We start from the raw sequence: 144,179 nt of genomic DNA on the forward strand, positions 1-144,179 counted from the left end.
TGTTGAACGCGGAAGCATAACAATAAGGGGGGAGGGGGGCATGGGATGGCAGAAAAAAGAACAAAGACATTATTAACAAGTTGAACGTGAAACTCTCTGGAAGGCTATGTATGTCCGTACAAGGTGGCCACTCAAAGTTGGCATATGCTTATCTCCTTTGCCTGCTTCCTTTCCATCTGGTCATGGTGGCACTTAATTGCCCTCCACAGGGTTCTTCATTGGTCGCAGGTGCTGACAGTAGATTGAGCGCTGGTGTATGTACACTAGGGCAGGAGGCCCCACCACCACATTTCCGGTGTGCTGCCTCCACTGGTGGTGATGGTGGCACTCCTGTTACTCACACAGGTATTCAGCCTTCACCCCCCTTGCTCGCTTGCGATTGTACCCCCCTTCCCACAGCTGGTGGATCGGAGGCTGAAGGTGTGGCAGCCCTTGCTGCTAGTCTCCACCTGAGGGTAGAAAAAACACATAATACCTTGGGTGAGCAAATTATGTTAGTACGGGGATAATAAATGGAACTCAACATACCTGTTGGGCAACCCACACCATCCAACCGTTGCGGCTTCAGTTGCCTGCCCTTCTGCTTCATGAGGGCTGTACAACCCCAGGGTTTCTTTACTCTCTTTCTCCAGTAGGATTCCCCCCACCCTCTGACACCATGTCCTCCAACAATTTGTGTATGTATTGTTGCAGCTTATCAATGTGTAATTGGTGAATTAAAACCAACAAATGAACTAAAAATGTATTAATAAAAATATTAATAAAAAGTGATTTATTCAGACTGAACTGCAAGTCTTGCTCGCACATTGAGTTTAATTCCAATGCCGAAGAAATAGAGGTGATTTACTGAGGATTACAGTATTGGCAATTATTCAGTTTTGTTGTTAAACAGAGGCTTGGCCTTACTGTGGGGAGCCCACACCCAGTGTTGTTTTCAAAATTAACTAGGTCATGCCATGAGTAGAGCTGGGAGGACTGGACCTCCAGCAGGTATGACCCTACCCCTCAGAACGGACCCATGCCCCACCTCAGCTACAGATTCAGCTCTGCCAACAGGCCAGTAGACCCCATCTAGTGAGTCCAGTGCTCAAGCCCAACTTTCCCTCCGAGACTATAAAATAGCCAGAGAATGTAACATAGCAACACATCAGTCGCTACCTCACTTTCTTACTGACTCACTGTTAGCCCTTTACTCTCATTTATATGAAGGCAGTAACCCAGTCTCTCACTCTCTCCTCACTCACTTCACTTTCCGCTGAAAAAAAAACATTTGACTATCACGTGACAGAATCCGTCGGGGCTCCAGGAGACCCTGTGCCTTTTAACTTCCTGTTATTGTCAGCTGGCCACGTGATTCGATAGCGTATCCACCAATTGCTTTCTCCATTCACATTTTAGGATGACATGGACACGTTAAATGCGTCATCGGAATGCTTATTTCTCATTCATCCTTCCTTGATATCCTCTGCAAACGACCCGGTGTGAAGCTGTGAGTGACCTCCCAAAAAGCTGCTTCCTGTTAGACAGGTGCACGCATGCTGTGCTTGTTTCTCACCGTGCCGCTGGCGATGTCATCACAACTGCTGCCAACTGTGAAGAGCCCGTCTATGAAACTGCAACTACACATTCAAAATACAACAGCACTATCAGAGGGCAGATAGAGAAAAACAATGCATTGGAAGTATCAGCATCAACTACATAGTTATAGCGCCATGCTTTGTGTGCTTTATTTATATAAATGCCTTTTCCTTTTTCCTTGATGCTACCTTTAAGTGTGTTCTTTATAGTAAGAGCTATTTTTTTTTATAATGAACTGGATGCAGTACTCAGGCCTCGTTGAAGCAATGTAAATACACGGGGCAAGACTTAACAAGGGCTTGCGTAGCCCTAGCATCAGGTAAGGTGGCGCAAGGCAGTGCAAGCCCTTAAGTCAGATTTACTATACCACGCAGAGCCACCTTGGGTGTAAATCTGGAGTAACGTATTCTGCAGCACACGTAGATAGAGGAAAATGCCTCAGAAGTTCAGCAAGGTGCCCGTTCCTGCACTGAAAATAAACGTATCTAATAAAATAGAACCTGGAGGTCAACGAATACAACAAACCAGACCAAAAGCATGTATTTAGGTTGGAGAAGTGGTCTGGTAGTCTTGCTGTTGACTGTAGAACAGAAAATCATTCAAGTTCTAAAGCAGGATTTGAAGAGTGTGTACATTTTAGTAGGGGAAGGAACTGTCCCTGGAATTTATTTTAATAAACACTATACTCCTCCTCCTCTCAGGAAAGAAACGAAAGGCAACACAGTTGAAAGGTGAAAAAGAAAATCATAGGATATCACTGCAAACCTTTCAATTAGCAGGACAGAGGTCGACAGTGATGAATAGTGCCGGCTGCAACTTGCCCCGGTTACTTACCGGTAATCTTCATTACTCCGAGTCCTTGTTTTCCTCGCCACAGTATAAACACATGAGCCTCCGGCTCCCACAGAAACTCCAAGCATAAATCTTTCGCTCTAGTCTCCCTCTCCCTCCTCCAAGATGGCCCCCAGTGGCTCCAGCCAATCCCATAAAGGGATACAGAAACACCAAACCGACCTGAACAACCAAGCCACCACCAGGACCACATGAAGCCACCACCAGAGGGAAGGGAAACTATACTGTGGCGAGGAATACAAGGACTTGGAGTAATGAAAATTACCGGTAAGTAACCAGGGCTTTACCTCCTCGTTCGTCTTCCTCTCCAAAGTATAAACACATGAGCTGATACCAAAGCAAATCAGCTTCATGCAAGGAAAACAGTCCACAACACGAATGCAGTGAAACACAGTTTAATAACAAGAGGCATAGTAAAACAAAAAGGAAAAACACCTCAAGGAATGCCAGCAGTCAGTACAGAAGAGGCAAAGGAAACAGAACCCCCACCCCCAACCTGAAGGCGGTAATGGGACATGAAGGTATGAGGTGACGACCAAGTGGCAGCCCTGCAAACATCCTCCATGGAGACCCTCTTGAAAGCAGCCCACGACACAGCAACAGACCTGGTGGACCGACCCTGAACAGGAAGAGAGGGAACCTCAGAAACAGAACCATACGCTAACAGAATGGCCTCCTTAATCCAACGACTGACCGCGGAGAGGGAGGGTTTCAGTCCCCGACGAGACAAACCAAAATTGACAAATTGTCCACCTTACAAAAGGAAGACATGCGTGAAAAAATAAATCAATAAGGCACGACGAACATCCACGAGGTGCAAAAGGCAATCCTCAGCCAAGGAAGGATCAGGGCAAAGAACCGGAAGAACCATCTCTGCAGACCGGTGAAAATAAGAATCCACCTTAGGCACAAATGTAGAATGAGGGCGCAAGACCACACGATCCGACAAAATAACCAAAATGGGGCAGACCTCAGAAAAGCCCCCAACTCCCCAATACGCCTGGCAGAAGCAATAGCCACCAGAAACACGACCTTGAGTGTCAAAAACCTCAAGTTCACTGACTCCAACTGCTCGAAAGGAGCCATCTGTAAGGAACGCAACACCAAAGGAAGGTCCCAAGGAGGAGGACACAGGATAGGACGGGGACGTTGGAAAGTTAGAGACTTAAAAAGACGTGCCACCAAAGGAGAAATTGAAACGAAAGGGAGGACATGAAACGCCCGAATGGCGGCCCACTGAGCCCCATAAGTCGAAATGGCCAAGCCCAACACAAACCCATCTTTCAAAAAATCCAGAATGCGAGCCGGAGCCAAAGAATCCAATGACAGCCCGCGACTCACACACCAAGAAGCAAAATTATCCCAATGTTTAGCGTAGGACTTCAGCGTAGAAGGCCTCCGGGACTGCTGAATGACCCCAGCAACAGTCAAAGAACAACCTCCACGCATCAGAGCATCCCTCTCAAGAGCCAGGCCCGCAGACCCAGGGAGCGGAACACAGGTAGAGGAAGAAGAGGTCCCAACAGAGGGTAAGGCACGAATGGTAAGGTACAAACGGAGACACAGCCAATTCCAACAAAAGGGGATACCAAGGGTGACGGCACCACCCCGGATCAATCAGAAGCACAAAGGATCCCTCCCTCTTGATCTTCTGCAACACCGCCGGAATCAGGGGAACAGGGGGAAAAGCATACAACATTCCCCTCGGCCAAAGGAACGTTAGAGCGTCCACCCTCCAAGCATCCGGGCAAGGCATAATCGTACAAAAGCAGCGGATTTTGGCATTGGGCCGGGAAGCAAAGAGGTCCACAATCGGAGAGCCAAACATCCTCCGCAACTTCCCGAACATCAAGGGCGGCAGGGACAAAGACCCCATGGAAGGAAACACACGGCTCAGACAATCCGCTACAGTGTTCTCTGGACCAGGCAGGTAGATCGCAGACAGGGACGCCAGGTTCACCTCGCCCAAAAACAAATCCGACGGCTGAGGCAACTGAGGGAATGAACTCTGCACCCCCCTTGATGGTTGACATAGGACATCACCACCTGATTGTCCGTCCGGACCTGCACATGGTGACCCCAAAGAAGATCCGAAAAGGCCAACAGACCCAAAAGGACGGCCTTCAGCTCCTTGTAGTTGGAAGAACAAGACAACACAGACCGAGGCCAAATACCCTGAGTCGTCGAATCCCACAGAGTAGCACCCCACCCCAGCAGGCTGGCATCTGTAGTGAGAACTCGGGTGGGAAAACCAGAAACGAGCGGCCCCTGGACAAATGACCCTCGTCCAACCACCAACCCAGGACCACTCGAACATCCTCGGACATAGAAATCAAAACACTCATATCTAGGGAACAGGGGTCCCAATGCAACAAAATGTGGGACACCACCGGATACATGTGGAGGTGAGCCCATGGTACCGTCAACAAAGACGCCAACATCAGACCCTGAACCCTCAACCACAGGCTCACAGGATGAGAAGGCCCCAACAACAGGGAACGAACTGCAGACATCAGGGACAGAATTCGAGCCGGGGGCAGGAACACCATCCCAACCGAGTCTTGAACAGAGCCCCAATGAAAGTCAATTCTTGTGCAGGAACCAGGGAGGACTTCGGCACATTCACTTGGAATCCGTGATGCTCCAGGACATGGCACACTCTCTGGACATGCAACTCCGCCTTAGAAAGAGAAGAAGCAGAAATCAAAATATCCTCCAGATAAGGAAAAACACTAATGCCCTCCCCATGCAAATGTCTAATAAGCGGAGGCAGAACCTTAGTAAAAATCCTGGGAGAAGAGCAGAGCCCAAAAGGTAATACCTGGAACTGGTAGTGACGGACCCAGGACGCAGAACCAAAGAAACCTCTGAGAGTCGGGATGAACAGGCACATGCAGATAAGCATCCCTCAAGTCTATCGAGGCCAGAAAATCTCCCTGAGACACCAGAGGAAGGATCAACTGTAGCGAAACCATTTTGAACTTCAGGTGAGGAATGAAAGTATTTACCCACTTTAAGTCCATCACAGGCCTGAGATCACCTGTGCGTTTGGACACCAGAAATAGAATGGAATACACGCACAACCCCAACTGATTGTCGGGCACAGGAATCATCGCTTTCTTGACCACCAGGAATTCCATGCCTTTTCAAAAGTGCCATCCTTCTTAGAGGGTCTCTGGGACAAGGAGTGGATATGAAACAGTCTGGGGGAGTCTGGGTATACCCAAGACGCAAACCTTCCGAAACCACCTGAAGTACCCTCTGATCTGACACAGTCTCGCGCCAAGAGTCCATGAAGCAAGTGAGGCGAACACCCCAACCAAACCCACTCCAGGAGTAATCCAGTCATGACTTCGAAGCAGGAGCGGAGGAGGCAGAAGTACCGGAGAACCGGGATTTGTCAAAGGAAGGAGCACCCCGGCCACACCCCCTCCCATGAAAGTGCTGACCAGCACGGCCCCTCCTAGAAGGACCAAAAGCCCTCTGGGAACCAAACACGGAATCTACCAGCACGCTCAGGAGCAAGGAGCTTACGGTCCTCCGCCGTCTTCTTCACCGTCTCATCCAATGGGGAACCAAACAGCTTAACCCCAGAAAAAGGGATCTTCATCAGGAGACCCTTCTGCGCAGCATCAGCCTTCCAGGAGCGGAGCCACAACTGACGTCTCGCAGCGACAGAAGACCCAGCCGCAGAAGCCGCCGCCCCCAATGAATCAAAAGAATCATCAGAAAGCCGGCGAACTTGCTGCTCCATCATTGCCAGAGTAGAAGAGACATCCTCCCCCATGTCCAACAATTTAGACAGAGACTGAAAATTTTTAAGTAAAGACTGGATCGTGTAAGAGGAATAGGCCGCCGCCCAAATGGAAAAATTAGCCGCTGCAAAAGTGCGCTTAACCGTACCATCCACCTTACGATCCACAAGGTCAGCAGGAGAGAAATCCTCAGAAACAACAGTCTCATGAGAAGACATACTGGCCATCAAGGAATCCACCTTGACCGAGGAAGGAAACTTCACGGCAAAATCCTGCAGAGGATAGCGTTTATTCAGAAAACGCGAAAAGACCCCTTGTCCACATCCTTCCATTCCGTCTCCAAAACCTTCAACACCGAAGAATGAATGGGCAAGGACTCAGGATCAGGACGCTGATACTGAGCGAACAAATCATCATCAATAGGGGCCACAGAATCAGGAAACACCAAATTTCTGCAAATGTGTCCAAGGACTAACTTAAGATCGGCCCCCTGCACAAAGCGACCCTTGACGTCAACATCCTCCTCTGCGTCTGAATCAAGAGCAGGAGCGTCATCACATCTGGCCCTCTTGTCAGCAGGAACAGGCCCCTGAACCTGTAAGTCAGCAGCAACAGCAGAATTAATCATTTGCTTAAACAACTCCATAGAAGGAATCGTCACCCCAGAAGTAGAAGCCTCTGACAAAGAACCAGGAGCAGGAATATCCAAAGAACCACGCTCCATGATCACTACAAACGAGTGAACAAACACAGGCAAAGGAAAAACCCAAAACACGAAAAGGAGACCAGGTCAATTAATGGTGTGCTGTTCTAAATGGTGAGCGGGAATCACAAGGACACCCATGTGAATAGATATGTTGGGTTACACTGGGCTGAAAAAGTCCCATCAGACCACCCTCTTGGCGGTATATCATCATCTGGGAAGGGCAGTTATTCCATTGCCCGCCCATGTGACAGTGCGGGAAAGGAAATCAACGTATTCTGCCACAGTAGTGCCCAAAATGAAATGTGAAAAAGAAGAATGCAGTGCTATGAAAAAAGTGGTACTTAAAAATGACTACCTAGACTGAGGAAAAAACTTGTCAGCAAAAGTGTAGGTGTCATGATTAAAAACACGCCTAGTAGCGAATAAGTAGAGCTACATTGTGGCGCTGCGTAGAGTGGTCGACTAGTTTCAGCTAAATGGAGTAGTGCTCCAGCTTTCATCAGGACCTTGGAAAAGATACGCTACTGCAAAATGAACTCAAGGGTGTACAAGTATAAGGAAGCACACGTTGCATCAAAATACTATATAAAGGAAAAAGTATCACCCAAAACTTGGAACCTCTGTGTCCTCTGCAGACAGGAAAGACATGTTCTACCCAGCTTTGTCGAGCGGTAGTGAAGGACCTTCACTTCCGCTCGATTCCGAGCAGAGGCACCGACGGACAGAGCGGGGCCTCAATTTCCCGAGCGGTTGCCGGGCAAGGTGAGGTTTTCACCCACACAAAGCTGGGTAGAACATGTCTTTCCTGTCTGCAGAGGACACAGAGGTTCCAAGTTTTGGGTGATACTTTTTCCTTTATATAGTATTTTGATGCAACGTGTGCAACGTGTGCTTCCTTATACTTGTACACCCTTGAGTTCATTTTGCAGTAGCGTATCTTTTCCAAGGTCCTGATGAAAGCTGGAGCACTACTCCATTTAGCTGAAACTAGTCGACCACTCTACGCAGCGCCACAATGTAGCTCTACTTATTCGCTACTAGGCGTGTTTTTAATCATGACACCTACACTTTTGCTGACAAGTTTTTTCCTCAGTCTAGGTAGTCATTTTTAAGTACCACTTTTTTCATAGCACTGCATTCTTCTTTTTCACATTTCATTTTGGGCACTACTGTGGCAGAATACGTTGATTTCCTTTCCCGCACTGTCACATGGGCGGGCAATGGAATAACTGCCCTTCCCAGATGATGATATACCGCCAAGAGGGTGGTCTGATGGGACTTTTTCAGCCCAGTGTAACCCAACATAACTATTCACATGGGTGTCCTTGTGATTCCCGCTCACCATTTAGAACAGCACACCATTAATTGACCTGGTCTCCTTTTCGTGTTTTGTATCTAGTACTAGGGTATAAGTTGACAGGTCATTAAATTATATCCCCTTTTGACCCTCCACACATTTGTTTTTTAGTAAAGGAAAAACCCATACATCCAGTAAAAAAAGGTCCAGAGGTTGCTAGGCAACCATGCAAACCACCTAACACATGCCGCCAAAGAGCATATGAACGTACGCAGACCCGTGCGCACACTGCTCAAAAACGGCCTGAACACCGCTGCTCGTGGAAGTCACAACAATACCAGAGGCATATCCACACATGAAGGCGCCCACCGCTAACCCCGATTACACAGAAGCGGCAGCAGGTAAGAGGGAGTGAAAAGGAACCTCCGTTCCCCATACAAGCGCACAGAGAGCAAAAAGCCGAAACGGTCCTGTAACAGCAGGACCCCAGGCGCCCCCACCCAGAGCGAGGTCCAAAGCGACCGAGCCCACAAAAGAAACACCTCCAAGGTCCGTTAGAGCAGGACACGGAGCGCGGAGGCAAACGCATGGGGGAGAAAAAAAAATTAAACATACAAAGGTACACAAAGGAACAATACTACAAACTACTACCCCCAGACGAAATACCAAAGGCCACAAGGGGCTGCTCAAGCAAGACCCCAGCCCCACTCACCTGTACACCAGGGAGACAGCACTCGGAGTAGTGCAGAAAAAAAGAGCAGGTCGTTTTGGTGTTTCTGTATCCCTTTATGGGATTGGCTGGAGCCACTGGGGGCCATCTTGGAAGAGGGAGAGGGAGACTAGAGCGAAAGATTTATGCTTGGAGTTTCTGTGGGAGCCGGAGGCTCATGTGTTTATACTGTGGCGAGGAAGACGGACGAGGAGGTAATGGGGCTTATGTTCATGGCTTAACCAGTTGGCTGATGGTGGTCATGCCCAGGATATTGACAACTTTGAACATTTAACAGTATTCACAGCATGACAATGACTGATGGAGTATTTCACTCATGTTGCTAATGTCTGTGATAGTTCGTGGTCATGGTTAGACTATTCAGAACTGTGCATCAATGGTAGAGAGATGTTGGAGTCATGTAGCATTCATTGCAATACTCGACACCAGAGCCCACTTCCCTCTGGTGCAGTGATGCTTTTAAGGTGCTGCCACTGGGCTGGGTGTGGGTGAAGTTTTAAGGCTGTTTGTGGGCTGTTTCTGGACCACTGCAAGGCCACTGATGAGCCACTGACAAGTCACTTGAATACCTTTGGGGTAGATAGCGTCTGGTTAACATGTTTAGAAGATTTTAACATTTTACCAGTGTAGTAGAAAGGTTGAATGTCGATGATGTGACTGCTGCTTCTGAGCACCAAGAATGCATCTTGAACTTACCAGCATGGAACTGAGGGTCTAGCTGGCTCATATCAGGTTGAATATCACTCATCATGCGGTAGTGGTGTTGCACGTCTAAGGGGAACTGGCAGATTCATATTGATATGTCACTTTTGACTTGGATGTCTGCTGTAGCATTGATGAACTTAAACAGGATCTATGACAGAATTTCGACAGACAGAATTTCGACCTACACAAATATCGACGTAATTATATCGATTGCAAGAATATCGACGCCCTATGTACAACATGGTAAGTACCAAAATATCGAAAAAATAATATCGATGTTAAAAATATCGTTGTCAAATATATCGGTTTTTTTTGGGTTTAAAATAACATGAAAAATACTGTAAATAATACTTATAAATTACTTAAACATATTTAAATATATTTAATAATGGTAAAAAAATAATAATAATACATATTTAATAAAAAAAATAATATTAACAAATCATATATAATATATACTTACTTAACAATAATTACTATTCCCACTCCAGAGGGTGCAACAGTAGAGAAAGTGTTGGATAGCGTAGGGGTAAAAATTACTATTCCCACTCCAGAGGGTGCAACTGTAGGGAAAGTGTTGGATAGCGTAGGGGTTAAAATTACTATTCCCAATCCAGTGGGTGCAACAGTAGGGAAAACTGACCCTGAACCCAAAAAATATCCCTTTACCCAAGAACTGAAAACTGACCCTGAACCCTAAAAATACCCCTTTACCCAAAAACCCAAAACTGACCCTGAACCCTAGAAATACCCCTTTACCCAAAAACTGAAAACTGACCCTGAACTAAAAAAAAACACCTTTACCCAAGAACTGAAAACTGACCCTGAACCCTAAAAATACCCCTTTACCCAAAAACTGAAAACTGACCCTGAACCCTAAAAATACCCCTTTACCCAAAAACTGAAAACTGACCCTGAACCCTAAAAATACCCCTTTACCCAAAAACTGAAAACTGACCCTGAACCCTAAAAATACCCCTTTACCCAAAAAAACAAAACTGACCCTGAACCCTAAAAATACCCCTTTACCCAAAAACTGAAAACTGACCCTGAACCCTAAAATACCCCTTTACCCAAAAACTGAAAACTGACCGTGAACCCTACAAATACCCCTTTACCCAAAAACCCCAAACTGACCCTGAACCCTAAAAATACTCCTTTACCCAAAATTAATTAATATTACAATTAAATTACTTCCCACCCTATTCCCCTATAAATCCACAACCCGCTCCAGTAGTAAAACATATAATTTAGTTAAAAATATACATAAATTATCAATTAATTATTCAATTAATCAATTAAAATAATTCATTGCCAATTAATATTTAATTGCAAAATAAATTAATCATTAAAAAATAATTATTTAATTACAAATAAATTACTTCCCACCCTATTCCCCTATAAACCCACAACCCGCTCCATTAGTAAAACATATAATTTACTTAAAAATATACATAAATTATCAATTAATTAATCAATTAATAATTTAAAATAATTCATTGCCAATTAATATTTAATTGCAAAATAAATTAATAATTAAAAAATAATTATTGAATTACAAATAAATTACTTCCCACCCTATTCCCCTAAAAACCCACAACCCGCTCTGGTAGTAAAACATATAATTTACTTTTATATATTTTTTATTTATAAAAACATATTAAACACATATTATAACAATTAATTTAAATACTTAACAAAAATTTCTAACACATATTAGTAAATCGAAATTACTTACATCGATATATATGCTATCGATATAAGTAATGTCGATATTACTTACATCGATATATATGCTATCGATATAAGTAATTTCGATATTACTTACCTTAGGGTCGATATTCTGGCCATCCATATTCTGGACATTGATATTCTGTCCCTTCGATATTAGCAACTCGATATAAGTGTAAGTCAAAATTAAAGATTCGATATTTTGACTGTGTTCCCTTAAACAATGTATGATCTCGGTTTTTCTTGCTATTTCTTTTAACGCTTTCCCAATTTTAACGATGTTTTACTTAGTGTACAGACAATGGATTTAATAATGTATATATTTGTTGTTTGTCGTTTTTAATTGTATAAATGCTTTCTATTTGTGCTTTTATGATTGTACGAAATAGCAATCGAATAAAGCTGTACTTGACTTGACTTGACTTGGATGTCTGGATTCATTCTTACATGAATACGTTAACAGTTTTTGCAAGAGACACAAGGTGGTTAAGTCATATGTGAGACGTAACAGATGTAACATTTCCAATGGTTGTAAACTTTAACTGTTGTAGCTTTCTTAACTATCTTGACAGCGTGCACACACATAAAGTAGTTTCCTTCAGTGTAGGGACCAATACGCCAATGTGTGCTGTTGGAGAGAATTTATTTTTGCATTTAGCACATTTCTTTTAGATTTTTGAAGACCTAGCATCTTCCCCAAAATTAAAAGTTTACAAAAAATATGACAAAACGAAACAAGCATTTACAAAGCTAAAAGGTTGGTGGCAAATTCTAGACCTATTGCTAATGCTTGTTTTATTTTGGAAAACAAGTGTGGATTTGAACAAATATTAGACAGCAGAGACAAAGGTACATTGAAATCTCTTGTAAACTATGCACATCTCTGTCGTCACTGCATAAAAGTATAAATAAGAGCCTGACGGGTTGTCTAGTACTTTATGGCAGACTCTCTTTTGTTTCTAAGATAACACTTATGCTGCTAGCTGATTGGTAATTTAATAACCGGAATGAGTATTTGTGATAAAGGATATGCACATTCAGAACCGGACTGCCCGTAGTGGGCACAGACGTTTTCCCAGTGGCCCGGAAGGGTGGGGGCCAGTTTTGTACCCATTGGGGGCGGTTTTGTTCCCTGGGGCTGGTTTTGCAACAGTGCTGCAATGTCGCCCCCCTGTAACAAATGCTGGAGCGGTGCAGCAGACTATGTTCTCATTTGTGTGTGCTTGTGCTTGTCTGTGCGTGTGATGGTGTGGACATGTATTTGGGTGTTTTTTGTATTAGAGCATGTGATTCTATGTGTGCTTGTGTTTGTGCGCGCAGATGTTTCTGTATGTGTGCTTATATCTGTGCGTGTGATGGTGTGTGCATGTATTTGAGTGTTTTTGTATTAGAGCATGGGATTGTCTGTGTGCTTGTGCGTGTGGATGTTTCTGTATGCTTGCTTGTATGCGCCCTCTGTTCGCGTATGAAAGTGTGTGGCAACATTTGTGTGTGCTTGTGCCTGTCTGTGCATGTGATGGTGTGTGTGTACATGTATTTGTGTGTACGTCCTTGGGTATTTTTGTTCTGGAGCATGTGATTGTATGTGTGCTTGTGTGTGTGTGCGTATCTGCGTGTTTGAGAGTGTGAGCACATTTGTGTGTGCTTGTGCATGTCTGTGCATGTGATGGGGTTTGCTTGTGCATGTATTTGGGTGTTATTGTATTAGAGCATGGGATTTTATGTGTGCTTGTGTTCTTGGATATTTTCTGTCTATGGGCTTGTGTGTGTGCATCAGTGTGCATATGAGAATGTTTGCTCACATTTGTGTGTGCTTGTGCATGTATGTTCGTGTGATGGTGTGTGCATTCTGGATTTGTTATTCTCTGGTGGCCACTGTCCTGGATATTGACTTTAACTGCCAGATGCCTGACCTTAGGATGGCCATCAATGTACCAGTGTACAGTACAGTCTCCTGCCTGACCCCAGCATGGCCGCAGGATGGCTTCCTTAGTGGTCCCCTACATGTTTTTACTTACCTGGGACAACAATTGGACATTGACCAGACCTTGAACCTATCCCCTAACCTGCCTACACATCAGGACTTGGAACTTGCGGAACTTACCCCAGACTGTGGAGACCTAGCGATTTGGCTGATGCCCGGTGGAGCTACCATTTAGCTAAAGAGGAGATGGGTTGTGCACTCCCACCCCCTGCCGTCACCTACCGAGCCGGACCTTGAGCAGAGTTTCCCCTCGTCTCTACGTCTTATCTCCCTGCTACCCCTTTACCCTATCCCCTTACCCTTCATTGCTCCATTCACCTTGTCCCCTATGTTCTTTAAATGCTTTTCTTGATACTTATGTAACTTTTAACTGATGTAAATTGCAACATTATTGTTCCTCATATAAAGCGCTCTGATTCCTTCGTGTCTAGCCAGCGCTATATAATATCTTATTAATCTAATTTGTTCCCATTTAGTACTCTTTCTCTCTTTGTCTACCTCCCTAGCTACTAGCTTCTATCCCCTCTCCCCTGAATTCTCTCTCCTTTCTTTTTAGTCTACCCCCTGTCCTTTGTGCCCTTTGACTAAGCACTCCTTGTTCCCTTGTTGGGGAAAGATCCAATATTTATACTCTGGAGTCTCAGCAAACCCGCTGAGAGAGTCCACTGTGCCAAGGGAGCCACTCACAGCTAAGGTATGTTAGGGCACCCCTTGCCAAAGCACTACCTCTCTCTTTTTTGGGGAAGGATCCAGTATGTAGGCCTTGGAGTCTAAGAGACCCCTCTGAGAGAGTCCACTGCGTAAAGGGAGCCTCCCGCAACTGAGATAGGGAAGTGATACCACTTCCCCTGGAATCACAGCTTACTGGATTTTGGACATTGCTTTGACTCGTCTACCGGTTTGTGTCCCAATAGTCCTTCCTCTCCTCTTTCCATGCAGTGTCCTTCATCCTCCCCTCCTCTTTCCTGACTTCATTACCTGTCTACTTCCCCAGCTCCTTCCACCTCCCCTGAATCTTTCCCCTTGCTTGTTTTTCCCCTTGCGTATTTGTGCTTATTGTTTATCTCGACCTTACAAGTAACCATGCTCTAATTACTGTGTAACCTTTGTAACAATGTAACCTTTAACTATGATCTTATGCTCATGTAAAGCGCTCTGATACCTCCGGGTCTAGCCAGAGCTATATAAAACCTTTAAAATAAATAAATAAATAAATAAACAAGGATTGGCACAGTAAATAGGAATAACATTGGCAAGCCCACAGTGTTTATATGTATTTATTTTTTGCAAACATGGATAAGAGGAATAACAACTGTAAAAGCAATAAAAAGTAGAAATAGCATCTAAATGTTGTGTACATTCTGTTTACAAACAAAAGAAATTAAGAATGGCACAACAAAACAGATACATCAAAAAAGGATGAAAGCAGAGAAGGGATACCAGCCATGGCACCGAAGTGGACTACCTTGTAGACAGATGTTTGCATATTCGCAAGCAAAATGCCATGACTTACAGTAAAGAAAGCCAATGACTAAAGTGGAATGACCCATTGCTCCGTTCTGAGTGCTGTTGTGGGTATCAGCAAAATCAAAATGACACTTGAAGAGATCAATAGATGAAGGTGCCCAGCCAAAAGCTTGAGTGTGTGTATGTGCGCGCCTGTATGTGTGTGCGCTGCTGTTCTAGCACAAATTGCAATGCTATAAAGCCTAAATTTCTGAGAGAGTTGTAACATATGGAAACAATACCATGGCGTCCTCTGAAATATGGATTTTGCCTTCATAATGATATTATGACAGCCACCGAACCACTCTGCAGAGGTTTCCCTTTGTCAGGGCTACTGCGATATGCAGCATAGAGAAAGAAATTAAGTTTCAAGGTTATCTAAGATATATGGGAAAAACCCAAATTGTGCTGCGCACACTCTGGGTTTTCTCTTCCATTACTGCTGGAAACAACATTTTTGTGAAATCTACCAACTACCCAAATCAAATTCAAATTTCAAAGCTTTATTCGACAGCATGTCATAAAAGCAATTGTACATCCTAACACTACACTATAAATACTACATGATTAAATTCATTATTTTTAAAAAACTCATTAAACCATAATGCTGTCACATGCCAATATTTAAAAAATGTATACAGAATAGTTAAAAACAATTCAATAAAATATAAGTTAAAAAAAATAATCGTACATAAAACGGTGTCATAGAATTCATTAGGCAGTATCTGAGAACAGCATAGTACGGGTGCGTAAAGTCCAGGCCCACCCTAAGAATTTTGCAACGGCAATCGCCATATGGGGTGTGCAATCTGATTCAAGTACTCTTAGCGCCTTTATGTATCTACATGTTCCTAGATTTAAACACACAGGTTTTATCCACTTGCGACGGGGGCTTACATAAAAGGTGCATACAAACAGCAGGTGAGGGATGTTCTCAATCAAATCTTTACAATAGTGACATTTATCATCCTGGGTTGCTGACCATTTACAAGTAAAAGCCTTTATAGGAAGGGTCCCATTTCTAAATTGAAAATACAATTGTCTATCAAACGGCCTTTCAATGATGTCCCAGTAAGGCTCACATGATGGTAGTGGTTTGATATCAAGGAAACGACCGGTTCGGTTAGTGCTGGATCCAGTACTATAAGTAGTCATCCAGACCATATCCCAGTACATTTTTTTCAAGGTTGCCTTTGGTGGAATACTTAGGGCATTGGGATTGGTCCATAGGTAATCTAGTTCCAGCTTGGTTAACATACCCCTTAATTCTTTAAACCACGGAATGGAATGAAAGCAATCTGCCCTAATAATGTCCTTCAGGGCACTGGCATAATGAACTAGTTCGGGGGTTGTCATAATCTGTCTCCAGTATAATAGAGGTCATAGCCGTGCCAAATCCTCAATGTTCTTCCTGCCGAGATCACATACTAATGGTACGGTAGGAGTACTTTGGGGAACCCCAACTAGACGGCGTAGAAACCTGTTCTCCGCCAAGGTTAATTGTTTCAAGTTGGAGAACCAAATATACACACTATGCAGCAAAATCAGTTCATCCATAATAATGCACTAAACACTGCAGACACAGAATCACATAAGTCCACTGATCCTCACCATTGTCTGTTGTTTAATAAACAATTCATTCATGAAAAGTAAACAAATCCTAAATAGTTCCAGTCAGTGCTCAACAGTAGCTGCACATTGAAGAAAATTGCCTTTGCAAGCGAAATGCCTCAAAATAAACAAGTAATATAAAACGTTACATGACTTGTAACAATGCAATATGAGCCAATATGTTCACTTCATGGTTCTGGTGACATTTACAAACCACTCTGCCATTGGCCTCACGGCTTATGATGTCACCAGAACACCTGGGGATTTTCATCCCAGAAGAACAAAGAGGAACAGTCCAGAGTCCGGGGAGAAAATTGGTTTACAAAACAAAAATGAAGTACATTTTGCGGAACAAGAGGTTTGAGGTGACATGACATTCATGTTTGGATATCAGCAGATGGCTGAGCAGCAATTAATTCAAGTCAAGAGCAGTGGTTGCAGTGGGTTTGAAGGAACCTCAGGCAACCCACCAGATGGCATAGTTTACCCAGAGGCTAAGCTACTCCCTCTTACCCTTGAGGTGTGGCTCGCACAACAAGGGTCTCTCACACAGAGAGGCGCGGAGAGACAGTAAAAAACATTGCCATTTAAACTGTGACCCTTCTTGGAAGCAGTGATCCAGTCTCAGGCAGGCTCCTTGTCTCCAGGTAGCATGTTTCCATGTCAGCACTGATTGCCGCTGAGTCTTAGCAATACTTTCAGCTTCTTTTAGGTAGCTTCAATCTTCACAACAATATCCACCTCTTCTCTTCAGGCTCAAGCAGCAGCAGAAGGCATTTCCTTTTTTTAAGAGTCTGAAATTGAATCCTGCAGGAGGGAGTCCAAACAAAGTCTGACCCTGGACCAGTTTTTTCTTCTGTGTTGTGCACAGAGTTTAACTGAAGTTAAAGGGTGAACTGATTTTATGACCAATAGACCCCGAAATAGTGGACAGTTCTGCAGCAAACCAAGGGATGCTGCTGTGGTATGCTGAACATCCCGTTGTTCAGGTGAGAGTGGTGAGCATGCCTTGTCCATGTCTTTTATGCAGTTGTTGCATCCTTGAGGCCACATGCAGTTCTGCCCAACCTTTCTCAATACAGGGGGGATGAGCACAAAGAGTACCTATTTGTTTAACTAAGTAATTTTTAAAACCTAAACCCCTGTTTGTGCAGGGAATGTGAAAGAAAGGAGCTGTGAACCAAAGCGAGACAGCTACATTATGGTCTTCAGCTCTCTAAAAGCTGACCACAACTACAGTGCACATGTACAGTGGTGACCTTAAGCCAACAGTACATAATACACTCATGTGCATGCAGACTTGCAACACACATACAGTTTCAGAAGGAAGTGGGACTGTTGACCTTTATAACAGAGTGGCTCCAGAAGTGATTTTGGAACTACTGGTAATTTTGTACAATCATCCTTTTGGTGGTGTGTGAAATTGCAGAAGAGTATCAACCTTATGGAAAGCAGTCTTGTTTCTGTTACAGCAGTAGAAAAGTAAAACAAAGGTGTGATAGAAACCTAAGAATAATTAAGGTAGCAGCATAGTACTCCAAACAATCCAAGACACTCTGCTACCTAAGGTGTTTGACTTGATCTCCACCCAAATTGGGAGGCACACTAATTCAAGACAGAAAAGGATTGGAGCACACTCCACAAAGGATGCCAAAGTAGTCAGTAGACAATTGGCAAGAAATTAGTAAGTAAAAGTTCACAAAACAGCTGACTGTATGGAAACTCCGGCCAGCCAACACGTTTCATCCTTTCAGACTGAAAACCTTTGTAGGTTAAAGGCCAGGCATTTTGAATGCCCATGAAGTGACTAATTGTTCTTGTAACTTGCATTCACTATCCTCATAATCGGATAGTCTTAGGAAGTGACTGTATATCCTAAATATACAAAATACAACACGATAGCTAAACACAAAATAACTTCGGACATTAGTTACCACAAATCCACAAAGACCTTTGATTTTTATTTAAGAGCCTCACATACCCTATTGGTGTTCTTGCTTCATCATCAGATTTTATCCTGGTCCCTAAAAACCAGGATGGGCACAACCATATTCCAGGGAGGACCTGGGATAGTTCCCCACAGGGGGCTGCTAGAGATAACCTCGGAATACCCAAGTATCCCTTTATTAATGGTGTTTACTGGTGTGATAAAAAAAGATTATGGGTGGTAGCCTACAGAAATAATGTTTTTACACCCTATGTGAAGTCGCCATGTTTCAGCCCTATGTTAGAAGCCTAAGAGTCCAGGGCTTTGCTTTCTTCAGGACAAAATCTATGTTATATTCCCCTGAAATGATGGCCATTTTTCTATATATGTTTGTTGCCCTAACCATCACATCCTAGTCGGGACAGTATATATATATATTATATATATATATTATATATATATTATATATATATAAATATATATATATCTGCAAATACCTCGCAGCAGCGCTCCTTACAAAAGAGACTCGAGGCAAGGACCAACTTTCCTTCAGCATTCTTTATTCAGCCATTAGGTAGTGTGTCATGACGCGTTTCGGCCGTCCCAGCGGCCTTGGTCACATGGCGATACAGATTGCTTATTGCCCATTTAAAGTGATAACGTGCAGTCACATGTCAAAAGAATGATGGACATAGAAAAAATACTATATGTTTAAATACATTTTGCCTATACTTTCTCCTGGTACCAATATAAAAGTGAAAATAACTGTATGAATACATAAATAAGTCTCAATTTGCATAATGTATCAAAAGATATAAACTTATACATATACTACTTCAATTCATTGTGCGAAGAGTACTAACAATTTAATAAAAATTGATTATAACTGCATAAATGCCTATAACTCTTCTAGATGGTGTTGAGAAAGAAGTATACCATATAGTCCATCAATATATATATATATATATATATATATATATATATCCACACGGGTTCTCAGCAAGAAGCGGCGAAGTATCCTGCAACAACGCCGCCTTCAGAAAACAGCAGACCCATAGATTTTCCGTGAGTTATTTTATTCTGTAACAACCAGACAGCATAACGTTTCGGTCTCCCAGAGGCCTTGGTCACATGCAGCCTGATTCATGAAGTAAAATTGCGCCCGCAATCGCTGCGAAAATGCAAATGCGGGCGCAATTTCCGTAATCGGCATTCAACATCAAAATAGCAAAATCGCAAACACAGATTTGCGAATTCGCTAATATATTCGCAGAATCCCGGCAGGTGAGCATTAGCGAATCGGAAATTGCGACACACCACGGATTCTGCGAAAATAATAGCGAATTCGCTATATAATCGCAATCGGTATTCAAGAAAAATCGCAATTAGCGAAAAACCCAGAAATCGCTATTTGCACCGCGCAAAATAAGGACAACTCAAAGCAGGTGGTAACCATGAAAGCCATGCAAAAAAAACTTTCAAAAAACCGTTGTCCTATCACCAACAGGTACTGGCCTGACCAATCACACATAAGGACCATCATCAGCAGCAGCATTAGGAGTCCCACAATGCCAGGAATGTACATGGTGGTGAGGCGTCGAAGGCTAGAGCGATTAGCACGGAGGAGACGCAGGATCCAGGACAGGATATTCCGCCAGCGGGTCACCTTGCTGGGCCAAACCAGAGAGCAGATATATGCTAAATACAGGCTGAATGGGGAAATGATAATGCAGCTAATACAGGACCTTGACCCCCTGATGCAGCACCCAACAAGCCGTACCAATGCTGTGCCTACACATGTGCAGGTATTGTGTAGCCTGCACCTCCTGGCCTCCGGGAGTTTCCAGGGGATAGTAGCAGCTGCTGGGGGGATATCCCAGCCCACCATGTCACGCTGCCTCCACACTTTTGTTGACGCCATGCTCACCCAGCTACACCGTCACATCAAATTCCCCGCCAGCCAACAGGAATTGGACATGACCAAGCTACAATTCTACAATGTAGCCCATTTTCCACATGTGCTCGGATGCATAGACTGTACCCACGTCGCCATCTGCCCACCTGCTGGCATGGAGTATATGTTCCGCAATAGAAAGTCCTACCACTCCCTCAACATCCAGATGGTCTGCAATGCTAAGACATACATCACTGACATTGTCGCACAGTACCCAGGGAGTACCCATGACTCCTTCATTTTCCGGCACAGCGGCCTCCACACACGACTGGTCAGAGGAGAGTTTGGGGAAGGACACCTACTTGGTAAGTACACTTTGTTGAAAATGTCACATTGCTAAGATGTAACAGCGCAGCACAGGCAATCACCATCTGCTCCTCTCATTCAGGTGACAGTGGCTACGCCCTCCGTGAATACCTCCTGACCCCATACCTCAACCCTGCTACACCCCAGCAACGGCGCTACAATATTGCACACATACGGACAAGGAATTGCATAGAAAGGACATTTGGCCTGCTCAAGAGCAGGTTCCGCATACTGCACAAGACAGGTGGGGCCATGTATTACAGTCCAGAAAAGTGCTGCCGCATTGTGGCTGTCTGCACAATACTACATAACATTGCAACCAAGCGCCGGATACCTGTTGACATCTCTGGCAGTGAATCTGAGGGGGACAACCGGCCACCTGCACATGCGCGCCATGCACATGGGGAGAACCCAGCAGAAGGGCACAGACGTCGCAACCACATCACAGTGAACAGTTTCTAGTACGACCACTTCCATCACCCCACAAATCAACAATGCATGCAAAATGTAATGATGACACAACGCTAATGTGTGTAGCAAAATAAATGTATTTGTTCAATTCACAAAAATAAAAATACGGTTCCAGTCCAAATAACTACAACAAACAGTATTACGGCATACTGCTGTGTATCACTACATGGCAGGCTTAACGTCAGCCTGTGCCAACGATAGTATGAAGTACTCAGGAGCGCCTACTACGCGTTGCGCCATAGCGCCTCAGAGGGGCATCCTCCTCCGGGCCTTCAGGCCCTGGCGTGGGCCTGGTGCTGCGGCTGTGTGGTGGTACCTGTGAGGCAGAGTGAGAGCTGACGCTGGACGCCCCCTCACTCGCATCATCACCCCCCACAACAGATGGAATTGCTGGAGGGTGTAGTGCAATGACGGCCGTGGTGAGGTGCTCCAGCACCCTAGTCATGTCCTCGCTGCACTGCACTAGTTGGTGCTGCTGGGTCAGGGAGCGCCACGCCAACAGAGCAGTAGCATTTGCTGCTACATAACTTGCCCTGCTGTAAGAGGCCAGCCGGGTCATAAGTTGGCGGTGGCGCCGGCGTGCTCCACTGCGCTGTCTCGACATGGCAGCGGTGTTGGCCTCCATGGCTGCAGCCATGTGGGCCATTGCCTCACCCACACCTGCCATGGCTGCCCTCATGCCGTCCATGTGGCCAGCAACTGTGGCCACATTGCGCCCTATCATATGCAGCTGCAGCTGGATAGCTCCTTGCTGCTGTGCCTGGCGCTGGTGAATCCGAAGCATGCGTCTCTCAACGCTGAGCCGCGCCTGTCCCTGATCATTGGGCCGCCTGCTTGCCGGAGTGGAGTGCTGGCGTGACCTGCCACGCCTGCCCTGCTGGCCTGAGTGTGTGGCTGGCCGCTGTGTGGAAACTGGCGCAGCCCCGGATGTTGAGGCGACAGCTGCTGGGGGTATGACAGCAGGTGTTGCAGGTGTGCCAGATGCAGGGGGTGTGACTGCTGGTGTGGCTGGTGTACAAGATGCAGGGGGCACAGTGGTAACTGCCCTGGCTGCGGCTCTAGGTGGAGCAGCGGTAGCAGGTGGCACAATGGTGGCTGGCCTGGCAGCGGCTGTGGGTGCTGCACCAGTCGCAGGGGGGACACTGCAGGTGGTTCTTGCTGCTGGTGTTGATGCAGCGGCAGGGGCTGGTGCCTGGGTTGGTGGTGGCACCTCCTCCTCCTCCTGGACCCCCTCATCGATTTGCAGCCTTTCGCTGTCGCTGCTTTCGCCACCTGTGGGGGTAAGTGGTGGATCATTATTTGCATGTATCTGGCAGACGTGCAGTTGCTACATGCATGCTGGGTGACATTCCCTGAATGGCAGTGGCTTTGTGTGCTTTGGGACCTGTCTGGCTGCATTGTGGTACTACAACATTGTGGCCAGACTACATCTCCCACAATGCTTCAGGACATTCCTTGATGTGCAACTATGGCATGCCTATGGGACATTGGGGGAGCCTATTTGGTCATGGACATCCATAGGGGGCAGGGTCGCAGTCGCATGCCACTTACCTTGGGTGTCTTGGGTGGTGCGGGATGAGTCAAGTTGTGTAAATCCTACACAGGCCTCCTTCTCCAGGGTGTCCTCCACCTGGTCCTCCATGGCAGTATTGGGTGGGACAGTTGGTCCTCCTCCTCCAGTGCCCGAGGACTCCCCAAGGCGCGCCGCCACCTTCTCCTTGGCACGGCCTCGGAGGTCGTACCAGCGCTTTTTTAACTAGCCGAAAATAGCGATTTTTCTGCGATTATCGGTCATCGCTAACGGAATTTGCGATCGCGTGCGAATCGCTTTTTTTTATCGCAATTCTTCATGAATTCGGATTTGCGATTTCTGAATAGCGATTCGCTTTTTTTCGCTATTACAGAATCGCAAATGCCGATTTTCATGAATATGGCGGATGGTGTTCACAAGGGAAACAGCAGAATTTAAAGTGCAAGTGCAGTTAGCAGTAACCAACCAACGTGGCGCATTTAGCAACAGTGTAATAAACATAGTGAATATACTACAAGTCAAGATTGTTTGACGTTGAAATTACACCACAGATATTTTATCTGATTGCCAGTATTGGGATCAATCCCTAAAAATGCTTTTAAATCCTATAGTTGCATATAAGCTGTGCAATATCTGGTTAAATCCATTATTAAACATTCAGTTCAAAACAATCTATGAAGGCACATATATACAAGATGTACAATGCAAAAGTCTATAACTGTCACAACTGGGTCCGAGTATACAACAAGAAGCCTGTGTATGGCTACATTTGTATTTACAACTAGGTAGTACTTTTTACTCAGCTTGTATAAACTGCTTTTTAGATCAGTTTTAATAACCGAAAAAAGCCATGTTGCGCGAATCATTAATGAAAATTATTTTGTAATACATTAATGACTAACAAGATTAAAAACCCATCGGGAGCATGTAGACAATTGTAACAGGTTAAGCTGGCATTGACAAAATATTAAAGAAATCCGCACGTTGGTATGTTAAAAGAATGTGAATGTAAAGTGCTGAGTGAATGTGATTAAAACAAAGACAGACAACCCAATTTGATTACAAATACAACACGAATGTTAAATTGATTATGATCAGGTCTGTCTGATAGAATGATAGGATCACTGAGCAATTTCTTGGACACATTGACAATACTTGAGTCAAAAAACCTCACCGGCCAAGCTGGAAATTTATGCAAAAAGCCGTATTGTGGGATCATTTGAAATGACTCACTATATTGTCATCAAGGATCAACAATGCAACAAATGGAGAAAAACTGGAATCAACTAAAGACAGGTATAAAAATCTTCCGATGCGTTAAGCCCGTTAGGTGACTTGCTGTCTAACATGAGGATGTACCTGGTTTCTAGCCTCCTTAATGCAGCTTCCCTATTGCCACCTCTTCTCATAGGTGCGATGGAATCAATGGCATAATACTTCAGTAATGCACTGTTGCTGTTGTGCTTTTCCCTGAAGTGCCTTGCCACGGGGTACACCGGGTCATTGGTCTTTATGGCCCTCAGGTGTTGTAAGACCCTTTTATGCACCTGTAGTTTGGAGCTACCCACGTATCTTAGCCCACATGGGCATTCCAAAACATATACTGAGAAGTCACTTTTGCATGTGAGCTTTTTCTTGATCTTACATGGAGCATCGGAGAAGGGAGTACAATATTCTGTCTTGTTAACCCCATGTATGCAGGCCTTACACGAAGCACACTTTCTGAAGCCTTTACTGTCAGCCAGCCAATCTTGCCTAACCACTAATTCAGGACTCGATTTCACCAGAGCGTCCAGTAGAGAAAAGGCTTTCCTGTATGTTATTGCCGGTTTCACTGGCATGTCATTACCTATGATCGGATCACACTTGACTAAGCCCCAATGCTTGTTCACGATCTTACGTAAAGCCCCATGTTGGCTGTTAAAAGACCATATAAGTCTGACAGGTTGTTTCACAGAAGTTGTTATGGGATTGTGTAACCTCTTGTGTACTAAGGCCTCAGACCGGGGAATGGAATTAGCTTTTCTTATTGCTGCCGCAACTACCTTTTCATCATATCCCGAGCCAAGAATCGCAGTCTGCATGCCTCTTGTGCAGTTTTATTTTGGGCTTCAGTGCTGCACGCTCTTCTAATCCTCAGCATATCCCCATAGGGGATGCTTCGGATTAGATGTGGTGGATGATGACTGTGAGCGTGCAGCACTGTATTGCCTGCTGTGGGCTTCCTAAACAAAGATGTTTCAATCTCCCCATTGTTGACATCAATTGCTACATCTAGAAAGGTGGCATGTGAATTGCTGATGTCGGATGTAAAAGACAAGTTGTAGTTGTTAACGTTCAACTTGGCGATAAAATCTGCTGCCTGTTCACTAGTTCCCTTCCAGATCATAAAAACATCATCGATGTATCTATACCACCGAACGATGTGATCCCTGCATGTAGCAGAGTGTTCGCCACTGAGGACCTGTCTCTCCCAGTACCCCATGTGAAGACAGGCGTAACTAGGAGAGAAACAGGCCCCCATGGCTACTCCTCTGACCTGCTGGAAATGCTGTTTGTTGAACATGAAATAGTTGTTATTTAAGCAGAAATTTATCATAGACAACAGCATCTTGTTATGTTCCACAAGTACAATCGGACGTTGACCCAGATAATGTGCTATAGCCCTAAGTCCATCTGCATGGATGATGCTGGTATATAGGGCGGTAACATCAAGTGTAATCAGCAGGTAAGTTGGGTCCCATTGGACAGTGCTGAGCTTCCGCAAAAAGTCACTTGAGTCCTGAATATACGAGGGTAATCCCCCAACAAAGTCCTGCAAAAATGAATCCACATATATTGTTCTTTTTTCAAGTAAACCCCCACATGCAGAGATAATATGCCTGCCTGGGGGCTTTTCAGAATTCTTGTGAATTTTAGGGATCAAATAGAGGACAGGCATTTTGGGGAAATCATTTTTGAGGTATTTGAGTTCATCCATGCTGATAAGTCCAGATGATCTCCAACCTATAAGCATGGAATAAAATGCACTCTGGGATTTCTTGATGACTGCCAAGTCACAATGTCTATAACAAGTAATGTCATTCAACTGTATGGCAGCCTCCCCTAAGTACAGTTCTCTCGCCCATAGTACAATGTTGCCCCCTTTGTCCGATTGGCGAACAATAACATTACCATTCTATATATATATATATATATATATATATATATATATATGTTAGCCAAAAAATCGCCGCACTCGCCTTGGTTTTCAGTTTGCAGTTTTATTATTCAAAACGTGACAAAACACCTACGCGTTTCGAACCGTAGTTCGTGTTCACGGTAGCCAGTTTGTGTTGTCCCTTCATTGTTTTAATGCACATATGCCTGTAAGGCACGCCCCTAAGTTATGGGGCATGCTGGGACATGTAGTTTTTCATTGTTTAAGCCAACACAAATTACAGTGTTAGTCATGAGGATTCGCTGCATTGGGGCGATTTTTAGTGCTACAGCATCTTAAAGCGGGCCCTCTGTTAACCAGGGCAAGTTGCGCTTCGTGACGCACATGATGACACGTGCGTGTTGAGTCGGCTACCCGAATTGCGGGGGGCTGGCTCACATGATGTGTAGCTACTATGGAGATGCTCCATATTGAATAAAGGGCTGAGTGCCCTACGTCCCCAATGTTGGCGTCCACCCATGACTATTTTTATGTAAAATTAATTTGGCAAAAGTTAAAGAATCAAATAAGTGCATAACGAATAGCATACTGCAACTCAGTTTCAGTGTCAGTGATAAGTATCAATAAACATACGAGTTACTTATTGTAAGGAGGAGAAACAAGGTGAAAGAAGAAAGAAAGAGAAGAGTCCCAATTTAGCTGATCATCAAGATCCTACATAATGTCCTTCACAAGTGTACATAAAGTTCCTCATCGCCATTGAGGCCTCCAGGTTGTTTGGTCTTAAACCTCATGATCAATTTTGATTCGAGTCTTCTCAGTTGTTGAATGCGGTTACCACCTCTTTCATTTGGTGCGATCATGGCTAAACCAAAGTATCTCACATCCTGCCAAGTTTTGTTGTCATGATAGGCAAGATGTTTCGCGATGGCGTATGAATTGTCATGATTCTGGATTGCACGGATGTGCTGCAAAATCCGTAATTTCAGGGAGCAAGTGGTGCTGCCAATGTAGGCTTTTCCACAGAAGCATTGGATCATGTACACTACGAAGGAAGAGTCACAGTTGATGTTGCCTTTGATTATAAAGTTCTTACTTTTTGCATCTTGAAGGCTTTTCATGTTTCGGCCTATTTTGCATGCTTTGCAATTTGGGCATTTGCTAAAGCCCTGTTTTCTCATTTCCAACCATGATGGTACTTTTTTGTATTCAAAATGACTGTGGGTCAGCTCGTCTGCAAGATTGCGTGCCCTTCTATAGGAGACCAATGGGTAATCTCCTATCGTTGGTCCAATGTCCGGATCTTTTTTGAGTACTGGCCAGTACTTTTTCATTACATTTTGAATTTTGTGACTTTCTTTACTGAATGTCATTATCATTCTTGGTTGGTTGGAACAGTCATATATATATATATATGTTGCAAGAGCTCGTCTTGGCCTCCACGAAACCAAACAGCCACACCAGCAAAGGACGAGGTAGACCCGGATAAGTGCTTCTTTTTTTATTCAATTATAGTGCAACCACATCAGCCACGACGCGTTTCGGCAGATCCCTGCCTTGATCTCATGACAACCGAATATATATATATATATATATATATATATATATATATATATATATATATATATATATATATATATATATATATCCAGTAGGTAGTTATAGTTAGGATTTTTTTCAATGTTAAATCTCAAAATTCTATTTGGAATAACTTTGGCGCCGGTTGACGAATCTGACTGAAATTTTCCGCAAAATGGCCTCGCGGCGTTCCGGTCCTTCCCTGAAAGTTGGGGCCGAGATAAAAGGGGGGTCCCAAAACGCGTTTTCCCCATGTTAATTTCCATAGGGCGGTCGATTTCACTTTTAGCCCGAACGGCTGATTGGATTTCCACCAAATTTGGCAAAATTGTAGAGACTGGTAGCCCGATGTGCCTTTGCTATGTCTCAAGATATGTGCTCCAGTGGATTTTGAGTAATTTTGGTTTAAAAAAATATATATATATCTGTAAGCGCGCCCCGGTACGCGCTCCGGGGAGCGCACCGGGCGCGACACGCGAGGTGCACACGGAAATCTGATTGGCTCTTGGGTGTCTGTAAACATTCGAAACAGTCCAGAGCGGCCGCCATCTTGTGTCTCGGTAAAATCGAGACACAAGAGGTGGCTAAAACAAAGGGGGAAATGACCATAAGGCGTCAGGGATAGACCCCCTCTGACCCGCTAGGTTTGATGTGGGGGCTATAAAAGGGCCCGCGGGGCATTTAAAATATATATTTTGTTTCATTTTGCGCGGGGGGAGCGCCCGGTAAGCGCACCTGGGAGCGGACCGGGGAGCGTACTATGAGGAAAAAAGAATGACAGAGTTTTTTAAAAATGAAGCCTTTTTTTTAGAAATTGGAGGTAGTTCTAAAAAGAACTTTTTTTTTCTTCTTTTTGTTGTTTTATATTTTTTTTGTGTTTTTGGAACATTTTGTACTTTTTTTGGCTTTTCAAAACAGTTTTATATTTGTTTTGTATTTTTTTAGGGGGAGAAACAAAAAAAGGGAATTGAAACTGGCTCAACTGGAGCAAAAAAACAAAAAACCCAAAAAATTACTTCTTTTTGGGGCGGTTGTGATTATCACCTGCAAGGACTATGAGCTTTACGCTTTTTTCACCACAGGGGATAAGCTTGCCACATGCAGAACAAGTGATTTTAAAATCAGCAAATCGTGGCTGAATACAAGGCATCATCTCTGATGTTTCTGGTCCCGATGAAGTGGGTTTGTTTCTTTGGGAGGTGGTCCTTGAAGACTGGGGGAGGTTACTGGCCAGTTCCCTGAGCTCTGCACGAGAATAGTTGTTAGTGTGCTTACGGGTCATATGTCGAATCATGGTATAGTTACCAAAGGAATATTTTTTGTTTGGGTTGCCCCTTGAGAGTTCTTCCTTACAGATTAGGCAAGTTACCTTGGCCGCATTCACTTTTTTCTTGCCCTCTGGGAGTGAAAAAAACTCCCATACAATGTGTGACTTGGGCTTGTATGGGGTATTTGTTCAGGCAGCCATCTTTCATCATCCTCCTCTTCCTCTTCCTCCTCCTCCTCTTGTTGACCACCAATGTAATCTTGAGCTGGTCCTCTTGGTTGTTGTGGTGGTGGTGGTGGGGCAGATGCACCAGCTGCGGCTGCTACTGAAGCCATTATAAAGATCAAAAAGGTACAGAGAGGTACAAACAGGTCTTCCTCAGTCAAAGGACAAAGTCAGAATAAGGAAAAAAGGTGGGGTCTTTCATCATTTGGAAAAAAAAACTGTCCTGAACCAATGAGAAGTGTTATTTTCAGGTCACAAGACTGGGGGCTTCATCATTATGAAACCAAAACTGTTATGAACCAATGAAAAGTGTTATTTTCAGGTCACATGACCCGACGCGCTTACGCTACGCGCCCCGGGTCGCGTCGCGTAAGCATGTCGGATGTTTACGTTGCGCGATCGTATTCGCTCGAGTACTTCCGGGTGCGCTTACGCCGTGCGTATCACGCGGACGCAGCTACGCGATACGTCACGATCATGTTTTCGTTCGCGATATTGGCGCTTACGGGACGCTCCCCGGAGCGCGCCCGGGGCGCTTTATAGAAGAACGCTCTTCGGGGCACTCCCCGGGGCGTGCACCGGGAGCGCTCCCAAAAAAAAAATAATAAAAAAATGGGAAAAATTCTAGGGACTGGTAGCCCTATTCTTAAGTGGTTTTTACGAAAATGAACTTTGAAAAAATATGTATTGTGCTACATTGGGCTATATATATGTTAGAGCCAAAATGTAGCCCAATGTAGCCCAAAGATGGCCACCCGAGACAAAAAAAATATATAGCCCAAATATAGCCCAACTGTAGCCCAATGACAGAATGTACCAGAGTGTTCTAAACAACTGGAGCGCTAACAGTCTTACTTATAAAGTGAGACTTATAGTTAGGAATTAGCATTAAAAAATCCTATGAAATTCACTGAAAAAACCAAAGGTTTCAGACCAGTTATAGTTAGGAATTAGCATTTAAAAAACCTATGAAATTCACTGAAAAAACCATAGGTTTCACACCAGTTATAGTTAGGAATTAGCATTTAAAAAACCTATTAAATTCACTAAAAAAACCATAGGTTTCACATCAGTTATAGTTAGCTGGAAATTTTACTGACATAAAACCATTGAAATTCCACGTTATAGTTAGTTGGACTCACTATAACTTGCGCGTGTAATGCACTGCTGATGACGTCACATATTACATCACTCATGACATGGTCAGTGACATCACTCATGACATCACTGATGACATCATCCTTGTGACAGAGTGACAGACCTCCTTTCAATGTAATGTAACCCATGAAACACATATTGAAAAATATAAATTAACATTTTTTTAAAAATGGAGATACCCATACCAGTTACAAAAACCAATTCAATAATTCCACCATCTATATACACATTCACTCATTCACCAACAGTTCTATATAGTCACTCATACATATATACACTCATCATATGTAGTGATACACCTATACATCCTGTTACACACCGACAGTCATCCAAAAGTTACTCACACACATACTCACACATGCAAATAAACTATTGAACATCCATTTATTTGCATATACAGCTATACACACACTACCACCTTACCTCTAAGGAAACTTACACATACTTATTTCTCTTAAACAATCACTTATAGAAACACATACTTATTTAAACAAGAACTCTTTCAATCTCTCACTCTCACATATACTCACTCATATACATCAATACTCACATATACTAAATTAAAACATATGTAGTTACTGATAAAGACACTAATGAGACAGTCATTCACTCACTAACACACGCATATACACACTCATCCACCAATACAGTCCTGCACATATGCTGTCTTCAAAACACATAAAAACAGTGAGTCAGTCATTGATGCATCTATGTGCTAAGTAACACTCCCACCAAACCATACAGACACTCATACTGATACTAAAAACACATCTAATAACCTATATACACACACATGTAGCTACTCACCAACCCATGCAGCAACTAATACACAAAGTGAAACACTGATACATATATTTAAATATTTAAACATTACTCGTTAATATATGTATTCACTAAGATACACTTAATAAGCCAGTTAACCAATCATTTTTTTTTTAGAACATCCATTTACACACTTATTTAAACATTTATTTTTCCATCTACCTTTACATATACATATATAAAACATATTTATTTTTCAGAAAGGCACACATTCACTGGATGGTGTCATCAGTGATGTCATGAGTGATGTCACTAACCATGTCATGAGTGATGTAATATGTGACGTCATCAGCAGTGCATTACACACGCGAGTTATAGTGAGTCCAACTAACTATAACGTGGAATTTCAATGGTTTTATGTCAGTAAAATTTCCAGCTAACTATAACTGATGTGAAACCTATGTTTTTTTTAGTGAATATATATATATATATATATATATATATATATATATATATATATATATATATATATATATATATATATATATATATATATATATATATATATTATATGAACAAAGTTTCTCCCAATACGAAGAACGGCACAGGCTACTTCTGGATGCTTCAAAGTGTATTTATTAGAGGCACGAAATCAGCAGCTCCCTACCGACGCGTTTCGCCACTAAGGCTTGGTCACGGTGAATGTGATCAATGCAAAGTGCTGTTTACATAGTAAAACAAGGTGCATGGAAAAAGGACTAAAGTTGATCCACCCCGACCTGTTTTAGCCGCCATTTTGGAGTGGTGTGAATTGATAAACATACATTATCACAATTAGCGTTTTCAAACAATCTCAAACAAAATGAAATAAATCTTGCCCCAGTGAGCTAAACTTAATTAAATTGTCAGTGAATTCATGCAGGTGAGCTTGGCCATGCTTGCGTTCTCCCTGACCCATTATGGCCGCCATCTTAAAGTAGTATTAGCGTACCACCTTTGTTAATAGTTTTTGTACATGATTAAATAATATCAAACAAATAAAGTTCAATCTAGCCCCAGTGGGCTAGTATGGTGTCCATGAATTCACTTTCTAGTGATTATGTGGGTATCGCCCCAGTGGGCTAAACAGTTTTGACAGTGTTAATTCCACAATTGTATCTATTTGGCTTTTCTTGTTGTTTGCAGTCTTGTTGTCCTATGTAAAAAGAAAAAAATTGTGTTTTAAAACCAATTATGACAAATTATATACATGTTAAAACAAAAGATTGAAATATCAGACCGATTATATTTGTATGTGTCAGAGGTGGACTGCCAGTTCTTCACTGCAATTCAACCCAACAGGGTGTAGTGTCTCGAAATCTATAATGAACTAAGATTCTAAGATTCTCAGTTGGTGCAGTCTATCACCCCCTCTCACATTCTCCTTGACTGCATCAAGTACCACATATTTCAGTAAGTTGTCATTTTGATTGTGGTGTGTCATGAAATGCCGAGCAACCGGATATTGTTCGTTGTTATTTCTAATTGCTCGCTTGTGCTCCAATATCCTAATCTTGGCCCTGTGCTTGGTATTTCCAATGTAAAGTTTCCCACAGGGACAGATAAGACAGTAAACACAGTATTCGGTATTGCAGTCAAAGGGACCCTTGATGTTAAAAAATCTGGAACTGTTAGGTACTTTAACTTTGTTACAATTGGAGCTTCCCATACATGCTTTACATTTCATACAGCATTCAAAACCAGTGAGACTCTTGTGTTTTACTGTTTTTTTTGGATGTGACCATGTTCTTGCTCAAATCATCTTTCAAGGATTTCCCCTTATGATAAGTATTCTGTGGGTATTCTTTCACATGTTTACTTAAAAAAGTATCAGTTGTCAAGATTGGCCAATTTTTTGTCAGTATGTTTCTCACTCTGTAAGCTTGGCCTGAATATGTGGTAATGAACCTTACTGTTTCTTCTTCCTCACTCATTGGTTTTTGTTTGGGGACTAGTAGATCAGTTCTTGCTACCTTATCAACCCTTTCAACAGCTTGTCGGATAGTTTTTTCTGAATATCCTGTTTCTTTGAAACGGTCTATCATTACGTGTTTTTCCATTTCAAAGTCAATGCTGCTGCTGTTGTTTCTTTTGGCTCTCAGTAATTCCCCAAATGGGATGCTTTGGATAAGATTGTATGGGTGCCGCACTGGTTTTTGGTATCCTACAATGCAGCTCCGAAAAACGGCGTGGGGCGTCCCGGGTGGTGCGGGGGGAGGCCTCGTCAGTAGCGGTCTGTTGTGCGAATAGTCCCAAGGCAGCAGAACGCGCTGAGATGTGGATGGCAACCAGGTGATGTCCAGTAAGTTGCCGCACTGGTTTTGGCATCCTACTGGCTCTTTGGATTTGGGCCTGGTCCACTAAAATGGCCCTGGGACACCTTGGAACTCGGATGTCCCCTGAGCCTTGAAGATTTTACAAAAGTCTTGGGGGCCCACCGACTCCTGCAGGCTTCCGGTGGGGAGCGGCTGCCATGATTGCTCGCAGAATGACCACGACGGAGCCACAAGATGGTGGTGCTCTCATGCTGATGCCAGCTTCAGTCTGAAACATCCAGAAACAAGGTGGGGCTTTCATCGTTTGGGAAAAAAAAATGTTTTAATCCAATGAAAAGTGTTATTTTTAGGTCATATGATCAAGCCTTCTATCATTAGGAAACCAAAAGTAAAATGAACCAATGAAAAGTTTTATAAACAAGTCATATGATCTGTTATGCTTACGTTACGCGCTGCTATAAAAAGCGTAGAAAATCCGTTGGCACGTGAGGCGGCGTCAGTAGCGGACCGATGTGCGAATAAGCCGAAGGCAGCACAACGCGCCAAGATCCGGATGGCACCGAGGTGGTGTTCAGCAAGTTGCCGCACTGGTGTGGCCATCCTACAATGCTGCACTGAAAGTCGGCGTGGGGCGCCCCGTTGGCCTGTGAGGTCGCGTCAGTCAGTGGGGGCTGTTGGAGGATCTGACTGCATTGGAAAGCAATGTGATACTGTGCGTCGCCCCCAAGATGGAGGCTCCTCAGCTGCAGTGGGGCGCCCCTTGGTGTTTCACTCGCTATCCAGCTGAGTTGCATCCGCACTTGCGGCTACAGTAGGCCGAAGGCAGCACAACGCGCCGAGATCTGGATGGCACCGAGGTGGTGTCTAGCAAGTTGCCGCACTGGTGTGGCCATCCTACAATGCTGCGCCGAAAGTCGGCGTGGGGTGCCCCGTTGGCTTATGAGGTGGTGTCAGTAGCGGACCGATGTGTGAATAGGTCGGAACCAGCACAAGGCGCCAAGATCCGGATGGCAAGTCCTGGATGTTGGGTGCCATAGTTGAGAGTTCTGAGCAGTGCTTGTAACACTGTCTGAAGCTTATTTGCACCTGCTGCAGCTTCACTATTGCCCTGGTGTGGCCAAAGATCGCCCATGACATAGGCGGCCGGCTGAACTTTTTTCCTTTTCCTTTCTGCATCTTGTCCCACAATCCGTTTGACCTGAAGACACGACCAGGTCCCTGAATGTGTGCAGGGGGACGCTATTGATTGAATCAAAATGGCGGCTTCACACAAAGCTGACTCAAGCGTTGCTGGTGATGCTATACAGACAAAAACTGGTTTTCAGTTTGTACATTCTTCAGGATTTTTCCATCCAAGGCTGGTTGAGAGTTTGTAGAACAATGGCTTTAGATCTTGCTCTCCCCTCTTTTGACTGTTGGTTCTTGTTGCCTATCTCTTCTGTTGTCATTTAACTGAACCTTTTTTGACTGCCGAAAGGGGTTCTGGTCCGACCGCTGGTTGGTGGAGACATTTTGACTATATCCTGGACCTGCCCGGCCTCGCCCAAAATGGCGCCGGTATAAATGGGACTCGTAACTCCTTGTTGTGTACTGGTTGCACAACCTTGATATCACGAGATACGTATGCAGTTTTGAAGCACATGGCGGGCGGGGACGAGAATTGATTGAATATTTCAACATCCTTATTGATATTAGGTTCTGATGTGTTATTGATTACTGTACTATTGTAAGTTCGAATTAACGTCACCCATGGTACTTGCCCGCAAATGTATATCTAGAAAATTTTATTGTAAGTGGCCCTGTCGTATTTTAATTACAAAATGTACGTCCACCGATTCAGCAACTGTTAGACACCTTAGTTCTTGCAACCTAATGGCCCGCTCGTTACGTTCCTCTACAGTGTAAATGTATCCTCATCATATACGATTCCAGTTTGCTCCGTGGCCGGCTCACATGGTTATAGGCCCGTATTTGTATACTGACATTTTCACAATAAAGGTTTTTAAAACAAAACATGGTAGTAGTATTTACATTGGTAAAGTTTTTAATTTTAGTCACTGTTTTTGAATCAGTAAAAGGCAAGTGAAATAAAGCAGTCCAATTACATGACGGATAAAAGGTATAATACGCAGGAACGCAGTTAAGATAAATGGTCAAGGGCTGTTGTGTTTTTTACTCCTGCAACATAAAGTGATCAATAAGAATCTGATATTCAGGTGTATCGGCGACTAAGACAGCAGGCCGAGCATCTTTTTGTCAACGGCTCCGTCATGGGACGAAGAAACGCCCTTTTGCTAGAAAAAGGAATATATTTTACTTGCAGGACAGTTGTAAATTTTCCGGGAAAGTACATTAGCCTGGAACATTATAACATACATGTTTAAGAAAAAATAATGTTCGAAAGCAATAAAAAGCGTAATTTTTAGGTCATATGACCAAGCCTTTCATCATTAGAATAACAAAAGTAAAATGAACCAATGAAAAGTTTTATAAACAAGTCACATGACCTGTTATGCTTACGTTACGCGCCGCGCCCCGGATCGCTTCCGGGAAGCTAACGCGGCGTGTCATATAACGCATTACGCAACAACGTAGGTCCAGAATATAGTCAAAATGTCTCCACCAACCAGCGGTCGGTACACAACCCCTTTCAGCAGTCTAAAAAGTTCTGTTAAATGACAACAGAAGGGACAGGCAACAAGAACCATCAGTCAAAGAGGGGAGGGCAAGTTCTTCCCTACCGTGTCACGTTGGGGCGCTACCGGAACTGATCGAATTGGTAGTCTACAGTGTTTCTGGATGTTTCAGACTGAAGCTGGCGTCAGCATGAGAGCACCACCATCTCGTAGCTCAGTCGTGGCCATTCCACGAGCAATCATGGCAGCCGCTCCCCACCAGAAGCCTGCTGGAGTCGGGGGCCCCCAAGACTTTTGTAGAATCTTCAAGGCTCAGGGGACGCTTTCGAGAATGGGGCCCAAGCCCTAGCAGACAAGCGTCCGAGTTCCAAGGTGTCCCAGGGCCATTTTAGTGGATCACGCCCAAATCTGAAGAGCCGGCCGCCATTTTGAGAGTCCTGTGGCAACCGCCTATCGCTGCATCACAAGAGCGGGAGCAACTCAACTACATGGTGAGCGAGACGCTGTAGTCGCAAGAGCGGGCGGTAAACAGCTGAATGGCTGAAGAGGCACAGTGTAGCAAAAGCGGGCGGAATGGCAACTGAAAAGGTAAAGGGGCGCCCCACTACAGCGTGTCTTCAGGTCAAACGGATTGTGGGACAAGGTCCAGAATGGAAGAGTCATCAAAAGGCAAAAAGTTCCGCCGGACCCCGGGAGCCGGCCGCCTATGTCGGGGGCGATCTTAGGCCACACCAGGGCAACACGACTTGGGGAGGGGGCAGGAGCCAAGCGCCCCCTCCCAGTCTGCGCCACCACACCGTATGTTGAAAATCTGAAGCCATCGTTCTACAAACTCTCAACCAGCCTTGGATGGAAAAATCTTGAAGAATGTACAAACTGAAAACCAGTTTTTGTCTGCATAGCATCAGCAGCAACGCTTGCTATCAGAGTGCATGAGTTTCATGCTCGATCGATTGAGCTAGCCGGATCAGGCAACAAAAAGTATAAAATAGTTATGTAAATAGTTATTTAATAAAATGTTTTACCCTGGTACTTTGCTGGTGTGTTGTATATATTTATAATATTTGCATAGAGTTTATCGTTATTTTGGGCGGGGTGGGTGGCGGAATGAGCTGTCTTGCAGCCCTCATGGTGTGGAGCTCAGTTCATCTCACTATTTTCGTATTTCTCATGAAGGGTTGTTCCTAATGTTTCTATTTTAGCGAGGTCAAAAAGAGATCCCATTAGTGGCCTACTGATTTTGCTCGATTACTTTTGTTTTTTTACACGATTTTTCACTATCTGCAAAGACTAAACAGAGTATTGCGACTTTGTGCTTGTTTGTAAATAGAGAATGAACTAAAGAGAATCAATTCTAAAACAGTAAATGCTTGGATAACAATCAATCAAATGGAGAGACAAGCAGGCACGACGGATTATAACGGGGGCAAAGGCCTGCGTTAACTACCCTTCACTATCTGCAAAGAGAGAGTACTACTAAGAGAAAAGAGGGGGGGCAGCGTTCAAAGAACATCAGCGTGCATAAACACGAAAAAGTTTTTACCTATCACGTACTTGACATTTGACAGCTTTTGATATTTGCTATTAAAAAACCATTGAAATTCACTGAAAAAACCATAGGTTTTAGCCCATATATAGTTAGGGATTAGCATTTACAAAACCTTAATTTACTTGCACAAAACCATAGAAATTCGCATATATAGTTAGATGCAATAACTATATATCGCGCACCCGCAACCCACTGCTGATGATGTCACATATTACATCATTCATGACATGGTCAGTGACATCACTGATGACATCTCAAATGACATCATTCATGACATGGTCAGTGACATCACTGATGACATTTCAAATTACATCACTTGTAAAATCACTGATAACATCTCATTTGTCATTACTGATCACATCACTGATGATATCATTCATGTGATAATACGATCAACCTCTTCAGACTCTAATATAACCTTAGATACAATCAGTGTAAACAGACTCTCACAGACTGTCACTCATCCATGGAGTTACTCACACACCTAGTCAGTCATGCAAAGAATCAATCACACCTCCATTTCCTCAACTATACAGTTATACACACCTTACTTAATCAAAACACATACTAACACATATTTACTCTCTTATACAATCCCTGATACAAGTTCACAATGATCCATACAGCCACTCACACATTCACTGGCTCTTATGCACAGTTATTTATATATGTCAACTCTTACATGTACTGTGTTTTACATATGTAGTTACTTTGACATGTAGCACTGAGATATCCATTCACTCACCAATACACTCATGCACACAGTCAACCGCCCATACAGCTGTTTTCACATGCACTTTTGAACCCATACATCTACTGAATCAACTGCTCACACATCTATGCACAGAGTCACACACCTCCCAGCCACCCCCACACACACACTCAGTCTCCCATACAAATATTTGGGCAACCAATCAATAACCCATATAGTTACTCATATAGCTACTGATCAACACATGCAGCAGTTTACAGAACTACAGTAATAATGATGCACAAATTAAGACAGTTTAGTCACTAACCCATGCACTCAGTGAGACACATTTAATCATTCTCTCATACAGTCAGTCATGCACCTACTAAATCCTTCATCCAAACACTTATACATCCACTCATTCTTCAATATGTAAGACATATTTTAACTTTACAGAAACATACAGTCACTGGATGTTGTCATTTGAGATGTCATCAGTGATGTCATTTGAGATGTCATCAGTGATGTCATCAGTGATGTCACTGACCATGTCATGAATGATGTAATATGTGACATCATCAGCAGTGGGTTGCGGGTGCGCGATATATAGTTATTGCATCTAACTATATATGCGAATTTCTATGGTTTTGTGCGAGTAAATAAAGGTTTTGTAAATGCTAATGCCTAACTATATATGGGCTAAAACCTATGGTTTTTTCAGTGAATATATATATAAACATACATGTGATCAAGGCCGTCTCAGGCCGAAACACGTCAGGGCGATTGTGGTGTTGTGAGCAATAAATAATTTCAAGCACGAAAACTGGGTTTGTGTTCCGTCCTTTTCCATGTGAAAGGAAGTTACGAAGAACGGCATCTATATATATGTATATATATATATATATATATATATATATATATATATATATATATATGTATACATAAACCATGCAAGTGCTTGTTTTCCCTGTCTCTCAATGTAATCGTCTTGGGTCCTCAAAATAAAAAATTATGGACTTGTGTATAATGAGGATCATTATACGCTTGTCAGTGCTTTATCACCTCACTCAGAGTGGGGGAAGAAAGGTATGGCACAAGGTATCAAATCTCGAGAGAATCCAAAAATAGAAAAGCCATTGTAGGCGTGTTATCTCAAGCTGGTGTCTTATTGCTTTTATCTGTAGCATGTGAGAATTTCCACTGCCACACTGATGAGGACATTAGACACATACAAAACATGTAGAGGGAATCATAACTTACAATTATATATATTCACTCGTTCTTGCATCAAATGAGCTTTTGCAATTTTGTCATTTTGTAGAATTTACTTAACTGGTGTTGCGTTTTACCTGTTTAACTGTGCTCAATTTATTGATCTTGACATGGTGAAAGGCTCATTAGACCTTCCCATGACAGCAGCAAATAATTAACCCAGTGAACTGTGTTGGAGATTACATATTTTAATTGACTTCAGCAATATGTTTCTGAGTCTCAGTGTCTGTATTCCAACGTCACAGTGACAGCTTGCCAGGTTGTTGGAGTCCAGGTAGGGGTCTCTGTGATAAAAATGCATTGCATGCTGTGGCAGATACACTTTCTTCATAGCCCAAAGCTGAGTGGGCTGCAATGGTTTCCTTTTTGACCCTCGATACATTACTTATCAGAAAGAATCCCCCAAAACATGGGGTTGTTTCTGTAAACCAAAGTATCAAGGACCTTGACACCAAGTTCTCCCTGATCACTGGGTAATTGTTAGCTTTCCCAGACTTGTTCACCATAAATAGGCTACTACTGTGACCTAAGATTTCTGTGGCTGCCAAGCTGCTAGGAAATTGGGGAGGAGGGAGTAAAAAGGGACAACAAATAAACATAAAAAAATACAAAGAACTTACCGTCTGCCTGCCGCTCTTTTCCGTTTCCTCCTTGTAGCGCAGGCTCAGGACGCAGTCTCTTTCTTTCTCTCGGCACTGACTTGCGCACAAAAGGGAAGGGCTTCTGCTCTTGTTCAGCGCAAAACCAACCCGGTGCAGCTCCAAGATTGGTTGGAGCTGGATAACCCAGTGCTCATTTTGAGGCTGGTGCCTGTGGTTGCAATCCCTCAGATGTTTCTCAGCCTTGGGATTGCAGGCTATGAAGTGTGCAGGTCAGATTTGTTGGCTGTAGGCAGCCGGCCAATCTGACTCTTGCCGTGGCAAGGGACTGCAGTAAAAGTGCAATTGCTTTCATCAGCCCTTCCTCCTGCCATCATGCTGTAACAGTGCAAGTCTGGGGCACATTAATAATATGGTATTTATTACCATTTTATTAATGTGTGTGCCTGCTGTACTTGTAGCAGGTGGGGCGACGCTCCTCCGCCATAACGGAGGAGCCGCCACTGGGTGTATCTCATACCTGCGGTTGTATACACATGAAAGTACCTGTACACTGTCAATGAATTTCTATTTGTGTATTAGTGAAATTCACAATTGTAATTGCATTACTTATTGATTATCGAGACATTTGTATATGCTTTTCTGGTTACTATGCAGCAGAATGCAATACAACCATCTCCATTTTTAACGACTCCTGGTATTCCACAAATTAGTTGAGAGCAGTGGAAAGAAGGTTTTGAAACCTATCTGGGTGGAATTGACGATGATAGCTTTCTACAAAATAAAACGTAGAGTTTATTAAGGCATTGTCTAGATCCTGAAGGGAGTAAAGCTTTAAAACATGTGCAGTGTTTGCTGGTGTTAAGTGAAGGTGATGCCATTGATGAATATACCCCAGCTATAAAAATAGTTTGCAACACGCTAGAATATCATTATGGACATACATTTTGTAGGAGCTTTGCGAACTTTAGCATCTTCACCCGAGTACAAATCATAGAAAAAACCAACAGCAAAAAGATTCAAGAAACTTTACTGATAAACGTCAATTTGACTTTAGACAAAGCTATAAAAATTGCAAGCAATAGGATATCTAATGCAATATTCAGGGAGCAAATTAAATTGAATGTCAAAGTTCATAATTTTCAGACATAACATAAAGTTGACAAATCCAAAAAGAATGGAAAAAATCTAGCCACAAAAAACAAAGTTTATTAATGTCATAGGTGTGGGAGTAAGAGTCAACCTTGGTAACTTGGTAATTCCCATTCTTGGCCTGCTGTAGACAAAATATGTGGCAAATTAAGAAAAATGGGCAGTTTGCCAAGGGGTGTAAGTCACAAGTAGCTTACAATTTTGCTAAAAAGGAAAACAGGAACGCTGTTAAATCACAGTCAGATTCAATGAGTACAATGAAGTCTGTGTGTAGATGTGGATATAAAAAATTATGTGTAAAATGTATGTACCAATAATCTCCAAACTAGTTTTGTTCCAGTCAAAAGACCTTTTTGTCTAATTAATACATCCAAGATTCCTGTAATGATGATGGTTAATTTTGAATGCTGATTCTGGTTCCCTTGTCAGTCCTACAGGGTCTAAGCAATGGGAAAAACGTAGCAATGTTACTTTTTAAAAAATGTTTTATTTAAGTTTATAAGCGCACAGCTACCCGGAGGTTTCCCGGCGCTAGGGACCAGATGAAGGGAATGTACCAGCAGAAGAAGACTCCGAAGAAAGCGATTATTGGTTAAATAACCAAGTTTTAACCTCCCTGCGAAACTTGAGATAGCAAGATTCAGTACGCAAGGATAAGGGAAGAAATTCCAACGGGAGGGGGCCAGACAGGAGAAGGAGCGACCACCCATTCTGGCTCTTTTGACCCTAGGGACCTGGAACCTATGCTGGTTGGATGAACGAAGGGTGCGGGGTGGACAGTACTGGTGAACTAAAGTGCTAAGATAAAGTGGAGCCCGGCCTGCATTAATTCTGTGCATAAAGCAGAGGGCCTTAAATTGAATGCGGCTTTCAATACGGAGCCAGTGCAGGCTACATAGAGAAGTGGAAGTGGAAGATTTGTTAGGGAGTTTGAAGAGCAGCCGGACCGCCATGTTCTGGACTGTCTGTAGTTTGCGAGTCACCTCCTTGCATGTTATCTTAAGAGATTCAGCCATCTATCCTGTAGCATATGGTGTAAAACCACTTGAAGAGTTGGGTCAATTTTATGCAGTCTTATCATTCAAGGGAAAGTCAGTGAAAGGAACCATTTCCATAGTTAAGGATGGCCCATGCCTTTTAGATTCATTGGACCAGAGGATGCTTGTCATTATTATAGAACCAAATAGTCCTACTCCACTTTTACTCAGGAGTAAATCTGCATGTGTGTCTGTTTTTTCTGTTGGTTGAAGGCAATTCTGTATATTTTTTAGGGTAAGCTGGGCAAGTTCAAAGGTTTCTTGCATCAAATCGCATTGAAGAGTAATGTTCAACCTCCTGTACACAAATTACAACATTTACCTATGTCCATGAGGATTAATTAAAAAACAGAAATATATGCCTTATGTGAACAAGGCATTTTCACAATTGTAGAGAGTTCATAATGACTTTCATATCACGGTTTTATCCAGAATAGTCAATGGTTTGATGAGGATGTGCACTCAATTGACTTGAGAGATTTGAATGACAGAATCTGGCTGGACAGGCATCCCTTCCCAAATATTACTGAATGGCTACATCTAAAACTGCAGATGCACACAATGAAGATGTTACCATAGTTTGTGCCTTTTGCTTGTCCACAGATGATTGCATTTATAAATTAGATTGGGGAGATGCTATACTGGAGAACAAAGTGTTAACAGATATCATGATCTTTGTGAATAAAAAGATAGCCTTTTGCTATGGAACATGCTATAATTCATATAAACACATTTCTTTTTAACTAAATGTGCAGGATGGTTTACTTAGACATGGAGATTTATTAGCAGCTTCAAATGGACTCAGAAGCTAAATGCTCAATTTGGCTCATGAAGGTCATTTAAGAATGAGAGCAATGAAGAGAAGGTTTCTCAGGCCTGGTTTTGTAAGAGAATGTGTGGCATGTACCATAAGTGACACATCCCAAATGAAGTCATCGGTCCTATGAATGTACTGAAAGAGAACTGCAGGTTTGATATTGTGGTGGTGGTTTACTTTTCTTGTTGGCCACTGGTGAAGTTTGTAAAATCGGCAACAAGTGCTGAAATAATGTAATTTTTGCAGTCACTGTTTTTAAGGGAAGGAGCCCATTGCAAGGTAGTCACAGACAATGGCGTACAATTTGTATCCCATGAGTTCAAACAGTACATGCCATAGAGGGGCATCAAACATGCCACAACATCTTTGTATCATCTCAGAAGCAATATGGCTTCAGAGTAATTTAGGCAATGTTGAGCTATCCATAGCTAATGGTTTGCATTGGACTAAAGAAACATTGTCATGGGGTATTAGCACTACCAATCAATCAATCAATCATCGCATTTATATAGCGCACTACTTACCCAGAGGGTCTCAAGGCGCTGGGGGGGGGGGGGGGGGGGGTTCTGCTACTGCTCGAACAACCAGGTCTTGAGTTGCTTCCTGAAGGCGAGGTGGTCCTGGGTCAGGCCGAGGTGGGTGGGGAGGGAGTTCCATGTCTTGGCGGCGAGGTAGGAGAAGGACCGTCCCCCTGTGGTGGCTCTACGGATGCGGGGGACGGCGGCGAGGGCGAGGCTGGTCGATCGAAGCTGGCGTTTGGGAGCGTAGAAGTTGAGGCGGCTGTTGAGGTATCCTGGGCCTTGGCTGTGTAGGGCTTTGTGTGCGTGGGTGAGGAGACGAAAGGTGATTCTCTTGTTGACCGGGAGCCAGTGCAGATCTCTCAGGTGTCCGGAGATGTGGCTGCGACGGGGGATGTCCAGGATGAGTCGTGCTGAGGCGTTCTGGATCCGCTGGAGTCTCTTCTGGAGTTTGGCGGTGGTTCCGGCGTAGAGGGTGTTGCCGTAGTCCAGATGGCTGGTGACGAGAGCCTAGGTGACCGTCTTCCTGGTCTCGGTGGGGATCCACCGGAAGATCTTACGAAGCATGCGCATTATGTTGAAGCACGACGAGGAGACGGCGTTGACTTGTCTGGTCATGGAGAGGGAGGAGTCCAGGATGAAGCCCAGGTTGCGTGCGTGGTCTGTTGGTTTGGGTGCGTTGCCTAGGGCGGGGGGCCACCAGGAGTCGTCCCAAGCGGCGGGTGAGGATCCCAGGATGAGGACTTCCGTCTTATCTGAGTTCAGTTTCAGGCGGCTGTTCTTCATCCATTTGGTTACCTCTTTCATCCCTTCGTGAAGGTTGGCTCTGGCGGTGGCGGGGTCATTGGTAAGGGAGAGGATCAGCTGGGTGTCGTCGGCGTAGGAGATGATGTTGAGGTTGTGCTGGCGTGCGATGTCTGCGAGGGGGTTCATGTAGATGTTGAAGAGGGTTGGACTGAGCGAGGAGCCTTGAGGGACGCCGCAGATGACTTCGGTGGCTTCTGATCTGAACCTAATGATGTCACTGAATTTCACCATTTGTTCTTCTGAGATCTCATGTTCCCAACACCAAACTGGTTCACCCCTGGAAGGGAAATTTGGGGTTACAAAATGAAAAATTAAGTTCAGGTGGGGAGGAACATGAATAGTCACAATGGAAGTACAACAATGAGGGGAAAAACAAACAACAATTGTGAGTCAATGTGGTAGATTGGGAAATGATGAAACTGCCTGGGATCATTTCCAAAGGGTATCCACACGTTTCTCACCCTACCCTAAGACATTGAAAAAAGCGGGTGGTCATGTTGGAAGATGGTAGGTTGTGGAACGGAAAGACATGATCATCTAATTTGGTGAGCTTTTAAGATCTGCAGATGAAAGGAGGCCTTCTGTGAAAATTACGTCACTGGGCAGTATTGTTGCTTTGCTGTGCATTCTTGCACTTCATGTTTTTTTGTTTTTGTCACTATTTCTTTTGTTTCACTGATGAGGGAGATGGAGTCCTGTTGCAATTCATTGCTTTATTTGTTAATTTGCAGTTGTTATATTTTTAAATCTAAGAAGTAAACTGGGGAGATGTATTGGGTCTTGTGGTCTCCTCAAGACCCATTATGTAATAACGTAATGTTTGTGTAGAACTGATTTGCCCTAGCAGTTACTGTTGGTATTCCTACCTTCCGTCATCTCCAGTATGTCTTCAATAAAGAACTTAACTTATCTTTCATTGTAGCTCGGTTCATTGTGGTTCACCACTAGGGCAGTTTCGGTTATCATCTCTGCTGTCCTGGCCGGCCGGAGTGCCACTCACCATTGTCTAAATGACTGCCTTGATCTAAGGTGGACTTTTAGTATTGAGAGCAGTGGCTGTTTCTTTCTGAGGGTGAGGGAGCTTCACTCACCCCCCACTTCGAGCCACGCTAAGTGTTAAAAATACAATTGCCATGAAATGATTTCTATGCCATTTTATTTTTCACCAAGACGCACCACAGATGTCAGCCTGTCAGTGAGTTGTGAGAAATGTGGGCTTTGTCCTCTGCTGGCAGCATGTACGACTGGATCATCGGCCGGTCAGTGCACATGTCAGTTAGGCCGGCTGTCTTATGACAGCCAGCATGACATGTGCACTTTGCAGCTCTCTTACCTGAGCAGTCTTGGCAGCTAGGTGGAGAACAAGCACAGTCCTCCAGGGGCTGAAGAAGTGTCCAGCCAACCCACTCCATCCAATCCTGGCGCTTCTCTCATGCTGTTTAACAGCATCAAAGCAGTGTCTGGATTGGTTAGGGGAGCTCTTTGTGCAACAAACTGCAGAAGAACACAGAGGAGGGCAAGAAGCCCATGTTTAGTGCTATTTAATGTGATGTCATTTATATCAAATGTTTAATGCATGTAGTTTAGTTTGGTGTATGTTTAATTTTATTATTATGGAGGGAGGGGTTCCTTTTAGTTGGGCTTTAGTGGGAGGGGTTGTTTTAGTTTGGGCTTTTGGAGGGGGAGGTTGTTTAATTTATTTTTTAGGAAGTGTTGGGGGACTTTGCCCACCCCACCAATTTGAAAGGTTATCTATCAACGGCCCCTTATTGAAAGGTTGACTTCAAGCAGGCAAGTAGATTTGGAGTGCAGCTGACTTTGGGTCTTTTGAGTTAGAAAATTATGTACATGCTGTTGGAATAGTTGTGCCACGGTGGACTAAAGGGCAGAGCTACGAACATACATGCCATAATGTAAGCACCGAATTAGGCTTGAGAAATATTATTACTTGTGGGACGAATGTGTTAATATGAGTAGCACTTATGGTCAGTTTTTGAGGAATAATATATATCCATTTGATGCAGGGCTTTGAGAATTTAAGTGTGGAGAATAAAGTGAGGAAATGGTCTAATACCAATGAGAAGTCAAGGATGATGTGTACACCAGTGTAGTTGCTGTTATTTATTGGCTTTAAAAGCACACATTGATTGATGCACTGACTCATGTTATGGTCTTGGGATCCAGCAGGAAAGATAACACTGCCTTCAGGGTAAACAACAATAGTGTCAGCACTGTTTCAACGTTCGCTTATCTCGGGATACCATTTGATGAAAAACTGACTTAGGGTCAATTGAAGACAAGGAGGGCTGCTGCTCCTGTAAAAATCACAGCAGCAGTCTTCACTTTTGCCACCATAATAGGAAACAAGCCCGTTAAAGAGCTTGCCACCATATATAAAGCTACGTTTTTCAAAACTCCTGAGACGGGGCTGGTGTCTGGGGTTATAGTTATCATAAAGAGTTTGAAAAAGTTTGAAAACGTCTTCCTCAAGCAATTACTACCAGTCCCCAAATCCACCCACTCCTTTATCTGCCACTATGAAACTGGGATATCAGTGACATCATATAGTTGCACCCACTGATTTTTTGGTTTAAGATCTGGACAAAGACAGAAACATCTCTAAACCTTGCAGTTCTCATAGACTGCCTAAAACTGGAGCACTGTTTAAAAATTCCCTGAATTAGGTATGTTCACAATACCTGCATGAGCTTGGACCTGAAAGATCTTTCTAAGACCCCCAGAGCAATTGATCTAATATTGCTTAATTCCAAATGTTACTTCTGGTTTTAATGAGTACTGTGCTTGTGATTACGGGTCACTGTGTATGTTTGTCCCACCCCGCTGGGTTTCTTTATAAGCCTGGAGCCTCTCTCATGGCCCATTCTCTGGCTTAGATTTCCCTGATATCTTCAGGTACTATGGGAGAGAAGGCTGCCCTTATGACTTCCGTTCCCCAGGGTGCTTCTCCAAGGAAGGGTTGAGGCCAGTCTGCTTTCGCTAGGATGATGCCATAATCATCAGAAAATTGTGTCCAGATGGCTTCTTTGATTATACATGGTTGGCCCCTTCTATTTGAATTTTTAGGTTGTAAACCATTTTAGGAGGATTTAAATGTTGATCTGGAGTCTCGATCTGTATTAAGTCATCAGTTGGATTCACATCCAGAAACCTTTGAAGCACCTGATGTACTACTGGGTCTTCTGTTGAGCTGTCGAGAAGCAATCCCGCCCAAGTCCTGTTTCGCAGGAGGATTTGTAGGTTGATTGCCATGTTTTTTAGAGAGCCTGGTGACTTTCTTTTTTTTACAGGTGTTTTAGCATTCCATCCTTTCTCTTCACTCTTTACACTGATATCACTCTTGCGTCCTTCTTCCCTTTTCCTACTGTACTCTGCTTTTCTGCGGTACTCGGATCGGCTCCCCCTTTCAGCTCTTTTACTTTAAGTGTCCTGAAAAGAATGTGAAGAGTGGCTATCAGAATACTGATACAGTTCAGAATGTTACATTTTTGGTGGTCTCTTAAGCAATAAACACCCCAGCTGTATTCCTGAGAAGTGGGTGATACAGTCTGTTTGTTTTTGCTTCTGTTCTGCTGCACAATTCCACTTGACGGAACCCTCAGTGTAATTTTTAGGTTTTAAGTATGGCTTAACAGGTTGAGTATCTAGGGTATCTCTAACTACAGAGGTATAAACTTCTGCAATTATTTTTGATGGTTCCCTTTCACTGTTCCGAACTGGAGCTGCTTCAGTCTCTGATGCATAGCCAGAACTGAAGAGTCTCCCTTTAAGTTGCTTGAGTTGATAGAGGAAACTGTCGAGATGTTTCACGTTAACTTCACTCATAAATCCCGTACTGGGGCACCTCCTTGTTTGTTTTCTCCTTGTCTAAGTACATCAGGGAGTGAGGTAATATGAATTTTTATGGTCAATTGTGTCCCCTAACGTAGACCCCAACGGCTCCATGTACGTGCTTCAAGTACATGTATGTTCCCTCCACAACCAGCTATGAAGACGCAAATACATTTGCGTCCAACGTTAACATGTCCTCTTTCAGATCCACCATGAATGGATCGATTATTCCGTTCCTAGGTATGCCGTGCCACCGTCTTTACATGGTGCACTTTTCATGTTTTCCTGGCTCTGGCGAGCTAGGCCCTGATTTCTGTCATCGAGCCCTTTTTGCCTCTGAAAGCTGCAGCCTGGATCCGCATCCATGACCCTTGCCTTACTCCCTGTGCGGCGAGCGGTGCCCGGCTCGGCCTGCTTGCCTGCCAAGACAGTATTCAGCCTTCAAGTTATCTGCTCCGCTCCTCGAAAATACATTCCTGTCTAGAGAATTAGGTAAACACCTCCCCAGCTGCAGAGCAAAGGGCCCGGCCTTTCTGTCTCCGTGCAAGTAATTCATTGCTCCCGTTACCATGGTAGGCCCATGGCCCCCTCGCTATACACGTAGACACGTAGTCACATATATGCACGTACTAGCAGTCAGTATAGAATAGCCTCTGCCCGAGAGACTTTTTCCTTCTAGATAATACAGTTCCTCAAACACAAGATACCAGATATAATTTGGGTTTAGGTTGTTCTGACACGCCAGACTTCTGTCTCCTCTTTTGGAGTTAAAATGTCAAGTCCCCTTCACCCTCCAGTTCCACGTCAATCACACGTCATGCTGCTGCGCGCGCATCTCTGCTACATATTTCTGCTGACACTGCAGGATTCCTCTATAGATCCACCCACCTGTGACACCTTCATATGACGTTGTCTAGCACACACCTACGCGTACCCGCAGGATTTCCTGTATCTCCCTCAGGCCAACGGAGGTGACTGAGGCTGCGATCGACACCCAGACGAGGCGGTAAGGAGTGCGGAGGATCCCGACCAGAGCCCAGCCGAGAGCGCAAGGTCCGAGGTGTTCAGAGGCCCACCAGTACCGAAGTTCCGAAGTACCTACGTCCCGAGTTGAGTCGAGTCCAGTCCGGTCCAGTCCAGTGTCGAGTTTCCGAGGCCTTCCGTTCCGTGCTTCCCGGTGAGTACCGTTGCTGGGGACGCATCTAGACGGGTGCATTAATTTGTGTCCGGTCAAGACGGGTTTGGGTACACAGACCCGGTCTGCACTGTTTAGCAGTGTATCTGTACTGTTTAGCAGTATATCAAGTATTCAGCTATCAAGTTATTGTTCGTTTTCCGAAATGTTTTAATGTGTTTTAAATGTCGTGGTATGAGTGATTGTTTGATTTTCATTACTGTGTTTATTGTATTAGTGGGGTCCAAATCCGAGTAAGTATCAAGTATCAAGTATCACGGCTCAAAATGCCGCTGTTTTCCAAACTGAAACAGATAGGAACTAGAAAAGGGATACTCGAGGAAGCTGTTCCCATCCCACCCAGGGACACTCCAGGATATTTTATGTACCACAAGCACGGCTTAGACGCTGTATTATATCTCGACTTGTGAGTGGATTACACTAAGGATTTAGCAGAGAATCAGAGATGGCCCGTTACAGGGACATGGGATGCCGATTGCATCATGAGAGTAGAAGAAGCATTATGGAAAAAGAAAGCCAGACAGTCACAGAAAGATGCCATTGAACTATGGCGTAAAGGATCACACAGACGCACAGAGAAAGCACTCAGAAAAGCAGAGAAAAGTAGAGAGGATTCTGAAAAAGCCAAAGAAAAGGAACTACTAGAAGAAGGAGAACGAGTTAGAATGGAACAACACGATAGACGTAGTAATGCTATTATGACAGGATTGTATCCAGTCCTGGCCGAGGGCCTGCCCAAGGCGACCCCGGAAACACCGAACACAGCGGCACTTTGAGCCGTGATACCACCAGAACAGAATTAGAGAAGAACATGATCACGAACAAAGACGTATGAAAGACACGAAAATGAAAATGCTAGTTGCCCAGTCAGTTCCAGCTGACGGTCAGAAAAAGGGCATGACACAGTCCAATAATTCAGCAGCTCCTGTTAAAGGGACATGCAACTATTGTAAACAGCCAGGTCACTATGTAAACGAATGTGCAGTTTTGAAACACAATATATCTACGGGTAAAACTAAAGAGAGACCGCGTCAGCCTAGACAGGAACAGGCCCAACAACATGTACCACAGAATATACAGCCTATGCATGCCCCACCACAGACAGTACAGACCGTAGCAGTACCACAGTCACAACCGATTGCCGCGACGCAACATGCAACGCAACAGATGTACCAATATGCACAAACTGATTATCCCGATTATCAGCGATACACATGAAACAGCCTAGAGAGGGAGGTTGGCTTGCCTCTTATTGAGGTTCCTTTAGATCAAGAGGGTCCTTACGTACATAGTCAGGTATTAGGGAAAGATAGAAAGTTTTTGATTGACACAGGGGCAAGCAGAACGACAATCAGTCACGACGAGGTTCCAGGGGCACCCCTCTCAGGCTCACAGAATGTTTCCCTTGGATTTTCAGGAAAGCCTATTGTAAATGAAGTATCCAAACCAGTCCCCCTAGCAGTTGGTCCGTTGTCTCGCACTACAGATTTATTACTCACGAAGTCTTGTCCAGAAAACTTGTTAGGTATCAAGACATTGAAAGCTCTAGGCGCTGTGATTTGCTGTTCTCCGGAAGGAGTAAGATTGTTTTTGCGTGACTTTAAGGGTCACTATGTGTTGAGAGATATTGATCCCAGATTACAGAATGTTCCTGCACATTTATGGGCACAAGGCCCCACTGATGTAGGTTGTATGCACATCACTCCATATCGTGTCACACTCAAACCAGGAGTAGTACTACCACAAATCCGACAATACAAGTTACCCCCTGATGCTGTAGTGGCTTTGCTGAAAATCATTGACGAGCTCATTGCACAAGGAGTGGTTGTAGAAACCGACTCGAATCTATGTAATTCCCCTATCATTCCGATTCTTAAACGCACTGATCCAAATGCACCTCCAGTTTATCGATTAGTGATCGATTTACGAGAATTGAATAAATGCATCGTACCACAATATCCCGTGGTCCCAGATATTTCGTCCTTATTGACAGCCATTGATTCCGAGGCAACGTTATTTACTGTAATTGACCTGAAGAACGCCTTCTTTAGTGTCCCCATTGATCCGGAAAGCCAATATCTTTTCGGATTCTGTTTAAATGGCTGAAGCTTCAAATTTGCACGCGCACCTCAAGGATTCACAGAAAGCCCCAGCATCTATAGCCAAGCATTGAAAAGACAACTTGACAGTATTCATATGCCTGACAACACTGCCCTACTTCAGTATGTCGATGATCTATTGATCACCGCCCGAAGTGAACGAGAATGTGAACGAGCATCACTGACAGTCTTGTATTTCCTGGCTGACAAGGGACACAAGGTGTCTCCTTCGAAGCTACAATTCTGTGTTCAGCAAGTGGTTTACCTTGGGCACTTGCTGTCCAAAGGGGGGAGACAGCTAACACCTGACCGTATCCAGTTAATTGTAAACATGTCACAACCCAAGACACAAAAGGAGGTACGGGCCTTTATAGGCCTCACTTCTTACTGTAGACAATGGATCCCTCAGTATGCATTTCTAGCCAAGCCACTCATACAGTTGACAACTCAGGAGGCAGCGACATCGACTGTCCTCCCTTGGACTCAGGAACACACACATGCTTTTGACGACTTGAAGAGGGCCTTATGTCAAGCACCGGTTTTAGCGACGCCATGTTACAGCAAACCTTTTACACTTTTTGTCACAGAACGCGAAGGTACTGCATTGTCAGTACTCACACAAGATCAAGCAGGTTCACACAAACCGTGTGCTTATTTTTCCAGTACATTAGATCCAGTAGCCCAGGCTCTGCCTGCGTGCTTGAAATCAGTAGCAGCGACAGCTCTAGCAATCAGACAAAGTGATTCCATAGTGTTAGGACATCAATTGACAGTGCAAGTTCCACATTCCGTGGAAGTTCTTTTAAACCGAACACAGACTCAGCAATTGACCATAGCACGACTGACAGGTTATGAATTGACATTATTTCAGCCACACATAGAAATCAGACGTTGCAATACATTAAATCCAGCTACACTTCTGCCACTAAGTGAGACAGACCCTTTGGCACATGATTGTGTTGAAGTCATTACCATTACGACGAAACCCAGACAAGACTTGACAGACACTGCATTACCAGATCCAGACCTGACACTTTATGTGGATGGTTCATGTATGAGAACAAGTACAGGAGAGTTAGTGGCCGCATATGCAGTAACGACAGAAACTGAAGTCATAGAAACAAATTGTATTGACACCCTGTCAGCTCAAGCAGCAGAGCTCATCGCTCTGACACAAGCCTGTATTCGAGCAAAGAACAAGAGAGTTAACATATACACAGATTCCCGTTATGCATTCGGAGTTGTACACGACTTCGGTGTTCTCTGGCAAGAAAGAGGTTTTTTAACTTCTCACGGTGCCAAGATCCAGCACGGTCCCCTCATTCAAGCTCTGTTAGAAGCAATACATTTGCCTACAGCCATAGCTATCATGAAATGCAAAGCACATACGAAAGTTACAGATACCATTTCCCAGGGTAACGACCTGGCAGACCGAACAGCCAAACATACAGCTCAGACTCAGACTCACACAACTGACTTGACAAAAACAATAGTCCCGACACCGACACATTGCATGACAGTTAAGGATCCCGCCCTAGATGTAATTGACATACAGACACATGCTACACCAGAGGAAGTCAAGAAATGGACGGAACTAGGAGGGATCCAGACAGAACAGGGATGGATGACAAAGGGAAAATCCACATGGTTTCTCCCCGACTCTATGGTTCAAGTTATCATTAACACAGTACATAGTCCTGCACATTTAGGAGAAAAAGCCATGTTAGACAGTATTCAAAACCTTTGGTTCAATAAACATTTACGAGCAGCAGCAAAACAGAAAGTGCGTACTTGCATGATCTGTTGTCAGTTCAACCCAGGTAAAGGCATTCCCGTAGAGCAAGGTGGATTTCATCCTCCCGATCACCCTTTTGAAGTCCTCCAGATGGATTATATCCAGATGGAACGTTGTCGAGGATTCAAGTATGTCCTCGTAGTTGTATGTGCACTTTCCCGTTGGACAGAAGCATATCCAGTCCCAGATTACACTGCTCCGACCACTGCCAAGCAGCTGGTACGTGAATTTTTCCCCAGGTATGGTTTGCCCCGTATCGTGTACTCAGATAATGGTCAGCCATTCTCGTCCGAGCTTATGAAGCAGGTATCACTCCTGCTAGGTTATCAGTGGAAGTTCCACTGTGTCCGACATCCCGAAGCAGCAGGTCTCGTAGAGAGACATAATCAGACCCTGAAAATTCGCCTTGCCAAGATATGTAGAGAGAAAGGCGTTGACTGGATAGTAGCTTTACCAGTTGCTCTTTTTTACATGAGAATGATCGCACATTCTAGAACAGGGCTATCCCCGTACGAGGTGGTCTTTGGTAGGCCACCGAATATGTGGGGGACGCCTCTGCCTCGTAAAATAACCGATGTTGACTGTAACATGCTGACAGATTACCTTGCTTCCTTGATGTCTGCACTACAATCATGTCGTTCACAGGTAGCTGCAGCCTTTCCCGACAACACCGAGGTGAAGCCACACGAGGTCGTCCCTGGCGAATACGTTTTTATCAGGAACTTCGACAGGAGAAGTCCGCTGGAGCCCCGCTGGCAGGAGCCGAAGCTTGTTCTACTAACTACAAGGACAGCGATCAAGGTGGAGGGCCGTAAGGGCTGGCTTCACTCGAGTCACGTTAAGAAATGCCATGGACTGCCGCCAGAATTAGACTCTCAGCCCGGCCCCCTTCCAGAGACTGACACCAAACTCCCCCTGGTAGAGAAAACTCCTTCTCAGGAGTATAAATCAAAGTTGAGGTGTAGCAAGTCAGACAGTTTAATTGTTTAAGTCCTCCCCTAGGTGAATCGGTTAGACAAGTTTCGACATGTACCCGTTAGACCCCAATAGAGAGAGAGATAGACAGAAACAGCTCAAGAAACGTGAATATTGTAAATCTCTCCGTAGTCACTGCATAGTGACATTATTGATTATGTTTTTTCTGAGTCTTATGATTATTGCTGCAAGTGTATTGCTACACATATATTTTCTTATTTTCACACGTGCTCATTCTTCTTCAAATGACACTGTCGAGCATACTTTCAGTGAATTACCCCCGCACGAGTTATCTTACCGACTTGCGCAACAATACCTTTATCAGTATGTTACATCATTCCCATCAGACCAGCAATGCTACAAATTGTTGGATATGTGGCCGACTCCCTCCCTATCAGAAATACAAGGGAGTTCTGCCCCTCTTTCCGTATCCCTTCACACACAATGGTTCCTGTGGTGCATGGTTTAGTTTAATGAATTCCTTAAATTCTGATTCCGTAGTTTACCAGGGCAACTGGGTATGGGGAAATCTGAACACAGTTATGCATAAAGTATGTTTCCCTGACAAGGAGGGTCTTCCCCAAAGGACAGGGACCGATCTAGAAAACGAAGTATATGGGTTAGGTAATTTTACACTTAACCTCATGATTCTGAATGTCCAGTCCGATACAAAACCCGAGTTACCAGTTATGTCGGTATTACCAGTCAAAGGTGAATTATGTGTCAGAAAGAATGGTTCAGTACACCTGGGTCATAGTAGATGTACTACTGTGATCGAATTCAGTGATAAAGGCAAGTCTACATTTAAAGCTTCCCGTCATTCCTATTTCATTTGTGGTCGCACAGCATATATACGCTTACCTCTGGATTGGGATGGTACTTGTTACATTGCATTCCTTCTGCCACCCGTTTTCCTAGCCCCACCTGATTATCATAGGGACTCCCATCTAGTACACAGTAGATTCAAGAGAGATCTCCCGATTGTCGACTATACTGAAACGGCATGGGAACAGTATACAGACTTCAATAAAGGTTTCTTTCCCTATTTAGGTACTGTCTTTAATAGTAAACTGATACGTAAATTGACCAGAACCCTTGAAGCAGTAGTGAATGAAACTACTTCCGCCCTAGGCAACTTAACAGAGGAACAGTCTGCTATGAGACTTGTCGTTCTCCAAAATCGTCTTGTTCTTGACGTCATCCTGGCCGATAGGGGCGGAGCTTGTAGAGTCATCGGATCGAGTTGCTGTGTTTTCATTCCAGAAAACGCACCATCAGTGTATAAAGCCATAACCCGTCTTCACAAAATTGCAAGTCAGATACATCAGGATCCAGGCAACTGGACTTGGTCCGGTTGGCTCTGGAGCATGTTATCAGCCTGGGGTTGGAAAGTCCTATCCTTCCTAGGAATAGCCCTTCTCATAGTATTCAGTTGTTGTTTATGTCTGCAATGTGGGCCAGCGATTTGCGGCTTGTGCGCCACATCATGTATTCCCCATTCAAGTCCACGTTCTAAATCCCGCCTGAAAAGGGAAGAGCAGATGATGTTACATGAACAGATTGATAGATTAATGAGGATTGATATATCATGAAGGGTCCGTAGGGGACAAGGAGGGAATGAGGTAATATGAATTTTTATGGTCAATTGTGTCCCCTAACGTAGACCCCAACGGCTCCATGTACGTGCTTCAAGTACATGTATGTTCCCTCCACAACCAGCTATGAAGACGCAAATACATTTGTGTCCAACGTTAACATGTCCTCTTTCAGATCCACCATGAATGGATCGATTATTCCGTTCCTAGGTATGCCGTGCCACCGTCTTTACATGGTGCACTTTTCACGTTTTCCTGGCTCTGGCGAGCTAGGCCCTGATTTCTGTCATCGAGCCCTTTTTGCCTCTGAAAGCTGCAGCCTGGATCCGCATCCATGACCCTTGCCATACTCCCTGTGCGGCGAGCGGTGCCCGGCTCGGCCTGCTTGCCTGCCAAGACAGTATTCAGCCTTCAAGTTATATGCTCCGCTCCTCGAAAATACATTCCTGTCTAGAGAATTAGGTAAACACCTCCCCAGCTGCAGAGCAAAGGGCCCGGCCTTTCTGTCTCCGTGCAAGTAATTCATTGCTCCCGTTACCATGGTAGGCCCATGGCCCCCTCGCTATACACGTAGACACGTAGTCACATATATGCACGTACTAGCAGTCAGTATAGAATAGCCTCTGCCCGAGAGATTTTTTCCTTCTAGATAATACAGTTCCTCAAACACAAGATGCCAGATATAATTTGGGTTTAGGTTGTTCTGACACGCCAGACTTCTGTCTCCTCTTTTGGAGTTAAAATGTCAAGTCCCCTTCACCCTCCAGTTCCACGTCAATCACACGTCATGCTGCTGCGCGCGCATCTCTGCTACATATTTCTGCTGACACTGCAGGATTCCTCTATAGATCCACCCACCTGTGACACCTTCATATGACGTTGTCTAGCACACACCTCCGTGTACGCCCTCGTGCACGCCTTCTGTTACGCACATGTGTTCTTATCTCTTTTCTCTCAGCTGTTACGCCTTCTGTATCCATCACCATTAAATGCATTTACTATATATAATGTATTCTGTTAATAAAGCATTGTCTATCCCTTCCTGAACCCTCGTGGTGATGGAATACGATACCTGGTTCGAACCAATTCCATTTTATGGAATAAAACCCTTATAAACTCAGATGCCACGGACTCTGCCTCTCATTTTTGATTGAGTTATTCTTTTTTTTTTTTTTTTTTTGTTTTTTAAATTTTATTGTTTTATTGCAAGGAAATACAGCAGGACGTTATACTAAGCAACATAGACAGAAATAGAACATGTAAAAAAAAAAAAAGCAAATTATTTCCAAGAAAAAAAAAGACAAGCAAGTTATATGGCAAAATTTTGGCAGAAAACAAAATTAGAATAGCAACTATAGAGTACATAGATTTAAATTAAATCCAATCAGCAATTGGTGCCCATATTTTTTCTCCCATGGTTCTTTTTTTAACCCCCTTGAGCTTGTAGATAGCCGATTCCATATTAAACATAAATAATATTTTTTCTTTCCACATAAAAAACGTAGGTGAATCCTGGCTAATCCACTCTTTGGTGATACAAGATCTAATTGCAGCCATACACAGAAAAAGAAAATAAGAGATTGGTCTAGGCCAAGTTACAGTATGATCTATACCTAGCAGTACTAATTCATTAGTGATCTTTATGTTACATTTCAAAATAGTAAATAAAAAAAATTCAATTTCTTGAAACAATAATGATAACTTAGGACAAAGGAAAAACATATGTAATTCATCAGCTGCATACAGTCCGCATCGGTTACATTTCGTACCTGCCATCGTACTCCATTTAACTACCTTTTTGGGAGTATAATAAAGGTTGTGGATACACATAAAGTGTTGGGATTTCATCATCCCGGTTATAAGACATTCTGCAGCCATTCTAATTGACAATAAGACATCGACATTTGCTATACCTAAACTATTGGACCATTTAGTCTGGCATTGGCCTAGATCATCACCAAATTCCTGCATTAAACTTAAATATATAGGGCCAATACGAGGTTTCTTTTGTAAAAGCTCTAATAAAGAATTTTTTATCGGTGGCATAAGAGGATGGCCCTGTAGAAAACTGCGAAGTTGTAAGTATTTAAAGAAATCATTTCTACCCACGGAAAAATTGGTTATTAATTCCTGAAACGAGATCATTTGCCCATTACAAAATAAGTCCCCCACGTGCTTTATTCCTTTCTGCTGCCACCTGTGCATAATTAAATCAAAAAAAACTTCTGGGAATAACTCAGTTGATATAAGAGGAGTATAGAAATTTAATTTCGTTAGTTTAATATGTTTTCGAATTTTCTGCCAGATTCCAAAAGCAGATTTCAAAGTCTTATATTTAGTTTTTTTATAGTAGCTAGGTTCTACTATTCTCAAGAAGCTGCCCTTAGCTTTCTCACCCAAAAGCAATTGATAAATTGATGGGGTCTGACATTCCGCAAGTTCAATTCTATCACCCAAAATGAGAGGACCAATATATTGTAAAACAGCAGAAAAGTAATAAAACAGAAAGTACGGTACATTCCAACCGCCACATTCCTTACTAAGAATCATTTTTTTAGCTGCTTTTCTATGGCGTTTATAGCCCCAAAGAAAACGAAATGTGGTTCTTTCTAAAATTTTAAGAGAGTGTAATGAGAAATCCAGAGGAATTGTGCGAAATAAATATAGAACCCTCGGTAGGACCAGCATTTTTAAAATGTTAGAACGGCCGAAGAGAGACAATCGCAGATGGTCAAGACGCTGTAATAGGGTGTTAATTTGGGCAATAATGGGGTTTAAGTTACGCTCTGGAATTTTTTCTATAGGTAGCGAGATTTTAATACCTAAATAAGTGACTTCAGAAGAAGTGGGAATATTAGCAGGTAGATTTTCTCCAGCACACAAAACTTGGGTCTTATCTAAATTGAGTTTGTAGCCTGAAAAGTATCCAAATTGTTTGGCAATTTGATCAATAATGGGTATAGCTCTTTGAACATCTGTAGTAGAAATCACGATGTCATCGGCGTAAGCAAGGACTCGGTAATTAGTGTTGGCTAAATATATGGGTTTAATATTCGTTTCCGAAAAAAAACGATTAATTAAAGGATCAATATAAAAAGCAAAAAGTAAAGGAGAACACGGACATCCTTGACGGGTACCTCTAGAAATTAATAAGGGAGAAGATAATTGTCCATTAATTCGAATACATGCTTTAGGGGTAATATATAAAGTTCGCAAGGCTTTAACAATCCCCTGCCCTAGTCCCTTCCTAAGCAAAATATCCCAAAGATAGTCCCAAGCAACCCGGTCAAAAGCTTTTTCAGCATCTAAAAATACTAATCCGATATTAGACCGAGTTGCTTGGGACCAATCCAAAAAAGAAATCACCCGGTGAATATGATCAGCGGTGTCTCTAGCTGGGATAAACCCGTGTTGATATTTAGAAACTAGAGGGGAAATAATATTGGAAAGTCTACCCGCTAGGATTTTAGAAAAGATTTTACTGTCAGAGTTTATAAGTGAAATGGGGCGAAAAGAAGAAGGCGATAAAGGAGGTTTACCTTTTTTAAGGAACACCGTAATAATAGAATCATGCCACGATTGTGGGGAGTTACCTTGCTGTGCATTTAAACATAACTCTAATAATTCTGTTTTTAATACATTCCTGAAGTGTTTGTAAAATTCTAGGGGAATGGCGTCGGGTCCTGCAGCTTTTCCTGTGGCTAGGGACATTAAAGAGAGTTCTATCTCCTCCCAAGTAAATGGCGAATCAAGTTTCTCCTTCTCTTCAATAGAAAGAATAGTATTCAATACTGGATTAACAAATTGATTAATCTGGTCTGAGCACTCAGGACGAGCTTCGTCCGTATACAACTGAGAATAAAAATCTCTAAAAACTCCCAGAATGTCTTCAGCTCTGCTAACTGTTATCCCTAAATGATTATCTATTTTATTGATACAAGAATAAGCTGCCTTCTGCCTTGCCCTCTTTGCCAAAATTTTGCCTGAATTTTCACCCACTTCATATAGTTCTGTCCTATATGCAGAGATCTGTTGAGCAAGTTTCGTAGCATGTCGTTGGTAAATTGTATTTTTTAAAGTTACCAATTCCTTTGTAGTATTTTCCGTAGGTAACCCCTGCTTACATAGTTGCATAAGTTTAATTTCTAAAGCTCTAAGATTTTTAAGTTCAGAAATTACCTGGTTTCGTGTCTCTTTTAGTTTACTCAAAGAGTAACTGAGTGTTTCACCCCGAACCCCACATTTGAAAGTATCCCAAACTATTTCTGATGATGTAGTATCTTTATTATTATGAAAAAATTCAGGGATCCAAACGTTCATACGCTCTACATAGCCAGGGTCATAAAGTAATTTGCGGTCAAAGGACCATGCGCGTATAGTATTAGCCATATTTAGGGCAAGCTTAATTATTAGAGGATTGTGGTCTGAAATGACTTTTGGGAGAACCTCAAATTCAATTTGTGCTGGATCGTCGTATAGTCCCTTATAAACAAAAAAGTAGTCTAATCTAAAAAATCTTTGATGTGGTGCAGAAAAAAAAGTATACCCAAATATGTTTCCTCGCTTCTCATGCCCTACATCAATTAGCCTATACTCTTCGATGATCCCTTTAAGTGCTAAAAATACCTTCTTCTTCCTCCCCTTGTACGAAGCCCTACTATTAATGTCAAAATTTTCTTCCAAATGCAGATTAAAGTCTCCACAAAAAATAATATTGGGTGACCATTGTGCCAGCTCTATATTTAAAAAGTCCAATGCACCTGCATCGTCCAATATAGCTCCATACAAGGAGCATATAGTAACTAACAAACCTCCAACTTTAAGTTCTGCAATTACCCACCGTCCAGTTGGATCCTCTTTAACTCTTTTAACTTTGCCTATTTCACGTCTCTTAAGTATTGCAACCCCACGTGTATTGGAGCCTTGGCGAGTGCATCCTACCACTTCCAACCCAAGATCTTTTAGGGTCCCTCTATTGAGCCAAGCAATATGGGTCTCTTGAATGCAAACTACATCCACCCGCATAGTTGATAACATCTGGGCAAATATCCCTCTTTTTCTTTTATCATTTAAACCACATATGTTAATGGAATATATTGATAATTTAGCCATTATAAAGTGTGTTTGAGTAAACTAAGCTGAGCATACACAAATAAGCATCCCCTGCCAAAATTCGATATCTGCCAAAACTACGCCTTGCACAAAAGTCACCTAAACGTTCCAACTGTATAACCTTGCACCCCAAAAAGAAGAAATCTTCCCACCCTCCCACCCCGTTGTTCCCCCCCACCCCTCCCTTCCCACACCACCCCCCCACCAGAAGCGTAAGGGCTAGTGCCCTCATTGATGGAATGTGAGTATCAGCTGTGAGCCCCCCCCGGATCTGACCCTCCTAGAGAGAAAAAAAAGATAAATAAATAACCAAAGAAAATGCAGTAAGGAGAAAAAAAAAGCGAAAGAAGCAACTAAGCCCAACACTGCTAAGAGGATCTACCTATTCGGGGTAGCTAGATCATAACCAATTGAACATAGCTTGTTCCTATAGAATTTTACTACTACATAGTCTCTAGATATTGTTGAGCTTTCATCTCTGATACAAAAAATATAGTTCTTCCTTTATGCACAACTTTGAGTTTAGCAGGGTTAAGTAAGAAGGTTTGACCCCCCTTAGCTTGCATTGGCGCCATCAACTGTTTTAATCTCCAACGTTGTTGAACAGTTGCAGCACAAAAATCTGGTCTCACAAAAAATTCATGCCCCAACCCTTTTCTGGGTTTCGAAGGTCTTGCCAAGTCATACAGAATCTCACGGAGAAGATAATTCTGCACACAGATGAGGATAGCTCTTGGATATTTGTTCCTGCCTTCCTGATCAGTCTTTTGGTTGAATGGGAACCGATGAGCTCTTATTATCTCCTTATCCCAGTCCCATCCAGTGAGATCCTGAAAGGCATCAGCAAACAGGTCTATCACAAAGCGTCGAATGTCTTTCCCTTCAGATTTTTCTCCAATTCCCAGGACACGCAGGTTATTACGTCGAGCGCGATTCTCTAAGTCCGTTAACTTCCAATCCACGTCTTGCCTGGTGCTATCCAACTCTTTGATTGAATTCTTATGTAGCGTTAGCTCATCTTCTACTGCTGAAATACGCGTCTCCGTCTCTTGCACTCTTGCATTAGTATCCGTGCTAGACTTGGCCAGACGCCGTACTACATTTTGAAGTTTTCGAACTGCTCCTTGGTTTCTTCTCTATGAGTTAATATCATGCGATACATCGAGGCCTGTAGCTTGTATATAGATTTTAAGGTAACCTCCTCAGACTCTTCTAGTAGCTCACAAGTCTCAGAATTTTTGTCATCAGCTTCGTTGTTGTTAGCACCGACCCCGTCCCATTGAGGTTGGTCAATAGCTGTTGTTTTATTCTCCTTAGTTTTTCCCTCAAGGACCTTGCGGACTGTGTTTGAAGCTCCTTCGTTAGTTAGAAAGTCAGGGCCTAAGATATCTTCCTCTGTGACTTGATTACACTCCTCCGCCCAATCTTTGAACTGAGAATGTTCTTCGCTGAGGAGTTCCTCCTCCACCATATCACCTTCCGAAGCAACAGATAGATCAGACATAGAGAAGAATTGACCCCCAGACTCTACCGATTCTGCGTCATGTTGTTGTTGCGAGTCATTTGGTCTGGGTGAGACTCTAACTCCCTCTACCGCAAGACAAAGCTCTGAAACAGCGTCATCGTTGTTTCCTTCCCCCCTTACACCATCTTCATTGCCATTTAAGTTAACTTCAACTGAACCGGTGTCGTTTTTGGCAAGTTGGTTCAAATTGGATTTATCAGGATTAGAGCGTCCGGTAGCCCTTGCTGGGGTCACTTCAATTGTAGAGCTTTTATTAAGGGTAGTCGTAAGGGTGGATGCAGGCTTTTTCTTGAATAGGTCAGGTATTATGGGCTCTTTTAAACCCCCATTACGAGGTTCCAAATCTATTGCTGTAGTGCTGTTTTTTGCATTTGCATTTGCAGAACTTGAGGCATTTGTAGAATTGACTAAATTAGAGGCGTTCTTTTTTGTAACTCTGCCTTTTGGAGCCATATTGAGTATTTTTATACAAAAAAAATCCTTTTCTCAAAGTTCTCTAGAAAGTACAGTTTTTTATCTAAGCTTTATTAATTACAAAAAAAACTGTCAAAAAAACTGTCAAAGGAAAGTACTTTTGCTAGGTGCAGCTGGTTCCGCAGTGCACACAATGTAGCAAGTTCAAAAGAAGATAATGCGTTCCTCACTCACCGAAAATTAAGCATACTGCAGGAGGAAGAAAATTGCTACATTTATGAGCAGCTACAGCCAAAGTTGCTTGAAACAAATCACGTCTGTGCGGTAACCAAAGCACCTTCAAATCCTCCTTGAAAGTAGTATTGGCAGCAAGTATCCGTGAACTTTCCACAATTATCCGCGGTGCAACAATGTGGCAACAGACGTCCGAATGTTGCCTCCAAACACTCCACACCGGCTCCGCGGCGGTTCCGCGGTTCAATCCGCCCGGTCACACAGCTGACTCTGACCTCTGGGCGCCGTGGCTGAAAAACGCCGCTCGAAAAACGCTTCAGGCTCCCCACCAGCCGGCAGGGAAGGGAAGGCGGTCAGCGCAATCCGGTAGCCGGGACCGGCGTAGCGTGCAGAAGGGTCAGCCGAGCCTTCTCCTTTCTTCTCTCTCCTCGGCGCCGCAGAAGAAAAACCTCTCAGCTCCACGAGTCCAGTCAGCAGCAGCAGTAAAACGCCTCTCTCACGCCAGGACAGGACAGACCTCCAGGGGGAACACGCGCAGCTCCTCACACGGCTGCAGTAGCGGCCGCCATCTTGCTTATTCAGACCGCTCGTGTCTTGTCATCATGATTGATTGAGTTATTCTTATTGAACTTTACCGCATAGAAATTCAGCACAGGTAAATCTTTATTTACCACAGGAGGACCGCCAATAAAGACATACCATGCGTACTGGTATAAATGCAAGCAAAGATGCTCTACCAAGAGTTACACTTCTCTACTGGAGGCACCATCCCAAGAGGAAGACACGTAGTCAGTATTCAGTGTTTGTCTTGAGGAGTCGTACACAGGTACACTGCATCTAACTGGATGGTCTTCCGAGCAATCCAGAAAGATATTACAACACACTTCATGGACGCTTTTCCCATGATAGTGTTAGTAGTCCTTGAACTAATGGTTTGTATTTGTGCAGTAATGGCAGGTCCTGCGGTGTCAGCATGTCTGAAAGTCAAGATACGTTGCACAAACTGCACAAGTCTCCTGTATAAGGTGACTGTGTAATTCAGTACCTAAACTACCTCTGCATGGGATAGAGTTTGAGGGCGAGATACAAGCCTGTTATTTGCAAAGACTGGCCACGTAGCCTTGTCATTGCTCAGAGACCCAAGACGAACATGTGTGGCAATTAACCACCAAGCCAATTTTGGTGTTCTAGATAGGTTAATCAGATAAAAAAAAAATGTAAGCCCTATTGTGCGCCGGTGTATCTACCACTGTATATTCATGAAATTGCTCTGCGGCCACCCAGGAGTAAAAAGTCTTAAAGGCATATGTAGGATGTGCTGCAATTACAAAAGTGACTGTCCCCACCCTCATCGGCGACACCACTATCTTTAAGGTGTTTAGTAACTGCTTCTCTGAAATTGGCCCCTGGAACAATAAGTGCTGCAGTGATGAGTGAATTCAATTTGAAATTTGGAATCATAGAACTAGAAAAACCACAGAATGGGGAATAACATTTTATGAGTCCAGCTTGACGATCCTACAGAAATAGGTGCTCCCTTACTCTAAATAGGAGATAATTATGTTTACTATGGACATCTCTGTAAGGAAATAATTATGTGTGTGATAAGTGTAAACCACTCAAAGTGTAACCGTAAAATACAAGTCTCACTTTGGGTGCCAACTCTTTTGTAAGTTACGACTTTGGCGTAACTCTACAAGCTGTGCTTTCCCACTCACGGGTGACATGGGTGAACTTGCCCAGAAAAACACTATTCAATATGTAATTGACATGGAAGTATTGCTTTTGGTTAACTAACAATCCCATAAATCCACAATCCCATTTTTGAGCCATATAGAAGAAGGCTTGACTGCCGGCTCAGGTATTCTGTATACTGTGCAATTAGGAGTCCAGATGAGCGGACGTGTCTGGAAGGTTTTCGAAAGCAGATGCAATTCTTGAGTTATGCTGAGCCAGTCAGTGTTATGTAGTGCCTCGACAGTGTGGATGAGGAGTTTGAATAATGTCTGTTTGTGAATGGAGAGCCAGTGGAGCTCCTTCAGGTAGGAGAGAGTCTAGAAAGGGTTATTTTGGCAATCATAGTAGTGGTATGGGGTTTGGGATAAATGAGAGAGTGGATGAATAGGCTATATTGATAGATGTATAGGATGAGAGATAGGGTAGTGCATTGGAAGGAATAGTAGAAGAAGTTTGAGATTAGGCAGAAGGTTGGGCTAGAAGATATATTGAGCGAAGTATAGGCTGAGAATTAGGGTAGTGCATTGGAAATGCTAAATTAGAAGAAAGTGATAAATATATAGATCCATAATTACATTGAAAGTATATAGGTACATAAAGGAGGTTAGTATATATAGATTAAAGATATTGATAGAGGCACAGGATGAGAAATAGGATAGTGCATTGGATATGCTTTTTCAGGAGAAAAGTAACAGTCACACAGATCCAAGTACATGGAAGGTACATAGATGCACAATGGAAGTATGTACATGTAGACCAAAGATTATTTTTATTTATTCATTATTTTTTTTCTCTCTACAACATAATTATTTTGCATGTTTATACAAAGTAATACACAAAGATAGGTACATATTTATAGTGAAAAAAAATGCTTGTATACAGAGGGATATGCTGTAAATTTCTGTTTGCGTATGGTGCTTATGTGGGGAAGAGCCAAATCTTGAGTAGTTTTCTGAAGATAAGGTGGTTGTCTGTGGACCCATGGTGGGGGGAAAAGAATTCCATAGTTTGGCTGCTTGAACAGAGAAGAATGTGCCACCCATGTTTTTTTTCGTGTATGGTGGGATTTTGAGGCGAGATGCTCCTTTAGAGCGGAGGTTCCTTTGTTGAATGTGTTTGGTGATTTTATTCCTGATGGAGAGTGGTCCCATTCCATGTATTGCTTTGTGGGTGATACAAAGCAGCTTGAACGTGGATCTTCTGCAACCGGTAACCAATGCAGGGCTTTCAAGGCAGGGGAGATGTGGTCTCGCGGTTTGATATGCAAGAGTAGTCTGGCAGCCGAGTTCTGAATCCGTTGTAGTCTTTTCATGGTCATTAAAGGTGATCCGTGGTAGAGGCTATTGGCATAATCGAGTTTGGACAGAACAAGGGAGATGGTAGCTTGGGGCTTGTGTGGAAATCCCAAATGAGGGAAAATTTGTGGCAGCGTTTTTATAGTAGCAAAGCTTGATCTTGCTAGTTTATCTACTTGGGCATTCATCGACTGCTTGGAGTCCATGGTCATTACGAAGTTTCTTACTTCCTTCGACACTTTAGGCAGTGATCCCAGTTCATCAGGCCATGCCATAAGCGGGTTGTAATGTTTCCAATCGCCACACGTGAGTATTTCAGTTTTTGAAGCATTCAATTTGAGATGGCTCCAGGTCATCCACTGATCCACGGCTCAGAGACAGCTGAAAATTGGTGATCTTCCAATGTCTTTGGGGCATTCCAGTTGAAGGAGTATTTGCGTGTCATCTGCATAGTTATAGCACGTGAGGTGAAATGTATTGATCAGTACTGGTACATGTAGATGTTGAAAAGCATGGGCGAGATGATAGAACCTTGTGGGACCCCTGCTTTTGTGGAGTATGATTTGGACGAGAAAGGTGGGGTATGGATGACATTAGTTCTGTTTCGAAGGTAGGACGCTATCCAGTCTAAAGCAGTTCCCTCTATGCCAGCTTAATAGAGTCTTTGTTTCAAAGTGTCATGGTCAACTGTGTCAAAGGCAGCTGAGAGGTCCAAGAGGAGTAGCTCAGCAACCCCGTTGCAGTCAACTGTATTCTTTAGCTCATCCCAGATGGCAAGGAGGGCAGATTCAGTGCCTCTTCCCATCTGGAATCCTGTTTGGAAGTCTGAAAGTATGTCCTTCTCTTCAATGAATTGTGACAGCTCGGCGAACACTGCTCTTTCTATCAGTTTTCCCAGGAACGGTCCATTTGTAATGGGTCTGTAGTTGTCAGGGTTCCGCGGGTTCAAGTTTGTTTTCTTCAGTAAAGGGCGTATGTATGACTTTTGAGTTCTTCTGGAAATATTCCAGTAGTTAAGGAATTGTTGATGATTCTTCTTACTGGAGTGGAAGCAGAGGTTATTTAAAGAATTGTCTTCAAAGTTTGTGGTGGACAGGGGTCAGAAGGACTGCCGGCAGGCCTGCTTGCTTTGACCAGGTCCATAAATTCATCGTGTGAGATGTGTTGGAAGGAACGAAGAGGCTTGATTAGAGCATTCTTGGATTGTTGTTTTGTACAAGGGTTAGTGCTGGTGCTTTGTTTCTGTTTTAAGTACAATTCCAATGTGTCTGCTTTGTCCGTGTAATGATTTGCCAGTTTGTCTGTGAAATCTTGAGTAACAGGATGAGTTCCTTCTAGGCAATTTGGTTTGTGAAATTCATTGAGTATTTTATAGAATTCTTTATTTGCACATTTAGGGGCCGATCAGGATTGCGGTTTTTCCGCATCCTCGGGGCCGGCGGAAGCCACCGCCGGCCCCGAGGATGCGGAAAAACCGCAGCGGACTGACCAAGGACCCACCGCCACATTAGGATGGCTGGTGGGTCCTGGTTTCCGTCCGCAGCTTTTCCGCCGCGGTTGGCTTACAACCGCGGCGGAAAAGCTCTAATATGGTGACGGTGTCTCTCAGACACCGTCCACCATATTAGGATGGGCAGTGAATTATGCTTTTCCGCGGCGCGTTTCCCGCCGTGGAAAAGCATACGGAACTTCACTGCGGGGGCCCGTTGCGGGCCCCCTAGGTGAAGGGGGGGTGGGGGGTGCACATGGGGGGTACCTATGGTACCCCCCTGCATTTGCATGCAGAAAGCGGCAGGCACCGCACGGTGCCTGCCTCTTTCTGCATGCAAAAGCAATGCGTGCATTTTTAACATTGCCGCGGGTGCAGCTTGAAGCTGCACCCGCCGCAATGTTAAAAATAGAGGATGTGACCGCCAGGGTGGCGGTCACATCCTAATTGCACAGGAGGGAACTCCGCATGCCATGCGGAGGTTCCCTCCTGCTCTGGGGTCGCGGACGGACGCAAGTCCGTCCGCGATCCTGATCGGCCCCTTAGTGTTTTAAATTCTGTCTGAATAGTACCTTTTCTTAGCTTTTTTGATAGCAGACTTGTATAATCTGTTAATTTTCTGTAGGTGAAGTTTGTCTTGTTTGGCGTTTGTTTTGAGCCAGGTATGTTGCAGCTTTCAAATTTGTTCTTTTAAGTCTTTTATTTGTACTGGATGTTAGTTGTGTTTCCAAGTGTTCCAAATTTAGTTTGTTCCACGGTCGATAGGTGAATGGATGTAGAGTAGTTTTAGGTGAGTCGCTTAGCGTTGTTTTGTGTTGGAAGGCAAGCAAGTGGTGGTCTGACCATGTGACTGGAGTTATAGTTTGAAAAGTAACTAGTTCAGTATTAGCAAAAATGACATCTAGAATATGTCCAGCGGTGTGTGTCGGATTGTGGACAATCTGATGCAGGTTCAATGCGTCTAGGCCGGTGATTATAGTTTTTGGATGGGTCATATTGGGGTTATCAAACCAAATGTTTAGATCACCCAGAATGCATAGGTTGGAGTGTATTGTTATCAGGTTTGAAATTGTATCTAGAAGTGTGTCTGGGAATGGCACAGGAAGCCCTAGTCCCTACTTCCAATAGAAAGCCTAACCCTACCCTAAGTCCCACACCTAGTCCAGCAACCAATCACACCAGAAGCCCTAATCGCTACTTCCAATTAAAGGTCTAACCCTAGCCCTAGTCCCACCCTACTCCCAACAACCAATAATCTAGGAAGCCCTAGTCTCAAATTTCAATAGAAATCCTAACCCTAGCCCAAGTCCCAACCCTATAATGATTGAATCACACACCCAGAAACCAATCAGAACCCTCAAATACCCAACCAATGAGGACATTAACCCTAATCCAATAGAAACACCAAGATACAACCACCAATCAGTGTAGACATGTACCAACCACTAGCAGACCATATAAGTCCCAGTGACCTCAGACAAGGTTTGCTGGAAAGGGAGTTGGAAGCTGCTTCTCCTGTTCAAAATCTCCTAGGACACAGACAGGCTCAATCCACACTTTGGACTTCAGCAGGTAAGGACCTCAATAAGTTGAAATCTAACAATACTGTTTGAATAAAACTTTACTCCCCCTGCTGGCCAAAAACACAAAGTGCACAAAAATGTAAGCACAAAAAATGGGTTCGGTTCCGTCTGTTCCAGTAGAAGGAATGTTGCAGAGAACGGTGGAGAGAAATATATGCAGATTGAGACCTGAGGAAATAAAGAAAACCATATACTTACAGCCTCGAGTGCGTGCCTTCTTCTCAAGTGGAGCAGGATTGGTTTTGATATATATATAGTGAGCAAGGCGGTTGAATCCCGTCGAAACGCGTCTGGACTGTTAATCGGAATAAAAGAAATCTTACTTTGGCATTCATTCTCGGAGTCAGCGCCTTCTTTGTATCGGAAGATTTGACTGGTGTTGGATATATATATATATGTATATAAATATATATATATATATATATATATATATATATATATATATATATATATATATATATATATATAGAGAGAGAGAGAGAGAGAGAGAGAGAGAGAGAGAGAGAGAGAGAGAGAGAGAGAGATATATTCATTGCAGAGAATGGTGGAGAGAAATATATGCAGATTGAGACCTGAGGAAATAAAGAAAACCATATACTTACAGCCTCGAGTGCGTGCCTTCTTCTCAAGTGGAGCAGGATTGGTTTTGATATATATATAGTGAGCAAGGAGGTTGAATACCGTCGAAACGCGTCTGGGCTGTTAATCGGAATAAAAGAAATCTTACTTTGGCATTCATTCTCGGAGTCCGCGCCTTCTTTGTATCGGAAGATTTGACTGGTGTTGGATATATATATATGTATATAAATATATATATATAATATATATATATAGAGATATATATATATATATATATATATATATATATATATATATATATATATATATATATATATTCATAAAATTCCAATGTGCATATATATATATATTTATATATATTTTAATTGAATTGTGTGTTTGTATATATATATATATATGTATATATATATATATGCATATAATTGTGCACAACATTCTTTCGAACAAAAACACTGTGGTCTCCAAATTGCATTTTATGCATGTTTTTTATTCAAACAAGGACAAATCTACGCCTTTCGGAGCGCAAGGCTCCTTGTTCACGAGACAGACAGTTTTCCCATCACAGCCTCTTTGTTGCCTTTGCTTGAGATGGTGCACCTCACCACGACCGGACCGATGTGTGGAAAATGTTGTTCCAGCAAATGCCCTAGAGCTTTGGGAGGGCACTCAGCAGCAATCCATCCATCCGACTTTCATTCTTGACTCTCCTCTGCAAAACTGTCGTGGGGAGATGCACCATCTCAAGTAAAGGCAACAGAGAGGCTGTGATGGGAAACCATTCCTTGACTGTGCAGCGCAGCGATCCAAAAAACAAAGAAACCTTTCTCTGCATTCAAAGTCCTACTAAGGGAAAGACATGCATTTTAATATTAATTACCGACAGGAGCCCACTTAGGGGAGACTTTTGGTCATCATGGAACTACTTGTCCCAGCATGCCACTAAACTGCACTATGTAAAGCCTATTAAGGAAAACAAATGATGAGACATGCGGAAATAAACATAAAAGAGAGCCTTTCCTGTGGTCATTTTTGCAAGCCTATGAGGAGATGCTTTCTGCTTCGAAACTCGTCAGGCTACACATTTTCCTTATTGTTTTGCAGAGGAGAGTCAAGAATGAAAGCCGGATGGCTGGATTGCTGCTGAGTGCCCCCCGAAGCTCCAGGGCATTTATTTCAAAGAAATTATCCACACAGTAGTCCGGTCATGAGCAACAGAGAGGCTGTGATGGGAAACCATTTCTTGATTGTGCAGCACAGTGATCCGAAAAAACATAGAAACTTTTCTCTGCATTCAAAGTCCTATTAAGGAAAAGACATGCATTTTAATATTAATTACCGACAGGAGCCCTCTTAGGGGAGACTTTTGCTCGTCATGGAACTACTTGTCCCAGCATGCCACTAAACTGCACTATGCAATGCCTATTAAGGAAAACAAATAATCAGGCATGCGGAAATAAACATAAAAGAGAGCCTTTCTTGTGGTCATTTTTCAAAGCCTATGAGGAAGATGCTTTCTGCATCGAAATGTGTCAGGCTACAAATGTTCTTTTTTGTTTTGCAGAGGAGAGTCAAGAATAAAAGCCGAGTGGCTGGATTGCTGCTGAGTGCCCCCCGAAGCTCCAGGGCATTTGTTTGAACAATATATATATATATATATATATATATTATATTTTCCTAATATGGCGAGGTGATTTAGCATCAGTACAGCAATTCATTAAAGACATCAACACCAATGACTTAAATTTGAAGTTTACAGAAACAAATTGAGTTTTTAGATGTTAGACTCCATGTTGAAAACTCCAGACTTGAAAGCACAATTTTTAGAAAACCTACGGCGGGAAATATAACTCTTCATGCAAATAGTTCACATCCTAGGCATTTGTTGGCTAACATACCCTATGGAGAAATCCTCAGACTAAAACGCATATGCAGTAATGAGGAGGATTTCAAGACCTGTTAAGAAGATATGCGAGTTAGACTCAGCAATAGGGGGTACAGTGATAAAATCATAAATGATGCTATCAGAAAAGCTCAAGAACGCACAAGATCTAATCTGTTCAATAAGGAAAGCAATAAAGGAACAGATAGAATTGAAAATTCTGATAGCCCTAGACTAATCACCACGTACTCCAGACAGGAACGTAAAATCAGAACTATTGTACAGAAGCATTGGCCCATTGTTCGACCAGATGCTGTTTTACAAGAACGTTTATCTTCTTCTCCTACCATAACTTTTAGAAAAGGTAGATCAATGGGCAACGATTTAGACAAGAACTCCCCAGAAACAAGAAAGGTTATTTCATGGTTTCAGCCGACTAGGGGATTCAAACGATGTACATCGTGCCGAGCGTGTAAATTTGGAAGCAATAAAACATCATACACGACTCCATTTGATGCATCTCCAGTGGCCATTAAAGGCAGTTATAACTGTAAAACAGAATTTGCTGTTTATGTCCTGACGTGCACCTGTGTTCTGAGATATGTGGTAAGCACAAGGCTACAGGTGCACGTCAGGATATTACAACATCTGAGAGCTATCCTCCATCATGATACAGCGTACCCCGTGGCACGACATTTTTATAAATGTCATAATAAGGATATAAATTGTCTGTTTGTTTTCACTTAGCGCCACGGAAGAAGGGAGTTGGTTGCTCCCGAAACGCGTCTGGCCAAAGAATATTAGAAGTGGCCCCCCATGCACTTCTGCCACGAGCAGGCTACAAATAAACCTTGTGTTTCACCAAGTTAAGCTTCCAGGTGGTCCACTTCACTTTTGGGATTCTGGGATATATATATATATATATATATATATATATATATATATATATATATATATATATATATATATATATATATATATATATATATATATATGGTGTAGTAAATGGCCACGTCAATGTGGGCGTATCGTAGGCGTGGTTGTGGTATCGTGGCCTCGCTTGACCGCAGCGAGGCATTATGGATGTCGGGCGTGTAAATGGGCGCGTACTACAATCAAAAGCGCGGCAGTTTCATGTGCAGCTTTCAAAATATGGCCGTATGCTATAGCAAATGCCCGCAGCGTAATTAGAATTGTCAATAATGTATATATATAATGAGCTATGCACTTGCACTTTTTTTTTCGTGTTTCTCCATTTACTCTTACATTTTCAACCATAATCAGACTTGTCATATTTATGTATTTTACATTGATTATTGTTGCCATTAATGGTTCTCTCATGCGGGTACTTTCATATGTATTTATGACGTTGGTTTCTACTAAATGGTATTTTACTGTTATGTAATCTATTTTATAAAAAGTTAACGCTACCATTCAGTAGCTAGAAGTATATCTTCCATGTCCATGCTAATGGTATTCACAGGTGATACTCATTATTTATCGTCACTAGCACTTTAAAAGGGCTGTCCTACTATCAAAACGTTGTCATGTGAACAAGGCTCCGTTGAGCCGAAACGTCTTTGACAGTACCTCTGCAATAAAGGAAAAGCAAGAGCCCATTTGGTCCGTGTCCGAGTTTCATTTGCTGGCTGGCGAGACTCGTTGCAGCGCAATACGAAAGCGGTATTCCTGATATATATATATATATATATATATATATATATATATATATATATATATATTACAAGCTCCGCAACTCTGCTACCGGGGACCGGCAGCAGAAAGCAACAAGACGGCACTCTCAGCAGGTATAAACCAAGTAGGTTTATTGGCGCAAAAAGAATGAAATCAGACGCGTTTCAGCACTTGCCTTCGTCAGTGTCAGCTGGCGTCGGCAGTGCAGCAATAGATAAGGCAAATTCATTGAAACAAAGAAAGGTTCAAAAGGTCAAATGAAAGCGCCATCTTGTAACGATGAAATCGCGCTGTTTACAATTTACATTTCAAGTTTTTCATTTACAAGCAATGAAAGTAAATAAACTGAGCATACATAAATATATTGTTATCGTGTTGGTAACTGATTACGCCCTGGATGGGCCATTAAACACAAATTACTATTACAGTAAAAATCTCCATTGCTTTCCTCATCATATCGTATGTCGGTGTACAGTAGGAATAACACAATCCCCCTAAGTTCTTAGTCTGTGGTAATAATTGATTGAGGCCTGGATGGCCATGCACATAAATACCAGTATTAACAGAACCACACAACATAAACCCTAACTAAAGGAAAGGGGTGTGGAGAGGGGGGGGTTTGCTATTCTTCTGAAACCAAATGATAACTACGTCTTCTATAAAGTGAACGAAAATATTACTACAGACAGTGTCGTGGTTCAGAAACAAGTGGAAGTCTTCATAGGTGTGATAATAACTCCTCCCCTGCATTAAGTCCTCCTGGTGACTTCGTTTGGAGGTCGATAATATACCGAGACTCCAAGCGTCTGAGTCGCCTTTTCAAGTCTCCACCCCTAACATCTTGAGGGATGCAGTCTAAGCTGAAAAAGCTGAGCTTTGTCCTGTCGCTGTCGTGGTGACTAGCAAAATGCCGGGCCATTGGATAATTTTCATCCTTATTTGCAATGGCTCGTTGGTGCTCCAGGATTCTCAACTTAACTGCTTTCGTGGTGCTACCTACGTACATACGTTCGCAGGGGCACTTAAGACAGTATACCACAAATGTGGTTGAACAAGTCATAAACTTGTTGATTTTAACTTTTGAGTTCCTGTGTGGCACTTGATAGCTCAATACCCTCTGACTGTTACTGCAGGCTTTGCATTTCCCGCATGGGTACGAGCCATGCATCGACTGCAGTTCTCCCTTGGATCTGCCCTTCGGTAGATGGCTAGTGACTAGTGTGTCTCTTAAAGATCTTAATCTTCTAAAGGTAATCATGGGGTGTTGTTGCAGATCTTTCCCGATTACATTGTCGGATTTCAAGATCCCCCATGATAATAACTCCTCCCCTGCATTAAGTCCTCCTGGTGACTTCGTTTGGAGGTCGATAATATACCGAGACTCCAAGCGTCTGAGTCGCCTTTTCAAGTCTCCACCCCTAACATCTTGAGGGATGCAGTCTAAGCTGAAAAAGCTGAGCTTTGTCCTGTCGCTGTCGTGGTGACTAGCAAAATGCCGGGCCATTGGATAATTTTCATCCTTATTTGCAATGGCTCGTTGGTGCTCCAGGATTCTCAACTTAACTGCTTTCGTGGTGCTACCTACGTACATACGTTCGCAGGGGCACTTAAGACAGTATACCACAAATGTGGTTGAACAAGTCATAAACTTGTTGATTTTAACTTTTGAGTTCCTGTGTGGCACTTGATAGCTCAATACCCTCTGACTGTTACTGCAGGCTTTGCATTTCCCGCATGGGTACGAGCCATGCATCGACTGCAGTTCTCCCTTGGATCTGCCCTTCGGTAGATGGCTAGTGACTAGTGTGTCTCTTAAAGATCTTAATCTTCTAAAGGTAATCATGGGGTGTTGTTGCAGATCTTTCCCGATTACATTGTCGGATTTCAAGATATATATGGTGTAGTAAATGGCCACGTCAATGTGGGCGTATCGTAGGCGTGGTTGTGGTATCGTGGCCTCGCTTGACCGCAGCGAGGCGTTATGGATGTCGGGCGTGTAAATGGGCGCGTACTACAATCAAAAGCGCGGCAGCTTCATGTGCAGCTTTCAAAATATGGCCGTATGCTATAGTAAATGCCCGCAGCGACGCGTTATGGTGTAGTAAATGGCCACGTTAATGTGGCTGTATCGTGGCCGTGCAAACCCACAATATAAAGGGCGCGGCTACCGACAGCAAGCACGCACCACCATACTTTAACTTGCTTTGGGCAGTTACCGAAATACTCTAAACGGCTCCGTCACACAGCTACACAAAGCCAGGCAGACTATGGAGAAAAAAGGAGACATCGCTAACACTCAAACAAGCACTCGCAAACACACATTTAGGCAGGACAAATATTCAGAATCTTCACGCACGCACATTTGCACCGGTAAAACATTCTATTTCAGCACGCAAAGACAACGAAGGATGTAAAGATAACGCACATTCACGCAACACGAATATGTGAAAGCATCAAGCACACACAAGGAAAGGAGTAAATCACCGGACAACGCGCAGGTACTCAAACCACTATATAAACGATCACGCACACACAACCAAACAACTTCATAGACGGACAACAAGCACAACGAAGAACATAAATAGAAAGACAACACACGGGCACTGGAAACACCCCTAACAAACGCAAATTCAATCAAAATAATCATTAAGACTCCCCAGGACACAAAACAAAGAAGTTAAATATTATAAGAAAACGCAGGCACTCAAACCACCACTCAAAAAGACGTACGTTGATGCCAGCAAATTACTGACAATCAAAAACAACATACAACCAAGGAAATTAAAATAATAACAACACAATGCAACTGAAAACAGCACTCAAAAATGAAACCAAAAATGTTGTATACCGTGAAATCTTAAAATAAAGTAAACTTTAACATTACAAACATTACACACCTACATTTTCTACCCCGAACAACGTATATATATGAGACGATCACTCAGCAGGTAAATCCTCCTGAACCTACTCTCACACATCATCAGCAGCACCACGTGTACCTGCTACCTCTGGATGTGTTTTTTTTTTTCAACAGAACAAGGGAACCCTTAACGTATAACATAGGGACCTTGGGCATTACCATATTCTATAAGACAGTGGTCCCTATATGTGAATAGTATACACAAGAACATTAATCATACACTTAATAAGTGGTATGTCTTCTGTCCGTCCGGACAGGAATTTTATTTTCCATTAAATACAATTACAGTGTTTTGTTTTTTAAATGTCAAGCGGGCACAGCCGTGACCCTCAACATACAAGACACAACAACGAAGTAAGTGGCCAAAAAGGACAAAGCAGGAAATATGTCTGCGTACTTGTACTCAGTATAACAGACTTAAAGTATTCAAAAAACCACACCATTGCATTTTTCTCAATGTTACATAAATGTTTTGCATATGGGGTTTATAGTCGATGACGTTTCGATGCCTTTTTATAATTGGGGCATCATCATCAGGACAAGGAATATCAACATTGTTGTCTTGAACAGGAATAGTAAGTACTAAGCCTTTTCGTTACATTTACTTTACATACATATTTACATTGGAAAGAAAGGGGAGAAAAAACAAAGAATATGGCATAAGTAACAGGCATGTAGTAAAGATCCTCATGGTTATACTTAAAGTGATTTCCAGTGGCGCATTCTGTCTTTTATTCGGAGCTGCGTGATGGGTGATTAGCTTTTCTGTTTGCGGCGAGTGCATGTCAGCAATCAATCAGTGAAAGGAGTGAAACTTGCAACAAACATAGAATTAGAATAAAATAAAATAAAATAAAATCTTTGGACGGACAGAAGACATACCACTTATTAAGTGTATGATTAATGTTCTTGTGTATACTATTCAGAATGGCTGAAAGAAAATGGAGACAACACCCGTCATCCCCTGAACTGAAAGCCCTCAGAAAAATTAGGAACCAATATAATAAAAAGATCATCAACTCAAAAAAGGAATTTATAAGATCAGAACTGGACAATGCCAAAAACAGACCACGAAAACTCTTTGAAATCCTAAAGGAGCAATCAAACAAACTAGCCAAATCCGTGCAAGAAAACTCAAAAACACCTCTAAGCTGTGACGAATTTTCCACATTTTTCACGGAAAAGGCCAAATCACTCGAAGTAGAGCTTAGAAACGCCGTGGCGAACCTTCCCATCGAACCACTGTCTATGAACGATACCGACTCTACAACGGAATGCACTAAGGCAAAAAACAAGGCAATTTGGGAATCATTCGAACCGTATGACCAGCACATGATTGCCAAGACGCTTTCAGAAATCAAACCAAACAACCACTACCAAGACCCCCTGACCGCAAAATGCTTAAAAGAAATCAATCACATTTTGATTCCAATATGGACCGAAATAATAAATGCTTCACTTTCACAAGGGATCCTCCCTGACTGCCTAAAAACAGGTCAAGTTGTTCCCATAATTAAAAAACCCTCAGCGGATGCATCAGATCCAAACAACTTCCGCCCAGTGACCAACATCCATCTACTGGCCAAGCTAATTGAGAAATGTGTGCAGAACCAACTGAGCCAACACATCACCAAGTTCTCCCTGCTAGATGAATGCCAGTCAGGATTCAGAGCAGGGCACAGCACGGAAACAGCGATCCTCCATATCGTTGATGATGCGCTACAGGCCCTTGACCAAAATCAAGCATGCTTACTGATTCTCCTTGACCTGTCTTCGGCATTTGACACAGTAAATCACGAAGCATTACTGACCAGGCTACGGGACAGGATGGGATTGTCGGGAATTGTGCTGAAATGGTTCGATTCCTTTTTACAGAACAGAACACAGCGCTTCCTGGTTAACCAATCAATCTCACTTCCATGGCCTATCTCAATAGGAGTCCCTCAAGGATCGACGCTATCCCCAGATCTGTTTAACCTATACGTCGAACCACTCACAGAAATTCTCCCAAAATCACAGATATCCTATCACATGTATGCTGACGACACGCAAATATACTTAAAGATCGCATCCCTAAAAGACATTGAACTAATGAATGAGACACTAAAAATGGCACTACAATGGTTAACCACAAATCATCTGAAGCTAAATGCACATAAAACAGAGTTCCTACTAATCTCACCGCCAAGGAGCCATACGCAAATAAAGGAATGGACGAAAGTCGTGACTGCGCTAAACTGCACCCCTACCCTGGTCAACTCAGCTAAATCACTAGGAATCACCTTAGACGAGAATCTAGACATGAAAGCCCACATTAACTCAATGGCGAAAAGGGCCCGCTTCCACCTGAACTACTTAAGAAAATTGAAACCAGTTACCTCAAATTGGCAATACAATCCTTAGTTATCTCGAGGATCGAATATGGCTGCACCACCTTAGCTGGCTTACCAAAAACGTCCACGGCACCACTAAAAGCCTGCCTTAACGCTGTGGCAAGACTTATCACCGGATCCAGGAAATATGATCATATATCCCCGCACTTGAAAGCCTTAAACTGGCTACCTTATGAAGCCAGAATCCAAATGAAGATAGCATGCATCACACATAAAGCGCTACACGACAACGGCCCAAGATACCTAGCCAAGAAAATTCAGCTGTCCGGTGGCAACCAAACAGCTAGGAGTGCTGAGGAGTTGCTGTTACGGCCAGCCATTTTCCGAAAGAAAAAAACCTATGACAGAGCGTTCTCAGGAGCTTCCCCTAGAATATGGAACTCACTCCCTCCAAACATTAGGAAGATCCAGAATCTGGTAACATTCAAGCGGGAAGTGAAGAGCCTTCTGATGAATAAATTCATTACTTAGAGAAGATCATTGTTCACTGTTGGGATCTGTTACTGCCCTAGTACAGAACATTTATGACATTAGAAAGGGAAGCATAGTCAGTACTATAAGGAACGCGTATTCTAAGATACGAGAACGACCTAAAGTATACCACCAATGGATATTTTGACTGAACCTGAGAACTGCATCCCACAGGAACTTATACCGATCTACCTCATATATGTTATATATATTTGCCTTTGTTATAAGTTTAGTCTTAGCATATTATTAACGCTAACTTCACATGTGTTATGAATATATATCATCTACCTCACATCTGTTGTACTTTAACTGTTAATATATTTGTTAATCCTTTACCTCTTCTATGTTAAGCGCTCTGATACCCACGGGTCTTGTTCGCGCTATACAAAACTTTATAATGAATAAATAAATAAATAAATATTCACATATAGGGACCACTGTCTTATAGAATATGACCTCTGGATGTGTATCATCCTTGTTTCTTGCATGTAATATGTTTGTATTAAACTTTACATTTTAGTTAAAGATACATCAATATACCCCTCTGCTAGGTTGTTACAAATAATATATTAATTTTTAAATGTTTGTATGAAATTGATAATGGTTTTTGTCACTCTTTCCTGTTATTTTTGCATCTCAGACAACCGGGTACAAAACAGCATTTTCACATTACATTACTTAAATATTTATTTTGAGTACGCCATTAATATTAATCATTTTAAACGGTTTGTTCCTCCTTTGAGGTGTGCACAGAAGTGAAATTTGTGGCCATGGTACTACATCTGGAACACGTCTGTGAATTCTTTTCGTGACTAGTATAATTATACCTGTTTGAGTATTTCCCACCATGAGTGGCATTTACTCACATATAATATTACTCACACATGTGATAATATTGCGCGTGGTGACTCAAAGGATTTAAGAGTTCAAAGTCACCTTTTATGAGCATGCAGCTCTAGTAGCATGTACGTCAGACTTACATATGCAATTGGTCAATGAATCAAGCAGCTGGACTTTATTAGGACAAAGTTTTCTTAATTTGTAAGGCTGGAAACAAGAAGCGACCTTGTGGTAATCACCAAATCTATATTAGGAACATAGTTTGCGGCCCACGCCGTGAAGATCAATAAAGATTTGCATGTGCTTAGCAGCCAGTGCTGGAGTCAAGAGCGCTTGGCCGCAGAGCACGCCTGATGCAACGCGCTAAGGTACACAGGACTGTTTGCATCAGATGACCTTTGGATCCGCGCGCTGAGAGGACTGCAGTGTTTGCCCATACGTCACTCTTAGAGAGGCCTTTTGAAGGGAGAACATTACTAGTTGTAGCCATCATTGAGGGACTCAGGCCCTGTTGCTGCAGCTGCATCAGCGCTGGCCATCCGTTGGTTAGTTACCGTAGCTAGGAAACAGAGGCTGGAAGGATACAGAGCTGGTCAACAGATGAGCTGGTGTAGATTGGAGAATATTTACAATGGCGCGCGCCTGTTTGCGCTGCCCCAGGCCCAGGGCGGAGAGGGACCCAAAGGGCTGAGCCTCTGTGTGCAAGTGTATTAAGAAGAGCTTTGTAACTGTCATTAGCAATGAGGTCAGTCCGGCACTGGGGGAGCGGACGTTACCGCCCTGTCTGCCTCTGTGACGTGGAAGGCTTGGGCTCATAGAATGAAGTTTAGGGCAACATCAGTGCAACCTTCCAGGGTAGGACATGAGCGCAACAACCTGCAGTAACCTCTTAGGGCCCTATTACCATCCAAGGTTGGACCTGAACATACAGCAAAGCTCATCCACTGACTTTGTTTATTCTCTAGGTTCCTGCTCTATGCTCGGTTGTTTATTTAAGGTATATAGAGCTGATGCCACATTTTGCGTTCCAATTTTCGAGAAAATTGATTTCTCTTTTTACTAAATTCGAATGGCGTTTGTTTTTATCTAGCATTAATAGCAGTTCCTGAAGTCATCTCCTTGCGCTGCACAGAATCCTAAAAAAACACAAGCAATGTACTCTGATCAGCTACTTTACAACTTCGCAAAGTAGTCAAGTGAAATGAAACGTAGAGTTTCACTGACATCACAAGAAATCTCTGGCCAATTTGCAGCTGATGCAAAGAGTGATTGCTCACCTACTTCATGGTATGAGTGGGTCGTAGTAGAAGGAACCAATACTGTACTCTCAAGGTTGAACTGCTCCCTCTTTCTGAGGAGCTATCAAGATTCCAGAAATGCCTGGCCAGCTATTTTCAAGACAGAGTTGCTGGTATTGCAATTCACTGACTCCTAAGTATTCATGCATGTACATATTCCATAATTATTACCCAAGACATTCGGCTGCAAATTTACTAAGGACTTTTATTTGCCTGTGAGTGACGCAAGTCATGGAAAGGCAACCAAAGTCTTAAGTTGGATGCACTATCACAGGCAAAACCACGCAGCTCTGTGTGGTTTAGTAAAAACAAAGTAACACGAGGCAGCGCATATGTCTGCCTTGTGCTACTTTGCGTTGGGTAGGTGTTACAAGGGTGGATCAATCGGCGTTCCCACTCTTTGCTATGTGCTGTTTAGCAAATATAAATAAAACAAGCCAGCGCATAGTGCTGACTTGTGTTACTTTGTGTTGGGTATGTGTTGCATGGGTGAAGCATGGGCGTTACCATGCATCCACACATGTATATTGACATAATCTCAGATTTACATAGAAATGTAAACCTGGGTTTGCACCAAAATGGTGCCCCTACCTGACAGAAGAATATCAAGTTTAAATATCTTTATTTCTTCTTGGTAATTCCTCTTTCCACATGTGCTGCATTCTGCTGCACACATAGAAAGAGGAACATTTCTCTACGGATTGTGAAGGGGTCCCTTACAGCAAAAAACAATCCTGCCCATATCACAAACATTCTTGTCCTATGGTGCCTTGCTGCATTGCGTGAAAGAATGCTAAAAATGCCCCTAGGTAACTGAATAAGGTGGGACTTTTTTTAAATGATGCAATTACACTAGGCTGCAGGGCTTTATGTTTTGTGAGTGGAGGATAGGATCAAAGGTTCAAATTGAGAAGCATTTGTCGTACTGCATCATGGACAGTAGTCTGGACTACATACAGAATTCACAGACAACTAAAGATGGATAGAACGAGTTTAGTAAAGTGAACATTTTTTCCAGACATAATGGAGGTTGCCAGGAATATGTTTGACCGCTAAAACCTCAATCATCTTCCCTATTACAATACTTACTCTCCTGATGTGCCAAGCCAGATAGCCCTCATTACGCCTAAATGAAGAATGACTGTGACATAAGGCCTACCACCAGCTTCTGTGCCGTAACCTCTTCCATGCTCATGAGCTGAGCTCGTCATGAGCCACGGTGCTCCTTTCTCATGACGAGCTCAGCTCGTCATGGCCCGTGGAATGCTCACACACGGGGATAATTCCCCCGCTGTGCTGAACGTTCCACAGAGCCAATGCACCTGTGACGAGTTCGTCATGAGCACAGGAGCACTGTAGTTCATGACAAGCTCAGCTTGTCATGAGCATGCTGTGCGCTCCCCCCCCCCCAAGCACAGCGGGGGAATAACCCCTGCAGCGAAGGGGTTCATAAACACTTGTAAACACAAGAGATAATGGACAGAGCACTGAAACTTTTCATACACTTACCCTGAGTCACAGATCTGGGTTGAATCCATCACCGTTCTTTAGCTCACTTCGCCACCTCAGTTCAGAGCCAGCTATATGCAAATCAGTCATGACCCTGTGCCTCATGGGAATAGTTCAGCCTCAACTGCCAAGCCAGGTCTTCACTGAACCAGAAAGAAGCATCCTGGGACCGGTTTTGGGGTAACAGCCCTCATCAGCCAGGCTAGCTTGAATCCAGTAGCAAAGTGAGCAAAGGACCCACGTCTGGGCATACTCTGTCAATTTAGGGCGAACAAAGCAAACACAAGGATATGATGGACAGAGGGCTGAAAAGTTTCAGACACTCACCCTGAGTCACAAATCTGGGTTGAATCCATCATCGTTCTTTATCTCACTTCGCGACCTCAGTTCAGACCCAGCTATATGCAAATCAGTCTTGACCCTGTGCCTCATGGGAACAGTCCAGCCCGAACTGCCAAGCCCGGCATTCCCTGAACCGGAAAGACACATCCTGGGACCGGATTCAGGGAAGCCCCGTATCAGTCAGGCTAGCTGGAATCCAGTGGCAAAGTGAGCAAGGAACCCACGTCTGAGCATGTCCTGCCAACCTAGGGTGAACAGGGCAAACACAAGGAGATGATGGAGGGAGCGCTAAACTTTTCAGACACTCACCCCCAGACACAGATCTGGGTAAATCCATCATTGTTCTTTAGCTCACTTTGTCACCTCAGTTCAGACCCAGCTATATGCAAATCAGTCTTGACCCTGTGCTTCATGGGAACAGTCAGTCAAAAAGGGGGACAGTGGGCTTTTGAGGAGGTCCAACATACATGTCTTAATATACTGTGAGACAGTAACAGGCGAGAAACATATCGACCACCTAGGAGTAGAGGGCAATCCTGACACATTATAGCCTTTATTCTCTTTTTAACCAGGCTGGAATTCTCCCAGAATAAAGTTATTTAGAGGGTTCCCTCCCCTGTTTTATCCAGCACATTCACTACTACATCTACACATACTAGGCCCCTTACACCCACTATACCTATACGGCAAGGAACAAAAGATCTCCGATAAAGAGCCCCTTTATGGGTGCCGTCGGGCATTGCAGCACTGGCCCGACGAGGAGCAGGCCCATATAATGAAGCATGGCACCTAGCTTGCTGGGTGTGTGAGGGCCGTAGTTCCGATAGGTGGAATTCTCCCTCCTTAAAGGACAATCTACCAACCAATCATCACACATTCTTTTCCACTGAGTTCTATGACTCACTGAGGAACTCCGTGCTCTATTTTTCACACTTCATGGGAACAGTCCAGCCTGAACTGCTCAGTCAGGTTTTTCCTGAACCGGAACTGGTCCCAGAATGCTTTGTTTCAGGTCCAGGGAGGACCTGGCTTGGCAGTTCGGTCTGGACTGTTCCCATGAGACACAGGGTGTGGACTGATTTGCATATGGCTGGGTCTAATTTGGGATGGCATGGTGAGAACTAGTTAAAATCACAAACATGATTGTATGAAATTATGTCAATTTGAATGCTTCCTATCTATCACAAACCTATGGAGGCATTTGGACTCCAGAGGCTGCACAAGAATGAGAATCAAATAAACACTACTGTCCTGCTGGTGGGTCACACAAAGACAGTGGCATTATGGGCAAAGGGGTATGTAAAAAAACGATTTAGGAAGAAGAACTACCAGTATGATTGCAAAAAGATATAATAAAAGTTCAAGTTATGCAGACTTGGGTGATTGAGGAAGGAATAAGGATATGGTACCAAAATGTCAACCTAAATATTGTCTGACAGATATAGCATGTCCAAAACTTGAAAAAATATTTTGTTTGAGGGCAACATATCACTATCTTAGTTGACAAACGTCCATAATATTCAAGCTGAGCTCACTCCTGATCAAAAGGACATAATCAAAGTTTGTGTTCTTGTTCTAAAGAATTGATACTTGAAGCGCTAGACGTTCACACATTCTCTATGCACAATTTTCAATCTTTTAAGACAGACCCAACCAACGCGTTTCGTCCCTGTATAATGCCTTCATCAGGGCAGTAAGTGACTCTAAGTTAAATGTCCCATTGTCTGGCTTTCTTCACTTTCAATCGATTTGCAATGGTGCAAAGTTGTTTCTAAGTCGGGCAAAGAAAATGCTACCCTTTCCAGTTGGAATCTTGATGAAAGGCAGACAATGCAAATTGTAAACATAACACCATTGATTTTCCTCAGTGAGGATACATGTCCTCCTTTACCAGTGCTTTTAACTACTGAAATATGTCTAGACAGACGCTTGCTATACCACAGGCAGGGACTGATTTACAGAGACCTTTTACTAACATACACATTATTTACACCTATACTTAAAAGTAGCTTACACTTAAAATATTTCAATATAGTTTATGTATTGATTGCAAGGCTCTTTGCCTTCATGACTTAACTCAATTTACTTTCTCCAGGCTTTCCTTAGACTGCAAAAAGCTCACTTCTGTTCATTCACTCCAGCTTCATAAATAATTGTTGCCTTAAATATAAAAAAAATGAGGTGCATCAATTATTGAAACATAGTGCCTAAAATTAATTATATACAAAGTATGTGGAAGAGAACCATAAGGAAAGCTGAATGGAAGTTTAAACATCGAAATGCATTGGAATATTGTAAACTCTATTGAAATATCGTTTTACAGAAAGAAAAAGAACTTGATTACAATGAAGAATAAAATGTATTTAAGATGATCAATTAAGACATTGACTACTTGTATTCAATAACAATTGCAACACTGAATAGGATAAAAGGAAGTATTGATTTTGTAAAAAAGAATACTACAATAGAAGGGTTGCTCAATCTTCATAGTGGAGCACCACAAACTTGACTGAAAACAAATTACAAATGTTAAAAAAGGATTGTGTCTCAAGGATAAATATTTCATAGCCTTGGGTATCCAGCCATATACTAAACTGTTTACTGGTGCATGTTTTTGCTTAGTGATGCCAGTTTAGGTGTCTAATGAGAGCCTTGATGGAGCTTCTAGAGGGGAAACACTACACAAGATTGAACAGCCGAAGTGCACTTAAGAAGAGAAAATACTAGTTTGCCCAAAATGCTGAAAATCATTACAGTTTTTATTCTCCAAAGACTGTGTTTTCATGGCACTTGCAAAAAGAACAATTGATGGACAGAATGCAGAACAATGTCATACATTCACGTTTTTTTGCTCACCATGCCATTCCAGTTTGGACCCGGCCATATGCAAATCAATCTTGACCCTGTGCCCAATGGAAACAGTCCAGCTTGAACTGCAGGCCAGGTCCTCCCTGGACTGGAAACAAGCATCCTAGGACCGGTTTCGGGCTTTCAGCCCTTATCAGCCAGGATAGGTTGCCTCCAGTGGCATAGAGAGCACAGGACCCCATGGCACTTCCAATATAATATGTACATTATTACAATTATAACATACCGTGCATATGTTTCACCATCTTTATCGGTTCTAACAATTAATACACACAACATTGCTTGCTTACATCACTAGAGCAGTATGACAGGAGGTGTTTAATCATTTAGTAATTTGGGAAAAGGTGATCATTCATGAGATAAATTTGGCTAAAAGATTAGAAAAAAGTGTTGACACTCACTCGTGAGCGTGGAGCTGGAGACAAATACATTTCTCACCTACAAAAGAATGGATCATGAAACAATTGAAGTCTTTGTTTAGACTTTAGGGCTGTTGTCTGCAACATACGCATTTGAGGGTTAACCTAATACATACACATAGAGAATGAGATTGCATACATGGGCAGGATCCTAAAGCACAGTCTGGTCTTTTGTGCCATGCTAACTATACGCTGGTGTAATCTACATGATCATAGGGCAGTCAGTAAGTTCTCTGAGGGTGACGAACAAAGGCGTGTCGGAGACACTTAACTATTAGACGAAGAACCATGTGTGAAAAAAAATAGGAGATTACAAAAATATTGCCCTGTAGAAAGAGCTGCGTAACAAGTGTGGATTGTTGCAGCATGTGGCTTTTACAAACGCGGCCAGCATTAAAAAGAAATATTACTCATGTGGCAAGTTGGGGCATTTGTTCAGAGTATGTAAAAAACTGGAATTCCTAAAATAAACAGTTTTCAATAAGAAGTGGAAATTAAGAAGATCAACTAAAGTACACCATATTTATTATTATTTTGCTAGATAATTGATGAGGTGTTTGTAATAAATAGTAAATGGACAGCATATTAGTCATTTAGCTAATTCAGGCACAAAACTCAGATCTTAAATAATAAGGTATTTTTGGACCAAGGTCTTATTGAAAGGCTCAAGGACAAAGAGAGAGCAATGTTCTTTAAGGGTGGTATAATAATTTGCTCTTGGCAGCATTAAACAGAATTGTGTATGGCCCGAGGCCAGATATGGAACTTCAGTTATTGATTGTAAGGGGAAACATCAATTGCAATAATTAATAGTGCAATTTCAGGATGTGTTCATGGCCAAACGGAGGACAATCACTGGGGACCAGCACAAAATGAAATTGAAAGAGGGTGAATTTCTTGTAAGAACCACAAAGAGCACCCATCACTGCTAAGGCAGTCTCCGACATGCTCAAGGCCTTCTGATAGGATAGAACCATTGGGCTGATTGAGACTTTCTCATGTTTAAGGTCCATAGGCATTGCTTGTAAAAAAGATGATAAGTGCAGATTCTGTGTGGACCTTGGCAGTTTAACTGGTTTAGTTATCACTCATTACCTAAAATGAATAAGCTTATATCCACTACAGCCTCTTCATGCTCTTTTAATGTTTTACAACACCACACTGCATATCACTACTAGAGGAAGTTTGTAAACAATGCTTATAGCCTGGTTGAGACTTGAGAGAAATATGATTCTGAAATATGTTCTCAAGTTAAGTGGCAAGGCCTAACAAAATAAAACATATGTTTATTTTGACGGAAGGAGGTAACATATCTGGGGGATATAATGTAGATTTTCCCCAACTTTGTTAACCAGAAAATCAGGATTTTATTAAAGACACGGAGGCTAATATTATTGCAATCTTCTTTTAATTAGCATACCACAGCCACTTTAAAGAACATAGAGCATTGTGACACAAAGAAATTCCAACCCAATGAAAGGTCAGAACATTAGTAGCTCATCCTTCTTTTTTCAAGCAAAATAAATTAAGTAAGTCATAAATAAACATATTAAAACAAAGACAATAGTTTTCCCAATCCTTAGAGTCCTCTTCGATGGGAGAGAGATCTTGTCAGCATTAGAGAGTGGGGAAAAAACAACTTAAAAAATCCATCCAAATTATTGTTGAGCATGACCTAAAAGGTAAAGAAAGACAAGTGAATAAAGGGATGGGATTAGGGAGGGAATAATATTAGCCTCCTTGTCTTTAATAAAATCCAGATATCTTGTCAAAAACGTTGGGGAAAATCTACCTGTGGCTAATCTTATTGCAAGTTTAAAGCAATTTTAAAAGACATGAAGCAGCATTCTCAATAGGTCCAAAATAAAACTTGTGAAAACAATATCATTTGACCAATCAGCACATTTAGGAATATCATTCAAGGAACCTCCTTACAAAAAGGGCTTGAGAAGCAGTGGCACCACGGACAGAGTGAGTGCCAAACATGCTAACATCAACATCAGACATTCTCATCACTTCTTAAACCCATCTTGCTATAGTTGAAGGTAATACAGCTTTATGAGGTTTCCTGAAAGAAATCAGTAACTGTTTGACGTTAGATCTTAAAAGAGACGTTTTCAGTTCATATTCTTTAACACATCTGACAATACATAAATTAACATAATCATCAAAATAAGGGTAGAAAATTGTTTGAGAATTAGTCTTTGTTCTATTATTTAAATAAAAACATATACCCTCTGGAGAAAAAACTGTTTAAGGGAAAGAGAATCGTTTGAACCCAGGCTGTCCATAAATGTCAACACTTTATAAACATTCCACAAGGAGTTGTACCTTGAAATGGGTGGTTTTGAAATCCTGATACTTCTTATTAGTCTTTTAATAAGAACATTTTGACCTACTGAGTAGCCATTAACCAAAACATGACCAGCAGCAATAGCAGAGCAATGAACATTGATAGTTCTGTAAGCTAGGCCTCTTCCAAACAATTGTGACAGTTAGTTAGCTACCTCCACTACATCCACTGAAATGGGACCAAAGTTCCTTCAAATACACCAGCAAACCCATTTCTGCCAAGCCAATCAATAGATTTTACGTATTCCTAGTGCCCAAGACTCTTTAATGAGGTTTGATGCCTCTTCAGAAAGTCCTAAGAAAAAAACAAGCAAGTACCAACCACACTTTTTTCAATCCTTCTACTGAAGGAAAAAACAAACCAATATTACTCTTGGGTCTGTTGGGTGTTTCTTACCCTTTTAATTTCTATTTTTTACTATTCAAGCAAAGATTCTTTATGTGTAAAAAGAACACAAAACATTTTAGACATTTATACATAAATACAAAACATTCATCACATATATATACAAACTGTGCAATATTTACTTATTTCAATTAATGCACTCAGATCCTTGTCTAAATTTGACAAAGTGACGCTCGGTATCAATGATAATCAAAATATATTCAAATAATATAAACCATATTTCAATTCATTGGTCTATAGATCAATTGATGTCGTGTTTTATATGCCTACGCGTTTTGAACCAGATGACTTGAATTCCTAGGTTCTCTTCAGGGCTCTGTCTTTTAGTAAGTATCTGCAAATATGTACAAAGATAACAGATTTATTTTAGGTTCTATATTAATAATTTCTTCCCCCCATAACTTCAAACTTATCGCTATTTATACCTGTTCTTCCAGCAGCCGCCGGTCTACAGGTTTGGCGTTTTTTCTTTTTATCGATCTTGATCCTACACCCAAGGTAGAGATTACATTTATCACTATTTTTGTAACATATCTGTGTCCAACAATGCCAAGCCTTGTCTCCCCAGACATACCTTTTTTAATTATAGCAGGTGATTCAAGTTCTCCTGGATTGTAATTATTTCTCTTTTTAGGAAGGTGTTCTTTCTGCCTTTCTACGGGCGACCTGAAATTTATAAAGGTGTCTTAATGTATATCAGGCCTATGGTGCAATTCGCCTTTATATTACTTTAATTGGGGTGCAAGCACTCTTTGAGCATACCTGTTGCAATATGTTGCAATATCGTATCATCAGCGCATTCCGCTTTTGTGTATTGGGACGGTATTCCGAGATTCAATGATCTTCTTACGATCTGTAAATTAGGGATGTCTCTGTCAAATCGGTCAATTTAACACTCTCATTGTCTGACTGACTTTCACATAAGAGGAGGCATACCTTCGATCTTTGAGCGGAGCTCCGCGTTTATTTTCGTTTGACCTCGCACAAAAACAGGTTCGGAATCGCAGGGACACTTGTTTCATTCACCTATTTAAAAAAAACGCTAGAGTCAGTCTCTGTTTTTATGAGACTATCATTGCCCTGGGTTATTCTATCGGCCCCTTACCTCTGCTTGTGGCGATCCGGCAACTGCAGAAACAATCTGTGGACGCCGTCGCCATCTTGAATTGGCTTCATATAGCAAAGGCCATGCATAGCGTGTCGGCCATTTTGGAAGAGGTGAACTTCTCATTACGATTTAAAAAAAACATTATTCATGGATTAAAGGCGATTGTGGACCAAGGTTTTAATTTTTATTATTAAGTGATCCAATGGGCATTGAATTACGAATATTAATCGCTTTTACATAATGTACAACCGTATTGTAGAAGGGGTGAGCTTCTCATACTAATTTTTGAGGCATTAATCTTAGATTGTGCACACAATGGCTATATTTTTATTAGGTGATTAATTGTACATGGAAGCCCGGATATTTGAACCTGTTTTTGTGCGAGGTCAAACGAAAATAAACGCGGAGCTCCGCTCAAAGATCGAAGGTATGCCTCCTCTTATGTGAAAGTCAGTCAGACAATGAGAGTGTTAAACTGACCGATTTGACAGAGATATCCCTAATTTACAGATCGTAAGAAGATCATTGAATCTTGGAGTACCGTCCCAATACACAAAAGCGGAATGCGCTGATGATACGAGATTGCAACATATTGCAACAGGTATGCTCAAAGAGTGCTTGCACCCCAATGAAAGTAATATGAAGGCGAATTGCACCATAGGCCTGATATACATTAAGACACCTTTATACATTTCAGGTCGCACGTAGAAAGGCAGAAAGAACACCTTCCTAAAAAGAGAAATAATTACAATCCAGGAGAACTTGAATCACCTGCTATAATTAAACAAGCATTTACAATGCAATGGTCTCGGCATCATTAAAGGTAGAGCTATTGGCATTGCTCATGACATTTCTTTTTTTTCTTTAAATCATAAATAAATGGCATTGTCATTTACATTGACAATACACAGCACTCTGCACTCAACAGCACACACCACTCTGCACCTGCACTCACTACTCTGCACTCCCTACTCTGCACTCTGCCCTCACTACTCTGCCCTCACTACTCTGCACTCTGCCCTCACTACTCTGCACTCTGCCCTCACTACTCTGCACTCTGCCCTAACTACTCTGCCCTCACTACTCTGCCCTCACTACTCTGCCCTCACTACTCTGCACTCTGCCCTAACTACTCTGCACTCTGCCCTCACTACTCTGCCCTCACTACTCTGCCCTCACTACTCTGCACTCTGCCCTCACTACTCTGCCCTCACTACTGTGCCCTCACTACTCTGCCCTCACTACTCTGCCCTCACTACTCTGCACTCACTACTCACTACTCTGCCCTCACTACTCACTACTCTGCCCCCACTACTCACTACTCTGCCCTCACTACTCTGCACTCTGCCCTCACTACTATGCCCTCACTACTCTGCCCTCACTACTCTGCCCTCACTACTCTGCCCTCAATACTCTGCACTCACTACTCTGCACTCTGCACTCACTACTCTGCACTCTGCCCTCACTACTCTGCCCTCACTACTCACTACTCTGCCCTCACTACTCTGCACTCACTACTCTGCACTCACTACTCTGCACTCACTACTCTGCACTCACTACTCTGCACTCACTACTCCGCACTCACTACTCTGCACTCTGCACTCACTACTCTGCACTCTGCCCTCACTACTCTGCACTCTGCCCTCACTACTCTGCCCTCACTACTCTGCACTCTGCCCTCACTATTCTGCCCTCACTACTCTGCACTCTGCCCTCACTACTCTGCACTCACTACTCTGCACTCACTACTCTGCACTCACTACTCTGCCCTCACTACTCTGCCCTCACTACTCTGCACTCGGCCCTCACTACTCTGCACTCACTACTCTGCCCTCACTACTCTGCCCTCACTACTCTGCCCTCACTACTCTGCCCTCACTACTCAGCACTCTGCCCTCACTACTCTGCCCTCACTACTCTGCCCTCACTACTGTGCCCTCACTACTCTGCCCTCACTACTCTGCCCTCACTACTCTGCCCTCACTACTCACTACTCTGCCCTCACTACTCACTACTCTGCCCTCACTACTCACTACTCTGCCCTCACTACTCTGCCCTCACTACTCTGCACTCACTACTCACTACTCTGCCCTCACTATTCACTACTCTGCCCTCACTACTCACTACTCTGCCCTCACTACTCTGCCCTCACTACTCTGCCCTCACTACTCTGCACTCTGCCCTCACTACTCTGCCCTCACTACTCTGCCCTCACTACTCTGCACTCTGCCCTCACTACTCTGCCCTCACTACTCTGCACTCACTACTCTGCACTCACTACTCTGCCCTCACTGCTCTGCCCTCACTACTCTGCCCTCACTACTCTCCCCTCACTACTCTGCACTCTGCCCTCACTACTCTGCCCTCACTACTCTGCACTCACTACTCTGCACTGTGCCCTCACTACTCTGCCCTCACTACTCTGCACTCACTACTCTGCACTCACTACTCTGCCCTCACTACTCTGCCCTCACTACTCTGCCCTCACTACTCTGCCCTCACTACTCTACCCTCACTACTCTGCCTTCACTACTCTGCCCTCACTACTCGGCCCTCTGCCCTCACTACTCTGCCCTCACTACTCTGCCCTCACTACTCTGCACTCACTACTCTGCCCTCACTACTCTGCACTCACTACTCTGCACTCACTACTCTGCCCTCACTACTCTGCCCTCACTACTCTGCCCTCACTACTCCGCCCTTACTACTCTGCACTCTGCCATCACTACTCTGCCCTCACTACTCTGCCCTCACTACACTGCACTCTGCCCTCACTACTCTGCCCTCACTACTCTGCCCTCACTACTCTGCACTCACTACTCTGCACTCACTACTCTGCACTCACTACTCTGCACTCACTACTCTGCACTCTGCCCTCACTACTCTGCACTCTGCCCTCACTACTCTGCACTCTGCCCTCACTACTCTGCCCTCACTACTCTGCACTCACTACTCTGCACTCACTACTCTGCGCTCAGCCCTCACTACTCTGCCCCCACTACTCTGCCCTCACTACTCTGCACTCTGCCCTCACTACTCTGCCCTCACTACTCTGCCCTTACTACTCTGCCCTCACTATTGTGCCCTCACTACTCTGCCCTCACTACTCTGCACTCACTACTCTGCACTCACTACTCTGCACTCACTACTCTGCACTCTGCCCTCACTACTCTGGCCTCACTACTCTGCCCTCACTACTCTGCACTCTGCCCTCACTACTATGCCCTCACTACTCTGCCCTCACTACTCTGCACTCACTACTCTGCACTCACTACTCTGCACTCACTACTCTGCCCTCACTACTCTGCCCTCACTACTCTGCCCTCACTACTCTGCCCTCACTATTCTGCCTTCACTACTCTGCCCTCACTACTCTGCCCTCTGCCCTCACTACTCTGCCCTCACTACTCTGCCCTCACTACTCTGCACTCACTACTCTGCCCTCACTACTCTGCACTCACTACTCTGCACTCACTACTCTGCCCTCACTACTCTGCCCTCACTACTCTGCCCTCACTACTCTGCACTCTGCCCTCACTACTCTGCCCTCACTACTCTGCCCTCACTACTCTGCACTCTGCCCTCACTACTCTGCCCTCACTACTATGCCCTCACTACTCTGCCCTCACTACTCTGCCCTCACTACTCTGCCCTCATTACTCTGCCCTCAATACTCTGCACTCACTACTCTGCACTCTGCACTCACTACTCTGCACTCTGCCCTCACTACTCTGCCCTCACTACTCACTACTCTGCCCTCACTACTCTGCACTCACTACTCTGCACTCACTACTCTGCACTCACTACTCTGCACTCACTACTCTGCACTCAGCACTCACTACTCTGCACTCTGCCCTCACTACTCTGCACTCTGCCCTCACTACTCTGCCCTCACTACTCTGCACTCTGCCCTCACTACTCTGCCCTCACTGCTCTGCCCTCACTACTCTGCCCTCACTACTCTCCCCTCACTACTCTGCACTCTGCCCTCACTACTCTGCCCTCACTACTCTGCACTCACTACTCTGCACTGTGCCTTCACTACTCTGCCCTCACTACTCTGCACTCACTACTCTGCACTCACTACTCTGCCCTCACTACTCTGCCCTCACTACTCTGCCCTCACTACTCTACCCTCACTACTCTGCCTTCACTACTCTGCCCTCACTACTCTGCCCTCTGCCCTCACTACTCTGCCCTCACTACTCTGCCCTCACTACTCTGCCCTCACTACTCTGCACTCACTACTCTGCCCTCACTACTCTGCACTCACTACTCTGCACTCACTACTCTGCCCTCACTACTCTGCCCTCACTACTCTGCCCTCACTACTCCGCCCTTACTACTCTGCACTCTGCCCTCACTACTCTGCCCTCACTACTCTGCCCTCACTACACTGCACTCTGCCCTCACTACTCTGCCCTCACTACTCTGCCCTCACTACTCTGCACTCACTACTCTGCACTCACTACTCTGCACTCACTACTCTGCACTCACTACTCTGCACTCTGCCCTCACTACTCTGCCCTCACTACTCTGCCCTCACTACTCTGCACTCTGCCCTCACTACTCTGCACTCTGCCCTCACTACTCTGCACTCTGCCCTCACTACTCTGCACTCACTACTCTGCACTCACTACTCTGCGCTCAGCCCTCACTACTCTGCCCCCACTACTCTGCCCTCACTACTCTGCACTCTGCCCTCACTACTCTGCCCTCACTACTCTGCCCTTACTACTCTGCCCTCACTATTGTGCCCTCACTACTCTGCCCTCACTACTCTGCACTCACTACTCTGCACTCACTACTCTGCACTCACTACTCTGCACTCTGCCCTCACTACTCTGGCCTCACTACTCTGCCCTCACTACTCTGCACTCTGCCCTCACTACTATGCCCTCACTACTCTGCCCTCACTACTCTGCACTCACTACTCTGCACTCACTACTCTGCACTCACTACTCTGCCCTCACTACTCTGCCCTCACTACTCTGCCCTCACTACTCTGCCCTCACTATTCTGCCTTCACTACTCTGCCCTCACTACTCTGCCCTCTGCCCTCACTACTCTGCCCTCACTACTCTGCCCTCACTACTCTGCACTCACTACTCTGCCCTCACTACTCTGCACTCACTACTCTGCACTCACTACTTTGCCCTCACTACTCTGCCCTCACTACTCTGCCCTCACTACTCTGCACTCTGCCCTCACTACTCTGCCCTCACTACTCTGCCCTCACTACTCTGCACTCTGCCCTCACTACTCTGCCCTCACTACTATGCCCTCACTACTCTGCCCTCACTACTCTGCCCTCACTACTCTGCCCTCACTACTCTGCCCTCAATACTCTGCACTCACTACTCTGCACTCTGCACTCACTACTCTGCACTCTGCCCTCACTACTCACTACTCTGCCCTCACTACTCTGCACTCACTACTCTGCACTCACTACTCTGCACTCACTACTCCGCACTCACTACTCTGCACTCTGCACTCACTACTCTGCACTCTGCCCTCACTACTCTGCACTCTGCCCTCACTACTCGGCACTCTGCCCTCACTACTCTGCCCTCACTACTCTGCACTCTGCCCTCACTACTCTGCACTCACTACTCTGCACTCACTACTCTGCCCTCACTACTCTGCCCTCTGCCCTCTCTACTCTGCCCTCACTACTCTGCCCTCACTACTCTGCCCTCACTACTCTGCCCTCACTACTCTGCACTCTGCCCTCACTACTCTGCACTCTGCCCTCACTACTCTGCCCTCACTACTCTGCCCTCACTACTCTGCCCTCACTACTCTGCCCTCACTACTCTGCCCTCTGCCCTCTCTACTCTGCCCTCACTACTCTGCCCTCACTACTCTGCCCTCACTACTCACTACTCTGCCCTCACTACTCTGCACTCTGCACTCACTACTCTGCACTCACTACTCTGCACTCACTACTCTGCACTCTGCCCTCACTACTCTGCCCTCACTACTCTGCCCTCACTACTCTGCACTCTGCCCTCACTACTCTGCACTCTGCCTTCACTACTCTGCACTCTGCCCTCACTACTCTGCCCTCACTACTCTGCCCTCACTACTCTGCACTCACTACTCTGCACTCAGCCCTCACTACTCTGCCCCCACTACTCTGCCCTCACTACTCTGCACTCTGCCCTCACTACTTTGCCCTCACTACTCTGCCCTCACTACTCTGCCCTCACTACTGTGCCCTCACTACTCTGCCCTCACTACTCTGCACTCACTACTCTGCACTCACTACTCTGCACTCACTACTCTGCACTCTGCCCTCACTACTCTGCCCTCACTACTCTGCCCTCACTACTCTGCCCTCAATACTCTGCACTCACTACTCTGCCCTCACTACTCTGCACTCTGCCCTCACTACTCTGCCCTCACTACTCTGCCCTCACTACTCTGCCCTCACTACTCTGCCCTCTGCCCTCACTACTCTGCCCTCACTACTCTGCCCTCTGCCCTCACTACTCTGCCCTCACTACTCTGCCCTCACTACTCTGCCCTCACTACTCACTACTCTGCCCTCACTACTCTGCACTCTGCCCTCACTACTCTGCCCTCACTACTCTGCACTCACTGCTCAGCACTCACTACTCTGCACTCAGTACTCTGCACTCTGCCCTCACTACTCTGCCCTCACTACTCTGCCCTCACAACTCTGCCCTCACTACTCTGCCCTCACTACTCTGCACTCTGCCCTCACTACTCTGTACTCGCCCTCACTACTCTGCCCTCACTACTCAGCCCGCACTACTCTAACCTCACTACTCTGCCCTCACTACTCTGCACTCTGCCCTCACTACTCGGCCCTCACTACTCTGCCCTCACTACTCTGCCCTCACTACTGTGCCCTCACTACTCTGCCCTCACTACTCTGCACTCACTACTCTGCACTCACTACTCTGCACTCTGCCCTCACTACTCTGCCCTCACTACTCTCCCTCACTACTCTGCCCTCACTACTCTGGCCTCACTACTCTGCCCTCACTACTCTGCACTCTGCCCTCACTACTCTGCCCTCACTACTGTGCCCTCACTACTCTGCCCTCACTACTCTGCACTCACTACTCTGCACTCACTACTCTGCACTCTGCCCTCACTACTCTGCTCTCACTACTCTGCCCTCACTACTCTGCCTTCACTGCTCTGCCCTCACTACTCTGCCCTCTGCCCTCACTACTCTGCCCTCACTACTCTGCCCTCACTACTCTGCCCTCACTACTCTGCACTCACTACTCTGCACTCACTACTCTGCCCTCACTACTCTGCCCTCACTACTCTGCCCTCACTACTCTGCCCTCACTACTCTGCACTCTGCCCTCACTACTCTGCCCTCACTACTCTGCCCTCACTACTCTGCCCTCACTACTCTGCACTCACTACTCTGCACTCACTACTCTGCACTCTGCCCTCACTACTCTGCCCTCACTACTCTGCCCTCACTACTCTGCACTCTGCCCTCACTACTCTGTACTCTGCCCTCACTACTCTGCACTCTGCCCTCACTACTCTGCCCTCACTACTCTGCCCTCACTACTCTGCACTCACTACTCTGCACTCAGCCCTCACTACTCTGCCCCCACTACTCTGCCCTCACTACTCTGCATTCTGCCCTCACTACTCTGCCCTCACTACTCTGCCCTCACTACTCTGCCCTCACTACTGTGCCCTCACTACTCTGCCCTCACTACTCTGCACTCACTACTCTGCACTCACTACTCTGCACTCACTACTCTGCACTCTGCCCTCACTACTCTGCCCTCACTACTCTGCCCTCACTACTCTGCCCTCACTACTCTGCCCTCAATACTCTGCACTCACTATTCTGCCCTCACTACTCTGCACTCTGCCCTCACTACTCTGCCCTCACTACTCTGCCCTCACTACTCTGACCTCACTACTCTGCCCTCTGCCCTCACTACTCTGCCCTCACTACTCTGCACTCTGCCCTCACTACTCTGCCCTCTGCCCTCACTACTCTGCCCTCACTACTCTGCCCTCACTACTCTGCACTCACTACTCTGCCCTCACTACTCACTACTCTGCCCTCACTACTCTGCACTCTGCCCTCACTACTCTGCCCTCACTACTCTGCCCTCACTACTCTGCACTCACTACTCTGCACTCACTACTCTGCACTCTGCCCTCACTACTCTGCCCTCACTACTCTGCCCACACTACTCTGCCCTCACTACTCTGCCCTCACTACTCTGCACTCTGCCCTCACTACTCTGCACTCGCCCTCACTACTCTGCCCTCACTACTCTGCCCTCACTACTCTGCACTCACTACTCTGCACTCACTACTCTGCACTCACTACTCTGCACTCAACCCTCACTACTCTAACCTCACTACTCTGCCCTCACTACTCTGCCCTCACTACTCTGCCCTCACTACTGTGCCCTCACTACTCTGCCCTCACTACTCTGCACTCACTACTCTGCACTCACTACTCTGCACTCTGCCCTCACTACTCTGCCCTCACTACTCTCCCTCACTACTCTGCCCTCACTACTCTGGCCTCACTACTCTGCCCTCACTACTCTGCACTCTGCCCTCACTACTATGCCCTCCCTACTCTGCCCTCACTACTCTGCACTCACTACTCTGCACTCACTACTCTGCACTCACTACTCTGCACTCTGCCCTCACTACTCTGCCCTCACTACTCACTACTCTGCCCTCACTACTCTGCCCTCACTCCTCTGCCCTCACTACTCTGCCCTCACCACTCTGCCCTCACCACTGTGCACTCACCACTCTGCACTCACCACTCTGCACTCACTACTCTGCACTCTGCACTCACTACTCTGCACTCTGCACTCTGCACTCACTACACACACGATAACGGCAAGTTACCCGGGCTGTGCCCAGAGGCATTAAAGTCTTTGACAGGTGCTGGGCACACTCACTTGCCTGAGCTCGTGGTTACCTTCCACTGCAGGCTGCACACTGCACCACTGTGCCAAGAATGCCCACTGCTACCTTTTACCAGCACCCGCTGCTTATTGGGGGCATTACACTGGCCCTGTACTTATAACTAGTTCGGGGCAAGTAGGCAAAACACACTTTTCCAAAGCTGCTTCATGTTCATAGTCAAAGGCGACCAATGCGCTGCGAGGCACAGTGGACTACCCTTACAAACTAATACATTTTAAGAATGTACAGCTCTTGCACAAAAAGGCGTATGCCTACTAGGTGGCATTCACTACATAAACGCTCATAAATTCACTACAAAATAAATAAAAAAGTATTTAGGTGGACTGTTTAATCCCCTCTGGACAATCCAGTGCCTTGACATGTTTGAATGGCTATACTTTCATGCAAAAACATTCTCAAGTAAATTGCTTCTACACGCTGAACTGAATGGTCTGATTTTGTTACATATAGCAATTAACAGTCTACCCAACTTTGTTTCTAAAAAACACCTCTTTATTGAAGCGGATCGTAATGCTCGGCACATGAAAGCAATTTGCCCAGGAACGCACTTTCAAATGCATTTTGTTTGAATGAATGCAGTTGTGAAATAAGTAGACTGTTATAATCGATGTTGTGATGCTCAAGCAGTAGTTTATTTTTGATTCTGGCTGCTTCCGTGTTGTCAGTGTAGGCAGTGGCCATAACAATGGTACAATTGGGTTGCGTAGTAATTTAACCAGGTGAATAACTGTGAAAAGTTGCGGGCGCCGCATAAGAAAGATTTTGAGCACCGGGACTTATTTTTCTACAAATTAAGCACTGCTTACACTGTGGCATGGAGTCATCCTGCTCAGCTCTCGGCCTCGCGCGCGCGCCACTCCAGGCATATATTTTCAATTATCTGCGCCGTGATGGCGAGATAATTCAAGATATATGGCCTTCTGCTCTTAAGACCATGCCTTTCACGTCTGCCCTACACGGAAAGAAAACACAAGAAAAGCACGAACGCGCGCCATTCACTGCAGACTGGTGAACGCGCCCACAACATCTGCATTACATTATCGCGGCACCCTGACAGCTCCTAATTGAAATTAATGCACTGCTGTGCGCGTAACCACACAGAAAATGCCAACATGGCGACCGACAAATTACATTAGGCCTATCGCGTCAAGGATAATAAAAACACAGCACAGCGAAGACGAATCACTATGCAGATGCCAAAAAAAACGAGCGCGCACTAAGGAATGTGGCAGCCCGGACCCCTAAAGAAACTTTTTTTTTTTTATAACATAAGAGCTCGGAGCTCCGCCTCCCCTGCTGACGCATGGTTGACGTAGGCCGAGCCCTAAAAAGGTATGTCTGGGGAGACAAGGCTTGGCATTGTTGGGCACAGATATGTTACAAAAATAGTGATACATTTAAACTCTACCTTGGGTGTAGGATCAAGATCGATAAAAAGAAAAAACGCCAAACCTGTAGACCGGCGGCTGCTGGAAGAACAGGTATAAATAGCGATAAGTTTGAAGTTATGGGGGGAAGAAATTATTAATATAGAACCTAAAATAAATCTGTTATCTTTGTACATATTTGCAGATACTTACTAAAAGACAGAGCCCTGAAGAGAACCTAGGAATTCAAGTCATCTGGTTCGAAACGCGTAGGCATATAAAACACGACATCAATTGATCTATAGACCAATGAATTGAAATATGGTTTATATTATTTGAATATATTTTGATTGTCATTGATACCGAGCGTCACTTTGTCAAATTTAGACAAGGATCTGAGTGCATTAATTGAAATAAGTAAATATTGTACAGTTTGTATATATATGTGATGAATGTTTTGTATTTATGTATAAATGTCTAAAATGTTTTGTGTTCTTTTTACACATAAAAGGCATATAAAACACGACATCAATTGATCTATAGACCAATGAATTGAAATATGGTTCATATTATTTGAATATATTTTGATTGTCATTGATACCGAGCGTCACTTTGTCAAATTTAGACAAGGATCTGAGTGCATTAATTGAAATAATTAAATATTGTACAGTTTGTATATATATGTGATGAATGTTTTGTATTTATGTATAAATGTCTAAAATGTTTTGTGTTCTTTTTACACATAAAAAATCTTTGCTTGAATAGTAAAAAAATAGAAATTAAAAGGGTAAGAAACACCCAACAGACCCAAGAGTAATATTGGTTTGTTTTTTCCTTCAGTAGAAGGATTGAAAAAAGTGTGGTTGGTACTTGCTTGTTTTTTTCCTAGATATATATGGTCCAACCAACCACATGTCCCAGGGCCTGACTCCACTCATTGTATCAATCTTCAGAAAGTCCTGGCACTACCCATAGATTCCTGACATTTTCCAGGCCATCATTCTCAGTTCCCCACCTAGAACTAGATTGTGCAGTTCTCCTGAAGGACCTAGAAGAATTTCTGCGAATATCTGAATTAAAACTGTGTAATCCACTAACATTTCTAACAACATAGGGTACCACACTTGAGACTTCCAAAGGGGGTCACAAGAATCAGAGAGACCTTCCATTTGAGGACCATTGCAGCTACTCAGGTAATCATCGAAAAGGGAGGAAAGGCATATCCTTTCAGAAACCTCCAATCTTGTCTGAAAGCCTCCACACCTGCGGATTCTGAATCCGGGTGCCAACTGAAGCAATCTTTAGTTGGGTATTCAATCTGTCTGCAAAAAGATCTACCTGGTGAGGACCCAATAAGTCCATCTAGAGCTAGAAAGACTTCCCTGTTCAGGCACCAATTGCTTGAATCCCTGTGGTTCCCTGAAAACCAGTCTGCTTCCATATTGTTCAAGGCAGGAATGTGTTCTGCCTGAACTACAATATTCTGTTTCAGACAATAGTAGCAAAATACTTTGGCCAAGTCTACTAGATCTTTCGATTTCGGACCCCCAAGCGAGTTGACATACCTTACTGCTGAGACATTGTCCATTCTTAAAAGAATGGAGCATTTAGCAGAATTCTTGGCAAAGTTTTTTATAGCAAAGGAGCCTGCAGAAGTTCCAAACAGTTTATATGTAAACTCCTTTCTTCCTCCTTCCAGAGGCCACCAGTAGAAACGGAGCCACAGTTGGCTCCCCATCCTGACAAACTCGCATCCGATTCTATCACCAGGTTCAGGAGAGACCCAAAAATTGCTCTCCCATTCCAGGCTTCCATATTTTTTAACCACCAGACAATTTCTTCCCTGGCTTCCTGGGTGAGAGATATTTCTTGTGAATAGTTCAAGCCATCTCTCAGGTGTTTGCTCTTCAGAAGTTGGAGCACCCAATAGTTCAAAGGACCTGGTAAAATGGCTTGAATCGTAGAGGATAGTAGGCCCATGATCCTTGCTAGCATTTGAAGAGAGATCTTGTCCAAGGATAGTACATTTCTTAATTCCTTTTTTATACGTTTGTCACAAAGCGGGACCGCTGTTAGGTTAGTAATAACCAGAAGAAATGGCGAGAGAAGAAACAGGATTCAAGAGTATTTTATTTTTGTTTAATACAAGTAAATATCAATAGTCATCCGACTGGGGGGGGCAAGCTTGTAGGATTATAAAGTCCCATTTTCACCAGGGCTTCCCCTGGACTTATGCTTTGATAGTTCTAGTCCGCTTCGCAAGAGGTTGTATTGCTGATGGTATCCAAAAAAAAAACAAGAAGGAAGAGAGAAAAAAATATATATACAGGAATCAGTGGTTGGGGAAGACTGTTTCTCTTGGACAAGGGGATAGGGAGTGAGGAATTTGGTCACCGCTAACCCTGCACTGGGGGAAACTCAATGTGACCTCCCTCTATAGCGTACCCTTCCCCCTCCCGTGTCCTGTGAACCCCTGAAGTCTTTCCCGTACCTTGGCAAGCCACCCCACTCCGGGAGGGTGGCTGGATGAAGCGCCTTCCGCTTTATAGTCTTCCTCAGCAGTACCCCCTCTCGTCTTGGCGCCTTCTCCTGGCACCGCTCCGCTCAGCTCCGGGTAGGTACCGGTCGTCTTCTCCGCCGTCCATGCCACGAACGCCGCCTCCTCTTCTCCGGGGAACACCGCTTCCGTTCTCCTTAGGAAGTCTGACCCTCGTGTTGCGCTTGGAGGCCCATCTGGTTGGCTGGTTCCTGATGACGCCACAGACCACGTCCCCGGGGATTCCTCCGGAAGATTTTGTTTAAAGGGCCCCGGCTCCTCCTGTATAAGAGGCGAGACGTCGTGATCGATTTTGGCACCCTCAAAAGGTAATAAATTCCGCAATTTGTTGGACTCGTGACAACGTTTTACTTTTCTCTTGGAAGTTTGAGTTGACCCTGGATATTGTCTATCATGAAACCTAGAAATTGAGTGGTTTGGTTTGGAGTTAAGCAAGACTTTTGTCTGTTTACCACAAAACCGAGATCCTCTAAAAGGTTTATTGCCAAAGTGGTGTGCTCTATCACTCTCGATTTGACTTGATCCTGATGAAGCGAACTTTTAAAATGTATTTAGTTTCCGTTCGCAGATTTAAACTCCCATAATTATTAATATAATAACATGTGTTGCATGTTTTTGTATTAATTCAACCTAGAATAATGTGTACCTTCATAAACACGCGGGATTAATAATATGTGCTCTTGTTACATTAGTCACTATGTTTGAATAATATATTAACTTTGTCTTTCTGTTTTGTCAACATTAACTGCGGCTGATTTAAATAATAGCATGTGTTTATTTTTAAATGTGCTCTTGTCTATGTTGTGTCTTTTATGTGACAGAGTTTTGTTCATTTCTCGTGCTTACAGCCAGGTAACATAGACTAATGGGTTAACATTAGTCAAGGGGGTGGGTAACAGAATAATTATAATTACTTGAATTAATTGATGTCTTGTGTTTCCTTGCATACTAGAGTTTCGGTAAAAGAGGCCTGTGGCCTATTTCTAAATGGATGTCCGAAGTCCTGCCGAGATGGGCCATGCACAGCAAAGAATATAAAAAGAGTGTTTTGTTCATAATCTTCGAAAAGCAAATACGTGGAAGCTGAACTGTGCGGAATGTGCTTAGCATTGTATAACTTTCATTGCCAAGGACAGGACATAGCGGCGGAAAAGCTTGAGTTGAGGAGGCAACAAACTGATTTTTTATTAAATGTTGCAAGTTCTTCGGAAGAGCTTGTGTCATACGTAGACAAAGGACAATGCCCCTTTTTAAGAATATGGGTTTTGAATGAGAAGGTGATAACTTCATGGACTGACACTTAACGACCAATCACTTTGCGAGTTTGTCTGTAATTTGTATTCTTTTAGTTAGTTTTAGATAGAGAAAAGGTATAAAAATTGGTTCCTTGGGAGGAGCTTTGTTGGCTCGTTCCTGTTCTCGTGAGATGCTGTCGGACTTTTGACTCACGTAAGACATCTTTGATCTTTATATTTTCCCTTTAGGTTTAATTAGTTTAGACAGGGAAATAGGGTTATGGAAAGAGACCCGAAATGCTTAAAAATTTCTCATGCTGATTTGATTTAAACTGACAGTCTAATGTGCCTAACTAAATGAAATGATGTTTATTAAATGCTAATAAAGAATGAGTTTCTTGAAAAATGCTCTTCACTTGATAATAAAGTTAATAAAATAGATTTTGAAATGACAAGCTGTTCTTTGTTATTTCATATTTAGTTACCAGTAGTTAATCCATTGCCTAGATTTTGACTTAATTAAATAGAGATTTGATTAATTAGGTCATATGATTCAGTTGGTCTATTCATGTCTCAGTCGTTTATGGGCCTAGTATTAAAATAGTTAATAATGGTGAGTATCGTGGTGTAGAGATGTGCTAATGAGACAGAATTTCCTTTGGCCCGCTGGATCAATCCATTATGAGAATGTCGTCTAGATAAATGTAAATGTAAATGTAAATGTATAGGCATTTATATAGCGCACTACTTACCCGTAGGGTCCCAAGGCGCTTCGACCGCTGCGAAACCCTTCCTGGCTTCCCTGAGAGATGGTCCCTTAATGGGTATCTCCAGGGTGAGACCAGGCATCCCCGGCGGTCTGGTGGGGCCGTTAGTGAAGATGAGGCAAGCTAATGCCCAGAGTTGCCGAGTGTGATCGCTGATCAGAGTGGGCACCGAGGCGAGAGAATTATCGAGTCCGCTGACCCTGGTCCAGAAACCTGCCGCGCCGGGAATCGAACCCTGGTCCCGGGCCGTCCTCTGCTCTCGGGTCTGCCGCCTCTAACCAGTGAGCCACACTACTTCACTTAGACGGTCCCCTTTGTTCCCTCAAATAAGCTGCCACTTGTCTGAGGACCTTGGTGAAACCAGATATTTTTGGTGATCTGTGCAAATAGGAATTGTTAAATAAGCATCTTTTAAGTCTAATCTTGTTAGCCAGTCCCTGGGTTGAAGGATATCTCTTATTAGGTGAAGACCTTCCATTTTTGATGTGATGGTACTCCACTCCATTGTTGAGGCTCCTTGAATTTATAACTGGTCTCATACCTTTCTCTTGTTTCTGTACCAAAAATACATTGCTTATAAATCCTCTGGTGTACTCTAGACATTCCCTGATTGCACCTTTCTCTAGAAGGTCTTTTACCTCTTGGTCTTCTAATTTTGTTAGTTCCTCGTCAAAACTTATGATTTCTGGGATATGATCTTGGAGAGGTTCCCCCACAAAATCTACCTGACATCCCAAAATAGTCTGCAAAACTCAAGGGTCTTTTGTTATTGATAGCCAATTTTCTGCAAATTGAGCTAGTCTCCCACCTATCTTTATAGAGGTAACAGAAGGGTCTAGACTTACCTGCCTCTTGAATGATGGTCTCCTTGAGAGCCTCTTCCTCTAAACCCTTGTCTCTGAGGGTAGAAACTTGTATAGGAATATTGGGACTGGTAGAGGTTTGGTCTAAAACCTCTCTGAAACAAGGTTTGAAATAGCTTGTCTTCGGTCGGGAAATCGACCTCTTGATCGCCCGGCCCCTCCAAAAACACGCCTGTTGAATACTTTTTTAATGTCTCTTTTGGATTTTTGAATTGAGCTAAAAGCTCCTACGTATTTAGACATTTATTTTATAAAGTCATCCCCGAAGAGTAGACCATTAGCCTCCTGTCCTCCTTCATTATTAGCAAGTTCCACCATTTTGGAGTCTATTTTAAGGAGGATAATTTTTCTTCTTTCTACATTTAAGGCGGTCTTAGCGTTGCCTAGCAGGCAAACTGTTCTTTGTACCCATTGTCTTAGTTCTTCAACATTAAGGGGTGAGTTGTTAACAAAGGCATCTTCAGTTAAATCAAAGATCTTGGTCAGGGGACCGAAGAGATCGAGGAGTCTGTCCTGACACATCCGAAGGCCTTTATCCAGGACTTTCCTGGGGTCTCTTCCACCTTTAGAAATAAATGCGATTATAATTGGGTCCAGATCTGGTGTTTGAGTAATCTTATCAGGGAGGGAGGGTCTAGGGCATTCGGATCTGAGGCGTAGTCTGACCTCCTTAGGTATTTGTTTTCTGAGCCAAAACTGCATATAGTTGGCCAGATTTGCAGCTGGTGTCCATTCAGGGGATAAAGGGTGTTTGAGTAAGGAAGGATCGAACATCAGTTCTCCAAAGAGGTCAGTAAGTTCCCCTAAGTCTTCATCCTCCAAAATAATGAGCTTTTCCTTGTCCTTTGGTGGTAGGGGTTCAGAGCCATCTGAATCAAAATCAGAGGAACAGCTCAGTTCCACCTCAGCGCTCCCCGAGGAGTCGTCACATTGCACAACCTTGTGTTTGCGAGCGTTTAGTTGCATTTCTGATTCATTAGATGGACCCATCCCATGGTCCCCTTGTGTGTCCTTGACACTACCAATATTCATGTGTACAGATATTTTCTTTGAATCAGACAACTTACCCCTTTTATAGCTAGGATCAGCTGCTTGCAGGTTTTTGCGCTTCCTGTCAGTCTTACCTGCCAGCTTATTAAGTGGGTCTTCATTGGCAGACCAAAACCTCTCTACGTACGAATTTCTATTTTTATCTACATTTTCTAACTTTTTATCCATTTTCTCTTCAAGGTCCCTTGAAAAGCTTTACAACATTTGTTTTAATTTGTCCTCAAGGGACTGTTGGGAGGTGGAGGGGGTAGCCAGACTTAGTAAGTCATGATGGTCCATGTTAATAAGCAAAAATGCTAGTGAAAAGGAACAAGTAGAAAGAGAGAGGCTGACCAAATGTAAGAAACGCTATGAGGGTTAAACTGTAAACAGCTGATCAACTGTCAGTTTCCTTTGAAAGGTAAAGTGCGTGCAATGGTTAAATGTCAATGAAAATACCCCAAAGGGTTAAAATGGCTGCCACTACATAGGCACGTTCTACAACTGTTTCCCGTCTAGTCTAGAATGAGATTACCCGTCCTAGAACTATTTCTACGCTAATCTCTCTCTATTGCAAGCGAGATGCGGGCGTGAAAAGAGAGGGGTAATGAGTTTCGCTATGAGAGATGAAGGTGAGGAGATGAGAAGAGGTCCAATTCGTTCCTCTCACATGGAGAAGGAAAACGGGAGTGGAAACTTGGATTGTGGCTCTGCCTGGCCGGGCAGGAGGCAGGTGATCGCACATCCGCGATCGGAGCATGATTGTAGTTCCTAGCAACGCGGGCCTGTGGCGCAAGGGGTAACCTAGGAGGTTACTATGGTGTGCCAGTCGCGTTGCTACAGCGGTAAGATATTTAAAGTGGATTTAAGAGTCGATTTGCTACAGGGAGTGAAACAATGAGTGGGATTAGGGGAGCCCCAAAATAACATACAAAGCGAGTTAAAAGGGTATTAAACAACAAATAAGGAAACAGTCTGTGAGTGTGTCTCCGTCAGTAAGCTAAAAGGGGGTCAAGTAGTTCACAACAAGAATGATAGTAAAGAACGAGAACGATAATAAGGTCCAATAAGGGCAAGGGAGGCTCATAAATAGAAGGCAACAGTATGCAGCAAGGCAGAATACGGAAAGATAAAGGTAAGCATGTGTAAGGCAAGACAAGGCATCGTCAAGCAGAGAGTTTAAGAGGGTACTTATCTCAGCCGCGGCAGCCAAAAAAAAAAGGATAAGTTACTACTGTGCTGACCTTTTATTGGGTTGGAATTTCTTTGTGTCACAATGCTTTATGTTCTTTAAAGTGGCAGTGGTATGCTAATTAAAAGAAGATTGCAATAATATTAGCCTCCAGTCTTGTCATAAAATTGTAAGTGAGAGAATCAATCCCAAACCCAATTTGGATAATCCTGCTGGCGATAGTTTCTATGGTATCTGCAAAGAAAATCCGATTTTTTCTAGGCCTATGTGGATTTTAATGAAAGGGTTTTCAATGTTTAGCTGGGTTTATCACCTATGTTACCTCAGCTGATTTGTGAATGTTGTTGACACTTAAGAAAGCCCCAAGAGGGCTGGCATTAACCATTGAGCAAGCACTTTTTCCTGGGATCATAGTCTATTAGTAAAATTTGTGAGACCAGTGGGTTTGTTGGGGATACATTGATTAATCTAGTTTGGCAGAGTAGTACTTGTAGGTACAGGAAGGAAAGGGAGATTGGCAGATCTAGTGTGTGGAAGGCCTGACCAATAGGCTTTGAGAGTGAGAGGCACTGTTAAATCCTGGAGAAAATAGGAGACCTTTAGGTCCACAAGGTGGAGTAGTGCAGGCAGGTCCAGATTAGGGTGAGACAGTACAAGGAACTGTGTACCAGGAGGCCAGAAGTTGCCCATCTGAAAAAAAGGGAGAATCTGTTGATCTGAAGGGAGCCATTAAGCCAAAGTTGGTGACTAGTTTAAGGGAAGCTGAGCTGGGGCATAGGGAATTATTGGTATTACAGGACATATAGATTAGCTTTGTGTGGTACTATAGCCAGGGGCAGCATTGTTTATGTAAGAAAATCCCTTTCACATTAAAGGCATTTTACGCGAAATATGTGGTGCTTGTAGTTCAGCAGGGCATTTTGCCCGAAGCTCTGCACCTTGTGCAATTATGAAAGCTTGCTTCTGAGCCAATTTAAACAGTCAGATACATATACACTGTGTTTGATAAGTGATATACTATGCAGGGGTTCCCCTAACATGGCAAGACCTAATTTTAAACTGTGCATAAAATAAGCTTTCAGAGTGATTTTTTTTTATTCCGGCCCAGGAGCAATGCTAATGGGACCACTGGCAGCCAAAAGAGCTGTAAAGTACATATCCGAAATCCAAGACAAACACTGGGGAAGAAAGCGATTGATGGCTTGGTGTGAAGTCAGGCTGTATCCAGGGGTTCTGTACTTGCCAGCCATTTCCCCCTCTGGACCTGTGAGAATTAAGCAGGATAAGCATTTGTTTCACCTTAGAAAATAAGGCTTTTTGTTAAACACATCACATGGAGGTACCACTGAATGTTACATCCAAAGGAAAGAGCAAAATCTGAGATTAGGACACTATTAGTGACTACAGAAGAATTATTAGTATGTAACTATCTTATGGAGCTCTGCTACTTGATTGGGTTTAAACTTTCTGACTAATTTGGCCTCTCAGTTTAAGATTCTTCTGTCTTCCTAGAGCCATGTTCTGAGCTGTCATGCTCACCATTTTTGCCTGCACCTTGAGGGAAAAAGAAGCCCACCTGTCTTTCTATTTCCCCCATCTGGGACTATCACTCTTCTTGTTGGCTTCAGTCATTCCTTCACAGAAATGAATGACATTGAGATCTACTTCAATACTCACATTACTTCATTATTCCAAGATTTCTCTAAAATCTCCCACTTTGTTTTTCTGCTGTTAATTTGTGTTTAGAGCCCTTGCGTGTGAGATGTGGCCCATATATAACTCTAGATATTGGTCCTGCCACACCAGCCTTCACCTCCCACAAACATTCACAGAATCCTATGAGATGATGGAGTGTTGCACTCCAGTCTTTCTTCTCTTCATTCCCTGTGGTCATAGTTCCTTTTCAGTAGTACTGCATTGTTACATAAAGCCTCTTCATGCGCAAGTGCCTCTGGAATCTTTCATGACACCCATTTGGACCTCCTACTCCTCCGGCCATACAGCTACCTGCAGCCACATGTTGTGGAATGGGAGGTTGTCGCTGCATCCTCTCCTGCAACGACACCCTGCTATAAAATAACTATAAAGACTACACAGGCTCCATCAATTAACAATAAGAGTTGCTTACCTTGATACAGAACCAAAGAGCTGGATGAAAGTATTGATGGACTAGAGTGCTGTGATGAGACTCTGAAATGGACCAGAAAGCTGCTCCTGCTGGTGTCTATTCACTTATAATTTAAGGGGCTGGATCTTTTTATGACAGTGGCTTTTGCATAAGATTATAGGGTGTATTTCATACATATATTGTTGGACTTGGCCCTTTTGGCAGGTTCACCCCTAAACTTTTTGCCTTTTAAAGTGACCTGATACTAGTAGTTTTTGGCTTCTACGCACTTTAGCACTGAGTGCGTGTGGTGAGATTAGCCTGCCCTCCCATAGAAATGCTTGGGAATATGTGTGTCCCTGGTAATTCCTCGTGTGAGAGGAGTGCTTGGGCGAGTTTGGTATGTGCGAACTCGTGAGAATAAATGCAGCTCAATGATGTGTGCAGATTTATTGTGACTGGTAGAGAAGTGCCACTTTTAGAAGTTGGCATTTCTGTGTGTTGTGTGTCTGCCTGCCTGATGTGGAGGGCATGTCTGGCTTGTGATTGACAGGGGCTGGATGGTGTGCTTGGCTCCCGGAGCCAGAATGATTCTGCCCAGTGGTGAATAGGGAGATCTGCATGTAGATGGGAGGGAGGAGTTGCACATGGGACCTGAATAGGGCTGTGCCTTCCCTCCACAATGCTGGCTTCCCTGTGGTGCATCTGAGCACCTAGCCCCCACCTGAAAAAAGGGGAGAGGAGCTGAGCACAACAAAGTGCTCCAAAGCTCCCCCAAAATAGTTGCATCTGATTTTCCCCCAGCCCTGTGCTGGGTGAAGAAAGGAAATCTGTGTATAAGAGAAGGGGCTGTGACCCAGGAAATGTGTTCTCTTTGTGTTCCTGACTTGAGGGGGCCTGCTGCTGCTGCTGGGTGCCAGGAGGAAACGCCACTAGGAACTGCCTCCCTGCTGGAGGGCTCTGTGAGCTGGCCTGCCTGGGCCCAGCCTTTGCCCCCTTCCTTCCACAAGACTTTCTCTGGACTTTGTGCTCAAGCGCCTGGGAAGCGTTATATCTTTTTTGCCTGAGAAGCGCTTTATTTTTATTTCTGAAAAGTACTTTACTGTCCTGAGGAGCAGCGCTTCTAAATTCAGTGGCAGCACGGAGCTGCGATCCTTTTCAAAAGGGAATCCCCCACGTGGAGATTCCCCTGCAACTCTAATCCTTTACCTCGCATTGCCTGCCATTTTATGATACCCCAATTGGGTGCCCACCCCACCAGGGACTTTGTGCCAATTTGATAGCCCGAGCGGGTGCCCACCCCGCCAGCGACTTTATGCCGTTTTGATACCCCTAGCGGGTGCCCACCCCGCCAGGAACTTTGAGCCGTTTTTATACCCCTAGCGGGTGCCCACCCTCAAGGGACTTTGTGCTTGAAGAAGAGGGTGCCCACCCTTCATTACCACCATATTGAGGAATCACCGCCGCGGCCCGGCTTGAACAGGAAGCCAGGCAACCTGTGTTGGGACGATGGGCGGAGCCGCAAGCAAAGCTGGAAGCCGACAGGAGCCCACCCCGTGTTCCGGTACCAAGAAACAGAAAGCAGACGGGAGCTCCTGTGAACTGAAGAAGGCTCGCCCGGCTCTGCCGCGGGACAAGGCGAAAGTTATGTTGTTATGTTATGTTAATAACATTTATTAGGCGCAACAGCTGCCCCAGCAAAGGGGCGTCCTGGCGCCAAAGTGACCCGGAGCCTCACGGGCGCCATAACAAAGTCCCGGTGCCGAGGAGAGGGACCAGGTGAAGTGAGAATTACTGCAGTGCGGACTCCCCTAAGTACTGAGATTCCCGCAAGTGCCGCACTAACCACCATTGAAGCGGAGGGGGCTCGAGACACATTGTCGGTGCCTGCCCCCGCCGCATACCAGCCCTGCGCGACTGTGAATTAAAGGAGGCCTTGTGACCAAAGAGAGGAGAGCCCTGTGTGTGACCCAACAGCCGCACTGCGAGACCAGAGGGGAGCCCAAGGAGGAGCAGAGTACGCACAGAGAAGGTCCTGATGAGTAGGGCTGTGTTGTGTATCTGGGGGGGGTTGAGGTTGGGCACATTGTCGGTGCCTCCCCCCTTGGGAAGCTCTTCAGAGGCACAGGGGGTGCCAGTGATCATTGGTTGCTTCTAGCTGCCCCGCACGACTGTGGGCAGCTGCAAAATTTCTTTTGGGGGCATTTATGTTCAGAAGTCCCGGAGTGGGACTTCACAAGGGCACAGTGGTGCTAAGTGGGCTGCATTCAGTGAGGGGCCCCAGAGCAGGGCCCCAAGCTCAGCGCCCTTGTTCCAGCAAGAGCCTGCATTTTCTGCCTTCACAGCTGCCCAGCAATTAGTGGGCAGCTGCCACATTTAGGCTTAAACTCTTGCACACTCTTCTATTGCTGCATGCGCAGCCAGCCCTGACACTGTTGGACAAAAGGCATTTGAGCCCCATGGAAGGCAAGTTGGCCTGGGGTCAGTACCTAATGTCATTCTTGCACAAGGTGATTGCATATTGTGTTTATGATGGTAAATACATAATGTGTTTATACTGTGATGCATATGGCGTAAATGTGATTTAAGCCTAATGTGATTCTTGCCTCAGGAGTTTATGCCTACAGTGATTGCATTTTGTGTTTAGGCCTAATATGTTTTATGCCTAATGTGATTATTATTGCATAATGTGTTCCTAACTTTTACCAGTAGTTACTGGTTGTGCTCTACGTTTATTATTTGGGCTACATTTACAATTGGTGATTTGTGATGGTTAAGACAGTGGCCCCAGTGGCCCTGTCAGGTGTATATAATCCCCTGTAGATACTGCCCAGTGCCAGTTGGCACAGTGTACATTGTGTGATTATTATCTAATGTGTTTTATGACAATACAAAGGCTATTTATATATATACCCTTTTGTGTGGAGTTCCTTTTGTGGTGTGCCTAGTGTGTTGCTTCTGTGTGTGTGTGTGTGTGTGTTGCGCAAACGCTTTACACATTGCCTCCGGGATAAGCCTGACTGCTCGTGCCAAGCTGCCAAGGGGGTGATCAGGGGTTACACGCCACAGAGAACCCCCAAGCCCTGACTAGAGTGGTGGTCTCTGCCTGGCTTTGGCGCAAGCCTTAGCCAACCAGAGATCCCATTTCTAACATATATGTATTAGGGGAATACACATAATGTAGCACAATAGCTACCTACAGACCATATCAGTAATTGATTTCTGGGAGTGCTTGGGTAGAAGGAAGTGGAGTGAAGGAGGTAGGAAAGTGGATCCAGAAGAGGAGAGTGTGAATTTCTTTCCTGGTGGACAGGAGAGAGGTGGCTAACCTCAGTTGGAGCTTGAATTTGTTCCAGAGAGTGGGGGCAAATTAAGGGCCAGATTCATGAAGCCAAATTGCGATCGCAATAGCTGCGAAAAAGCTATTGCGATCGCAATTTGATGAAAAAGTATTCAAGACCAAAATTTGCGAGTTCGCTAATATTGATTTGCGATATCGCAATTTGATTAGCAGAATCCTGGTAGTAGCCCATTAGCGATTCTGTAAATGCGAGAAACCATGGATTCTGCGAAAAAATCTGTGATATCGCAAATAATTCGCAATCGCAATTCAAGAAATATCGCAATTTGCGAATAACCAGAAAATTGCTTTTTGCGAGGCGCAATTTAAGGAGAACCCAAACCAGGTGGTAACCAGTAAGTAAAAAAAAAAATATTTGAAAAAACGTTTCCTAATCAGCAACAGGTGCTGGCCTGACCAAACACACTTAAGGAGATGCAGCTGCAGCATTAGGACTCTCACAATGCCAGGACTCTACATGGTGGTCAGGCGGCGAAGGCTACAGCGAGCAGCACGGAACAGACGTAGGATCCAGGAGAGGATATTCCGCCAGCGGGTCACCCTGCTGGGCCAAACCAGAGAGCAAATATACGCTAAGTACCGCCTGAATGGGCCAATGATCATCAAACTAATCCAGGACCTGGACCCCCTGATGCAGCACCCAACAAGACGGTTCAATGCCGTGCCCACACATGTCCAGGTATTGTGCAGCCTGCACCTTCTGGCGTCCGGAAGCTTCCAGGGGATAGTTGCCGTTGCTGGGGGGATATCCCAGCCCACCATGTCCGCTGCCTAAGGAGTTTCCTAGATGCAATGCTGACCCAGCTACACCACCACATCTCATTCCCCACCAGCCAACAGGACTTGGATGAGACCGAGCATCAATTTTACAATGTTGCTCAATTTCCACATGTGATAGGATGCATTGACTGTACCCACATCCGCATCTGCCCACCAGCACAAACGGAATACATGTACCGCAACCGCAAGTCCTACCACTCCCTCAACATCCAGATGGTGTGCAATGCTAAGACATACATCACGGACATAGTGGCACAGTACCCGGGGAGCACACATGACTCCTTCATATTCCGGCACAGCAGCCTCCACAGACGACTGGCCAGGGGAGACTTTGGTGAGGGACACCTACTCGGTAAGTACACTTGCCCCACAATGTTACACTGTGATGATGTAGCTACGCAGCACAGGCACTTACCCACTGCTCCTCTCATTCAGGTGACAGTGGCTACGCTCTCCATGAGTACCTCCTCACCCCATACCTCAACCCTGCAACACCACAGCAACGGCGTTACAATGTAGCACACATACGCACAAGAAATTGCATTGAGAGGACATTTGGCCTTCTGAAGAGCAGATTCTGCATACTTGACAAGACTGGTGTGCCATCAAATACGATCCTGAGGTCTGCTGCCTCATTGTGGCTGTGTGTGCAATACTACACAACATTGCTACCAAGCGCCGGATACCTGTAGAGATATCTGGCAGTGAGTCGGAAGGGGACCACGGCCACCTGCACATGCGCGTCATGCACGCGGGGAAAATCCTGCAGAAGGACACAGACGACGCAACCAAATCACAATGAACTGTTTCTAGTGCATCCACTCCCGTCACCCAACACTTCACTCATGCATGACAATGGAAAAAATGACATGAGTCCGATGTTCAATTCTTGAATAAATATTATTGTTGGTTGCACAATAATAATTTGTATCAGTTACATATGAGGAGTATTGCGCCATACTGCTCAATATTTCAAACTGGGCATGCTTATGTCAGCAGCATGTCCCTGTCCATGTACTGAAATGTCATTGGTGCCTCCGGCGCGAAACTCCCAGTCGCCTCTCAGGCTACTCCTCCGGCGGAGCACGTGATCCCGCACTGGGCCTGCTGCTGCGGCGTAGGACACCGACCTGTGTCGTAGACAGGCTGCTGATACTCGATGTCCCCTTGCTTGTGTCATCCCCTCCAGCATTGGCTTGGCCAGTTGGTTGCAGAGCCTGGACAGCAGTGGTTACCTGCTCGAATGCACGTGCCACGTCCTCACAGCATTGTACCATCTGCAGCTGCATTGCCAGAGACCTACGGGACAGCTGGGAGGTGGCATTTCCTATCACGTAATTTGAACGCGTGTACGCCGAGAGGCGTGTGAGTAGCTGGCGGTGGTGGCGGCGGGTGAGGTTGCGCTGGCTGATCATGGCCGCAGTGTTTGCCTCCATGGCAGTGGACATCCGGTCAATGCGATCAGACAGATTGGCAACATTCCTGCCTATGTTGTGCAGCTGCTGGTGTATAGCACCTAGGTGTCGTGCCTGCAATTGGTGCACGCGCAACATGCGGCGCTCAATAGAGAGCCCTGGCACACGCACAGCCATCCCCCTCCTGCCGGTGCGTGGTGTACTCTGCCGCCGCTCCCTGACATGCCTGCTGTGCTGGCTGGGCACAGTGGGTGTGCGTTGTGTCGCAGGTCTTGCAGCACCTGATGTTGACGGTGCCACTGGAATGGGTCTTGCAGCTGGCAATGGTGGTGTGCCTGATGTAGCTGGCGTTCCAGGTGGTGGTATGCATGCTGGCACTGGTGCTTGGCCAGATGGAGCTGGTTGTGTGGATGTTCCCTCTTCCTCACCCTCAGGCTCCTCTTGTGTGTCATCTATCTGCAGCCTCTCGCTGTCGCTGCTGGTGTTATCTGCACCACCTGTGATGGAAAGTGGACGTAGATTAATTACATGAATCTTTGACATGTGCGGTTGCTACATGCATGCTGGCTACCATTCCCTGGCTGGCTGTTGCATTGCGTACATTGGGACATGTCTGGCTGCATGGGAGTTTTTGTACATTGTGGTCAGACTACATGTCCCACAATGCAATAGGGATGTTCTGATGTGCATGGGCTGCATGACTGGGGTTGATTATAGGAGGCTATAGGGTCATGGCCATTGTTAGGGGACAGGGTCGCAGTCGCATGGCACTTACCTTGGCTGTCTTGGGTGGGTCGGGATGAGTCCAGACGGGTAACCCCAACACGTGCCTCAGGCTGCAATGTGTCCTCCACACGATCCTCCAATGGGGTGTTGGGAGGGACTGTAGGCTCTCCCCCTCCAGTTGCAAGGCGCTCACCCAGCCTCTCAGCCACCCTCTCCTTGGCACGACCTCGGAGGTCGTACCACCTCTTTTTGAGGTCGTCTATGGACCTCTGTGTGACTCTTACTGCGTTCACTTTGGCGCGGATGCACAGCCACAGTCGCCGTTTCTTGGCCTCAGGCACCCTCCTGGAGTCCTTGCTGAAAAGTTTATCGTGGTCTTTGCAGACTCCATCGATAAGATGCTCCAGCTCCTGCTCTGAGAACTTGATCTTGCGCTTTCGCCCGGTGTCACTGGGCCCTGCTGCTACTTCCTGTGCCATAGCTGCAGTCTGCAGTATCCAAAATTCGAAAACTGGAGGTGGTTTGATTGGAGCTCTGAGTAGTGCTGCTTCAATGTCTGCCTCAGTGTTCTCAATGGGGGAGGGAACTGCCTTCTTCCTGGTTGTGATGTCAACACTGTGCTCGAAATGCGACTTCCCGTTTTTGCGATCTCGCTATTAGCGAGATCGCAATTTGCGATCTTGCTAATTGCGAGATCGCAATTCCAACACGAAAATGGACGGATTTTGCGATTTTACTGCAATTTCGGACAATCGCTATCGGCTTTTGCGGCCGGATGCGATTCGCTATATTTTGTCGCAGATTTACATGAATCCCATTATGTGAATTCTAGATTGCGATTCGGTATTAATCGCACTTTAGAATTCGCAGATTTTGGATTTCATGAATCTGGCAGTCAGAGAGTACTGTTTTTAGGAATTATCTTTACTTTTACTTCGAGTCTCCGATATCATCGGGTGTGCCTGGAGAAGAGGCATGTAGCCATGTAGTCTGATTTGTTGGTATAGATGACCCCGTTCATTGCAAAGAGAACTGTTGGACCCGGCCCTTTGGGCAGGTTCACCCCTAGACTTTTTGCTTTTTCCTAGCCTGTTTCTGGAACCTGGTGTTGGTGATTCTAGGCCTCTGCGCACTTTTTTCACTGTGGTACAGTGTAAAGTGCTGGAGCTCTCTGTATGAAGAGTGAGTGACCTGCCCTCCCATAGGAATGAATGGGGAATATGTATGCCCATGGTAGATCCTGTTGTGTGGGGAGTGCAGGGGTCGAGTTTGATATGTGTGAACTCGTGAGAATGAATGCTGCAAAATGATGTATGCAGCATGCCTGTGTCTAGTCTAGAAGTACCACTTTTGGAAGTTGGCATAATTGTGTAAGTTGGTGCTAGCGTGTGATTGGCTGGTGAGTCTGCCCAGGAGTGCCTGGACCTGCTGGTGGATGGACTGTCCGGTTTGAGTAGGACAGGGTCTGCAGGGTCTGCAAGGCCCCAGAGGAGGGGGTCTGAGTCAGCCGTGGATGAAAGGCCCCTCTGCTGTCAGGGATGGGAGGCAAGAGCGTCTGGTGGTGCCGGGCCGTGCCTGTCGGCCACCCTGCTAGCTCTCCATCCTGACGGCCCACTGTCACCTCTGGCCCTGAAGCTGTCAGGAAAGACGTAAACCAGAAACATTCCAGTACTCGGGGTCCCTTGCACGAAGTTCTTCAAAGGCATTCCTGGGTATAAGAAGGAGCTGTGTCTCCCTCCAACTTGTTCTTGTTCTAGCTCGTGTGGCTGACTTGGATCTACCAGGGGTGGGCGCTGCCCAGCCCCTGGGTGCCTGGATTCCTGGACTCCTGGGGGACCCTTCTGCCCTGCCTGGGCTGAAGGGGGGACTTGGCTTTGCCCCTGGGGAAGCTCTGGGACCATGGCAGCATGGAGAAGCTGCCCTTTTCCTGGGGAGAGCGCTGGAGTTGGTTCCTAGCGCCTGGAGGCGCTGTGCTTCGCCTTGAGCGCCTGGGAGCGCTCTGCCTGCTGTCTAGCGCTTTGGAGCGCTTCATTTCCCCCAAGCGCTTGAGAGCGCTTTCGCTGGACTTTCTAGCGCTTAGGAGCGCCTTCCTGCTTGCTGATAGCGCTGGACGCGCTGAGGATTCTTGGCCGTGTCACCGTCGCAGCCCGGGGTCAGTAACCCCTGTGGAAGTGCCCTGAACCACCCCGCGAAGCGCCATCCTGATCGGAGCTGGCACGGCGAAGAACGAAGCCGCCGCGCTCCCATTGGTGGAGGGAGCCGAGCCCCCTCACTAACGCCGCGACGGGATTGGCCCGTGCGGCGCAGCGTCATCCGCGTGGTGGGCCGTGATTGGCCGAAGTAGCGGAGCGTCATCCCGGGAGCCGCTCTGTCATTGGCTGACTCCCGGGCACTGAAGGGGCTCGACCGGAGGGCCGCGACGCGATTGGCTGCTCCGTCCCCGAGGCCGGGGCTCGAGGAAGAAGGCGCCGAGAAGCATGGCGGCGGGTCGGCCGGGCTCCCGTGACCTGGGGGAACCCGGCGGCCTCTGAAGAGGCGTGTGGTCCGCTGCTGGGGCTCCCGTGTGCCGAGGGAGCCCCAAGTGAAGGAGGAGCGGCAGGAGCAGAGAGCCCTCGCGTACAGCCGCCGCCCGGAGGAGCCCCGCCCCGAAGACAGCCCGGTGAGTTGGAAGGGCTAGGGGGGGGCTCGACGCGGCGGTTGTTGGTGCCGGTGAGGCACCGGGAGCGAGAGCACTAGGGCGGCCCCAGATGGCAGTGGGCCGCCCCAACGTCGCACAGAGCCTGTAGAGGCTCCCACAACCCGGGGCAGTATTGGTGTCAGAGTCCCCCGTGAGGGACTCCAACGAAGCGAGGAGGCTTTGGGCGGTCCCGCTGGGCAGAGGGCCGCCCCGACGATCGCGGGGCATATTACTCGGAGCCCTGTGAGGGGCTCGTGGCCGCATGCTGTCTAGAGAGCCTGTTGAGGCTCAGAAGGGCGTTTCCGTGATTCGAGTCCCCCGTGAGGGACTCCAACTGCCTAAGTTACGTTCAGAGCCTGTTGAGGCTCTTGGGGGGGGCCACGTCAGAAGCGGGGGCATCGGGGCATATTGCCGGTGCTCGCCCCCTCCTGCCTGGGAGGAGCTCGTGTCCAGAGTCCGGCGAGGCTCATGGGGGCACCCTTGTTTTAAGAGCCTCTGTGGCTCCAACGTCTGGGGCATGTGCTATGCCCAGAGCCTGTGTGGCTCCAGCAGTGGCGCAGTTGGCGCCTAAGGGCCAGTGAGGGCCCTGGCGCAGTTTTATTGTTCTCCAGGTGCCCAGCACTTAGTGGGCACCTGCCACGTTTAGGCTTTTTGAACTCCGAGACTGGCGCTGCATGGCAGCGCACCCTGACACTGAGACTCAGGGCGTCTGAGCCCCAACAAGGCCATTGGCCTAGGGACTGCCACAGGTGGTGGCTTATGTGAGTTTGCGCAATGGTATGGTTATTGCACCTCTGAATGTGATCTTTTGCATCATGTGTTATTCCTGCACCTCTGAAGGTTTTTAGGCCTCATGTGATTTTTGCGCTACGGTATTACTTTGACACCTCTGAATGTTTCATGCATTATGTGTCTTTCTCTTCTTGCGCTACACCTCTGAATGTTTAGTCATCATGTGTCTTCTTGCGCTGCACCCCTGAATGTACTTTGATTGCATCATGTGCTCTGTCCTTAACACCTCTGAATGTGTAGGTCTATACATCATGTGTTTTCTTTCTTTACCACTCCTCTGAATGTATAGTCATGCATCATGGGTAGTGTGTCCTGATTTATACCCCTAAGTGGATTTCATCCTTAGGTGGTTGTTCTTTCTAGTACAGGTGGTCCTAGTGAGGTCCTGGGTTCCTGCGTGACATGCTCCTAAGGTGTTTAGGGTTGCGTAGTGTGTACTTACCTGTTCCCAGTAGTTACTGGATGTGATTCATAACTGTTACTTTGTGCTACAGTGATTTTATATGCTTATTCTAATTTCTGACAAGTATTTCTATTTCGGAAAGTGTTGAATATGACAGTGGCCCATGTGGCCCTGTCTTGTGAATAGTCCCATGTGAATATTGCCCGTGCCAATTGGCACCATGTATATGTGTGATTTTATCTGATGTGCTTTTACAATACAAAGGGTATTTTTATAATAACCTTGTGTGGAGTCTCTTTTGTGGTGTACCTAGTATGTTGTTGCTATTGTGCGCTGACGCAAATGCTTTACACATTGCCTCCGAGTTTAGCCTAGACTGCTCGTGCCAAGCTACCAAGGGGGTGAGCAGGGGTTATCTTGGCGTGTGACTTCCTTGCCCTGACTAGATTGGTGGTTTCTGCCTGGCTTTGGCGTCAGCCTTAGCCCACCAGAAATAGCCAGTTCTAACATTGGTGGGTCAGCGGTGCGGATTTGGAACTTGCGTTTGCTCAGTGCCATAGCGACAACTGGCTACATTACAAAACTCTGCAATTGTTTTTTTCAGATAGTCACATTTTTGGGATTATTGTTTTTGATTTTTTTCCTCAAGAGTGTCATTTTCAAATGTGTTTCTGCGCTTTATGTTTAGTGGCAGATGAGAGAAAGTGACAGGGCAGGACGCCAGTAGAGGGGGAGGTTCCCATAGATTAGGAATCCCTTGCTGGGTCCAGTGTCCAATCCCAAATCCTATCCCCATGTGTGTGTGTGGGTAGATAGGAGAGAGAAGGAGTGTGAGGAGAAAAGACTAGCTCAGGGGTGTGGTTATTCCCTGAGTGTAGTGTGTGTGTCTGGATTCCCCAGTGTGGTAGGATCCAGTGGTGGCAGCTTTAAATGTGTCCAGTGTGTTAATTCCCATTCCCCGCTCCCAGAGTTTGGTACCTGTGTCACGTGTGGTCAGGTTGAGGAATCAGGGGTGGTAGAAACTGCCTTACCAGTCCGAGGGGGGGGAGTGTGTGGATGGGTGGTGTCTTGAACTGGAGGAGTTGGTGTGAGTTTTCTTTTTGTTAAAGAGCTTGCATGAGAGGTGTACCTCTGGTGGTGTGCAGGAGGTCCTGCAGAGGAACTGGACAAGAAGGTGGACGTCTGGCGGTGTGCTAGATGTCTTGCAGTGGCATTAGGGAGTGATTCTAAAAGCAGTGGCTTGTGTATCTGTTGATCCTGTGTAGGTGAAGAGGTTCATGTGTAGCCCAGCTAGATCCCAGTAGAAAGGGTAGGGTGTAGGGGCTCACGTCCTGTCTCAGTGGAGGTGGAGTGAGAGTGTGGGACGGTGTGTCCCACGTTGGCCTGAAACCTTATCTCAGGGCCCGGAGGGTTCCCTAAGGGAGCGCCAGGTCAGGGGCCTAGGCTGTACATACAGGTCATTTGAGGAGGATCTTCCTGTGTCTAGAGGACGGGGAGTGTCTGTAACCAGAACTCCGGCGGTCCTAGTGTTGGGCAGTACCGCTCCTAAGTGGAGGGTGCAGAAGTCCTGGCTCGCTGAGCATTTGACCGTCTAGAGTGCTTGACCATTAGTGGGGCCTCTGGAGGTTGTTCCCCGAGGAGGGGGGAAAACCAGGTTGGGGTTGTGGCCTGACCTGGGAGGAGTACTGGAGGAAAGTGTGTCACTGATACGCCGCTGGCGTGTGCTCTGTCTAGCCTTGGACATACTGAGAATCACCCTGTGATAGGGAGTACTGAAGGAAAGTGTGTCACTGATACGCCGCTGGCGTGTGCTCTGTCTAGCCTGGGACATACTGAGAATCACCCTGTGATAGGGAGTACTGGAGGAGAGTGTGTCGCTGATACGCCGCTGGCGTGTGCTCTGTCTAGCCTGAGACATACTGGGCCTGTAGTAGTGGAACTGGAAGAGGGTGCAGAGGGACGGTGTCCTTACTTCTGACCCCGGTGCAACCTGAGGGTTTAGATCTTAGGTTGGGAGATTAGGAAACTTCTAGGTCAAGAGGAATCTCTGCCCAAGTGGACCAGCTGAAGAGACTGAGGGGGCTGCCCTTGCTGTGTGTTCTGGGACTCACCTGCAGTTTGTTGTTTCCACTAAGGTAGAGGAAAGGGGACTTTGCTGTGGACTGTGTCCCCCCACCTGCTTGGAGAGGAACTGTGCTGTGTGCTTTGTACCTCAGAAATGAAATAGTTTCCAGGTGGTAGACCAGTGATGGAGTGAGGTCCTGATCTGGTAGGAGAATTGTGTTCTGGTGAATGCTTCTCTGTGAGGGTGCGGAAACCCAGAAGTAGAGGTAGGGTGGGGCATTCTTACCCGAGACCTCTGGTCAGCTTGGGGGTGTGGACCCTAGGTTGTTGGATCAGTGGTAGTTGTAGCTACCCTGAGAGAGAGAGTGGAGAATGGCTATTGTGTGCCAGGGGTTATTGCCCCCGCTCCATGGATTGGTTAGGACCTGTGATTTGGATGGTCTTGGCTGTGGATGACTAGGGAGTACCAGTGGGGTGTCCTAGTTGTGTCAGAGAGTTATTGTTTAGAGGTAACCAGGTAGGTTCAGAGTGGCGAAAAACCAGAGGGTTGTCCCTGCCGGGCAGGTCCGTGTCCGTGGTTTTTGTCGCCCAAAGCAGTGAAGCCCATCAGTGGAGTGATTGGTCTACCCTGCGTTTTGGCTGGAAGGGGGCTGTGTTGGACCCGGCCCTTTGGGCAGGTTCACCCCTAGACTTTTTGCTTTTTCCTAGCCTGTTTCTGGAACCTGGTGTTGGTGATTCTAGGCCTCTGCGCACTTTTTTCACTGTGGTACAGTGTAAAGTGCTGGAGCTCTCTGTATGAAGAGTGAGTGACCTGCCCTCCCATAGGAATGAATGGGGAATATGTATGCCCATGGTAGATCCTGTTGTGTGGGGAGTGCAGGGGTCGAGTTTGATATGTGTGAACTCGTGAGAATGAATGCTGCAAAATGATGTATGCAGCATGCCTGTGTCTAGTCTAGAAGTACCACTTTTGGAAGTTGGCATAATTGTGTAAGTTGGTGCTAGCGTGTGATTGGCTGGTGAGTCTGCCCAGGAGTGCCTGGACCTGCTGGTGGATGGACTGTCCGGTTTGAGTAGGACAGGGTCTGCAGGGTCTGCAAGGCCCCAGAGGAGGGGGTCTGAGTCAGCCGTGGATGAAAGGCCCCTCTGCTGTCAGGGATGGGAGGCAAGAGCGTCTGGTGGTGCCGGGCCGTGCCTGTCGGCCACCCTGCTAGCTCTCCATCCTGACGGCCCACTGTCACCTCTGGCCCTGAAGCTGTCAGGAAAGACGTAAACCAGAAACATTCCAGTACTCGGGGTCCCTTGCACGAAGTTCTTCAAAGGCATTCCTGGGTATAAGAAGGAGCTGTGTCTCCCTCCAACTTGTTCTTGTTCTAGCTCGTGTGGCTGACTTGGATCTACCAGGGGTGGGCGCTGCCCAGCCCCTGGGTGCCTGGATTCCTGGACTCCTGGGGGACCCTTCTGCCCTGCCTGGGCTGAAGGGGGGACTTGGCTTTGCCCCTGGGGAAGCTCTGGGACCATGGCAGCATGGAGAAGCTGCCCTTTTCCTGGGGAGAGCGCTGGAGTTGGTTCCTAGCGCCTGGAGGCGCTGTGCTTCGCCTTGAGCGCCTGGGAGCGCTCTGCCTGCTGTCTAGCGCTTTGGAGCGCTTCATTTCCCCCAAGCGCTTGAGAGCGCTTTCGCTGGACTTTCTAGCGCTTAGGAGCGCCTTCCTGCTTGCTGATAGCGCTGGACGCGCTGAGGATTCTTGGCCGTGTCACCGTCGCAGCCCGGGGTCAGTAACCCCTGTGGAAGTGCCCTGAACCACCCCGCGAAGCGCCATCCTGATCGGAGCTGGCACGGCGAAGAACGAAGCCGCCGCGCTCCCATTGGTGGAGGGAGCCGAGCCCCCTCACTAACGCCGCGACGGGATTGGCCCGTGCGGCGCAGCGTCATCCGCGTGGTGGGCCGTGATTGGCCGAAGTAGCGGAGCGTCATCCCGGGAGCCGCTCTGTCATTGGCTGACTCCCGGGCACTGAAGGGGCTCGACCGGAGGGCCGCGACGCGATTGGCTGCTCCGTCCCCGAGGCCGGGGCTCGAGGAAGAAGGCGCCGAGAAGCATGGCGGCGGGTCGGCCGGGCTCCCGTGACCTGGGGGAACCCGGCGGCCTCTGAAGAGGCGTGTGGTCCGCTGCTGGGGCTCCCGTGTGCCGAGGGAGCCCCAAGTGAAGGAGGAGCGGCAGGAGCAGAGAGCCCTCGCGTACAGCCGCCGCCCGGAGGAGCCCCGCCCCGAAGACAGCCCGGTGAGTTGGAAGGGCTAGGGGGGGGCTCGACGCGGCGGTTGTTGGTGCCGGTGAGGCACCGGGAGCGAGAGCACTAGGGCGGCCCCAGATGGCAGTGGGCCGCCCCAACGTCGCACAGAGCCTGTAGAGGCTCCCACAACCCGGGGCAGTATTGGTGTCAGAGTCCCCCGTGAGGGACTCCAACGAAGCGAGGAGGCTTTGGGCGGTCCCGCTGGGCAGAGGGCCGCCCCGACGATCGCGGGGCATATTACTCGGAGCCCTGTGAGGGGCTCGTGGCCGCATGCTGTCTAGAGAGCCTGTTGAGGCTCAGAAGGGCGTTTCCGTGATTCGAGTCCCCCGTGAGGGACTCCAACTGCCTAAGTTACGTTCAGAGCCTGTTGAGGCTCTTGGGGGGGGCCACGTCAGAAGCGGGGGCATCGGGGCATATTGCCGGTGCTCGCCCCCTCCTGCCTGGGAGGAGCTCGTGTCCAGAGTCCGGCGAGGCTCATGGGGGCACCCTTGTTTTAAGAGCCTCTGTGGCTCCAACGTCTGGGGCATGTGCTATGCCCAGAGCCTGTGTGGCTCCAGCAGTGGCGCAGTTGGCGCCTAAGGGCCAGTGAGGGCCCTGGCGCAGTTTTATTGTTCTCCAGGTGCCCAGCACTTAGTGGGCACCTGCCACGTTTAGGCTTTTTGAACTCCGAGACTGGCGCTGCATGGCAGCGCACCCTGACACTGAGACTCAGGGCGTCTGAGCCCCAACAAGGCCATTGGCCTAGGGACTGCCACAGGTGGTGGCTTATGTGAGTTTGCGCAATGGTATGGTTATTGCACCTCTGAATGTGATCTTTTGCATCATGTGTTATTCCTGCACCTCTGAAGGTTTTTAGGCCTCATGTGATTTTTGCGCTACGGTATTACTTTGACACCTCTGAATGTTTCATGCATTATGTGTCTTTCTCTTCTTGCGCTACACCTCTGAATGTTTAGTCATCATGTGTCTTCTTGCGCTGCACCCCTGAATGTACTTTGATTGCATCATGTGCTCTGTCCTTAACACCTCTGAATGTGTAGGTCTATACATCATGTGTTTTCTTTCTTTACCACTCCTCTGAATGTATAGTCATGCATCATGGGTAGTGTGTCCTGATTTATACCCCTAAGTGGATTTCATCCTTAGGTGGTTGTTCTTTCTAGTACAGGTGGTCCTAGTGAGGTCCTGGGTTCCTGCGTGACATGCTCCTAAGGTGTTTAGGGTTGCGTAGTGTGTACTTACCTGTTCCCAGTAGTTACTGGATGTGATTCATAACTGTTACTTTGTGCTACAGTGATTTTATATGCTTATTCTAATTTCTGACAAGTATTTCTATTTCGGAAAGTGTTGAATATGACAGTGGCCCATGTGGCCCTGTCTTGTGAATAGTCCCATGTGAATATTGCCCGTGCCAATTGGCACCATGTATATGTGTGATTTTATCTGATGTGCTTTTACAATACAAAGGGTATTTTTATAATAACCTTGTGTGGAGTCTCTTTTGTGGTGTACCTAGTATGTTGTTGCTATTGTGCGCTGACGCAAATGCTTTACACATTGCCTCCGAGTTTAGCCTAGACTGCTCGTGCCAAGCTACCAAGGGGGTGAGCAGGGGTTATCTTGGCGTGTGACTTCCTTGCCCTGACTAGATTGGTGGTTTCTGCCTGGCTTTGGCGTCAGCCTTAGCCCACCAGAAATAGCCAGTTCTAACAAGAACTTTGCATTTGATTTACAACAGTGTGCGCCAGAGGAGTTCCTTGATAGTAGGAGTGAGATGACAATGGGTTTGTTGCCTTCGAAAGTATCTTTCACCAGCACTTACATCGGTGCAGGTGTTGACTGCTGGCCTACATTGTCTCGATCTTTGTTTACAGGGTGCTGTATCTACTGCATTTGGCTTCACTCTAGCATCCCTTTTTGGTTCGCTTTGAGGGCTGTAAGCATGGCTTTCTATACATGTTAACAGCTGGCTTGTTTCTAGTTGTACAGATAGCGACTGCCATTAGAGCAAAACATTATGAAATGGGTCGCATGGCTATTATATTACTCTATTTAGAGAACATTCTTGGGCAGAGTCCAACACCTACTCACCTCCTCCAGAGAGTAGCTGATAATGGCAGCAGCACTCCAGACGCAAAACAGAACAGCCAATCATGGCAAAGGAAAGCTCCAATCCACACTTTCTTTGAGAGGAAAATGCTTCTTGTTTTACCTCTGTTGAGTTTGGCGAGGGCCCCTTCTCCCTCTCGGCAATGATAATAAGTTGCATATTACACTCCACACATCTGCATATATATTTTATGGCATGACCTCTTTTACATTTTTATTTTGTATTTTAAAAGGATTTCATTAAAATCAGGAAGTAAGTGGTTAGAGTTGAGCAGTATAGTAAAATCACAGTGAAGTGGCGAGGTTCATTTCCTAGTAGTAAAGCCATTAGAACATACAGTTTGTGAGGCAGTTTTTTCTCATGTAAATTTCACTTTACTGTGGTAAAAAGGGATTTGCGCTTTGCAGTGTACGTATAAATGAGTTTATCAGTTTTGCTGATCTAAACAAGTATTATTAGGCGATATTTACTTTTACTGCAATGGGATACATAAATGTATACTCACTGAGAAAAGCAAATGCTAAAGTGACATTATAGTTAAGTATGGCAATAAGATTTTAGCTTACATGAAAAAAAAGAGATATTCACAGCAGAAATTAAGGTTAAAGTGACTTTATAATTAGACCTTGTAATAATATGAACACTATCCTTGTAAAAGAAAAAAAATCACCCGTAATTCCTAAGCAAGCTAACTATAACTTGCTCACTGGAGGTTGAAATGGAGCGATGGATGACAAAACAAGTAGCAACGTTTTGATAACGAAACAGCCTGGGATCCTAAATGTTTACACCCACACCTAAAATGCATAAGGAAAGGTGACCTTCTCCTGGACTTCTCACAGCGTCAGGAATACAGTCTCTATTCGAACCACTTTCTAAATCGTAGATTAATTTCTAGGGTCCCTAGTTAGTAAAATGTCATTATAACTGAAGTATAGAAGAAAAATGGTGAACCTGATAAGAGAGACAGAATTTGATCCGACCCAGGAGCTGATGATCAGCCTCGGTATGGAAGCTCTATGTACAAGTATCCCTCAAGAAAGGACACTTGAAGTGATAGAAAGTATACTGTATGATCAGGAGTGGCAATCTATTACATCTGTCACATTCGTGAAGGATTTTGCACGAGAAGCACTGATGTCTTTGAATTTCAATTCCAACTAAAACAGCCAGTACAGTGTAATGCAATGGACGGTACTTTTTCTCCAAGCTTGTTTCCTGATAATCTCAAACTCCAGTGCGGGTACAGCAACAATATGTCCATACTATGGAAACAAGATGACGTAACAGCTTGCTATATGGACAGATTTTGAGGCTCTGAAGGAACTGCTCCAAAATAGAAAGGAATGATGAGCAAACCAAGGATCTTACAAATAAATTTAAGGCTCAGTATTTTTCCCTGTAGGATGGGATGGCGCGCAAATAAATGGGTAGGAATAGCAACAGAGATGCGCTGCTGGATAATACAGGATGATCAACAAACAACAGGATGACATGTGTCTCTCCTTTTCCAACCTTTCAAATAAGGGCATACAAATATCAACAAACATTGGATAATACTCAGTACCAGTCAGACAACCTTGGAGGCACAACATTTTTAGGTTAAAAGTGGTAGTAACCTGAGAGACATCTTAGTTCTCACCGTACCTAACTTCGGTACTAAAGGTGTATAGAAACTGAGGTCACACACTAACTGCAACATCAACAATGTAGTATATATGACTGTCTGCTCCTGTAGCCTATATTACTTGGAAATTACTACACATACAGCCAAGATCAGAATTAGTGAGCATAGGAGCAGCTTTCGCTGCTAATGCACTTATACACACATGACAGAACAATATATGGATTATGGACAGAATGTCAATGATATGTCATGGGAAATTCTGGAGAAAATTGAGGACACAGGTGATCGTAATATCAATCAATCCATCCATCACACACTGAGCAAGAATGAGTTTATCGTCTAGGTTTAAATGATGAAATACCATGGCTATAATTCGCGGGGAGTAACTAATACTGTGTCTTTTACCAAATGGGTTTGATAGAGGCTATAATAAGGATAGGTTATATGTGCATGCGTAGACATTTTGATTCTTATATTTGATAGATCACTATTGAGGGTCCTCATTTAGATGCAGCTATGATATCCTCCACAAGCTTTCTTGCTTGTTCCTGTCCTTTATAGAGATATCATGGATATGGACCCTTAAAAAACAGCTGGACTAACTAAAACAATTATCAAAGATACCAGTTTTACGCTATATAGGCAGTCACATTGAGGCTTTCAACCTCCATATGCCTAATAAAGTGGATTGGTAGCTTAATTTTCTGAATGTCACTGCCAGGATCTGCCCGTGCATGCAGAATGGTCCTGTGAATGCATAATGACAGCACATGCTCACTGTGTTATACTCCAGCACCATGCTCACTGTGGGCTTGGTAGCTTACAAATGCTGGTTACACAATGTGATCACGTGTCTGGAGAGGGCACTGATACGCTTTAGGTACTACAGGCCAATAGATCCTCTCGATGAGATGGCCTTAGACTCTCACCAACTCTAAGCAGTGGGCTGTTGGTCCATTGACGTGTTGGATGACATTTCTCGAACTTGATACTTCGCATTTTCTGGTTTGTGACCTTTAAGAGCGTGCCTATAGAGGTCTGTCGCGGTGCACCTTCCCAGGAGCCTTAAACCTCTCAATTTGAGGATGACATAGGGATACATATGGTAAATTTAATGAGTGGGATTGTTGTCGAGTGCCAATATTTGGCTTTCGAGGATCATGATTTTGCAGTGGGGCTACATGCAGTGCACAGTAACAACATTGAGCTGCCGATTAATTTCCTTAGCACATCCAATAACTGCCAAAATGTTCCACGGGCTCGCCTCCCACCTCCCTCCTGGTCATTCATCATCCTCCACATCCCAACGATCCATATCTTTCCAAACTTCCTGGGGCAGCTACTCACCTGGTAGTTTGGCTCCTCCACCCGCCTGCTCCACTCCATAATAAACTCCCACTGTCTGCAGCAATGATACCCCCCAACCCCCCAGTGTCGCACCACATCCCTCCTGGCCAGCACCATATTACAAAACAGAAGCTTGTATCTATCAAGCATCAACTCCCCCCAAAATCCCAAGCAAACCAATCAGGGAGTGAGCATACAGGCACCCCCAGCAGATCTGAGACAGGCCCCCCCAGCACATCTGAGAGTCTGGCTTGAACTCCCTCCTACAATGGCCACACCAGCGGGCACCCCCAGAGTGAGTGCACCAGTTTACCCTGTTGACTGCATTCCCTCAAGCTTGTTCTGAGTCACACCTCACCATCACTTATGTTATGTTATGTTAAAAATGCTTATATCGCGCATGGATGTCCCAGCAACGGGGCGTCCCAGCGCTTGCGGACGAGTTGCAATGAATGGTGGCAGCTAGCCAGATGGAAAGACAGCCAATAAATGCCTATATTCTAAAGCCCGGGGAGCAGAAGCGCTACGCGAGGGCACCTCCATGCTAGATGGAGGAAAATAGCCAGGTTTTAATCTGTTTTCTGAATGCCCAATGATTTTGTATGCTGCGTGCCGAGATTGGAATGAAGTTCCAAAGGGCTGGGGCCAGGGACCTAAATCAGTGCCCCCCCTGCTCTACTCCTGCACACCCTAGGAGTACAGGCCAGATGCAGATCTGCGGAGCGCAGTGCTCGTGTTGGAACACATAGTGAGCAAAGCCCCTGCAGAATCTGTGGACCCTGACCATGTAGGATCCTGTGGATGGTGCAGAGAGTTTTGAAGTGAATTCTCTGTTCGATCAGCAGCCAATATAGGCATTACAGAAGATGGGAGGTATGACAATGCTTAGGGAGGGTGAAGAGAGTGCGGGCAAGAAACCCACCTAGCACCACCGCATTCAACAGTTCCCCTACCGCAGTTGGAACAAAGTCACCGAATATCAGCTCATCACCACTCTCGCCCTAGACCAACCAACAGACACCACCGACATGCCATCTGCAACCTCAGGCAATGGATCGAGGACTGCGCCAACACCCTCGCCCCAATAAAAATAATCACAAACTGCCACACTGTGGAAAAAGGTAGGGCTAGGACCTTTCTCAAGATTTGCCCGGCGCTAACCGCCCTTGTACCATTCAGATTACCAAGCAATGAGGCAGGCGCCGGAGACCAGAAGGCAGGAAACAGAAGTTTATTCCGACGGAGCAGAACACATCAGATCAGACAACAAGGTATCGTCTCGAGGTGCTCTAACAGCCACTCAGAGGCCTGGCCTCTTATACACTGGTTTATGGCATGTGACCTTCCTTTATTACAATCACAACTTTGTAAGGCATGGGAAAAGACACCCCCGTAATCCTCGTGTTAATCCCACCCCCATATATCTTCACAATGGAGGTCCTCAACCTGCTGATAAGAGAGAGGGTCATCACGCAGCTGAGTGTTTCGTCGAGTCTTAGGATGTGTGCGCCTGATCATGTCACAGGGGGTGGGGAGGCCTGGATCAATAGAGGGTCCTTTGAAGGAGAGCGACCTCATACAATAAGGGCAGTAAATGGTATCTCTCGGCTTAGGCAATGGCCTCGGACCTGTGTGGACAGTCGGACACAGGGTGAGGGGCCATCAATGGAGTGGTATTCATGCTGCGTGGACAATCCAGCGCAGAGGGGAGGTTTATCAACAGAGGGGCATTCATGGGAAGAGAGGAGGTGTTGGTCAGGCGCTAGCGTGACTCCCAAGGACAGGGTCATGCAGATGGGTCATGCTCATAAGGAGGAGGGAGGGGGGAGCCAGGGTGCGCGGAGGATGCTTGCTGGGTCAGAGGGGCGCGCTGGCGATCGGTCGTGGACAGGGAGACCATGATATCTAAAATGGCTGCCGTGCACGTAATACATAGGTGACCTAGAATGGCTGCCGTGCGCGTAGTGCATAGGTGACAAGCTGGCGCAGATGATGTTCAGATCGCAAACTAAAATTCCACAGTCCTCCCTTTTAACATGTCTCGCCAACTTGTCAGTTCGGATTTATCCCCATAAGGCCACGTATTTCTACTTCATAGAGGGGGCTCATGTGCTCATTTCGGAAGTCCAAAGTCTTTGGGCACATATAGCTAGAAAGAAGGCCGAACAATGGTGGCAGACATTGGATACCTAAGCAACACCCACATAATATTACAATAGGTATCAGCACGAAGGAAAACAACTTCCAACCCCAATTTTTCAAAGTGTCCCAAAACCAGCTCCCAAGCGACCATCCTTCCTGCTCTTGGTGAACCTCTGAGGACAGTCTGTGGAGGTGTTCAATGGCTTTGTAGACTGAAGGCGAGTTGTCAGGTACGTAGGTGCAGCAGCTGGATCCGATGATGCGGCATGCTCCTCCTCGGTCGGCTAGGACTACGTCTAGGACGAGTCGATTTTGAAGGGTCACAAGGCGGACCGCCTGAAGTTCCGCAGTGTTGTTGGCGAGGATGCCAGCCGTGATGTTGATCGTTGTTTCTACGGCCTGGGTCAGGTGTCGGATAGCACGGCTGTTTGCCATCGGACCCCACAGAGGAACAAGTCCCTTTGCTGCATCCAGGAACTGTGCTCCGGTGGAGTCGGTTTGTCCAAGGTCGTCTGCACGCCTCTGCCGGTGGTGGTTGGCAGGGGCTACATATGTGGGTGGAAGAACGAAGGCAATATAACAGGTGCCCTTCCATCCTCTCGGGAGCCAGGTGTAAGCCTTGGTGCCACACACAAAGTACATATTCGGAGAAGCAACAAGAGAAGGGGGTTCAGCTGAGTCCAATGTTCTGGTGACTCGGCAGGCGCTGTAACCCACCAGCTGCGTTCCCTGGCCTTCTAGGCACACAAGGCCAGTGACATTGATCACGGACAGAGCCACAGTCAGGGTGGCGGTAGTTTGTTTCTGCAGATGAGTGAAGGTGGTTCTGGCTGGATTGTGGAGCACCTGTACTTCGACTCGTTCTTTGGCTGGAATGTCTTTGATGAAGGTGGTGCCTGCGAGCGCAGGACACAGGGCAGCTGGAGTCTTTCCTGTTTTGTTCAGCCAGAACCCAGAGTAGAAGTGTGACACTGTCCGGCTGGAGGTGGCAGTGTCCCTGTGGCTCTCTTGCATGAGGATCAACCAGGCGAGGCAAGAGCCGTGAACTGAGAAGGGTGAAGGGATGAAGGGGATGGAGTGTCCAGTGGCATGCGGGAGCAACCCACAGATCCAACAGTTCGTAGCATTTGCAGCAAGGTTATGTTGGTGCAACAGTTGCACGAAGGAATTGTTCCAGAATTCCCTGCGCCTTTCTCGGAGCTGAGGCGACAGAGAGATTAGGTGATGCTCTTTCAGGGGTGTTGGCTGTGCAGTAGGTAGCAATGTCTCATGAGCCGGTGTGCTCTCTTCCAGAATCCAGAAGGAGGTCATGAGAAGGAGGCAGAAGAGGAAGACAATGAAGAGTGCAATTGTCTTTGATTTGTGCAGGTTGTCAGTCTTTGGATTTCTATACTGGGTATTTCCCGTTGCTTCCATCATCTTCTTATCTGGCGCTTCCATCATCTTCTTATTTGGCGCTTCCATCACCTTCAAGGGGCTCGGTAGTGGGCAGAACCACAGACCTCGTTTAGCTTCTCTACCGGCAACCCTTGATTGTGTGTAGGTCACCGTTCTGAGATTTTAACTTAGTCCGTGGCCTACTTAGCCGAGACTCCCTCCTTTCGACGCAGGAAATACCCTTCTCTGGATGGCACAGTAGGATCAGAGAATTTTGCAAGTTCGAGTGCCTCAGTATCTGGATAACAGTCCAATATCGGTCGGTCTTTGCTCAGGAGCTCTTCTTGGGTGTTGATGTTTTCTGTCGTGGCCAGGTTTGCAGAGACCTTCCGGCAATGATGCGCGTGCAGCCAGTGCCTCTTCCCCTCCACTCGGAGTGCCGTTCGGGTGGTGATCAGCACTTGCCAGGGGCCCGTCCACCGAGGCTCCAGACTCTTGGTTCGCTGGAAATTTCGTATCAATACGAAATCTCCTGGTTGGATGTCGTGACCGGGGCCCCTGGAAGCATCGGGGATGGCCTGCTGCACCTGTTGATGAATGACAGACAACGTTTTAGTTAACTTGCACAAATAATCAGATAGTAGGACGTCTGGGACGTCATGAATGGAGGTCGGTTTGGGAGCAGTCCAGAGATTCATTGGCCGCCCGAACACGACCTCGTAGGGGGTCAAATGGTGCTTGGTGGGAGTGGAGCGCATTGATAACAAAGCCAGTGGGAGGGCATCCGGCCAGTTAAGTCCAGTGGTGGCCACTATTTTTGCCAGTTTCAGCTTGAGTGTGGCATTGTGGCGTTCCACTAGACCAGCGGATTGGGGGTGGAAGACCGCATGGAATCGTTGCTTCACCCCCAACCCTTTCAGGATTAGTTGGATAACCTCAGCTATGAAGTGGGGGCCATTGTCGCTCCATAAAATTCGGCAAAGGCCATAGCGAGGGAAGAATTCCTTCAGTAGTACTTTGGCAGTAGTCATGGCAGTGTTGTCACGGGTTGGATAGGCTTCTACCCATTTGCTGAAGGCACATACGATGACTAGTACATACTTCAGGTTTTGGCATCTCTCTAGTTGGATATAATCCATCTGAAGGACCTCAAAGGGGTGATTGGGGGTCCCAAACCCTCCCCGGGGCACTACAGTCCCTTTCCCGGGGTTGTGTTGCAGACAGATAAGGCATTGTCGAACTAGGCGTCTGGCTGAATCAGGGATTTTGTCGTTATGCCAGACTTTGGAAATGAGTTCAATCATGGGTGCAGATCCTATGTGTGCGGGGGAGTGAGCCATGGTCAGTATGGGAATCAGATATGAGTCGGGCAGCATCCATTTGCTTGCATCCTTCGTTCGCCAACAGCCTTCCTCATCCTTCAAACCCACCCCTGCCCACTTAGTCAGCTCGTGAGGGGTGCTGGCCGATTGAATGTCCCTGATCATTATCCTTGTGTCACTCCATGTTTCTGCTTGTGACCTGGTCACGTACATGTGCGTCGCTGTCCTATTCTCGGCTGTGGTTCGTGCGGTGATGTCGGCCAGTGCATTCCCTTGTCCAACTAAGTCTGTCACCTTTTTGTGTGCCTGACATTTAATCACCGCTAATCGTTTGGGGAGGAGAACTGCTTCAATCAGAGCGGAGACTAGATCTCCGTGGAGGATCGGGGTGCCGTGGGACGTCAGGAATCCCCTCTCTCTCCACAAGAGCCCAAAATGGTGGACCACTCCGAAGGCATACTGGCTGTCCGTATATACGTTCGTGGTGGTCCCTGCGGCTATGATGCATGCTCGGGTGAGGGCTATCAGCTCTGCTGCTTGGGCAGATCGTTGTGTGATGCAAGCTGTCTCAACTACTGTTTGGGCTGTCGTTACTGCATAGGCAGCTGAGGTGGTGCCATCGGGGAGTTTGATGCAAGAGCCGTCTACCCATAGCTCTCCATCGGGGTCAGGGAAAGCAGTGTCTCGGAGGTCAACCCTACTCCTAGTTTGTTCGTCCGTGAGGGTCACACAGTCGTGGATGGGGGGAATGCCGGGGTCATTTTCAGGCAGGGGTAACAATGTGGCAGGATTCAAAGTCGTGCATCTCTTTAGCGTGATGTGGGGTGCAAGTAGCGTCAGTTCATACCCTGTCAGCCGGGCGCTAGTCAGGTGCTGGGTTTTGGTCTGGTTCAAGAGGGTGTCAACTGCATGGGGTACTAGCACTGTGAGAGTGTTGGAAAGTACAATTCCCTCGCTCTGACGGATAGAGACAGCAGCGGCGGCTACTGCTCGAAGGCAGGCAGGCAAAGCTCTGGCTACAGGATCAAGAGTGGCGGAGAAGTAGGCACAAGGGCGCTGCTTAGGACCAATTGATTGAGTTAGGACAGACAATGCGCATCCCTCCCTTTCGTGGGTGAAGAGGGAGAAGGGTTTGGAGTAATCCGGAGTTCCTAGGACAGGCGCTGAACAGAGTGCATCCCGTAATTCCTTAAAGGAGGCTTGACACTCAGCGGTCCAAGGAAGCGGGGAGGGGGCATCTTTGGCCAGTAGGGCAAGTAATGGTTTCACAATGAGGCTGTAATTAGGCAACCACTGTCTGCAAAAAGATGTTAGGCCAACCAAAGAGCGGACCTGCTTTTGTGTTTTCGGGATGGGGGTATCTAGGATGGTTTGGATTCGGTCGGGTGTAAGTTTCCTCCCTTCTTTGGACAGAAGATGGCCTAGGTAAGTCACCTGTGGCTGACAGAACTGTAACTTCTTTTTGGAGACTTTATGGCCATTTTCTGCAAGAAAGTGTAGGAGTTGAACGGTGGCTGTCGTTGCAAGGGGGGTGGTGTCGGCCGCCAAAAGGATATCATCGACATATTGGATCAACACCACTCCCTCGGGAAGCTGGAAGGCATCCAGCTGTCTTTTGAGGGCCTGGCTGTAAATGCTGGGACTTTCAGTGTACCCCTGGGGAGCTCTACAGAATCGGTACGAGCGGGATTTTAGAGTGAAGCCGAAGAGGTAACGGCTGTCTGGATGGATGGGGATAGAGAAAAACGCGTTTTTAAGGTCGATAACAGAGAAGGTGGTGGCAGTGGACGGGATGAGGGTCAGAATGGTGGTGATATCAGAGACCACAGGATATTGGGGTACAACCACTTTGTTAATTTCTCGCAAGTCGATGATGAAGCGGTACGCTTTCTCATCTCCTTCACCTTGCTTCTTAACAATAGGTAGAATTGGGCTGTTGCAGACGTTGCTAACCACTTCTTCAACCACTCCTGCGTCTACCAGAGACTGAATGATCGCTACCAGTGCCTTCTCACCCTCTGGCGATATCCGATATTGCGGGAGTTTCGGGAGCATAGCGTCCTGTCGTACAGTTATGTGAATAGGATCAATCATCATTCGCCCCACATCAGAGTCATTTTTGGCCCACAGGTACGAAGGTAGGGTGTCAAGCAGGGATAGGTCAGCGTCAGTTATAGAGCACATGTGTCGTGGGGGACGGGGTCTGGGCATGTCTGGGTTGTCGTACAGGATGACTCGTATTCCATCTGGGGAACACCTAATGGTAGCTCGAAAATGTTTCAGTAAGTCAATACCCATAATGGCGTCAGGGGAGTTGGAGGAGAGTAGAAATGTCGCGTCAGTGGTGTTGTTTCCTAGGTCAAAGGTAATAGGTACGGACAGGGGGTTAGTGGAGGGCGTCCCATCGAAACCTATCGACGTTATGTGTGAGCCAGACAAGGGTGCCCTTGGAATCAGTCGTTTTGATAACACACTACGTGTCGCCCCAGTGTCTACCAAGAATGGAGACTCTGTACCCAAGACCTTAGCGGTGACATAAGGACCTTGCTGGTCAACACAGAGCTCGACTGGATCCCTCCCTTGCCCCTGGCAGTCCTATGCAAAGTCGGGGGCATGTTCACCTTCAGATAGCTGATATTGGTTCTGTCGGGGACGGTCAAATGTGTTCAGTCTTCCTGATCTGTCATTATTGGTGTCGTTGGGGCTCCCTCGTCCCTGTATTCTATTCCTCGGACCACCCGCCACATCCCTGGACTCCCTATTTCTGTTCATTTCTATCAGAACTGGACACTGAAATTTCCAATGACCGAGCCCTTTGCAGAAGGCGCATTGGTCATTGCTAACGTCTCTACGTCCAGTGTGGGGTGCGGGGGTGTGATCTTTAGGGGGTAGATCTCTGGGGGTAGTTGATTGGTAGTTCCCCCTTTGGTGTTCCCGTCCTAGCGCTATACCCTGTATCTGGGCTATCATTACCCTTTCCTTCAAATCTTTCTTCTTTTTCTCGGATGCCCTATCATTCTCATTCTTTTGGTGCTCGTAATACTGAGCCATCTGAAGGATAGCTGCGGGTTTGGAGGCCCCCCAACTACTCTCACTCGTCTGTAGTTTTTGGGAGACCTCCTGTGTTAGTCCCTTTACGTAATTTTGCACAAACAGGTGCTGTCCGGTTGCGGTGGTCATATCTTGGCCACTGTAGTCGGAGAACACGGTCTCGAATCGGGAGAAGTATTCTGACACATCCTCCTGGGGTTTCTGTCGACAGGCCGTGACTATCGACCAGTCTACTTTCCTTTCCGGGACCAGGGTTTTTAACTTCTGGACTAGTTTGTCTGGGAGTTCCAGTATGTCCTTCACTGGTTTACTCCCCGGCTCTCGCTGTCTATCTAGTTTACCGAGTTGGTCCCAGGTATGTCCAAACAGATCCGTGTGGTCGACCTTCCGGATTTGCTTCCACACATCAGCTGGCAGGCATAACCCAAAGAACAAGTCAATATCTGCTAAAGTCATTATTGTCGAACCCAAGGCTGTGCCTAATTCGGTATAAAATGCCGTCGGGTTCTTCCTTAAGTCGGGCAAGATTTGCTTGAAGGTTAGGATGTCTTGTCGGTCCCATGGTTGGTAAACCCAATTGTACACAACCCTCCCCTTTGCATTTTCACTATTAACATCATCGCTCGTTCCCTGGCCCCGTGGTGGGATCCAGTAAGGAGCCGCTTCTCTGATAGGCATCATAGTATTGGCTACTGCTGCCGAGGTTGTTTCAGGGACCGTAACCTTGGTTTCTGGTTTCTGTTCCGCGAGGTGGCGGAAGACCTCAAGCATTTGCATGAAGAGCTCCGTCGCCTCACGTTCAGTCCCATCTCCAACATCAATCTTTCTATACAGTGTTGTGAGTTTAGCGGGACCCTTACTCTGATACCTATCTTCATAGGCGTTCAGAGTGTGGTAGCTGAACCGCAAAATGAAATGCCGTCTATGGCTGTCGGCATGTGAATTATATACGCTCATTGTGTATTCTTCGCTCTCCCTTCGTTCTACCAATGTCTTTGCTATTTCGTTGATCCCATCCCGCTCATCTTTGCTTAACCTACTTAACCTGGCGGATGATTGTTTGCTAGCCTCGGGGTCGTCTAACGAAGTTGTTAATGTGGCTGGTGCGGAGGCCATGAGGGCCGGTGCACTAGCACTAGGGCCACTTTCACTCACACTCGGGGCTTGCAAGTTTTGTTGGCTGGGAGCATATGGAGGGGGCATGTAGATGATCGGTGGACCTAGCAATAGCTCATCGTTTGCCCGTTGTTTGGAGGGTAGTTCAGGGTAGAGCGCAGAGGGGGTCCTAACAGGACATTGGCCTGTTGACCCTGATTCTTGGTTTTGTGTAGCTTCTTTTCTTTCTTTTATTTCTTCTTCTAGTTGCTTAGCGGCTAGGTGGGCTGCCTTTCGTAGTTCTTTCCCTATTTTTGCTTCTTCTCTTTTCTTTCGTTGTTCCGTTTCTTTGCGCCACATGCCGATACTGTCGAGCATAGTGGGCGTGGTCTTATTCTTCTGGAGCGCTATTTCTAATGTTTTTATTTTATTTTCACTAAAGGAACCTATCAGTGGCCACTGACTTTCAGGGTTCTTTTTCGTATATTTATGCCATAGTTTAGTGTAAGCTATAGCGACTAGTCCATACTTAGTGAACATGTCCTTATTAGGGGTGCCCTCCAGTGGAGCTGGATGGTTCATCTCTAATAAGCGGTCCGGGCTAAACAGGCTACCAACCAGTGGGGAGAAGATAGGCATGACGGTTTACACCGGGGACAAAAGTCTGCACTACCTATCTTATCACGGCGGGCAAAGACTAGACAGAATATTTCTATTCTCCGTTGTTTGCCGGCGGTGAATACCTCAAACGAACCAATACCGAATAATCGGCCAATCAAACAATTCAGTGGGGAGAATAAGTGGGCACGAAAAGTTATCGTTACCCACTCTTTCTCTACCTGCAAAGAGAGACCTTGTTCTTCCCTGTTTGCAGAAAAAGAATCTCCAGACAATAATCCACGAACGACAGTTCGGGAAACAGTGGGGGAGGAAGATAGTCACGACGGATTACAATGGGGACAAAAGTCCGCGTTACCTATCCTTCACTGTTTGCAAAGAGAGAGCCTGTTTGTTTTTCCCCGTTTGCAGACAGCGAATCTCCAGAGGTTTCAACAAAGCGTAATACTAGTATTATCCAAACAAAACAATTTTCCTCAATTCGTCGTGTTTACACGACCTTACCCGGACCGCATGGACGGTTTCCTGTCCTCTGGATCCAGCGCCCGATCGTCCTCTCTCCTTCGTGATGTTCGCGGCACTCCTGATGGTTCCCAGTCAGGACCGTAGATCACTCGAGAGAGGTCTGTTCAGAACTAGTGAAGGTCGGATGATCGGCTGTCAGACGAGGGTCTATCGGACATGAGCTCTTCCCGATCGTTGCAGTCGTTCACTCTGTCATCGGGACCTCTCCCACTGGATCCACGTGTCGCTGATGGGCCCCACGCTTTGGGACGCCACTTGTGGAAAAAGGTAGGGCTAGGACCTTTCTCAAGATTTGCCCGGCGCTAACCGCCCTTGTACCATTCAGATTACCAAGCAATGAGGCAGGCGCCGGAGACCAGAAGGCAGGAAACAGAAGTTTATTCCGACGGAGCAGAACACATCAGATCAGACAACAAGGTATCGTCTCGAGGTGCTCTAACAGCCACTCAGAGGCCTGGCCTCTTATACACTGGTTTATGGCATGTGACCTTCCTTTATTACAATCACAACTTTGTAAGGCATGGGAAAAGACACCCCCGTAATCCTCGTGTTAATCCCACCCCCATATATCTTCACAATGGAGGTCCTCAACCTGCTGATAAGAGAGAGGGTCATCACGCAGCTGAGTGTTTCGTCGAGTCTTAGGATGTGTGCGCCTGATCATGTCACAGGGGGTGGGGAGGCCTGGATCAATAGAGGGTCCTTTGAAGGAGAGCGACCTCATACAATAAGGGCAGTAAATGGTATCTCTCGGCTTAGGCAATGGCCTCGGACCTGTGTGGACAGTCGGACACAGGGTGAGGGGCCATCAATGGAGTGGTATTCATGCTGCGTGGACAATCCAGCGCAGAGGGGAGGTTTATCAACAGAGGGGCATTCATGGGAAGAGAGGAGGTGTTGGTCAGGCGCTAGCGTGACTCCCAAGGACAGGGTCATGCAGATGGGTCATGCTCATAAGGAGGAGGGAGGGGGGAGCCAGGGTGCGCGGAGGATGCTTGCTGGGTCAGAGGGGCGCGCTGGCGATCGGTCGTGGACAGGGAGACCATGATATCTAAAATGGCTGCCGTGCACGTAATACATAGGTGACCTAGAATGGCTGCCGTGCGCGTAGTGCATAGGTGACAAGCTGGCGCAGATGATGTTCAGATCGCAAACTAAAATTCCACAACACCAACAGAAAGGCTAGCTGGTTCATCACTGACCCCCAGGAATCCAAGCAGCTTCGCCAAAGACTCGAGCAGAAGTGGCGCCACAAACCAACCCTGGACAACCACGCTGCCCTAAAGAACGACAACCGCAAACAACACCAATTCATTTGAGCCACCAGAAGGGCCTCCTTCAAGGAACGCATCAACAACATTGCACACAACATCAAAGAGCTCTTCAACATTGTGAAGGAACTCTCCAACCCCAGCTCCAGCTCCAACGATATCCCGCTGTCACAAGGACTGTGCGACTCCCTAGCCACCTTTTTCCATTGCAAAATTGCTGACATCCACAACTGCTTCAATGCCCAGCCCCCGCTACAGCCGCATCGCAGACTCACCTCCCCCCAGCCTACTCTCCTGGACCCTTATCAACGATGATGACACCATCAAGACCATGAACACCATACACTCCGGCTCACCATTCGACTCCTGCCCCCACGACATCTTCAACAAAGTGAACCGCATTATTTCACCTCACCTCCGGAAGATCATCAACAGGTCCTTTGAGACCGCCACCTTCCCAGAAAGCTGGAAACATGCCGAGATCAACGCTCTACTCAAAAAACCCACAGCGTACCCAAAGGACCTCAAGAATTTCCGACCCAACTCCCTGCTTTCGTTCCAGGCAAAAGTAATCGGAAAAATCGTCAACAAGCAACTGACTCTCTTCCTTAAGGAGAACAACATCCTTGACCTGTCCCAATCTGGTTTCCGCAGCAATCACAGCACAGAAACCGCCCTCATCACTGTCACATACGACATCAGGACACTACTAGACAACAGCAAAACCGCGGCCCTCATCCTCCTGGACCTCTTGGCTGCCTTTGACACCGTCTGCCACCACATCCTATGCACACGCCTACACGACACAGGAATCTGTGACAAAACTCTGGACTGGATCACCTCCGTCCTCACTGACAGAACCCAGAGCGTTCGCCTCCCCATTCCGTTCGTAAGCCACCAAGATCATCTGCGGCGTAACCTAAGGATCATCCCTCAGCCCGACCCTCTTTAATGTCTACATGGCAACACTCGCCAACATCGTCCGCTCGCACAACCTCAACATCGCCTCTTACGCCGATGACACTCAGCTGGTCCTCTCTCTCACCAAGTACCCCGCCACCGCCAAAACCAACCTCCATGGAAAAATAAATGCCGTCGCCCACTGGATGCAGAGCAGCCACTTGAAACTCAACTCAGACAAGACAGAGGTCCTCATCCTGGGCTCCACCCCCTCTGCCTGGGATGACTCATGGCGGCCAGTAGCCCTGGGAGCTGCCCCCACACCTACCAACCACGCAAGCAACCTGGGGTTCATCCTGGATTCATCGCTCTCAATGACCCAGCAAGTCAACGCTGTCTCCTCCTCCTGCTTCAACATCCTCCTCATGCTTCTCAAGCTTTACAGGTGGATCTCTACTGGAACCAGAAGTACTGTCACCTAGGACCTCGTCAGCAGCAGACTGGACTATGGCAATGCCCTCTATGCAGGAACCACAGCCAAACTCCAGAAAAGACTCCAGAGCATACAGAATGCCTCCACACGCCTCATCCTCGACATCCCCTGCCACACCCACATCACCGCCCACCTGAAGGACCTGCACTGGCTCCCAGTCAGCAAAATGATCACCTTTAAACTCCTCACCCACGCTCACAAAGCCCTCCACAACGCCGGCCCAGCATACCTCAATAATCTTCTCACCTTCTACACCCCAAACCGACAGCTTCGGTCCGCCGACCTCGCCCTCACCGCCATCCCACGCATCCACAAGACTTCCACCGGTGGCAGATCTTTCTCCTACTTTGCCGCCAAAACATGGAACACCCTACCCACACAGCTGCGTCAGACCCAGGACCTGCTGTCCTTCAGGAGACTCCTTAAAACCTGGCTGTTCGAGCAGTAGCTTCTCCCCCTTTCCCCCCTCAGCGCCTTGAGACCCTCATGGGTGATTAGTGCGCTCTACAAATGACTGGTTGATTAATTGATTGATTCTGTGCCATTTGCAGTCTCTTCATAACAGTTTTATTTGCACCCAGTAGAAGTCCATTACAGTAATCAAGAAGTGACAGAAGCACAGATTGAATGATCACTTGACGGATGGGCGCATCAAAAACCCTCAAGATGGGTTTCAGCCCGCTTAGGTGGCCAAAGCATGTACCTGCCACTTTTTTGGCATGCAGTTTGAAGGAGAGGGAGTTGTCCATCAGGACCCCTAGGTTCTTGACTGCGCTTTTCGGCTGGGGTGGGGGACCCAGTGCAGCAGGCCACAACTGGTAGTCCCATTTATGGGGGTCCCTACCAACCAGAAGCACCTCCGTTTTAGAGGAATTAAGTTGAAGGTAGTTTTCAGCCATCCAATCTGAGGTAACCAGGACCTATAAGCATGTAGCAGACCCTGTCCAGCAGCTGCAAGTAAATGAGCTGGAACCCTGGCAGAAAGCCACTTCCCCTGTGTATCTACATGCTGCCCGCCACTCATCATCCTCCAAGTGCCCCAACTCCCCCACCCAGCGATCACACAGCTAGTGCAACGGGGCCATGTGTTACTAAGTAATGTAGAATACAGCTGGGAGACAGCATGCTGACATAGCAGAGCTGGAAATCCCCTAAGCTCCATGGGATCTCAACCTCCATGTTCTGTGGACAGAGAATCTTCCTCCACAGGATCGTCCCAATCTGCAGATAATATAGAAACTGCCCCCCGCATCTTGAATTTCTCCAACAGGTCCGTGAACGTCAGCCTATCCCTGCCCCCCTAGAGGTCCCAACCTTGAAGATGCCAATAAAGTCCCATTCCCGTTATATTGACACCTTGCAGAGTTCCGCCAGTGCCCCAAGTCCCATAAAGGTGTCTCCAGTATCACCCGATCCTCCCAGCGCATCCTGCACATCGCACGCTGCCAAGTTCACACCACCGTGGCACTTGGCTCTGGGAGGGTCATCACCCTCCTTGCTCCATAAATCCACTACACAAAACCAAAATGTTCCAACACACACCGATC

The sequence above is a fragment of the Lissotriton vulgaris genome, chromosome 5 (genome assembly GCF_964263255.1).
Source record: "Lissotriton vulgaris chromosome 5, aLisVul1.2, whole genome shotgun sequence".
NCBI lineage: Eukaryota > Metazoa > Chordata > Amphibia > Caudata > Salamandridae > Lissotriton > Lissotriton vulgaris.